The 144,179-nt window shown below is 42.2% G+C and overlaps 3 protein-coding genes across 4 annotated transcripts in view; all 3 read left to right on the top strand.

Annotated features, from left to right (window-relative positions):
* Positions 1-15,197: 15,197 nt before the first annotated feature.
* On the top strand, positions 15,198-98,344 carry iqsec1b (IQ motif and Sec7 domain ArfGEF 1b). Of its 2 annotated transcripts, none has more exons than XM_080461090.1 (14): positions 15,198-15,300; positions 70,831-71,107; positions 75,316-76,574; positions 77,629-77,790; positions 82,560-82,682; positions 86,005-86,171; positions 86,645-86,784; positions 87,427-87,456; positions 87,541-87,666; positions 87,739-87,838; positions 88,550-88,711; positions 88,795-88,971; positions 90,520-90,569; positions 93,050-98,344. In XM_080461090.1, the coding sequence occupies exons 1-14, from the start codon at positions 15,254-15,256 to the stop codon at positions 93,581-93,583; spliced, it is 3,354 nt and encodes a 1,117-aa protein (XP_080317216.1). In that variant the 5' UTR covers positions 15,198-15,253; the 3' UTR covers positions 93,584-98,344. The 2 variants fall into 2 exon arrangements, with proteins under 2 accessions (XP_080317216.1, XP_080317215.1); XM_080461089.1 differs by lacking the exon at positions 15,198-15,300 and adding an exon at positions 62,648-62,723.
* Positions 98,345-102,184: 3,840 nt separating this feature from the next.
* On the top strand, positions 102,185-116,786 carry acad9 (acyl-CoA dehydrogenase family, member 9). The gene is made up of 18 exons (XM_080461923.1): positions 102,185-102,430; positions 103,316-103,409; positions 103,497-103,598; positions 104,581-104,687; positions 104,771-104,871; positions 105,728-105,806; positions 105,891-106,062; positions 107,350-107,423; positions 107,500-107,575; positions 107,646-107,716; positions 107,802-107,921; positions 107,999-108,127; positions 110,028-110,107; positions 111,612-111,738; positions 111,820-111,897; positions 113,353-113,481; positions 114,412-114,484; positions 114,735-116,786. The coding sequence occupies exons 1-18, from the start codon at positions 102,257-102,259 to the stop codon at positions 114,833-114,835; spliced, it is 1,887 nt and encodes a 628-aa protein (XP_080318049.1). The 5' UTR covers positions 102,185-102,256; the 3' UTR covers positions 114,836-116,786.
* A 22,153-nt stretch (positions 116,787-138,939) lies between these two features.
* Positions 138,940-144,179, top strand: part of efcc1 (EF-hand and coiled-coil domain containing 1) — a 34,763-nt gene continuing 29,523 nt past the window's right edge. Inside the window, exons 1-2 of the mRNA XM_080460700.1 lie at positions 138,940-139,717; positions 142,695-143,134. Coding sequence (XP_080316826.1) covers positions 139,043-139,717; positions 142,695-143,134 — 1,115 coding nt within the window. The 5' untranslated portion in view covers positions 138,940-139,042. The remainder of the gene's footprint in view (positions 139,718-142,694; positions 143,135-144,179) is intronic.

Below are 144,179 nucleotides of genomic sequence, written 5' to 3' on the forward strand. Positions count from 1 at the left end.
TGAAACATTAAACAGTTGAAATCAACAATTCTGTGTTCTTTTCTTTTTTTTAAACCTTATTTTTATTGCAGTTTTTTCACAACAAGAATTACATGTACATATAAATACAAAACAACAAATAAAACAAAAACAAAGTAAAATAAAAAAACAAAACAAGGACAATAGAGTATGATGGTATTATTTATATTTTCTAGGAAGAGGGAGTTGAGTGTGGAGTATGTGTATTTCCTTTATTATATGTTCCGTCTTCTTGGCTGGAATCTGTAACAATATATTGTATCATTGAACTCGTCAGTAGGGCCAGTATTTATGTATCATATATATATATATGTGAGTTGATGTACCTTATATCCATGTAGTTGTATGTCATTCTTTATCATTTATTCATGTGTTTATTTATTTATTTATTTATTTATTTATTTATTTATTTATTTATTATTTTTAATATTATTATCTTTTTTTTTAATAGGCCTGTATTAAAGTTCAGTGAAAATGTTAGCTTTTCCATGTATTGTATTTCTGCTACAGTTCCGATCCACTCTTCCTTCGTGGGCGGTTCCTTATTTCACCATCTCCTTGTTGTATATTTTTTTGTGGCTGCCAACATTATTTTAATCAGATATTTATCAGTGGTTTTGATAGTAGATGGGATGTTGCCAAGATATATTGTACAGAAATCATGTTTAATGTCATTACCCATTATCTCCGCCAACACCGTTGTTACTGTCCAGAAGGGTTGGATGACAGGGCAGTCCCCAAAAAATATGCAAATGATTTGCCTGAGAATTTCCACATTCTCTCCAGCAATGTCACAATCTTCGTTATCTCACCTGAGAATGTTTTAGTTTTGTAAAGATCTTTCGTAAATGTATGCTTAAAAGTGCCTGAAATAATGTACTCACAAACATCTAAACTATACTGATAATATTTGAAGTTCACATGTTTATTATCATGTCTGACATTATATTTTTATTTATATTGTCTGTTTCAGTTTTTTAGTTTTTAGTGCTGTAAAGCACCTTGTGATGGACGTCTGTGAAAGGTGTTATATAATTCTGTTCTATTCTATTCTAGTGTTGGATGATCTATGTACTTTATGGTTATGATGGCAATTTGTGTCCAAAAGCCACTGCAAAGTTGATCTTTGTGGTGGCTTTTGGACACAAATTGGTCATGGGTCAGTGGTTATTTTAAAAATATATGAAACCAACATATTAAGCAGTTTTTACAAACCTTGTCAATCCTGGATTTGTGGATGCACATGCTTGGACATATTTAATGACAATTCTGAAGTTTGAAATTGAATGTAACAAACTAGGGAGGCACCGATTCACATTTTTTCAATCCGATCCCGATACCTGAATTTGGACATCTGCTGATACGGATATTATTCCAATACCAGAGCTCGGTTTGCTTTAATATTATTATCATTATTGTTGATTTTATATGAGGCTGTAATAAACTCCTCTCTACAGGCAAGTATGAAATGTACGAATGTTTGCATGTATTCTCCCAAAAGGCAACTTGAGGTTAGTATAAGGTCAGAAAAGGAAGTGGAGTAGGACGCAGCTTCACGGAGGTGTGAATCACCTGCTTCAGCGTGAAGGAGATGCTTTTCATTGTTTTGATGTCACTGTCAGTGCTGCTTTCATTGGTGAGCTGGCGTTTTAAAACAGTGATGTCTGGCTGTAGAGAGGCCGCCTCGCTGTACAACAGCTTTGCAAACATTGCATGTTGATGAGTTGCTTTATGGAGTTTTTTTTGGGGGGGGGGGGGCTCAGACCCCCTTAATAAGACAGGAGCCCCCCTTAAAACATGATTTGTGAAATTTGGGGGGTTTGGTAAAATGCTGTTTTTTCCTATGCATTTCATTTTTGTTTTTTGTTTGTTTTCTGTTTTGTCATGATCAAGTGTAAAATGAGGCTATTTTTTTTTTATTTGTACATGAGGGTGAATCATCATTCTTTCACTTTCATAAAGTTGCCAGCCTATATGTAATTCTTGTCCTCACCCTTAAAGTGTGGGGGCGCCAGTCTTAAACGTCACTTTAAATCATACAGCCGCTCATCCAAAAACCCAAGTTTCCTAATAAAAATAAGCTGTGGGACTCTGAGGAGCAGCAACAGGAAGCTGATCCAGGTCTGTGGTGGCTTCTGTCTGAAGGTAATGACCATAAACTGTATTATTAATATTCAGCACTGTGCTGTATATGATGATGCTGAGGACTGGATCTCTTTTAGTCTGGACCATTTTTTTCTAATTCTGATGGTCATGGGTGTTTTGTGTCAATTATTGGTTTGTTGATGCGTGTTAATGTATTTCAAAGGTTATTTTGTGCATGTTAATGTGGATTTTATTCCCAGTGGAGTCGCATTTTCTTTTTGTTTTTCGTTGACGTTCATAAGATGTCCAGACAAAACATCCATGTAACGTCCAGGAAATTCATACAAAAAACTTTAATAGTGGCTTTTTGTGTCCAGTTGTGGCCTTGAAGCCACCCCCCAGACTTTACTTTCAACAATTGATGTACAACTGCCTGAAACCAACATGATCACGACCTGAGCATTTGCAGGAACATCCTTTTACATCATGCATTTGATAGATTCATTTTGACATCTTGTCTCATTAACAATCCTTATTTGTCCTGATGTCTCTGACAGAGACAAAAAACTTCTTAACTCACATTTGGGTTCAGATCAGAGACCTTGTTGGGTCTTCATCTTTCCCGTCGTATAGTCAGAATCACATCAACAGTCTACTAGTGTCAGGGTTGTCCTGGCAACCAGCCCAGGCTTTGTGTGTGTGTGTGTGTGTGTGTGTGTGTGTGTGTGTGTGTGTGTGTGTGTGTGTGTGTGTGTGTGTGTGTGTGTGGGGTGCAGGTTCTGCTCCCCTCTGTGCACCATGTGCTGCCGCTGATTAGCCGCTCTCGGCGCGGGCCGCGCTGGCAGAGGCTGTGCAGCATCTGATAAAGCCTAATTGATACGGCCACCAAGGGAGGCTTTTGTGTGCTTTGTCGGCCCCAGCCAGCAGCGGCGGAGTCGGACCTTGTCAGTGCTCTGCTCAGACAATGGGAGCAGCTGTAACTCCACTCTGAGGAGCGGCGGCGATGGAGACGGGAGCCTCCTCTATATTGACTGATTGGTTGGGACTTGGGACCGGAGTTCAGATGGAGGATGATTGTGTTGGGACGAGCATATTGCAGCAGCACAAGTGTCTGAGGAGCTGACATTTCTATCAAGGAGGTTATAAGTGGACACAAGAGGAGCTGGGTACAGCTCAGCATTAACAACGAGGGCACCAACAGAGGGATGCATGTTCACCCCCCCTCCATGTGGCCCACATACACATCGGCAGATGCTTGGATGGGACTGTACCATGTGGGCTGTCACTGCTTCTCTACAGTCTATACTGTGCAGGATTGGCTTTGTTCTCGTACACGTGAGGCATTCTTCTAAAACAAATGCGTTGTTTTATATTTTAATGGACCCTGAACAGAATGACATTTTTCATCTGAGGCTTTTGTAAGCGGCTGACGCAATGTTGAAGTTTAAAGCTTTTTGTTTGGATTACTGGCAGTTTCTCTGTCTCCAGCCGCTGCATGGTTTCTATAAAAGGTAAGGCATCACTTCATATCTGTTGACTTTAAAACTTTAAACTATCTTTTTTTCTTAGGTAAAAAATTGTTCCCGGTAGCAATCGTGAACATTTAATCACTCTGACTTTCAGTTCTCCATGAAAACATGAAAATAAAGTGCCATGTCGGAAACTGACTGACGGCTTCTCTCCAACCCTCCTGGTTGTTTTGGATGTGGATTGGGGCTGAAATGGGGAAAAAGGCCCCCACGTGTAAGCGAGGTCAACTCGTCTGAATGGAGCTGCTATTGTTGCGGTTTGACCCCAACAAGCTCCGGCGCAGTGTTCAGTCCATTGTGTGTGTGTGGTCCCACTCTCAGTTATTGGCTCGGCAGCATGAGGAGACGTGTGCTCTGTCAACCCACACTCCTCATCAATGCCTCCTGAATCTGTGGTCCAAAGTCTGGCTACAAGCTCCGGATGAATGTAAATGTCTGTTGGAAATGTCAATTTGGATCTCATATTGACCTGTAAGTTGATTTTAACCTCCTTTCAAGACAATGCTGACTCAGCATTTTGTTGGGTCCACCGAGTTAAGTGCTTGTTCGCGCCACTGTCCACATAGCCAATCACATGACATTAACACAATGTATTCTTGCCTGCAGAAGTTTAAACTGAGCATCAGAATTAAGGAAGGAAGATATTCTAAGTTTCAATGCAATGACCTCTAGTCTGCTGGAACCTGAACTCACTCCCATCTGTAGGGTTTCCAAACAATGTTATGAGCTACCACATCTAGTAAGCAGTTGTGAAGTGAAGATACCTTACGTGTGTGTGTGTGTGTGTGTGTGTGTGTGTGTGTGTGTGTGTGTGTGTGTGTGTGTGTGTGTGTGTGTGTGTGTGTGTGTGTGTGTGTGTGTGTGTGTGTGTGTGTGTGTGTGTGTGTGTGTGTGTGTGTGTGTGTGTGTGTGTGTGTGTAATGTACATATATATGTATATACAATTATAAAATGTTGCAGCAATGTTTTTATTGACTGTCTTTATGATCTAAGAACACAATGTGTTGTTCTGTTTCTATATCTTTAGTTGCTAACACTAGTTGTGATTTATCAGCTTAATTTAATCAAAATCACACAGGTTGATTTTCAAAATTAGTAAAATGTTGTATTTTGCCTTACACAGTTTTTGTGGAACCAATGTGATATTAAACTATCACCAAATGGAACTGGACATAAAATAGCCGTTTGAGACATTCTTGTGTCTTCATTAAATAAAACGTGTGCCTCCTCAAATGCTTTTGTGCATTATTAACTTTAAGATCCAAATCAAAATAACACATCTTGGAATATTGTGATCAATCTTTGGATGTTGACTTTGTGACACTCAAGTACCAATTTTCTTTGAATTAACTCTTTTATCTATTTACTCCACCATCCCATCAAGACTCACTCACTCCCCTTTTTGCTCTTGTTATGACAACGACTAAACCAGGGTTGTCAATTCAGGGGCCACTTCGTCCCAATTTCATCTTAATATAGTTCCTTAGTAACCTTTAAATTTAAACTTTAAGTTTTTCTTTGTTGTGGTGCAGAGTATATGTGATGAAAATGTCTATATTTTCACAAAAACCAAATAATTACGACCAACTACGTACAATTTTAATGAAACCTTCTGGTGTAAAATACTGCGAAATGTCCAGAAATGTTCTCCTCAAGCTGTTGCATTCTGGGTGTTTTGACCAACTCCCCCTGAGGGCTTTTCCACTGGAAAGAACCAGGTGCTAGTTCGGAGCCAGGGCCAGACTCAGCATCGCTTCTTTGTCATTCCACCGCCAAAGCCCCGGCCTACCAACAAGCATTCTGAAAACTACAGCGAACACGGACCCTCAGAGTGGTTATAGAGAAAAAAATAAAATAACGCATGGGAACGATATAATAAGTCGTTCCCTCAAGTTAATAATACAAGGGAAGGAGATCATTTCATCTGCGTTCGCGGAGCCGTGGGTCTTGAGAGCGCTGCGGAGCTCCTCCTGTCAGTCAGCTGCATCGGAAATAATTTAGAAACAGTTTTCTATTGTCGTTTGTTTCACGCTTTTCATCATAACATCATTGTAACTAACTTCACTTTCAGGTCTTGCTTGGCATTATGACCGCAGGCTGAGGTCTGCATGAGGCTGCGTTGCTCTCCGCTCCGAGACGCCCCAATATTATTTTCTACTCACAGAAATTTATAATGAAGACATACTTTTGGTTCATCAGCAAGTTAAAAACAAACTACATACTACTGTAAAGGAAAGCTTGGGGTTTTTTTTGCCATAAAATGAGCCTTTGTGAAAGAGAACTTTAATCATGTGTTTAAGTAGGTTGCCATAGAAACGGCTGTAGAGCAGCGTTCTATCATTCTACACCTCCACTCCTCCTGATGTTGAAGCATTTGATTCAGACATCCAGAAATAAAGTGAAAGGAGCAGAAATTCACTATGAATTCTGTTAGTTAGTTTTGTCTGAGCTCATACAGGCATTATTTTTATTTTTTTCACTAAATTGTTCAGCTGTTTTTGGTAATGTAATCAAAGTTGACTTTAGTGTTGGATTGCTCCACAAAAGCATTTTAATAATGTCAGATGGTAACAATCAGTTTTACACAAATACCAGAGCAAGTAAAAACCATTGTCCTCATCACCCATTTAACACACTCACATGGAAATATTTGTGTGTATGAGCTCAGACAAAACTTCTTCTGTCAAACACTTTAAAGCCGCTGAACCTCAGCAGGGTTCCAAATGCTTCACTGCATCAACTGAAAGCTATTTAGCCCAATAATCAGAATGTATCGGCAGTGTAGAACAATACCATCAAAATTAAAGGCACACTCTGCATAAAGCAGATTTCAGTGGCTATTTGTTCTTGTTTGTCTCATTCTGCCGGCGTAATGAGAAAAGCGCCTGTGGGGTTGGCTGAAGTGAGCAGAGTCCTGCTCTGCCTCAGAAAAGGTTAATCAAAAATAGGGGGAGTATGTAAATTGGAGGAATCCCTCCGTACCTCAAGGCCATGTTGTTGAGCCCACCCATCCCCCCACCCCCTGCCCCGCTATCTCCCCCGCAGCCATGTCTCCTGGGGGGCAGGGAAATGGGGGTGCGGGTAGGGACTTAATGCTCGGGTCTTTTTCCATTTAAATACCAGACAGCCATTGGACGGACGGGGGAGACCCATTTCATTAATCTTGTAAATGAGCCAAAGTGTGTTGTTTTGGTGCGCGATGGAAAACATCCCGACTCTGATCTTTGTTTTTGGAGGAGCCAGACTAATCAGCTCTGGTTACACAAGTCAACAAACACACTGCCTGCCTGTTTTGAACAATAGACACTTCTAATGTTATACTTTATATAATAAGAAACACACATTGAAAGAATAGTTGAGTGGTTGTGTATCAAGCTGTTGTTTTGTAAAAGCCACAGGAATCCCCTGCTCTTCGCCCTCATACTATATGTCAGGCTGGGCGGCTTTTTTTTCTTCTTCCTCAAATATGTGCAATGATAATATGACCCAATGACACTCAACAGACACAATAACAGGGTTGTTATCACCACATTATATTGCTGCAAAGACCCGACTGAACATTAGCTCATCAAAAATACAATAACACTGCTACATTTTGTTTGAATCCCTCGTCTGTCTGTCCTCTCCTTTTCTCTCCTTCTATCTTCTAACCACAACCACAGCAGCAGAAAGTCTCCAGCTTTGAGTCTGCAGAAAATCTCCACCTATATTTGGTGCTATGTAAATAAAATTTAATTGAATCTGGAGGATATAGTAAAGTATCTCCACTGCTTTGACTAGTAATTGTAATCTATTACTGTTTTTAAGTAACTTGTATCACACTACTCATTAAAGAAAGAAGGCATCAGGTCAAAATAAACACTTCTTTGTTGTTTATCTCGGTTCCACCTCTTCCTCGTGCTACAAACATTTCAGCAGTCATTCTCTGTGATTATTGCTTTTTTAACAGGATTCAATGTTAAATATGTCACTGCTCAATAGATTTAAATGTCATTGAAGTATAAAAATTACAGCATTAAAATACATATTTAAGGAAGCAAAGAAAAAAATGTAACGTTTAAAAGCAGCTTAAAGCGTTTTAGTACAAAAGCAAATCATGTTCAGGTGGGAAATCACCACAGTGGTTGATTTTTCAAATAATAAACGACAAACATATGTTGTCAGAATGATATGAAACAAAGGAGATCAAGGTCTGTAGGACAAAGGAGGGATGGAGGATTAAGATTTGTCCCATGAGAAAAGGTCTGCATTCATTTTTAAGAAGGAAACATAGACCCACTGAATTGAAGTCTTTCAGTCTTTTACTGATGGCAAACGCACCATTTTTCATCCCTATATCTAAATCCAATGGCAATCATTTGTATTTGCTAAACATTTTGTTTTGTAAATATGACAAGAACAGTTTGCCCTTTAGTGCACCTATTGTTTTACACTTATTGTATTGGTATCATTTCACAAGGGTGTGCTCGCCAAAACTGTATCATATGCTCACAATTGGGCATCAAGTTCCTTGTGTGCTTGAGATTGATAATTTTCTATTTCAAGAAAATTAGGAGTGGGCCCAGAATGGCGTCTTGAAATACTGCAATAGTATAAAGAGTGAGTGTCAGTGTAGTTTCTAGCTGTTTTCCAGGTGTTTACATCATCTGTTTTCATGTTGACTCCAGCGGTGCGCTGACCCACCACAAAGCTGTCAGCCTCACTGGTCGTCCACTAATGGATTTTCCAGCATGTTAATAGCTGCGGCTGATAATATTGGCTGTAGCTTAGATGCTGTGCGAGAAGAACCTGTGATTGCACCACGAGCGGAGCTGAAGTTAAAGTAGCGAGGTGAAAAACTGCTCAGTGGAGCTCTGACCTCCCCCATTGTTGTGGGTCAGTGGCCCACATCAAACTGTCCAAACAGGGCAGTTCATCAGCGCTGAAGAAGCCCTGCACCCTGCACCATTCACACCCACTGACTCCACTCCGCCTCAATGCCGATTCCTCTCGGGCGGCCATGACCTGACCCCTCGCACAGGGCCACGAGCTCCCGAAAGCATAATTGCACTTAAAAGTGTCTCTTTTATACATCTCGACCGAAGCTTTGCTCTTTTTCCTCAAGGATTCATCTGATTACAGTGTTTTTATCTGAAGTTAACAGACAGAGCCACGGCCTTTAATATTCAGCAGTCACTGTGGACTCGAGGGAGCAGGCTGTGCTCAATTCAGGAACATCAAACGGCTATTTTATAGTGTGAAGCAGGTCCCTGGTTGTTCACACACTGATCCCTGTGTAGCCGGACCAAAGTCTTTACCAACACAGATGAGTCACCAATAAATCTCCAGAGGCCCTCAGGATTCACTGCAACTCCCCCCAAAAATGGGACTGACCTTAATTTGGTTTCTCACCCTTAGAGAAAGCCATTTAAAACAAACTGCAGAATATAGTACAGTAGAGCCTGAATGTAAAGAATAGCTCACAGCAACATCTTGAAAAGAAAGAGCCAAACAGTGTGGGCACTGAACTCCTACTCTCACAGTTTTGCTGGGGTTTTTTTCTCCAGTGACCGAATTTGACAGTAAAACGGGGTTAGGGTTAACTATTCTTTGGATTTTTTGTCCTTTATTTGTATGTGTTTTTGAAGAGAGTGCTAACATCAGTGTCCTTTAAATATTTTTAATAAAACGCGGCAATTGTGAATGGAGGCCAAGCTTGACTTCGACAGACTGGGCCAATGTCAGTGAACTAACACTATATTTTATCCTTAATGTTTTCAATCTGGTACATGATATCAGATATTTTCAACCGTGCATTATTAGGTTGAAATCTCACAGAGCTCCCAATGGCCAGTCATGGTCCAGTGTCCCGGGAACTCATGCAAAAACAAAAACAAATCTCTTAGTTTTATACAAATCCACCTCTAGGAAACAATATAATAGGATCGTGTCAAACTTTCAGATGGTTTCAAACCATGATGACAGTGGTTGTTTGTTGGATTTCTGCCATTGCTTTATTTCTGTAAATTATAAATACACACTCCTGTGTATGTCATGTTACCATAACCTGCTTAGATGGACAATCAGAACTATGTTTCCTCCGTGGTGTCATGACTCCCAGTCCATATTCTCCTGGGACTTGGTAGTTTTATAGTTGACAGTCACTGTAATGACAATCCAACTTAGTCATCTGTCCACTAGAAAATCAGATTCAGGTTCAGATTCAGACACCTTTATTCATCCCACAAGGGGCAATTCATTTGTAGTTTCCCAGTGTGTACATTTACATGCATGCATGCATTCGGTCATCAATTTGTCAGAAATTAGATAAGATAAGATAATCACAAAACAAGACAGTACATGACAGTAAAATGGTAAGAGTAATACAAAACAAAGAAACGAGCATCTCTTGTTACACTGGGGTTACTTGTACACAGATGCAGAGGCAGCTTCACTTTTAATGTTCTTTATTTTTGGCACACACCACAAGAATGTTTGCCTTTTCAGGCTCGGGCTGCTTCCTCCTGGAGCTTCTCTCTTTTTGAAGGCCATTTCATAATCCATTAGAACAAGAAGAAAGTTTAGCACAAAAAAAAAAAGGACGTAATTTTCTTTGGCCAGTTCCCTTTAGCTCGTTAATATGTCGGAGGGCGGACTTACGTGATGCCCCTGAATGTGTCAGGGTTAGGGTCAGGCTCCTGCAGTTAAAACCTGCAGTTAAAACCTCCAGACACAAACTTTCTCTTTGATTAGTGAAACAGTTCAGCGAAATATATTTCTGAAAACATTAGAAGTGAGACATAAGTTGAAACGTTAAAACGGCACTTTACAGAAGTGTGCCTGCTGTGAGGGGGCGTGGCCTGCAAGTTCTACGGCTTCTCCTTGGAGTATGAACTATACTGTCCTGCTAAAAAATCTTTTTTTTTCTGCAGCTAGCTAATGTCACAACCGAACTTTCTTCTTGTTCTTATGGCTTCTAAATGGGAGCATGCAGGGACCTTGAGCCTTCCCAGCCGCTACTGTCAGGGAGGAGAGACATAATTAGACAGTGATTTGCCTCAGGTGTGGCAGCTCCCCACTCAGCGCCACCCTCGAGTCGCCTCCCACTCTCTGCATCACCACTCGGCCACACCCACACACCCACCACCACACCAACTTATCACAAGACTACTCACTCAAATTGTATGAAATTGGAAAGTACTTGGATCAGTGTGATAACTGCAAATAATATATGTAGCACTAACAAGGGTATTGTATGTTGTCCCCCACCCATCCCCCCTCTCTCCCCCTCAGTCTTCTATCTTCTCTCTCTCTTTGTGCGTTCCCCCTCGGTCGTGTACGGCAGCCATGCCAACTTCTAATAAAGGCAGCAACAGGAGGAGACTCCAGGTCTCTTCCTGTTGCAAGAGCAAAAACTGTTCTGACACCGGAAGGCACTTAATCACATCATATTGTTTGCCCAAGCCGCCGAACAGGACAAGGGGAAAAAAATAAAAATAAAAAATGTTATGAAATCTTAATGATTTGTCATCATCCAAGGACCAATTGTTTTGGTTTTGGAACCTTAACGACTAACCATTTCTGAATAAATCCCCCAGAAATGCGAAAAAAATGTCCCATACATGTCATTTCATCTCATCACACTAAATTTCCTTTGAAATTTTTTAGTACTATTAACACTACTACATCTCCCAGAAAGCCTTGCAGCCTCTCCGTAACCTGGTAGCTGAGCCGTTTCCATAGGGACAAGTCATGTGTCAAACAGTGATGCAGCTCTGATCTACCTGGTTAGCATCGATATGAGAAACGGCTATCATGCTAGCCATGCTAACTTGGTTCCACAAATAAATGTGGCATTGGTGAAGGAATGCGCTCCACCGAGTGCCCATTCCTGGTTTTTAATGTACATTTTGACTGTTGTCCAAGCATTTTACTTTTAACTAGACAATTTTACCTTAACTTATTAAAAAATTGCATTTAGTTCACAGGGAAGTGAGTCACCAGGAAATTTCTCTACATATGGTGCATCACAGTTGTTGTGTATGGGGAGTAAATGGGGAACCGACACAGTGTGAGTCCTGGGGTCCTGATTACTGATGGGTGAAAGTCTTCACACTGACATTTGGTCAGCCGGTGATAAAACATCTCACAGCTGGTTGTTTATAGCTTATAACAAGCAGTTTGACATCAACCACTTTCTTGGTTTCTTGGTTGTGTGACATGGAAACATCAGAGTCTGAAGCACCCGTCAAATCACTCCACTGTGTGAATGTGTGTGAATGTGTGTGAATGTGCGTGAATATGTGTGAATGTGGAGCTGCACTCTACTGGAAATCCCGACTCTGAAGCCTCTGATGCTTCCCTTTGTTGATGAGTCAGTTTTACGTTTTAATTACATCTGCTGTATTGCATGTGCCTCTGCTGGCGTTTCATCAGCGTGTTGGAATTCAGCGGACCGCGTACGATTCACCCTGCAGCAAATCCACATCCCTGAGATTTCAGAGACATGTTTTGTAACTTCGCGCGAGTCGGGGTCAGACGTCGACATGCAGACAGAGAAATGCTTGGCAGCTGCTCTGAGGAAGGCCACGCGGGCCGGCAGGGAGTGAAAATACTTGGCTATTCTTAAAGGTCTAAAATAACAAAGACAGTCTTCTCACATGCTCACTGAGAGGATTTGCATTACTGCATGTCAGCGTATCCCTTTCAGAGCTAAGGTTTGCTTGGGACATTTGGAATCCTTCGGCTATTAAGACAGGAAGTGAATGCTACTCACATAGTGGTGCAGCTCCATCCTATTAAATCTGTCACCAGCTAAAAAAAAAGCATACTGGAGCCTGGACATGTTCCATAGTGAACTTAATGAGTCAGAAAAGCAATCAAATTGTAGTTAGGAAATCACTTCCTTTGTTTGGATTCTACCTCATAATACTACACCGTTTTAAAGGAAAGCTTGAGCAAGACATTCACTTGTGACATTACAATATGAAAGTTTTTACACGAGTGAAAAATCTGATTATCAACTAAGGCCCTAATCACACATCGTTTTCAAATGAAAACGCAGAGCTTCCATTGTGTTTTCAGAGTCTGTTGACACAACAGTGCTCGGAGCCAAGACGGCGAGAATGCTGATACTGCGCACCATGGCCGTAGTAAGTTCTGCGAACAATTTGCAGAACAATTTTTCCTCCGTGGTGTTATGACTCCCAGTCATTCTCGTGGACTTGGTAGTTTTATTTTGACAGTCACCATAATAACAATCCAACTTGGTCGTCTGTCCACTAGAATGTCATGTACTCTCATTGTTAATGTTTAGACTGTGTTGTTCTCTGCTGGATGTGTGTGTGTGATTTCAATCTAAAAACAAACAACCGCCCCTACTCGTGGCCCAACATGACAATTGCATAATTTTTCTGTTTCTGTCATTTCTGTGTAAACAGACATGGGTTTCAAAACGTTGCTGTGTAAAACTGAAACAAAAACACAAACACATTTTTACTGGTCTAGATAATTTGCATATTACTGGTTTTGATCACATCTTCAGTTCAGATCACCCATCAAGAACACAGCATAAATCAAATCTAGGTGAATATATTTTGGGTTCATATTCTGTGTACCAGTACGGAAATCAGATGTCTATTGATGACTGTAGGAAGTAATTGTATTTTTTCCCCTGGCAGCCCCTTTTTATGAGGACTTATATATTTTAAAACCTTTGAAATATAGAATCCCTTTTACATCTAGAACATGAGAATTGTCTTGTGACTGGTATCCATGATGGTTAAGTTAAACGTGAAGCTCCAGGTCAGACTTAACTTGTCTACGATACGCTTCGTAAAACCATAAAATTACCCATTTCCAGCCTCCGTACCGCCATGTCATCACACTGAGTCAACATCAAGCAGTTTCACTGTTAGAAAGTGCCAACAACACGATGCACACCTTTCAAATGATTTCATTCATTCAGTGTAGCTCTATGGTTTGCTTTGGGGATTGAAATACATCTAAAGGCCGATTCATACTCCATAAGAACAAGAAAAAAGTTCGGCACTGCAAGGTCCTGCCGAACAAAATGACGTCATTTTCTTTGGCCAGCTCCCTCTGACCGAAGAAATTTGTTTCAGCTGTGCCAATCGTCTTGGCCGAACTATGTTGGTGCCGCACTGCCGAAACTTCAGCACTCATATTTAGCTTGTAACGTTGCTACTGTATGAGTGATGCAGCTCGTTAAAATGTTGGATGGCAGATTTACGTGATGCACCTGAACGCATCACTCAATCGCAGCTCAAACAAAAACTCTCTCTTTTATTACAGAAACAGTTTAGATAAATATATTTCTGAAACCACTGGAGGCGAGAAATAAGCTGTGCAGTTGAAAGGTTTAAATGCCACTTGACAGACGTGTGGCTGCTGTGAGGGGGCGTGGCCTGTGAGTTTGACAGCTTCTCCTCAGAGTATGAACAGTCCTGCCGAACAAAATTTTTTTTCGGCAGCTGGCTGACGTCACTGCCGAATTTTCTTCTTGTTCTTATGGCTTCAAAAAGGGAGTAGGCAGGGGCCTTTACACAGTCAATCTATATTCAATTGTATTTTTACTTTCTCAAGGTTGGCCTGCTGGTCTCAGAAGATCTTCAGCACTGTACATGGAGAAGTCTTAAATGTGTGAATGATACCAATAATCAGCAGCTTGATGAAGCAGAAGTCTTCTATATTGCAGGTCTGAAATGAGTTTGCAGTCATACCATAGGCTTTCATCCTGCAGCCAGCATATTTTCCACACATTACATATTTTATGTCTCCCAGCCTCAGTGAGCTGTTTTACATTCCTCTCTGCTGACTCAGCGCGTTGACTTCAATCTTCTGCCTCCTGGGTTTTGTTCTCCTCCACTTTGATTTTGGCTGGTTGATAAATTACGTATACACACACACACACACACACACACACACACACACACACACACACACACACACACACACACACACACACACACACACTCCAGCTGTGTACAGAAACCTACTGCCCTCATTCAGCAGCCCTCAGCTCAGATAGAGTCTATTCAGTGTGTGAAGAATGAGACTCAACACTACAGGAGTGAGAACAATGATGGCAAACAATACCAGAACAGAGCTGCAGAGATGATTGAGGTTTCAGGAGGTGGGTTTGGGCAACAGGCTGCCGGGAAAGAGCTGCAGCCAGCCGGCGGAATGTGAACACGCGCTAGGGTTACACACTGAAGCAAAGGAGGGATTTTACTTTGTGTCTGGACGACTTAGCAGCTGGCCTTACTTGGTAACGCTGGATAAGGCTGCTCCCCTTAAACAAGAACAGCATGATGTGTCTACTTTTACACAAGGCAAAAGTCAGGGAAGAGAAAACAAAGGGGAAACACTGAAGGGAGCAGTGACTGAAGTAATCCGACCTCAAGGAGGGAGAATTAGTCATTTTTCCTCAGGATCAGTCAGAAGGCTCTGTGGTCCAGTGAGGAGAGAGAAGGAGTGGCAGGGGTGGATGCTGGTAGGAAGAGTGTCGCTGCTTTCACACAGACTTTCCAGCTCCCCTTTCTCTGAAAGAGACTGGAGTTGCTTGTGAGAGAACTTGATCAGTCCAGATCTAGAGTTTCCAGCATTATGATGTCAGGAGCATGTGGAATCTAATGTGGAAGTATTGCATCTCAGTGCGGACCATAAGGTAAGGAATCCTGACAAACCAGAACTGCAGAGCACATCACCGTGATACTTCACTACTACACTACTTTTGAGAGCACTGATTTGCTTTGAAGTCATGACTGTAGATCTGTTCGTGTTGTCACATCAAGATGCAATGTTTCTCATGAAGAGAGTTCTTTAACTGTCAAAACACACAATTTATCCCTTTGAATCGGGGAAAGACAATCCAAACTGTTTCTGTGAGTTCTAATTATGGTTGTAATTTATCTTAAAAATAACATTTAGTTTTGAGAACTGTTGAAAATGTGTTGTTTTGATGACATACCCTCACAAAAGTCTGTGAAGTTTTAAGAAAAAGATCCTGCTTTGAATCCAGCAGATCTTTGTCTTGCTTGCTCAATAAAGAACTTGACCCATTGCGGGGTTCCAGACGCATGACATGTCCATCACTCGATGAACTGTTTGCTGCTGTTGGAGTTTTGCAATTGATAACAGCTGAAGATTCCCATAGTAGTAAAGCTGGTTGGAGGTTTACAAGTGAAAAAAGAAGTAAACATTAAGAGGAGTGCGCCACCGCAGATGTAATTCATCTTTACTCATCCTGTGGTTTCCCAGCCATCAGTCGGGACAGGTACAGAGATTGTTTCTAAAGTTTTGGTTACATGTAACAAACTTCAACTACCTAGCCTCGATCCAACAGTAGGGAAACTTTAGCATGTATAAGATATGGCTCTTGTTGTTTGAGCTCTTTTGAGCTGTGGGTGCATTTTAGTTGAGAATGATCTTGTGTGAATAAACAGAAAAGTCTAGCAAATACCAATATATGTCCTGACAAGGCTTTCACCCAGATTCCACCCATTTGATCTCTTTACATGAAATTTGGTTCATCTTCAAATTTGTGACCCAAATAGATTTATATTGTGAGCTTTAGTACTCGCTTATACTACAACCTTTCAAATAAAAGCGTTTTACACTGAAATGGCAGAAACACAGAATGTAGTTTTCATGTAGAGCCACTAATGGGTGCTGTTGTCCAGCGACTGAGCATGAGCAGAAGAACTAGTTTCTATGGTCGTGGTGACCAGGTTCAGGGTCTATGCGGTCAGAAAGTTGCACTTTCCTCTGTTTCCAGTGAGATGGAGTCCGAGTGTTTTCGAAAAGTTTCAACTTAGAGTCATTCTCAAAAGGTTTGATTTTCAGTGGTGCTGAGCACCGTAGTCTTGTAAACGCATCAACAAAACGCAACAAAAATTTGGTGTTTCCACTTGAAAACGTTGTCTAAACGGAGAAACATTCAATACCCTTGTTAATGCTATATATGCTATTTACAGTTATCACACTGATCCAAATACTTTCCAACTGTTATTAGATTAAACCAGCATGAGCAGCTCTATCTCGACAGGAACATGATTTTCAAACAGGAACATGAATTAACAAAGAAGCTACAACAAAAGAAAAACATGATTTTGAAAGTTGAACGAATGATGGCAGAAAACAAGCAACATCAGCAACACATCTCATGAGGAGTGGAAATGTGTGTGTGTGTGTGTGTGTGTGTGTGTGTGTGTGTGTGTGTGTGTGTGTGTGTGTGTGTGTGTGTGTGTGTGTGTGTGTGTGTGTGTGTGTGTGTGTGTGTGTGTGTGTGTGTGTGTTGTTTGTTCACTGGGTGTGGCCAGAACTGTTGCGGGGGGCCCTGTAGCGACACCCCAAGTAACGAAAATCTGCCATCTCTGTACCCCGGCTTATTTTGTTTTTTAAAAAGTGTGTCCTCCAACCAGCCAATCAGAAATCAAACCCTATATAGTGTCATCGGGGGTTTAGTCAATCCCAATCAAGGTCGGCCCTCCCTTCACCCCTCCCACAATCAGGCAGCTTTGCTCTGGCACATGGCACCACGAGAGGAAGTACTTCCTCCTCTTCCCAAGATGGGCATGTGTGGGCGGAGCCAGTTCAGCTCCCACAGACACAGCAGATTCTGAATGCAGCTCCTATGAGCCGATATTCAATTGGAGGAAAATCAAGGAAAAGCAGCATTCAGGGCAATAAACATTGATACAATGTTTTTGGACCAATGACACCATGTGAATGTCTCTGGATAATAGGAGATCTTTAAAGTAATGTGAAGCAACAGATAGTTTTCTAAAGAGGGTGTTTCCCATAACCTCATCCAGGACTGTTCATTCTCAAACACATTCCAAACATACTTCTCTACTTAACTCGACTAAGTTTTTTGGATTGCAAAAGAAATCCCATGTCGGCTCTTGGTTATTTAGAACTACTCGGAGCATATTCCCATGAGTTTTCTATCAATGTCAAAAGTGTTTTGTGTAATTTAGATGAAAGAGTAGTGATCTTGTCCTTTCAGTCGTCAGCAGATGACAGGGAGATGATTTAGAACCCTTCTCATTTCTATGTGGTGTCTTCTCTCCGTGTTACTGAGAAGCTTCACTCGCTGTCTCCAGAGTGGACGAGTTAAAGCATTAATAGTTCCACACAGTGATTCCACCACAGCAAGGCTAAAATTAGTGGCCAGTGTGGCTGGAGGACCTGAGTCAGCAGAAGCCAATCACCATTCACAAAGTGCTCTGGCCTGTAATTCCACGCTCCATGGGATGCCCCGCCGTGGCTTCCTGCTGGAACACAGGAAGGTTCCTCATCGTGCTTCTCGTGAGAACATTTCATTGGATTTCTGGTCTGTCTGGTTGGGCACACGCACGTTGTCTTTTGTAAGTTGGCCATCAGACATTTTCCATCTGTGCTGACTCCTCACTAATGGCACAGTTGCAGGGTTTTTCCTTCTGGCTGCTGAAAGTGAGTACACAGTTACTCACACATACAGACAGATGCTCTGAAGCCCAACATGGGATATTTTTGAATCACTCAGTTACACTAAATGTGCTCATATTGGCTGATTAGTGTTCTTATTCATTGTTTATATGGATACAGAAGACGATGGCATCACTCAGAGTTTATTTACAGCAAAACTTGAAATTTTTTCTTTGAGGGACACAATCAATAAAAACACTGACAATAATATCATGTAATGAATGTATTTCATCTCGCTGACATCGTGACTTTTCACCTCATAAGTCGTCAGTAACTCCTGACATGAAACATTTGGCTGTTTATGCTTCATGAGCCAAAATAACAGCACTTCAACAATAAAGGTTAATACAGATGGTTGGACGGCTACAATTTTATGGTACATGATACGTAAAATTCCATTTTGAACTTTTTTGTGATTCTTCAAATGAAAAAAGTTGATAATACAAAACATGTTGTTGTTTTTTTTTAATTTAAAAAGATTTTAATTAATTTAATTTCAAACTATTAGAATATTTAAAACAAGAGTTGCTAGCCTAAACTTAACATAATTATCATTTAATCATTTCCTGTCTTCTTTGTTCAGCTATTTGAAAATGTAAAAAATGCTATTTCTCAAATTAGTGAAAGTTAAAACATGTTTTCGTGTTTTCGTTTCAGGAAATTTACACAGCATCAATTTGAAAACAATGTCGGAGGAAACAATGTTCTGAATGGCCATCTACTGAGCATGTGCAGAAGAGTAGCAGCATTGTGCCGGAGCATTTTCAAAAAGTTGTGTTTCCCCCTGTTTCCACGGAGACAGAGTTGGAGTGTTTTCAAAAAGTTCCACTTTGGAATAAGATGTATTTCAGTGACTCCCTGCACCATTGTTTTGTAAACGCACACCCAAAACTCACAATGTGATTGACATTCACCCTCTCACACTTACACAACAACACTTGTGTGGCAGTGTAGTTCAGTGGAAACTGACGTGTTTCATTGTTTCAGTGTGTGACCGAGAGGAAAGGTTAAGACGGTCAAATTGTTTTGGGGACGTTTCATCTGCTAATTTCAACCGAAACCTGCATTTGATTCCACCTCATATGCAGACTGACTGCAGTAGTACTTGAAGACCTACAGGAGGCGCTTCTTTGTTGCAGTTATCAGTCCAGTTTACGAAACTAATCCTTTTCCCAGAGTTATTAGTGGGACTGACAGGTTGACCCTTCAGTCGCTCTCCTCTCCCGGCATAAAGAGAGAAGACGGTCTGTGTCGTCGGCCCGCAGAACATTCCTGGAGACAGCAGTCATACCAAACAGCTCCTCTGCTCACACGCAGGTCTCGCTCCTCACTGACCTGACATCTCTGTTCTTCCTCCCATCCAACGCTCTGCTGCATACCAACCCCATCTGTATGTGAGGACGGGATCCCCCCACACACCCCTTCTGCTGTCAGTAGAGTGTTTATACCTGCTCTGCTGCGTTTGTTGTGTAATAAATTCCCTTTCAAGAGCCTGGACTTGCAGGAGAGCCTGGCACAGTCTTTGTTGTGTGTAGTTGAATGTGTGTGCAGTTGAATGTGTGTGCAGTTGAGTGTGTGTGCAGGCCCTTTAAAAAGAAAACCAGGTGCTAGTGAAACCGTAGAGGCTCAGCGAACCCGATCTGTTTCAACTGGGAGCCAAAGGAGGGCATTACTTATTAAACTGGAGGTGACTAGAGGACCGCAGAGCTGCGGGAGCTGGTTTGACTGACCCACAGAGACGTTGGTGTCCGGCTGTCTTCATCCTGTCGGGTTCTGTGAAGGACGACCTGCGTGGCCTCTTTTAAAGACTGATTGTGAAGTCGTCACTGCCGACTCGTTCAACAGGGACCGAAGTAGCACCGGAGTCTGTAGTTACATCCCAGGAGGAGTCTTGCCATAAGCCACAACCAGAAACTGCAGCAAGGGTGGGAAGGAAGAAACGTGTGGTGAGTGTGATTCAGAGGAAAGACGGATATTATTAGGTCTTTACTGGCCTCACTCTTTTTCCTGTTTCTGTGCTGTGTGCTGGCTGCGGTGGAAAATCAGTTATGAGGCCACTTCATGTCCATTTTCAGGTGAGAAGCTTCTCATCAGACCTGGTCCTGTTCTTGCTCCTGTCATCCTGCAAATAACCAAAAGTTGTTTCTGGAAAAGCGTTCTCACTCTTTAAGAATCTCAACACATGGAAAATGCCTTGTCTGCAGGAGGTTGCAACAATTCAGTGTTGTCTGGTAGTTATAAATATTTCAGTGTTAGTCGTACTTCTAACTGTAATTTGATACAAGTATTCTCTTTCAGGCTGCCAGTGAGGTGGGAGTGTTCAGGCTTTAGTGTCGCATCAGTATTTTACCCAGAATTGAGTTAAATGTGACTTCTAATACCATCCTGAATTCAGTGTATGTTTTGATATGACTCTACAAGACTATACCGTTACACTTGATCTCACACAACCTAAAATCAAATTGCAGAATGCAAGAAATACAAGCATGGCCCCCATATCTGCCACAATGTGGTTAATAATTAACAAACAAATACACTTTTATTTAAATAATAATGTATTAGTCACTCAGAAAAGAATCTTTGAGTCAACAGGCTGAGGGTTTGGGGTTCTACATTGTGCCCTATCATTTAGATCCATGGGAAGAAATGTGAGGGTTTTTAACTGAATAAACCAAACCATACAAATCAGTGTAATGAAAACATAATGAATGATGTTCCGCTAGACAACCGTAAGTATTACAGGACCAATAGTAAAGACAAATCTAACTTTTTATAGTAAAGCCAGTAGCTGGTGCCCAACAGTTCATTTCATTTGCTCTGCATTTCACTGAGTATCAATATATTTGACTGTGATAATCGGCTGAAGTTCAGCAAAAACAAAATGGAACAAAATTTTGAGCAATTGTCAAGTGTTTTGGGTGAATTTTACGTCAATGGTTTCTGGCCATAATTTCCTCTTCATCATTGTTTGGGGAAATATTGAGGTTCTGCAGCAGTTACAACTGCCACACGTTTCTCCAACAAAGCATGTTAATACGAGTTCACAGCCATCCTCACACAGAAGATTCAAGCCTTGAGTCCTGAGTCTGACAGAATGTTTGTATAGTGGTCTCCAAATGCAATTTGAATGGAACTACAATCATTTGAATCTCCATGAAAATGCAGAGCACCTTCATGTGACCGTAGCTGAGGCAGCTGCTGCCCTCTTAGTGGCTTTTAAATCCCCATCAGGTGCTATCAGCGCCGACTGTGTGTGTGATGAGCGGACAGTGGATGCGGAGGTCGGGCACGCCGCTGCCACCCGGGGTACTCATCAATCTTCCATGCATTTCAATAAGGCCACGCTTCACAGACATCATTGGCCACAGCGACCCTGAGCTGCCAATGTGAGCCGGCAATGGGCTCTGACCTGGAGCCATCAGCGGTCCACCAGGGGAAGCTCTCGTCTCGGCCCATGCCGCCCACGAATGACACTGATGGATCCTCCACAGGAATCCCACGGCCTCGTAAAGTCCGAGCTGCTCTCCACATCCACCATGACTCTTTACCTCTGAAGTGTTTCCCCCTTGTGGCTTCAGCAGGTCTATTAATTCCTCCTCGGGAGGAGCTGTACCTCCACTCCCGTTCATCCCGGGAGGATCGGCGCTCCACACACTGACGTCATACGTGTGCACGACTCACCCCACGGCACAGCACATGTGGCGTTCATCATTATCTCTGCAAAGCATAGGTTACACACCGCTGCCAACATCTGGATGGTTATGTATAAGTACTTCCTGAAACATCTCGGTTTGACTCGAATCATCACCTCAAACAAAAGAGGAATCACATGAAAGGTTTTCAGGAGGGAAATACAAGCTGGCATGTTTCTCATCATGAACACGGTAAAAGAAATACAAATAATGATGATACGAAGAGAAACCAAACAAATCTTGAATTGTTGTTTATGGAGAATTATTGCACTTATTCCCTACCATGCTTTTAAAAAAATAGAAGTAATACTGTGAAATAAATCATTCAGCCAAAACTATGAATGAAATATATGCCGGATGTTTCGTGAATAAAGTTATTCAGTCTAACTGTAGATTTATTTACTTTAATTACACTTTTGTTGTAATTAGCTTGTTCTTTTATCCAACAATTATTTAATGAGTTATTGACTCCTGAGCATGACCTTTGACCCCCCATCCCCTCCCCGGAGCATCCTAATGTGGTCATACCTCTGCATCCTATAAATAGAACGGTTCACTGCAGGAAAAAATAAAGCATAAAAGAAAACTGAGATATAATACATTGCTACAAACTACAGGAAAGTTCCAGCCTGCTCCCTTTTCAACTTTATTATCTAACAAACGTACATTAGTGACCTCAGTGTTGTGAGTGTATTGTCCTTGTTAATGAGAGATTTAAGGCCCCTATTTTTCTCTGAGTCAGCAGAAGATCAGATTTTTTAAAAGTGTTTTTTAAAACTTTTCAGTTTCTTATCAATTTGCACCGTTGTTTTATTATTTACTCCCTATTTGCTCATTTTAGGAGCTTGTCAATAGTTACGACCCTGATTCATATCCATAAAGTTCTAATGCTGATCATGACTCCAGCTAACCAAGATCTTGGCTGAATGCCAGATTTCCTCATGATGGTTTCTCATTGTAAATGGTAGTTGAACCCTTTCTTTCCATGTAGACAGATGATAGGAAATATCTGGGCTGTCTGTAAATGTCCAAACTGTTTCATTCATGGTTTTGCAGTAAAGGCTATGGAACAAGTATACCAACAAGTGTCTGGTCCCATTTACATGAAAACATTTTCATGTGAAAATGCAAAACTTTGGCTTCGTTTTGGGAATCCGTTTACATGACAACTGTGCTCCAAGCAACTGAAAATGCAACGTTTTGAAAATGGCTCCTATGGTGGACCTTTTTGAAAACACTCTGACTGTCTTCTGGTAAACCATGGAAAACCCAACTTTTTAAAAGCCTTCTGACTTCGTCTTTTGTAAAGGGGGGAAACGCTGCTACTGGTCCTGGTGACCACGGCCGTAGCAACTAGTAGTTGTGCACATGCTCAGAAGCTGGACAATCAGAACAATATTTCCTCCGTGGTGTCATGACTCCCAGTCCATATACTGCTGGGACTTGATAGTTTTATACTTGACAGTCACCGTAATAAAAATCTCCCATTGTCAATGTTTATGGCGTATTGTTCTCTGCTACGTGTGTGTGCTAAAGGGTAAATGGACTTCACTTATATACCGCATCTTCGCTGACAGCAGCCCCAAGGCCCTTTACATGGTTCATCACATTCACCCATTCACACACACATTCACACACCATTGTGAGGTCTCATTACTTAAAAGAAACAAAACAGCACCCACTAGTGGCCCTACATGCAAACTGCATCATTTTCAGTGTTCCTGCCATTCCAGTGTAAACAGACACGTTTTCAAAATGTTGCTGTGTAAACATGAATCTTTTCTGAAATGAAGTGCCCATAACAATGTGTTTCCACTTGAAGCATTCTCATGTAAACGGGTTTCAGTCTGTGTTGTTTTAATTAGTTTAACCCTTTACAGGGTACTCACTGAAATACTTGGAAATTTGGAAATTTAACCTTGTTGTTGTAGAAAAATTATACTTCTTAAAATAATATAGTTGCTTTTTTCCACATTCGATACACAATTGATCAACTAATTCCTATGGTGCCTGCATGTATGTTTGACATCATATCCAACAGGATGCTTGATGCACATGCACGTGACTAAAGCAAGTTAAAGTAGGTCAATTTTCAAAGTGTAGTGGGGCAAACAACCAAACAACTTCCAGCAGAAGGTTTAGTATCATGTTTATGTGCAAACTTTCTCATGACGGATGTTTGTTTCCCAAATGTTTACCCCAACAGCAGCTCGGTTAATATCACCACTGTGTTGTTTGAAAGCTACAACCCCGTAGCTGATCAATAGGGTGGGTAATGATTGGTGCCCGCCCACGCCCTTTGGTCTGGCATTCTGAGAAAATATCCATCACTGACAGCATAGAGCCAGGCTTTTTTCATGTCAGTGTGGAAGCACATAGCTGGGAGATGAAAAGAGAGAGAGAGAGAGAGAGAGAGAGAATGTTCTCAGTGCACAGCTGTGTTTTTGCACCCATCCAGTATTTAAATTAAAGTACTTTGCATCTGAAGTCACTATTTCGAATTATGATTTCAAAGTGCTGCAGGAATAGTCCTCACAAGTTCGTGCACCCCTTGGACCTTTGTAGCCTTCTACTCCAACTGCTCCACCCCCTTCTAGCGAACGGCCTTCAGCCTCCTCCACCCTGGTTTAATTCCTCCTCCCCCTCCTCCCTCACCTTCTCGCTCTCCCTCGGCTTTTATTATTCCTGGCTGAGGACTGCAATCAATTTGTACGAGAGAGGGCCCAATCAATTCCCTCTCATTTGCAATTCCTCCCCGTTAAACACTTTCCTTTATTACCAATGTCATAATTAATGCGGCGCAGGTCGAGAGGAGGGGGGGGGGGGGGGACTCCACAGAGGAGGGAGAGTATGAGGCTGTGGGAGATGGAAGCAAAGTGTGTGTGTTTGCAAAGTAGTTATCGCGTATTTGCTCCCTGCCTTATCGCCTGCTGTTCCTCCCAACATAACTAATCATGTGTTTAGTATGCTATGCTCACATCGTACAGTGAGCGCTACAGCGCAGTAATCATCTGGGAAATAGCCAGATAGGGTTTGCAGCTCTCCCAGAGATGTCATCCCCCCCCATGTCCAGTAAATGAATGATAATGCAGATATACAGTATATTGTGTACACATTGCACTCTTGTTCCAGAGTAAACTTAAATAACCAACTTTGCCAGCGCTTGTCCAAGAACTATTTGCCCACAAAATAGCTTGCAGACATCACACAGTGGTTCCCTGGTGATACTTCACTTATGCATGTTGTGTTTTAGAATTTGGGTTGTCCATCATGTTCAGTCCAAACCTCTGTGTCTCTAGGTTTTACCCCTCCAGGCCACTTCATGGGAACACAGTCACTTTCACATTTATTTGATTAGGTTTCCACACACTACAGCTTCATCTCTGTTTAGGAATAAAAGCAAGGATGTTTGTGGTCATGGTTACTATTCAGCACAACGTGTTGGAATCATCACAGTTTAGATAAAAACTGGGTTTGAAATGTTGCTGTCCAATGTTTTACTGGCTCTACCATTTCCCCAAACCACTTCCATATGCACTATTCATTTCTGTCTTTGCTCTCACAGTGGTCACTATGTCCAGTCAGCTATAAACAGCAGCTGCATGAATAAACAAATTATCCCCACTTTCACAAATATTTTTAAGTGAACTGAACTAAAGATAGAATACCTCATATTTCCAAACAATATATTGTAATTCACGCTAAATGAAAGGGACAAAGTCGCATTGTCGTATCTTGAAATAGGCTTTTATACCATGATTAAACTTCATAGTCTGTTAAACAATGAGTGTTGTCATTATCAACAAAAGCTCAGGCAAAAATAAATAAATAAATAAGGTTTAAAATTGACTGAGGCCTTGACTTAAAGAGGGTGTCAATATTGAGTCACCAACCTTTCAACTCATTCTTGCGTTTGCTGGCAGCTCTTGCAGTGAGGCCCGCACCAAAGGTGTGAAAGGAATCGTGTTTAATGCCCCATTTACATGACAACGGTGGTTCAAAAATGCAACTTTTTGAAAACATCTCCAACGGTGGAAATTTTGTAAAATACTCCAGCGTGCATGTAAACCAGGGGAAATGCATCTTTCTGAAAACGCTCAGGCTCTGTCGTTGGTAGACGGTGGAAACGTTGCTACTGGTCACATGCACCGCAGCCGTAGTAAACAGTAGTTTTGCACATGCTCAGTAGCTGGACAATAAGAACAATTTTTCCTCCGTGGTGTCATGACTCCCAGTCCATATTCTCCTGGGACTTGGTAGTTTTATAGTTGACAGTCTCCGTAATAACAATCCAACTTGGTCGTCTGTCGACTAGAATGCCCGTGTCCTCCCATTGATAATGTTTAGAGCAGCTCCCACTAGTGGCCCAACAAGCTAACTAAATAATTTTTAGCTTTTTTACCATTTCCATTTAAATGGACATCGTTTTGAAAAGGTTGCAGTGTAAATAGTTGTACGTCTGTGGAGGGATGGCTCCACTGCCCTGACCTTAATGACTTATCTGTCATCAACATTAGATATGCTTTTGGATTCACACAGTCTTCATTCTGTGCTCTCATTTCATTTCGTCTGCATTTATGATGCTAGCAGATGAATACTGAACGTAGCAGTGCCAAAAATAACCACTGGATGGAGTTTTGAGATTAGAAGGAAACAGTAAATGTTGGAAGCGCAGTTATGTTGACACCAGCCTGTTTAATAACCTCACCGCTGCCTCTTTCTTAATATAAACATTAGTGCCACCTCATGCCGTCACCTCCTTCTTTCTAAAAAGAACTCCTCTTGATATTTGACCACTATGTTGAATCAGAAGGACACTCTGGTGGATTGTGCAGATTCCAGCGCACTGGGCACAGGAACATAACAGGGAATTTATATAGCTTGAAGCACACATTTGTTTTTGTGCGTAGGTAGAATTTATATGAGACTCAACTTGGCTAGAGTGGGAGTCTTTTCTAGAAAAGAGCTGCAAAACAATAAGAACCATAGCCAGTCACCTCATGATGTGCACGTAGCAAGCGAATGTTAGTGGACTGGGTGCAGCTGTGTGCAGGTTGGTGTTTTACGGGCTGGACGATGGTGGGTGGTGGGTGGGGGGGTCAGTAGGTGGTGGTCTTGTGGTAATTACTGGGCAGTGCTGCTGCTCAGTCAGCAGTCCCCACACACCACTCTGTTGTCTTCAGGCCGAAATAAAAAGCCTTTTAACATCTCATTAGTTTTTAGCATCACTCTGCGGCCGTGGGTACGAGCTTGTTATGAGAGACGAGGGGAAACAAACGGCACTGGTGCAGTTACATGCTCGTTTCTGATGGATGAGCGAGATGATCTCAGTGGATTTAATGCTACCAGAGGTCAATAAAGTTTTCATAAGTGTGTGTTTCCATGTTTATAGTCCCCGTTTGATGTTTTCCTTAGTTCCTGGTTCGCGTTTCAGCCCATAGAGTTCATTTGATGGATTGTGAAGATGAAGTCGTTGATGACACAGGAAAGCAGAGCCTTATTAGGATATCACAGCAAATTATCTGCACAACTCAAACGACAATGGGCATCAGGGACATCATGGCTGTCATTGGTATTTCCCATCAACTCCTGTGATATCTATTTCTTCATTCAAGCACCACTACGGCCCTCGCTGATTTTCCCTTTTCCCTTCGAGCTTGAAAACAACAATTCCTCAAAGAGCAGCTAACAATCACATTGTTCTCCTTTTGCTTTGCGGCAGCAGCTTTTATCAAGTCTCCTTCTCTCAAATCAGGGCAACAAAAGCTTCTTTGTAGAAATTGGCTCTCTTATTTTGTGAGTGCAAGTCGACTTTGAAGAAAGACTTTCGTAATGAAAACAATCGCATCACTTCGACTTCACTGATTTCTCCGGCTTTTGTGGCTTCTCACAGTTTTTCTCCTGTTTGACAAGAGTATGATGACGAGCATCTGAAATCAGTCGCTAATGTGAAAGATGATCAACGGCGCCAAAGTCTTAACGCGTTCATCGCAGTAGTCACACGATATCTGGAGTTATGATTTCTCTGTCACGACATGTCATCGGAAATGTCTAATATTTGACTGTACAAGCTTGTCATTTTGTCTTTGCTCTGTAACGCTACACTCCATTCATACAGCACTCTTGACGTGTAAAGAAACCCTGAACCCTGGAAGCTTTTGCTCCTTTGAGTTTGCTCTTAGTTTTGCAGTTCAAAGAGTTAAAGGCAGTTTAAGTTGACATATCACCAATATGTCTGCAGTGTAACCTCACATTACATTTTTCAAATATAGACTTGATTTGCTATGACCCAACACCTTCTATCTATCCATCCATCTTCTACATCACTGGATCCACTGTAGTATCACAGGCGCTGGAGCCAAACCAAGTTGACAATGGGAAACGACAGGTTGCAACGCAGAGAGCCAACCACACATTCCTACCGCCAGAAGATTTAGACCCATTTATCTAATAATTAATCTGAGCATTGGATTATTGCACTGTGAGAGGGAATTGGAGCACCCAAAGAAAACCCAGCCATGATGAAAACTTGCAAACTCCACAAAGGAAAGGCCCATAAACCTGGAATTGAACTGGGGGGATATTTTCAGTCTGGGTGCTCACTACTACACTACTCTGAGGTGCCATCCAGCAAGATTTCTACTTCAAAACAACCCGATCCTGGTTTTACAAAACCCAGGCAGTCAGTGACGAGGCCTAAACCTAAAAGTGATCATTTGAAAATGTGTTCATCCCTACATGGAGAAGGGCTCCGCTGGAATATGTGGAAATTAGAAAAGCTGTTATTTGTGCGCTAGCAAATACTTTTCGAGCCTACGCTAGCTCTAGTTGATTGATCTTGCTTGAATCGCATCAAAGACATGAGAAACAAGAGCAACCAGGGATTTCTGACGCCTGGCAAAGGTTGACTTGGACTCAGAAAAAAAAAAGTTTCCGGATCACCTCCAAAATTCAATGGAATCTTCCATGGCCTAATATTTATTTGTGGTGAAAATTCCAACAAAATCCATGTAGTAGTGTTGGCATAATCTTGCTAACAGGCATACAGATAAATATACCCCAATTTAATTACGTCCTTGACCCACGTAACACTCCAGCCATCCTCATCTGAAGAGTCATCATTATCAAAACACTCCACCATGCTAAAGCCGTACCCCTGGTACTGCTAACATTGTGACAATATCGTGAAAATGGTACAATCTTATAGATACTGAAGTTTCCACGTATCAGAAAGCGATGGCTGTATCCCTCATGTGATGCTTGTCTGGCCGACGAGGTGAGACTCGGCAGTATGACAGCAGGATGTGGCCAACATCACTCTGCACAAGATGGTAAACACTCATTAAATCCAGCTCTGCCTGTGCACACAAACATCTGCCGTCTGCTGTCGGGGCGAGTCGGTGGCAATGAAGACGATATAGCACTAATCACCAGTACCAGCCGACTCCTGGTATAGGAACAAGATGGCATTCCTTCCTGAAGTCTGGTTAATGATGGATAACCCCTGGCTTGGCAACAAATTGTTTCTTTGCTTCCGTATGAGATGACAAGTGTTTGAAACGTTTGAAAAAGGCTTCTTGGCTTTTTCCCTGGGAACGCTTGCAGGCCCGGCAGGCTTTGGGGACAGTTGGATTTCATTTTTGAAGGAACCTTGCACTACTGTCAAGGGGGGAAGCAACATATGAGTCATGTCATGTCAACCTGGTGTGTGTCAAATGTCTGCTGAGATTTGTCTCTCCACCGTCTTCCTGCAGCTGATTTGGTCTTCGTACAGAAAACCTTGATTCAATTAGTGTTCTTCAGGCAGCGCTGCCTCTGAGCAAGCGGTTTCATGACTCGTCTAGCGAGAAGCACAGTTTTGAGAAGCGTAGTAACACTTCACATCTACACACCTCGGTGTTGTGACAGGCTGTCAGGAGATGCAGTTGAAAGCTCCGCTCTCTTCCTCACTCTGGTTCTTTCTGTTCGCACCGTCGAGGCCAGCGGTTCTGATGTGGCGTCAGAAGCAGTGCCAACACAACACCCAGCCTGTGGGCCGCGGGTGGCTCTAATGAGCTCCCGAGTGGTTAGCAGGCTGATAGAGACGGCCCGTCCTCTCTCCTCCCCCTCGCTCGGCGTGCCCAGCTCTAATTGGTGGGAGAAGAAAGACAGACTTCAGACTTTACAGGAGACAATGCTTTGGTCAAGAGAGAGAGAGAGAGAGAGAGAGAGAGAGAGAGAGAGAGAGGGACACAGAGAGAGAATAGTTGTGCTTCGTCTGAATGCAAACCCCCTTCACCCCAATTATATTCCTGGCACCATCCTGAGGATTACATCAGCCGGTGACTCCTGAGCCTCGGAGAAGGACACATGTGAAGTGAGAGGAGTCAGGTGCTCTTTTTGGAAGATGAGGCCAAATATCTGCTGCTGTTGCTGCTGCTGCTGCTTTTTCCCCTAGTTTTGATCATGCTGCTGGCTCTGAATATAAAACTACTCATTGTGCTGCTGTGGGCTGAAGCAGCATCATGACTAGACTAATGACGCCCTCTTCTGGCCACTTGGCAATACAACAAGGATAGGAGGATTAAAAAAAAAAAAAAAGCTTTGCTGTTGTGTGCTAATATGTATTTGCCATACTGTTGAATCTGTTGGTTCAATCAAGATATAATAATCCATCGATAAATGCTTCAGTGAAAACATGTTTAAGGTTACACTGAGGCAGAGGTGTATAATACATTTTAGTTCAGGGGCTACAAACAGAAAAATGTCATCTTTAGTGGGTCAAACCAGTAAAATAATTTAATTTAAAATAAAACTTTAGAGTTTTTCTTTGTTGTGGCACAGTGTTTCTGTGATAAGAATGTCTTTATTTTTACAAAACTAAACAATTACTACTGAAAATTACTCCAATCTCAACATAAAGCCAATTTTAATGAAATCTTCTGGTGCAAAATACAGTGAAATGTCCACAAAACCTCTCCTATTCTACCATGCTGTTGCATTATGGGTGTTTTAACAAACTCACTCTGACGGCATGGTTTTGAGGCCAGTTTGATGTCTTTCAGTGACATCTTACCTCCAGTTTCAGTGTTGTTGTGTGCGCTACTCTTAAGTCTTGGCGGTCTGGTCGGATTAGAACCTCTTGCAGGCTGGTTTTAGCCCACAGGACATGGTATGGGCTACCTTTATAACTAAAAGTTGTTTTCCCACTTTTCAATGCAATTTCTTCTTAAATTCAAAGATAAAAGCCATTTAGAAAATATAAAATAAAAATCTTAGGGATTTTGTCAAAGATTCAGTGAGACACATGAAGCTCCAGAGTTCATTGAGTAAGTTTTGACCATTTTTATATATTTTTCAGACATCTTTTCATGTATGAATCTGAGTTCAGGAAAAAGAAAGCGGTGGAAACACTGATCACATCGGGATGGAAATCAGGACAAAATAACTGAAACAAAAAAATCACATTCAGACATGAGTTGTTGATCTCTTGATGCTGTTCACCATGCATATTTATTAGATGTTTCGTCCAACAGTGTGGCTGTATGGCTGCATTCCCCCATTGCAGAATGGGGGACCAAAGATGAGCTGTTTACCTTCATGTTCCCTCTCTGTAATCATCACATTTTAACAGCAGAGAGCTGGATTCCAGACATCTTCTACATCTTGCTCTCTATAGCACGCTGTGTCTTCAAGGGTTTGTTACCTCCACTGTCAGTAGAACCATGAATATCTTAGTATGATAAATACCAAAAGTTGAATCACTGAACATAACCTGTCATCTCCTTGTGTATTTTCCCCGTGGAAAGGGACACAGCCCTGCTGTAATTTGCATTTTTGACCCTGACAAGCTCCCAAACTTTGATCGGTTTATATTAACATAGACTGAGCTCAGAGTCAGGATGATGTCAAATTTTTATCTCTGGCCCCATTTACATGACAACGCTTCAAGTGAAAACGCATTGTTAGTGTGTTTTCGTTTCATGTTTAATGGGTGCTGTTGTTGGTTTTTGTACTGAAAGCACACACACATGCAGCAGAGAACAATCGGCTCTAAACATTAACAATGGGAGTACAAAGACATTCTCGTGGACAAATTGGATGTTTATTACAGTGACTGTCAACTATACCAGGTCCCAGGAGAATATGAACTGGGAGTCATGACATCCCAGAGGAAACTGTTCTGATTGTCCAGCTACTGAGCACAACTACTCTTTATGTTTCTGCCATCTGCACGGCGATGGACCTCGAGAGCTTTCAAAAGGTTGTTTTTTCAGTGACTCCGAACACCATTCTGTAAACAGATGCCAAAAAACAATCTTCATGTAAAAATTTCATTGTTTAAATGGGCCAACCATTTCAAATAATCGAGATGCTTTTGTCGAACTTACGGAGGTGGCTGTTTCATGGCATACTTATATTTTATTTTGAAAGCTATGTGTTTGTCTTTTATGATGCAGTAAGTTGCACTCATGTTATTTTGTGCTTTTTCATACCACAGTATGCATGTTCATTTGAAATGCTCTTCCTATTATTCATCCTTCCACCCTGACCTCCTCCTTTCTGTATTTCCTTACTCCATGAAGCCATCATGATGTTTGCATTACTTAATAAGGTCCATGGCCCCCTGCAGGTCACAATACATACACCACTGACAATCAAGCTCTATGGTAATGTCTCAGAACGGGCAGCAAAATCTTCACTTTCTCAGTGTTTCTGGTATCTGCTCTTTCTTGAGGCTGTACTGTTGTTACATAAGTCTTGCATCTGTCTACGCCTCATTATAAATGCCTCTGAGGGCGTCACACCCAAAACATTTTTTCTTCTTTAGTATGCACACTGATGCACTTTTTTCTCCAGTATTCTGTCTGCTTTCACGTTCATAGCAGTGTGGGAACAAGATGAGATTCCTCCAAGGCATTTAGCTTCATACCTGGGCTGGGCACAATGATTTGCATTTGTTTTTCTTCAACTAGGCACTCAAAAAAGCCTCATCTTCACTCACTGTTATATATGAATGCAGAGAGTAACAACTTGCACTATTTCACTCAGCCTATTATCCTCCTGACACCACTCTGTGTTTTTAAGCTTTAGATGGAACATACACGATCAGATATGATAGAGAAGAGCAGCAAACCATGTCGTAGACAATGATACTATGTTCGTACAAATAAAAAATCGTAAAAGACTTGTGCAGCTTGTAATTAACATACCCGATCCTGTTTTCTTTTTTTTCATATATGACACAACACAAGTTATGAAAATGGACCAGAGTGCCATGTGGACACAAAATATCACCCAAACACATTTTAGTTCAGGAGCTACATTCAGCACAGTTTCCTCTTGAGTGAGCTGGACTGGTAAAACAGTGTCATAAAAACCTTTCAATTTCAACATTGAAGCTTTTCTGTGTTGCGGTGCAGAGTATATGTGATCAAAATGTTGATATGTTTACAAAAACAAACAATTACTAAAGAGAATTACTACAATCTCAATATACAGCCAATTTTAATGAAACCCTCTGATGCAAATAAATTAAATGTCCAACAATCTTTTCCTGTAGCTGTTACATTCTGGGTGTTTTTACAAACTCCCCCTGATAGCATGGCTCTGAGGCTAGTTTGATAGCAACAAGGGAGCTACTTTAATGGCAGCATCACAGACATCTCTGCTTGGGTGTCAGTGTTGTGTTGTGTCCAAAACTTAAGTTTTTTGTTTAAAAAAATCTGTTTTCTTGGAAATGTTTCCAATTTGCTTGGTGATTTGGTGGATTAGAGCCTCCTTCAGGCCGGTTTTGGCAAACTGTTTGTTTGACACCCCTGTTCTATGTAGATTGCAGAAAAAGCTTGGTGTATACTGTATATGAGGTTTGAGTTTAGTGGAGGTAATAAATAAAATAGTTAGACTGAGTACATCATAAGGCTGAAGGCAGGAACGCTCTTGTGTACTGTGATTAAAATATGATTTGCAATTGGAAAAAAAAAACCTTAAGTTTATGATCTTCAAGATTTTGTGCTTTGGGGTTTTGGTCCAAATATCAGTGCTCTGTGGTCATGAGTCCTTGATCTTTGTACGTGCGATTGTCGGTCTGTTGGCACCAGCAGTTCATTCAGTCTTGCCGTATGATATTGGGATGACGATAACTTGAATCATTTAGAGGAGGAGGATTGGGTGGACAGACAGCTCATACACTTTGTGACACAATATTGATAAGAACTCACCTGTACTAACATCAGTAACGTGACAACATAAGTGAGGTGTGTCGAGCCAAAAAAGGATGATTGGAGTAAATTAGAGGCAATAATTAGCAGCTCTACTTGCCACTATGTAAAGTCATCTGCAGCTGTGCTCTCTATTGAATTTTGTAGTTAATTCACACTAAAACTGAATCACTGAGCATCATTGGGACTCAGCCAAGTGAACAAACACACCTCTGATCATATCGCACCACTATTAAAGCTGTTTTACCACTAAAATGCCGGAAAAAAGAAGGATGTGAGCGTATTTCTCCCACACCGAGGTTTATTAACTGACACCTTGATAAAGAAGTGTGACTTCTCTCTCATATGAATTGAATCACTGAGGAATGTTTGGTCACCGATGGTTTGTAGCGATGCTGAGGCCTGTTCACAGCTACATGTTACAGCTCGTCTATCGCTGAATATTTCACCTTGAGGATTCTTTTTCTATGATCAACTGGAAATGAAAAAAAAGAATGATGTGTGTCATAGCAGTTGACATCGGAAACCCGGCGGGGGCTTTGCATTAATGGACCCGACTCTTCTCTGGCGTTCAGACCGGGTTGTTGACGGCCTCAACGCTGTCACACACTGGTTTTGTGTTGCAACGTGTGAAACGGCGCTGCTGATCCCTGCGGTGTCACATGCTGTCCCGCTTTCAGAGGCTTACGGAGAAAAGGTGGCAAGCTGCTTTATCCTCATTAGCATCATTACATTATGACGTGGCCTCCAGCTATTGTTGTCGTTCTCGTCTCCCCCTTCCTCTCCTCTTCCCCGAGACTTTAGCCGTGTGATGTGGCAGAGCCTGCACCATACAGGCAGACGAGTTGATGCGAAGTTGGCAGAGGAAATGCCGCTCCATAACCCCGTTGTGCTGGAAATAGTGCATGACAATACCCTTTTGCTTTTAGCCTTACCTTGGTGAGATGCTTGACTGCAAAGTCGTGACACCGTAGTTGGAAAGTAATTGATGTTAAAAGTGTGCTCCTAATAAATGCATGCTAAAAGAAGAAAGCACAGAGCTGTTGTTAGCACCAGGAAACTGGCCACAGAAGAAAAGGGCTCCCCTGAATTCAACTATCAACAGACCTCCTGTTGGACAGAATCATTATATACTGTACATCGAACAATGTTCTCAAGGTCTACCTTAACTTCCTGTGGCGAACTACTATTAAAAACAGAAAAGCTGGGGATTTTAAAACTGAAGGACAGATTATTTAGAAGTGATTAGAATGATGAAAAGAGGAAAAGAAGTATTGTTCACTCCTAACAGGGCAAAACTAGCAGGGCTGCAGGAAGTAACAGAGTAACATATCTGTCATTAGTATTAAATGAAACAAAACAGTATTTTAAGGTACTTTTCTATTCAAACTTCACAAAGGTGTCTGTGCAGCTCTGTCTAATATATTTGGGGATTGTTTTGGCTCTAAAGCTTGCAGACTCATAGAGAAGCATGTTGCCTTCTGTAGCCTGAACTCTTCTGTCCCCCAGTATGATGCGCTCGTCGTGGCCATGACTTGATGACATATTTGCAGAAAGCCAGATCCCAGCTGAAGGCACAGAGTTAAAGAGATCTGGCCATCCTCCAGGCAGTGATGGTTTAGAATAGAGATCCTATCATGGTGAACTCTGGGAAATGATAGGAAAAAAAATGTTTGAGAGGTACAATATCTTCGCTTTTCCAATTATCGAGTCTATCTACTTTTGGGGGGGAAAAAATGTTCTTCCTTGTTGAATGACGAAGAGAAGGCTAAAAATAGCTCATTTTATATGTTTTACACACAACAATAAATGTGTTAATTTCAGGACCAGAAAGGTAGCATATGAAGTTTCAGCTCTCAAGACAGAGTACCACTTCAGGTCTTGTCATCTGTTTGCAGTGTGTAAAACCTCCCGAGTCTGCTAGGAGTTATTTCTGTGTTTCCTGCTGAAAATAAGATTTGCAGCCTCAACATTGGTGTTAACAAGCTATTGTGGATATATATTTTGCACCCTGGGCCGGAGAAAGCTTTAAACCTCCTCCGTGTTTTAATAGCTATAGCTGAACTTGAGCTAAACGGGGACACCACCTGTCAGAAGGAGCCATTAGTGGGAAATCCCATTACCCGTAATCCTATAGGCCGCGTGGTAAGAGTACAGCAACTAGTCACCACTTTCTCCCTCCGGTCTCCATCGTACGGCTCTGCTGGCACCGCCGACAGTTGTGCTCTCACATCAGTCGTCCTGGCGCCAGGCCCGTGAGTGCCAGCGTGAGAAGGGGGCACGACCCCTGGCAGACGTCCTCCCAGGTGGATCGAGAGGCTCGCTCAGGATATTAATGCCGCTCCGTGCCAGCTGCACTTTACAGGCGCAACAGTAAGTCGCTTCCTCTCAGGTTGTGTTGTGCCTGATGTTGAATGCTGTTTTCTGACTGGTCTGGTCTGTCAGATGTGTGCGTTGGGCAAGCTTCTATATTTTAGACCTGTTTCATGAGTAAAAGCCTTTTAACTCGCTGTTCAACACATTTGGTATCACAAATGTTGGGTCTCCGATTTTACTAAAATAATAGAGAGTTTAACTTGTTTAACTCTGGTAAAATCATATCAAAGGGTTGCCGTCCACTTCAAATAATCGGGTCTTGTTCTAAAAGTTTGGACCTGGTGTAGAAAAAAAAACATGTTTATTTTAAAAACTCAAAGGTCTTGTTTTCAAACCCAAGGTTGAGTTTGAGTCCAAGGTTGTGTATGGTATTAAGACTTTAATACCCCGTTTGCACGACAACGTTTCATGTGACGACACCTAATCCATAAAAGAAAGTGTTGCGTTTACACTTCAGCAGTGGACAAACTGGCAGCGATGTAGTTAGTCTGCCGGGCCACGGGGGGGCGCTGTTGCTTGCTTTTGTAATGAAACATGCGCAGTAACGGTGCACCATAACCTCCGGCAGTCTCTTCACGAGGGAATCGCAACCGTGAAAGGATCTTTCTACTTTGAGAGCCGGTTTAAAAACATGGATACAGTGGATGAAAACAACGGTGTCGAATAATCGGAGCCCCCAAAAGTGAAGAAAGTTTTTCGGATACATTCACATTCATATTACTAACATTACTAAGAAGTAACTATTTGAGAGCATAAGTATTTTTGTTTTCACTAATGTGACCAAGATAATGAAACGTCAGTGTGGTCATGCTTTGTTCTGTTGAGTTTTTCACTTGAAAGTGTTGTCGTGTTGGGACTTGGTGCATTCAGTGATAGGTAGGATTCATCTGAACACATCCCAACAGATCGTTTCAGGGTCGTCCATCACCATCAGTATTCTTTGGCATGCTACAGTGTTTCAGTACTTTGTGTTTTCTTGGATTAAGCCTGACTACAACTTTATTTCTTGAAGAATGAAATGAAAAATAAAATCAGTACCTTGACTCTGGTGTCTCCCCACCACAAACACTGTTCGTGACCAAATCTTCACAATTAGTCCCTCACACTCTGGAGTGGAGCCCAGTGACAGACTGGTGACCTGTCCAGGGTGTGTCTTGCCCTCGTTGTATGCTGGGATCAGCTTATCGCCCCATGACCCTGAACAGGAGAAGCAGGATAGAAGATGGATGGATGGACTCTGGAGTGGAACTAAATGTTTGAGAAACAGAAGTTTAACTTCCCATAAGAAAGATGATTGCCTTCCGCTTGCCTCGTCCTTTTTCCTATTTCTCACTTCATCGCCAAACAAATCTGCATGTTTCCTCTACAATCAAACCAACTCATCTCATTAATTTCTTCACCATAACCTAGTGAGAGGGAAAAGGCAGCCTGCCAAAACTGATTGCAACTGCCAGGCATTCAGGTCCAGTGCTGAGTGTTTCTCTAAAGGACTCGGCACACAGACAGTACCTTGACCTTGCAGCGCTGCCAGGGAGCAACAAGGACTCGCCAGGCTGCGTCAGGCTGGACACACAACTCCAGCGAGAGAGAGGGAGGGGGGCGGAGAGAGGGAGAGCAGGGAGGAGGGAATGAGAGAGTGGGCGGGGTGAGGCGAGTGCGCTCAGAGTACAGGAGGCGAGGGCCTGAGCTGCCTGTCTCGCTCGCTCGCTCTCTCTCTCTCTCTCTCTCTCTCTCTCTCTCTCTCTCTCTCTGAAGCTGGAGGTGAATGAGTAAGGATGGTGCCTCGCGTTCATCCTGCCAGAGTGGACTCGTCGCCAGGCCGGTCGCTGTCTCCCTGTGCCGGTAGGGCTGCTGCCACTCTCATCCTGCTGCTGTAATGTCAGCTCGGCGTTCTGTTTTGTGTTATCTGGTACCGGTCCGGGCAGGTGTCTGGCAGAGCGAACTGCTGCAGCTGCACTGGCATTATCCACCATCCCCATCACCGTTCATCCTCCCCACCTCCCCCCAATCATCCCCCTCTTCCATCTCTTTCCTGTAGTCTGATGTCATTACAGCTGATGCTTGCGCCAGAGGACAACCACAGCTCGCTGCAAACTCGTGCTGAAAGGATATTGTAACTTCTCAGACAGTGCCTGCTCTGTTGTTGTTGTTGTCATTGTCCTTTCAGTCCATCCTCCCCCTCCCTTCCTTTTTCATCTCCCTTCATGCAGTGGCTGTTGTGTCCTCCAAACAGTAAAACAGAAGGTGGTCACTTATTTGCAAACCAGCCTTCAGGCAAAATATTGGTAATGTGCACTTCCTGCTGATTTTTTGTTGATTGTTAATCTTATTTGATTGATCCGATCAGGGCACATTTGATTAATCCAGTGTTACAAAGACCTTACTGGAGTGCTAGTTAGAGGTTTTTAGACATTTGTTTGTATCTGAGTAAAAGCATGTTAAATAACATAGTTGAACAACATGAACTACTGTAAGCAAAGCTTTCCTTGGAAACTGTGACGTTTGCCTATACCATTGTATCATATTCATCTCACCCAAACAGTTGTGATTAACCTGCCTAAACTGTAGGTGGCTTCCAAAACCTGTCCAAAAGATTTGCTCCCTCTACCTTTCCAAGAAGCAGTCGAGTCTAAAATTAACAAACTAGTTTCTCTACAAACTCAAGCAAGTGGATGTGGTGCCAAGAACCGAGTTATTCTCATGCCTAAAACAATTCTGTTGACTACTCACATAGTTACTCTGCCTAGCGTTCCCACTGTGGATTGTCTACCTCAAGCTGCCCAAAGCTAACAAAGTAGAGTTGCTACAGAAAATTACCCAAGTAGTTCTATTACCAAAAGGTACTGAGAGCGAGCCTATTGATTTTGGTAACACAACCTTCCTAAATAAGTTTGATTCACCCAACCAATTCAAATATATTATTTGTTTGAAACCAACAAAGCTGTTGTGGCACCAAAACTTTCAAAAGTTATTCTCATTAAACCTCATGTAGCTGTTGGCCTCAATGCTTAAAAAGTACTTCCTTTAAGAAGTAATTGCTTTATCCAAACAAAGCAAGCAATCATGGTAAGTAAACGAACCCGACAACATGATAACCAACATACAATATTAGCAGAAGAGCTTGAATGTCTGGTTTTGATGCATTAACTTATTTAGGTAGTTTTGCGAGTAAAACATTGATGCATAAACATTCTTTTGAGCTGTTCATAGTCTGCTGAACTGTACAATGGCTGATTGTGTTTTGTTGTTGTCTTTTCTTTCATCCTGCCGCATGCTGATTCCTCTTTTTGCTGAGCACAGGGTAGCCGTGTGATGAATCCTTTATTGATCCTTTAAACAGACCCAGGAATAGTTCATTACATCAGGCCGCTCTCTGCTGACCTCGACAGCATTCAGCTAACAAAGTGGACAGGCTCCTGCGCCACACTCCCCCACCGCTGCAAGCGAGGAGGGTCACTCACAGTCAGTCTTCCATCACACAGTGTTTTGCTTCATATCTTAATACAGTTTAATAGGTTTTAGCAGAGCTCACATTAATTCATCAATAATGAGCTGCGGGCCATGGCCCAGGGTGCAGGATTATGTGTAACTTGTGCGATCTTTGTGGATATAATTTCATCTCTGAGGCTAGATCTGTTATTTTGGTCCTCGGTGTATGTCCTCGGGGGTGGGATTTTCAGGTTGGGTAGATTATGGAGCATTAAGCTGCTTGGTATCAGATAATTCTACAACGCTGAAATCCTCAGTGGTTATGAATTAAAAGGGGCCGAGCTCAGCTGTTGTTTTCGTGCTCACGAGAGTCAACGTGCATTCAGCCTTTTTGAGAAGTTCCAGTTCAGCAGCTCACAGCAAAAGACAGAGAATTAGTCTACCTCTGAAACATTTATTTACACATTTTACCCCACCTGAGCCGAGTGTGCAACCCCGCATCTCAAAAACAAAGTGTTCAGAGTGGTTAACTCGTTCCAGTCATGACGGGAGTTGTTCTCCATTCAGTGAGGTGCAGTGAAGCGTTTCAGCCGGTTTGATGCAAAATACATCAGCATGTGCTAAATAAATGATCGAAGCTTTTCTTCAAGAGGTCCATTCAAAGCTAGGGAGGGAGGGAGGGAGGGAGGGAGGGAGAGAGGCAGGATGCTGTGACATACGTCTGATGAGTCATCCTGCAATGCCGTTCAAAGACTCCGTTAGAGACCCAAATCGCCGGACTCAGGCTCGCTCCACCAGCCTGTCAGTCACCATCACACCGGGGAGCCTCCACCATCACGTCTTCACCTTTTTCAAGCCCCGGTTAATCACCCTATAGAGTGACCAGATTAGCTTTACCATTTGATATTGTTATTGGTTTGAAATGTGTCTCTTTGAATACAAACTGAAGTCATACAAAGTTTAAGTGTGATTTTTCCCATTGGCAACACTTTGGATGCACCTGGAATAAAATAATTCCTTCATTATGGCTTATATCAACATTTCATTTGCAAGTGTAGATACAAAAAGTAGCACATGTTTGTATTTCACTGAAATCAAGCTTTTCTTCTCTGATTTAAAAGTCTCAGTGCTTCACATTGTTAGTCATACTCACACACTCACACAGCGATAGTAATGGCTGCTGTGCAAGGTGGTCAAGCTCCATTGGGAGTCTTTTTCAGGTTCATTGTCTTACTTGAGGACACTTTTGAATGTACAGTATGGACAGGGTGAGAAAGGGGAACTCATAAACTTGTGATTGACAGATGAATCGCTCCATCAATGATCCCCAGGCCGCCTTCATCTACCCATCGTTGCCTTGTGAATAGAGCAAAAAGCTTTCATGTAGCTGTTTTATTAAAGTATTGGATCAATGCAAATGAAGGAACTTGTCTCGACTGTGGTACTTTGACATTGCTGTGCCAGTGTGTTTTGTGGTCACCATGTTGGGACACAGTTGGCTGTTTTCGTTTGTCAAGGTTCAGTTCAATGTCAATTCATCACTTTGAAACCTTGACCTGTACATAATGTAATAGAAATGAGCTTTAAGTCAGTGGAGCTTCAGTCCAGGTTCATGTTCACCTGGACAGTGAATAGAAGATGAATATATTAGGTTTCAAAACTGTCAGTCAGTAGAGAATAAAATTATCAGTGATGTTGCCGTCCTGTTCAATTGGAAGAGGAATAATTAATAATCATTTGGTAACAGCACAGTATGTAAGATGTAAGACTGAAAAAGTAAACTCAGTGGTCATTACCTCTTAATGCTTTTAAAGCTGGCCCAGAAGCAACGTTCTCAGTCTTCAAAGTTCATGAGCACAGTGCACTCTTCTGTAACACTGTTCTCTGACCAGCTAACCCGATGAATGGGAAAACACTCCGTTGGAACTGCTGCTGTCCAACTCTCCGGATTATGGGAGACTGGTTGCTCGCTATGAGATGAACCTCTGCAGAGAGACAATCCTCCGCCTCTCAGAGTCTCAGTAAGAAGATGTTTGGTTCAGCCAGCATGCCATGCAGATTACAAAGTGTGTATGCATACCCAGCGAGAGCGAGCCCACTGGGCCTATGGGAGTGTTGTCAACAGGTTGCCACTAGGCCTGCTGACATGTGGCAGAGACAATCTGCAGGAGGTTATTCTGTTAGTGCAGAAAAGACACTCCGGAGAGACTGTACCACTGTGGGGGATGAAGAACGGGCTGTCAAAGTGTTTTACTCTTACTCATATGTTAAGGTGAGGGTTAGTAATAAAGTACAGTTGGTTCCAGTCAGCGATGACACACTATTTAGAGTGTTCTTGGTGCTGTTACAGGATTTCAGTGTAGTGGTGCATTCAGGTACTCACTTGAACTGGTTGCTGCTTTCCTTTGGCTTTAAAAAGGCTCTTACAGTAAGCGTGAGGCAGTTTAAAGAGAAAGTTCGATCCGCTGACTGCTGTATCTTCCTGCGGTGTAGATCATTACAAAATATAATACAACCGAGGTAAAATGTACATAAATATTAGATATTAAACTACTCTCAATGTAACACAGTCAAGAGAAGAAATTCTGTGCAAGTGGAAGGAAAATATTCGTACAGAATAAACAAGGTGAATTAATCAAAACGCTGTGAGAAGGAATGTGGACCAACGAGTGGGATTGAATATTGGTGGGATTCATCTACATTAACACGCAGTGGGACTCTGTTTTTATGTGTGTGAACTTAAAGGAACTTTCATAGTGGGAGCAGTGCTCGAGCTTGGCCGAAACACTTTGAGTCTCGAGCGTCCGGGTGTTTAATTGAAAAGCTCATCCTCTTCAAACGCCTCAAAGGCCGAGAAAATGGTCACTTCTGCTTGAACATAAATCCTGACTAATATTTTAAACTGGATTTGAAGCACTTTTTGGATGGGAGCCATGTTTGTTATCCATTCACCCATCCCAACCCTCTTCTTTGACTTCTTCAGCATTTTCCTGGCCACTTTATTGTGTTCAGTCAGTAGCTTTATTTATCACATTAAATGATTTTTCCCTCCAACAAAATTGTTTTCCATTTGTCTGCGAGATTCCAGACAGATTTGAACATAGATATTCCAATACCAGTCCGCCGGCTAGCTCAGTTGGTAGAGCATGAGACTCCCAATCTCAGGGTAGTGGGTTCGTGTCCCACGCCGGGTGCCACCTTCCCGTGGGCTCACCACCTGCAGGAAGGTTCTTAAATGGTGCATTGTGATCTGGGTGACAGTACTCAGACTGTCACTCCCGTGACCCGGAAACGGATAAGCGGAAGAAAATGAATGAATATTCCAATACCTGGTTCAAAGTTTTAGTCAGGTCTAATTGTTTTACTTTGTCAAAGGTGGTGTTAGTATTTCATTACATCTAGCTTCCTTCCTTTGGTTAACTCAGCTTTAAATGCTTCACTACAGAATAACATACCTTTTTTTGAATATGCAATAATACAATAATATGCAATAATACAACAATCACATCGTCCTTTCTTCTATCAAATCATGGCTAACACTAACCTTTGGTTGGCCCACACAAGTATGTCACCACAGTGACACTTAATGTTAATGGTTGGAGATTTTTAAATATCATAACAGGTGAACAATGTAAAGAAAACACAAGCAGTTCCAGCAATAAAAGGACCTCACATCACAATCCACATTCAGTTGTAACTCATCTAGACCGTACTGTGTTGTATATTCACTGTGATAGCTTCTGAAATATTTTCGTTGTAGGTGTAGATTTGCTCGTCATAAATGATTGTGCTTTGGTCACCTGCCCTCTCTGAGTGCCGTCCTGGTGTTTTCTGTTAGTTTGCAAGAAAATCAGGCGTTTGGCATATCAGACCTTTTAAGTACGTGGTTGAGTTTGAAGTTGGAGTCTTGTTTTTCCACTTGACTATCTGAAGTCAGATGACCTGTGATGCTTGTGGCTTTGGCTGCACGTTGTTTTACATGTTCAAGCAGAAGGAAACAAGTTCTGAGGTTCAGCTATTTCCAAGGCTGGAACTTGAAAAGGAGGATCTACTGGATGTATCCCAGGTTAAACGATGAGCTGCTCATCCCCAGTTTGTTTTTCAGCTGATGAGAGTAAATAAGTAAATACCAAGTGAAGTTTAATACTTTATACTGGTCCACAGTAGATGGTGAGCCTGAAGTGAGCAAGAAGCCGAGCTGTTTTGATTCTCTGGCTCTTGGTATTTGGAGGAATTCCCACCCTTGAACAATGATAAATATTTACAAGCTCTGATTGGAAAGACTTCTTTCTCTGATCCACAGTACATCAAATATGATGTCTTGGTTGCTTGAATAGGTAAACGCACAAAATACCAGACTGCAGAAACAACTCACGATGTTCATTAAGGCAAATAGACCTTGTATTTCAGCTAGTTGTTCATACTGACGCCAGTTACGACTCCAGCTTGAGCTCACAGAAGACTCATCATCTACAACAGACCAAGAGCGACCAAGTTGGATTGTTATTACGGTGACTGTCAAACTAAAACTATTAAGTCCCAGGAGAATATGGACTGTGAGTCATGACACCACGGAGGAAACTTTGTTCTTGTTGTCCATCTACTGAGACAAAGTAGTTACTACGACCGTGATGCATTTTCAGCGTTTTCGTCAAGTTGTGTTTTACCCCGTGTCAAATGAAGATGGAGTTAGCGTGTTTTCAGAAAGTTTCACTTTTGGAGCCTTTAAGAAAAAAGTTGTTTTCAGTGACTTCAGGCACCGTTGTCAACGAAGTCTTATTTTGTTGTTTTTTGTCTGATGCAAGGATGATCGAAAACATTCTGTCTATGTGAAATCTAAGATTTAAAAGAAACAAAACATTAACCACTTTTTTTTTACCCACTCTTGTGTAGTAATCAGTTTACCTACTTGTGATCAACAGCTTGTATAAAAGTTGTGCCCATGACGTTCTAACTCACAGTATTTACATTGGAACTCTTCAGTCAAATCCTATTGTGTAGTTTAGCAGTAAAGACTTGTTGGCTTTGTCCAGTTCTACACTTGATGTCTTGATGGGATGGTGCGGAAATTGCCTTATTCTGTTGCTGTGGTATGAAGATGTGTTGGTAATAAAGGCCCAAGTGTCTTGATTTTACATTTGCAAAACAATGACCCAATCCCCATCACTTGGAATATGTGCTCTAGACATCAGCAGCTTCACTTCAGCCCAGTCTGGTGGTAATCTGTTTTTGTCAGGTGGTTTAGAGACCTGTGGGTAACCTGAGAGAAGACAAGGAGGCACCGTGGGGAGGAGGCTGCTCTTGTCTTGCGATTATGCTCAAACTGGCAGGCCCCGTCAGGCTTGGCAGATATTCAGAGACTGTATCTATCCCCTCAGGACACAGAAAAACATTATTGTCTTGGGGGAATTCTTGCTGTTTGAGTCATCCGTTGAAGACGCTGTACTTGTCAGTACTTCCCTCTTTCACAATGTGACAGATAGTTTGCGGCGCTCACCTCGTTCAAGGGCTGCTGACAAATGCTGGAATTAAGACCGAGAATAGAAACACGACTGGGAGGATGTACACACGTTTCCTCTCATTTTTTAACTTATTGGGCTTAAAAGACATCATGTATTTATTTATTTTTTCGCTGAGGGAAATGACCTCTGCTGACAGGCTAAATTGTATTTCCGTAGAAAAGAATGTTTCTTGGACATAAACGGGAGCAATCCTTCCAGACGTGCTGAGGCTGTATGTGAGAGGTCCTTCAGGGTTACAGGTTGTATTCACGCACAACACATACAATCTGTCCTCACTTCTTTATATGCCTCTGTTAGATGAATAAAGCTGAAGTATTTAGGAAAGCTGACACACCCATTACTTGACTTCATCATCATCCTCATCATCCTTGCTTGCGTGTTCAAACACCCCCCTGGGAACCTGCTTGGGGCTGTCAAGCTTTCGGAGGCTTCTTCTTAGCTTCACTAGCTGTGTAACAACTTTGTCCTGTGTCGAAGGAAGTGCAAGTTCAGAAGGTCAGTGGAGGTCGTGTTGGAAGAGGAAGCTTTCTGGAAGAGGAGAATAGATGTTTGGGACAGGAAGTGCCAACCACAGAGCTCTCCATCACAGAACATGATTGTTGTAAATATAATAAGGCAAACACAAGCATTTCTAGTGACCCGTTCAACCTAAGTATAGATACGGCGGAGTCCTCTGAATTCTTCACATTGTTTGTGTACGCTCCTGAATCACTTGTATAACACTGCATCTGTCGCAGTTATCCCAGCATCCCTTGCATGTACACGTGTTGGTATGCACGACTCACGCTCTGGACATGTTTGTGCTGATCATAAAGACTAATATTGTCTGCTTCGCCAGATGGGACTTGCAATTAGTCTAATTACAAATGCTCCACAAACCTGCAGGACAGAAGATGCTTTGAAACGCAAACCCAAATGCCAACTTAACAACAATCTGATGTCAACGAGCGTGATTTATAGTGGCCATTTATAAGCCTGCACGGGCAAATTTATGTGAAGGAAAATTATGCAGATTGACGTTAACATATGGTGGGGGATTCTGTTTGGAGTATTAGGGATTACTTTGAGTGGAGACGATATAACTGAGAGACGCATTAGTAATGGCTTATAATGGCATGTGAGCTCTCTGCTGATAATGTCTCAGGGTGGAAGTTGGGTTTCTGGTGGACATGGATACGGGTAACGTTGCATCTTAATAAATGAAACATTGCACAATTCATATTCTTTATCATAATTTACAGTAGCTGGCACATTAGTAAATGCTCTTGAATAACCTTGCATTGCCTTCACCGTTGTAATCACTTATTTGAAGTAATTGTTACATCTGACACTTTAAATGTTTGTTTTTATTATTTTCGGTTGGCTCATTACTAAATTTACTTATTAGCTGGTTTGTTCTCTTCACTGTTTCATACAATCAGTTCATTACAACAATTTCCCCCAAACGAAAATAGTTCTTCTTGATTTGTCACAAATTATCGTATTTATTTGATATGACTTTCAATTGAAAAGCAAGAAAGTAGCTATGATCAGTGTCCAGGTTAGTCGTAGTCTGGAACGTTAAAAGGCTTGACAAATCTTTATTGAAAGTAAAGAAATGCAACTCTTCTATAAATACAGTAAAGTGTCAAGCATTGTAGCCCACAGGTTAGATACCTTTAGGACTCACTAAGGTTTATGAGGTCAACAGTCGCTAAAGTCAAATTTTAGGGATTCACCAATTCCATCTTTTTAAAGAACACGTACAAGTACTTTAGCTACTTGCTGATACTGAGTACCAATACAGGTACTGATTAAATGCCATAAAGAATAATTCATACTCCATATGCAAACAATACGTGAAGGTTATTCACTGTGCTATGCTACTGTAGACTGCAGACTGAGGGACCGAGCTCACTGTTAAAGAGTGTATTATTATTCTTTAATCACATTTAGCATGTAGCATCTCTGGTGTGTGAGCCTGAAACTCTTTGGCATGTAGCATGTAGGACGGCTCGGAATAAAATCCTCCTGATTCACTGATCAGTTAAACTACTGATCAACATCGGGCTAACTCTGCTGGTCCAAATGTCTCTGGTGATTAAGTTGTTGATGATTAAGTTGCTGGTGTTGGATGATGTCACGTGATACTCGCCAGGTCGTATCGGGGATCATTCAGGAGTATGAGTACGCTGCGAAGTTCCAGAATTGATGTGCGCGTGTGTGTGTGTGCGTGCGTGCGTGCGTGCGTGCGTGCGTGCGTGCGTGCGTGCGTGCGTGCGTGCGTGCGTGCGTGTGAATCTGATTACTGGTCTAAAGTGCTTTGGGGTGGCTCAAGCAGTTGAGAAGTGCTATATAAGTAAAAATCCATTTACCATTGTTCACCTACAAATCAAAATGTCTTGTACAGTATATATTTGACTATATATGAAAGTCATTACAGGTTTATACAGAGGGAGCTTTTCTGCTTGTAATTTTGTAACGCTTGCAACTAGGGCTGGGCGATATATTGAAGATATTCAATATATTGTGGCTTGTTCTCTGTGCGATATAGAAAATGACTACATCATGAATATTCGAGTATCACACGGTAGCTTTTGGTCACAAGCATTAAATTGCCAGCTGCAGCCGGCGGGCTGTCAGAGACCAAACGAGCGCACCAACAGACATCCTGTTCTCTTGCATGAGCTACGTCATACAGCTGAGTGCAAGCAGGTAGCGGAAGCCGCAGCGGCCAGCCCCGAGGCAACACCTCCATCTGGCTCCGGCCATGGTCAAGGACCCCCGGCCCGTGTGGGCCGAATGAACACTGCAGGCTTGCGTCATCTGCCCATCAGTCTCCCCCGTCACGGGTCTTCCCAGTGACTACTGGGGCGCCCGCCTGGGGGAGAGCAGCGTGACGTGGGTTTCATGTCCGGCTCCACGCCAGGGGCCCACCCTTGGAACTCATACTGTCAACGCGATCACGGCGGTTCAGCCCAGGCTGTCCGCTCCGGGTACTCAGTCAACCGCCCACGGTCCAACATCTCCAGCGTCGCACTGGGGATCCTCCCCACCCTCTTCACCACGTAGAAGACATGGACCCAGTTAGTGTGGTTGAAAAATCCGGATTCAGAAAACACACTTGACCCAAAATGTAATCTGCCGGGTCACAAATATTTGGCAGAGAAAGCTCTACCTGCGCTGTATCCTCAAGTGAGAGAAGGAAAAAGAAAAAACAATGACAATTTCATAATTGTACTGTTTAATAGATACTGCTTTGGTAAGAATCACATTGTTGTGATTTCCCCCTTATTGCATCCAAGCTAAATATTAGCATAGATTAACGTAGTATAAACAAGAACGTTTTAATGAAGTCATAGAATTCTCATACTACTGTGTGCAGCATCAAAAGTGTTGATTTCAGGCTAAGGCAAAATACTGAGATGTATATCGTGTACCATCATATGGCCTAAGAATATCGAGATATTGGTAAAAGGCCATTTCACCCAACCCTACTTGAAACACTCTTCTGGAGTTTTAGGAATTTCAAGATAGATGACATAAGGAAAAAAAACAGTTTTCTCATTCTGTCTGAGACTTAAACCTAATTATTTGTGTGTTTGGTTAAACTGAAGAACCTCCTTCTGCCTCCCAGACAGCTGCAGTCACTGTTCCCTGAATGCAGAGCTATATTTGTTCCCTCACTATTTAAGTATAACTCTGTGGGTGTGTCCTGCACTAAACCACTTCCCCATTTCTTTAAGCACAGCCGAGGTGTCAGCTGACAGGAGGAGAGTGGAGTGGGCGCCGCATGCGTCACATTATAAGACCTGTTATGCGATCGCGTGTTTTCCACTGAGGGAAACTGAGGCCCCGTTTAGGGTCCAGTGAATGGCAGGCGAACCGATCTGACGAGTGGAGGGGGTGATTACAGGAGAAAACACAGCATGGCGTTTAGGTTTTATTAGGGTGCCGATAGAAGCCAAAAATAAACCCCCAATCAGCCTGTGTAATCGAGTGTGTCATACCAGGCTGCCACTCCCTTCTCCTGACGGGCAGGCACACACAGCTCGCCACACAACTCGTCTTCCACTTCAGCCATCTGGGTTTGTTCCCTGGCAGAGGTGAGCGCTCCAGCAAGAGGAGAGAAAGAGTCTTTATTGCAGATGCCAACATCAACAGAGCTCCGGAGTGAGTGAACGTGTCAGGACAGAGGTGCTGCCTGTCTATCAGAGGGGGGGCGTGGCGGGAGCTGGCAGAGGCGAGCGTCAGGCAGGTCAGTTCTTACCCAGTCCCACTAAACACAGCTACGCTGACGTTCCTGCAGAAGTTCATCACTGTGGAAGAGAGGAGTCCTGCTGTCAGTGCCGGTTGGGATATCTAGAAGAATATACATCTTTCCAGACAGGCCAGGAGTCCACTGTTCACTTGACACCACGATGGTAGGTCCGTGTCCTTCCTATAATTCCTCCACACGTTTGATTTTTGGCAAACTCCATCAGTACTACTACATATGCTTCAGAAGGAAACAGTTTTCCTCTTTGAAGGGACACAGACTGACATTTAATTTTCTGAGTTGCTTAATTCCATTTTACCTCCCGTTGCTGTCTGTGACATTTCAAGAGCCGTCCTGATAGGCCTGAGCCAGATGGGTTTCATTCCTTCCCCTTCTGGTATATAATGGATCCTCCCTTTCCTCCTTCATTTGTTCGTCCTGTGCCTCGCAGCAGACGGCGTACAGCTGCTCCTCCTGCACTCCCAAACCTTTTTCTTCTCCCCTTATCTGGATAAAGTGCCCTTGAAAGCAGCAGGGGCAGCAGGCAAATTCATAGCCTGTCATGGCCACTCAGCCTGGATCACAGACGGCATCATTTTGCGCCGCTGGTCCTTGCTCGGAGCAAGTGGTGGAGGGTTCAGCCCATCACTCACTCAGACAAGCAAAGCTTCTTACTCCATGCCAGTTATGAGTAATGGACAAAGGTAAAGAGGAGGGAAATTAAGCCTACCTTTGGTTCATAATTTTGTCCTATTTTCCGATCGATCCTGCAGGCGATGGTCAACGGTGTTAGCAAGGGGGTCAGCCTCGCACCTCCGACATGGTGAGGATAAGTCTCGCACCATATTGAAAAACTTAAATGTATTGTTTTCACTAAGAATACTGCTCCTCCAGTGGACTGTGAAGCTTTCAGTGTTGACTCTTGTCATCTGCCACCCTGATGTGAATGAAGTGAGAACAGAAAATGGATGATCAGATGAATTTATGGGTGGATACAGTGTTGCAGTGCGTTGGTTCCCGTCCTGGGGTCTAAAACTCCAGAGAGAGTCCCGAGGCTTTGAAATCCAGAACAAGACACTTGTATAAAGATATATGTTTATAGAGGAGACCTGGAAACATGCTCAGTGCTTTGGTTTAGATTGTTTTCTTTTTAGCTCATTTTTTTTTTCCTTTTTTCAAAGAAATTGTTTTTTACAAACATTAACTAAACAGAATACAAATACAAAACATTAATAGATGTATAAAGGTGTTGAAAACTAGAATGACTGAGGGAATAGGCGCACAATACTGGAGACTCTAAGATAAGAATGCTGTTTTTATAAACCCAAAATTATAAAACAAAGCAGGTCAGGGACATGTCTTACAACCTCTGGTTGACATTTAGACATTTATTCTCCCAAGATCATCATATTTATTGTTTTGCAATCTTAAACTGAAAGTCCTGTGTTCCATACACCAGATTTTTGGGATTATATGACATCCATTGATTGATTGTAGGAGGTTTTCCACAGAGCCATATCCTTGTCACACTTGGCCTTTTTACTGTCATTGCTTCGTTCTTGAAGGTTGCTGTTTGTGCATGTTGGTATATATGGAATGCAATCTGTGACTATCTGTCTATCATCTTAGATAGATCAGGTATTATATGTTACTTTCTCCGTAATAATGAGAACAACAAATGTTACTTGTGAAAATACAAAAGAACAGATTTCTGTGTCCTGATTAATGAATGTTGACTTGTTGCACAGAAAATTCAAAGTGAAGGACTTTACAAACTGGTCACATAATCATGCACGGAGGCAAGTTAGTGCAGGAAAACAAACACCATTTATAACAACTAACATCTTCAGTGTCCTGCTGGTAACGATGGCGTGATTACTAACTCTCAAGGGCTCACTGCTGCATCGCAGCCGAATGTGATATGATTGCAGCAAAGTGCTATTTTGATGTCAGCTCATTACCGCCCAAAATATTATCCATAATCCAGTGATGATTAGTTCCGCCCCCCTCCTTCTCAGATGATCTTCCAAGATTCTTATTCCCATTATAATTTGTGTACTTGATTTGCACTTGTTTCAGGCTGGAAAGTGTACAGCCCTTGTGGGAATGTTATTGCTGTAAAAATCAGTAATCAACATGTCTGCCCTCTGCTCCCGTGACGCATTCTCAGCATCAACACTGGCTGATGAGATATGCCTAAACCTCTCAAAGTCTGCTTCTGCTGCTTTTCTGATGTGGTATTATGAAAGATAAATACTCAACTGTATAAATTGTAAGAGAAGGACACAGTTTCTGCAGTGATGAGTGGAATATTCCTTGCACTTTGGCAGGATTGACGGTCACTGCTCCACCTCACATAATTAACTGTCTCACACACTTGGTGCCTGAAGGACACCTGGTTAAATGGTGAGGTGATTGGAGACCAAAGTCTGCTCCGTTCTGTCACTTTAATTTTATTTGTGTAGCTGTCAACTGCAGCAACAAGGAAAAAAACTCAAATCCAATGAAAACCACATATGTAAGTGCCTGCCAATGTACAAACTTTACCACCCAACTTCTACTGGAAAAAAAACACTGCTTGGCCTCCCCACTTTGGGTAACTCCAACTCAAGAGATCCTTTCATAGTTCAAGTGTTTGCCCTTTTAATGTTAGGAAAATCAGGTGCTACCAAACCACAAAAACCCAGCTCCCTTGCCCACTTTCTCTAAGACCACTCAATCCTCCTCAGGAATGAGAACAGCTTCTTTACAACCGCACAGAAAGTGGAGTTTTATTGGTATGAGAAGGCAGATGTTGAGGTTTATTACCCAGCTGCCTCTTGTGTCTGGAAAGTTCGGCAAAATAACAACATGGAGTGTCACCAAAAGCTGAAAACAGAAGAGAAGTAATTACAAAAAGGAAAAAAGATCAATCATGTGCTGCTGCAATGACCTGGACTATACTGAATACAAAAGGTTTCATGGGATGACGTTAAACTTTCGCAAGAAATTGTGTTTTGCTGTCTTGGAGAAGTAATTGGGGTTGTGATAATTAGGGAGACGTTGTCCTGTGTTGTCTATTTTAACATACAAACAGTTGAAGGTTTGAGCTTCACTGTGGCCGCCATCATGAGACAAACGACTGTCAAGGTTTGTCTCACGTTTGTTTCAATCATGATGTGACGGATGAAGGGATGCTTGGAGGTTTAGTCAGAATTGATACATAAGTATACATATTGTAGAAACACGGTGTTTCCATACACAATGCGTTCATCCGCTGCATGTCAGCATTTTTGGCAGATCGGAAGAAGTCCTGCTGTCCTCGATAGTGTTGAGCAGGGATCGTATATTGCTGCACACGTCGTGGCAACAGGTCAGGAGCAGAAAAGCACAAAAATCGGCAAAGAAATCCCAAAGAAATGCAGCTATATCATCACATATGTGATGTTTAACTTGCATTATGCAGCTTTTGTCAGAACTCTAAACCATTAATTTACAGCAAGTAACTTTAAATGACCTCACACACATACTTCAGCCACACCAGGACTGATTTTTGGTGCCGTAACTTCACCAAAAACTCTTTGAATTACTTCCTGTTATCAAGACTGGAACAGTTCTCCATGCGGGTAATGTTATCTTCCTCTCTCAGCTGAAGCTTTGCTTTAAAGCAAACTGGCAGAACAGCTTCATGACTCAGCGGTTGGAAGAACTCAGGACTCAGTATTTAACTTGAGGTGCTGCATCATTTCTCATGCCAATAACTGAAGCTGAAACTGTAGGTTTACTGGTCCCTGGCTCAATGGGAGCACAGTCACACGAGTAACACACAGAACAACAGTGAACATCCAAATCAATGACTTTGTTGCCCCAAAAAATATTAGATTTTCTGTCTTTCCCACAAATAATTAGTATGTAAAGGAACTAAAGTCACTGGCTTGCTCCTTGGAGTTAAACACACTAAACATACATGATTTCTTATCGAACACTGTAAAACAAACACATGTCTCTTTATTGAAATCAATGAACAGATTTTTTTTTTCCCCAAGTAAAAGTGAAGAAGTGTTTTCATAAAACATAATGGTGTAATATTTACATTTAGTGGCATTTAAACGCACATACAAGCCTTAAACATGCACTTTTCTGAATTATTTGTACCCTATTTGTTGTGCAATATAAATGATTTTACAAATGAGTAACTAACTGTTTTATTCCATATTTCAGGAGTACAATCACTAGTTTGATTACTTACAGTCATTAATGTCACAATAATCTGTGTGAAGAAAACTAATTGATGTCTGCCCGGACTAGAATATTTTATCAACAGTTCCAAATATATTTGGAGGGCATTTTTAAGCAGCTTTTCCATTCCTATCTGCATTTTAGCCTCTTGTCTCAACTTATCACCAAGAATCTAAACTCACCCTGACACAATGGGGTACTAAAGAATCAGCAGCTCGGCGGAGCCTCAGCATCACCATCAGGCACTCTCCCATTCTCACTGAGTATTACTTGGATGGACTGACATCCGATTGCTTGGAGGTTTATTTTTATGGGCTAAATGTGAGGGAGTTGGTCGTCCAGCTGACGGTTGCCGATGCAGTGTCGCTCCCCGTATCTGTGGAGGACATCTGAAAAAGGCTTCCCGTCTTCAATCGGCAGATAGCATCGGGGGTTAGTGCCGATTGTCCGCCTGCCGCTCAGACCTGACAATAACAAACACTGCAGATAGGAATTGATGATAAAAGCTCAAACCCCGGCATGGAACACACGTACGGAGAGAAAAAAGCAAACACTCTGTGAGGGATTTATGTGACTGATTGATTTTGGAGTCTGAAGCAGCACTATGAATCTTTCACTCAAACTGGGATTACTGCAGGATTGCTCAGAGGATGAATGACGCTTATTAAGATTTCACTTTAATTTTGGACATAATTTCAATTGCTGATGAAAACACGACACTGAAGACTGTGATGGAGTTTGTCATAAATTGTAAGAAATTTGTTTGGTTTTTCTTTAATCAAGAAGTTGCAAGTAGAAGTTTCATAAAAGTTATTCAAAGACATTGTAAGCTTTCATTTCTCTTGTGAGCAACTATCTTGAATGTCTTTAAGTTTTCTGCAATGTTGAGCTGCTGTGATGACGAAATTTCGCCATGTGGGATTACCTATCTTATCATATCTTCTACTGTAAAAATGAATGTAATACATGACTTGTAGCACTACAAAAATCATTCAGCAAGATCATATTACAGTTATGTTCCCTGAATTTTCCATTTTAAATGCTACTTATTTGTTTTTCCTCCATCCAATGCATCAACCTTGATTCTCCACCCCTGGTGATTGGTAACCTGCTTGTAAATATTCCCCATTATATGAGAAGGTAGAACTTCTGCATCAAAAATGATTAAAGAAAACCTGAAATATTTCAAAGAATCGGGAATCAGGAGATATTCTGTGAATTGAAACATCGTTTATGGCTCTGAGTGGTGTTGTGGTTCGGAAAAATACTCTCATCTAACAACCAAAATAATCCCTGGCGACCGCAAAGCAGCGTCCTGATCTATTGTACACAGCAGAGTGGAATTACACAGCCACAGACACCCAGTAAAGTCAGCATGACATGTGTTTTTCCAAGAGATGTAGCCTCCATTCATTAATCACTTTGGATGTTTCCTTTATTTATTGGGTCTTTTGGAGCAAATCAAACCAAATTGAAGAAGATAAGTGAGCATTTGCAACAATTTCTTGTATAATGATAAATGGTAATTATCCTGGAAAGTGATTAAATGAACTTTGGCCAAAAATACCTCCTTTAAACCGTAGAAATACCACAAAACTGCTTCAAGATAATGAATGGACAGAATTTTTATTGACAGATCTTGTGTATTGGTTGAAATAATGAGACGTTGCAGGCTGTAATATTGAAAGTTTACTGCTTAAACCATTTCTTTCCAGAATAAAAAAAAAAAAAGCTGCAGAAGATAAAAGCTGAGTTGGAAGCTGAGCCTGTGTCTTTGCCCGTTGCTGCTCTGTGTCTGTTGCTTACTAACGGTGCTGCAAGATCCGGGTGTTGGTTTGGCCCTGGAGCTTAGGGCCAGCTCAGGAACAGGATGGAGGAAGAGTTACAGCAGCAGGATTAGCAGAGATAAGCTGAATAACTGCAGCGAGGTGGTCAGGGAAGCTACTCCCGAGGAGCGTAAACATGGAACAGATTCACTTGCCATATGGTCCTCAGCATAACATCAACTGTGTTTGCATCTGCTTGCATCGGACTCTGCAGCCTGCTGGCCATAAGGCCCTGTGCGTGCAGGATTGCATGCAATGTGCACATGCTAGTGCAGGAAGTGTGTTCCTGCTTGATGTGTGTTGTGCATTCTGCTGCTTTACACCATCCAGGAGCGTCATGCATGTGCCTCATGAGGGCTAGTAGTGTTGAGTTAATCCCCCTCCCCGGCCCCCAGGCCACACGTGGGTGGGTTCTGAGCTCGGGGATTACAGGGCTGAACCCAGGCCAAACGGCTTTAGAGCGGACAGCTCTAGAGCGAGCCTGGCCGCTGCGGCGGGCGGGCCGGAGCCACGCTCACTTTGACGCTGTGGAGTGACGTGTTTGAAGCACAGCCAGAGCACGAGGGCAGTCTCTGCTGGGATCTTTGTTTTCATGTCCAAATGGACCTTTTCCCCTGCATCTGTAAACAGGATGCGGTTCTCACACCGGAGATAATTATAAGTGTGCTGGCACTTGTGAAAATGTGCTTCAGTCGGAGCATAAACTTGGTGCAGGCTCATGGAGGACACAGTTTGTTAGTTAATAGCTGTGGAAATAACAGACCTGTTCGTGTACATTTAGCTGCAACTCATGATTAAAGTGAGGTGTAAAAAAGAATCAGATCAAATATAATCTCATATTTTAAGCTACAACAAACACTCTAAATCCAGCAATGGAAACATTATTCTTGCCTGGATTGCTTGCATTATTTTAGTCTGAGGACAGGAAGTGTTTTTCAAAACCTATATGGTTCAACGAATGTCAGCCAATCGTCTACCAGAACAAATAAGTGAGGCCTGCTAACTCGAATTAAAACGAATCAAGTCATGATCAGAATGTCCTTGTCAGAAGTTCTTTGTTGTGTTTCAGATACTCTGATCAGCCATCACATCATGAACGTGATACTTCTCATTGTGTCTTTATATCGACTCTCATTCCTGAACCAACAGTGCCCAAATAACTGTGATTGTTATGTCCTCCTAAACATGAACATGAACGGAGCCTCGCGGTTGTGACATTTATGTGTTTGGAAAAAAATCCCCAAAAAAGAGGAGGAGGAGAATATGGACGGTCGTGGCTCGGAAAGAGAGGCCAAGTTGGGATGCTAGTTTTGCAAAGGGAGCTTCAGGTAAAGTACTTGTGAGCATCTTTTAGCATTTACTAGCATTTCACATTAGCATCTACCATTCTGGTCATTAATTTTCCAACAGAACACACTCCATCTAAACGAAACAGTGGCTACAATCCCCCCCAATTCTCTGACACTGTCTGATATTGATCGCAGCCTTACGAGCACAGCCTCAGCCATCCATGAACCGGGGAACGGTGCGGCGTTCCGGCCACCGATTAGAGCCACGACCAAACATTTCACAACCACTCTCCCAAGATCGCAATCTTTTGTCTGCGATAGCCGAAAAGCGCAGTGCGTAGAAGCCTTTAGGCCCTGTTTACACGACAACACTTTCAGTGAAGACGCATTGTTTTTGCGTTTTTGTATCAGAAAAGTTTTGTGTTCAGACGGTAACGGTTTGAATATGATGTCCATTTGTAAGGAAGAAACAATGTAGTTGAGTTTAAGCATTTCAGAAAATTTGCAGTTTCAGTGGCTCCAAGCACAAGTATCATGTAAACGGACCACAAAACTCTACCAAAGTTTTCTGTTTTCACTTGAAAATGTTATGTGAATGAAGCCTTTACTGCCTGAGTAGGCCCATCAGCTCACTACTGATGTAAATCATGGGCAAGAGAAAGAGCCCTGTTATTTCAATGAACAAATCCCAAAACACAAAGATGTTAACATCATGTACTGAAGAGTGGAAGTTGTTCCACTGTAAGTGGCTTTAGCATCAGCATTAGTATTAGCCTGAGCCCAGAGCAGTAGCGCTGCATTAGCAGCTTTCAGAATGTGTTGGTGTCATTTTGTAAGAGCTTTCTGCTTGATAGTTTCTCTAAGTTGTTCTGTTGCTGTGTTTTGCTGAGCGAACATTATTTTGATTGCGTTATTTTTTTGTGTGCAGCACTTTGGCTCAAACCATTTTATAAATAAATAAGTTTGAGTTTGAATAAGCATTGAGAATGAGATTATAGAATATCTTCCTTCGACTAATGTGTGTTTACGTTCAGGCCACGTTTACACTACGTTTTCAAGTCAAAAGGAGATTTATAAAGTATGATTACTTTGTTTAGTAACTAGTAGTTGTGTACATGCTCAGTAGATGGACAATCAGAACTATGTTTCAAGACATGACAGAACAATGTCATGACTCCCAGTCCATATTGTCCAGGGACTTGGTAGTTTTATAGTTGACAGTCACAGAAGTGAACATAAGCTGTGTGATAATGTTGAGTATTGTAGTAACAATAAGAATACATTTAAACATTGTTTTGCCCCTGAGTTTATTTAATATCTTTGATATAGTTTTTTGTTAGTTTTTTTTGCAAAGAATTTGATGTCACCTATGCATATTTCAGTGTCCTAAGTTAAAATAGCTTTTTTATTTTTTTCACTCCATCACAAGTAATTTCTGCTCCCTGCTTGCTCCCTGCTTGCTCCCTGTTTGCTCCCTGCTTGCTCCCTGCTTGCTCCCTGCTTGCTCCGTAGCAGCGGTGCTTCCAGGCGCCGAGCGGAGCATCTCGGGAGGTGGACGCCCAGACACATTAGTCGCCAGCTCCCCCGCTCACGCAGACTGCTCAATTTACTTACCAACCGGAGCACAAAATGCAGTGTCTGTCAATGACTTTATTTTTGTCCCCACTGGATGAGAACCGGTTCCATGCAGCATGTGAAAGTATCGCCACAGTGGGAGCAGCATGTTGTCAACTCTAAAGTGGGGGGGGGGGTTGTCAGAATCCCAGCTGGTGCTTCTCGCTGGCACCAGGAGCTCTGAGGAAGTGAAACTGTTGTTGTGATGAATGTAACTCGCTGCTTTGCACCACAGTGTGACAGGTGTGTCTGTAAGACAAGTCCTTTAAAAACCCACCCGGTGTTGAGTTGTCTCTCTGGAAACTGGCTTGGAACGCACTCGTCCAGCGGCTGGCTGTTTCCTGTATTCCCCAGTAGGCTTTTTATTGCCGTCAATTGACAACTGCATGAGGAAGTGAGCGACGATCAATGCGGTGGCACAGATGCATGTAAATTGACTGAACACAAAGAGACACGGCGTTGTACTGGAACACATCTCGCTGTCGTTAAGGTGATATTTATTGAGCACTCGACTCTGGTAATCATTTCAGTTATTCCTGTCATGTACAGTCCGGTCTGGTTCCTTCTGGTGTTTGCACACGTACCTTTAAAAGGTCACAGGGAGGGGAGACTGGAGCAAAGTGCTCTGAGCTCAATGAAAGAGCTAAATAATAAGACCTGTTGTACTGATAGAGCAACCGGAGCTTTTTGATCAGCATCAGGGAGCCATTAAAGTCATGTTAGAGTCCTTGTAATTACATGACATTACATTACAACATAGCCCCCTATTTGACTATCAAGGAAAGGAAGCAGTTGTAATTGAACATGTTTAAATAATGAAACTGGTCAAGTTACTCTAATGCTGTAACTCTTCTGATGCCCCAGAAGTGAAGAAAGTCTGTCCTCTCTCTCGCTCTCGCTTGTTTCAGGTTTTAAAAAGTGTGTTGCTCCAACCAGCCAATCAGAAATCAAACCCTGTATAGTGTCATCGGGGGTTTAGTCAATCCCAATCAAGGTCGGCCCTCCCTTTGACCCTCCCACAATTAGTCAGCTCTGCTCTGGAACATGGCACCACGAGAGGAAGTACTTCCTCCTCTTCCCAAGATGGGCATGTGTGGGCGGAGCCAGTCTAGCTCACATAGACACAGCAGATTCTGAATGCAGCTCCTATGATTCAATATTCAATTGGAGGAAAATCAAGGAAAAGCTGGATTTGGGGAAATAAACTTTGAGTACAACGTTTTTTTTAGACAAACGTGACGCATGTGAAAGTGTTAAAAAGTTGTATAATATGACCCCTTTAAGTTTAAGGAATCATCACCTGGTAGGTTGGTACTACATCAGCTTAATGAGGTTTAAATTTCAAAGACACCATGTAATTAAATGGACCTAATTGGTTGACTTTTTTGTTTAAAAAAGGCTAAAAATAACTATTATCATGGATTAGTTGGTGATGATAGTTTATGTTGATAAGGAAAAACTTTTTGTTGTGCTCCAAAATTTATTTTCCACATAATTCAACTCATACTAAACTAATCCATTCTTCTAATGTCTGTTGACAAAAATAAATCAGACAATAACTCATTTGAAGAAATGTAGTATTCATTGAGGTTAACAATCAAGACAGTAGGTGGAAATAATGGGTTTGCTGAACATTTACTTTGGCTTTTGGTGGTAGCAGAATATGAGGAAGATCAGTGAATTTTACGGTTGTGTGGAAACAAACCCATTTGAGTCTATAAACTCTATTCAAGTCGTCTCTGAGTCATGGTATGTTGATGGGTCCCTCCCCTCTGTTAACATGTGGCGCAGCTTCAGACTCTTTTGCAAGGTAAAAATACATCCTATCTCTTTTAACCAGGGTACAGTCGGGCTAATCACAGTCGAGATAGAGATGAGGGGGCTAAAAATAACCACCAGTGTGATCAAAGGCAGCTGTCCCGCTCTGTGTCGCTGCATTAAATCAGAAGCGGTGGAAGTTAACCGCTGCAGATTTACCTTGAGCCTCATGCACACGGTGGAGGCTGACGGCGACTGACAGGCCTGATAGTGTGAGGCTGCATCGCGTCTTTGAATAATGGACTGAGGCTATACACTTTAGGCCAAAACACATAATTTCTTGAGCTTTAGAATTCAACTTTCTAAATTTAATGTCAAAAATGTGCACTGAACTCGTCTCTCAGTGTTTCTCTCTGCTGCACTTTATATAACCTTTAGCCAATTGGGAGACATGTGGCTTCTCTTTATTAAGCTCTTTAACAGCTCATTTGCCACTAACTCCTTCCTCAATCTTACAAATGATATGCTGTGATAAGGATTATTTTCCACATTACAAAAAATAAGGCATTGTTTTTCTGGAATTGACTTCAGTGAGTGAAAATACTAAATTATTGCCAGCAGAAAAAAGGCTCCAGATGAAAAAAGAAGAAGAAATAAAGAAGGTTGCATAATTCATCTCAAAAGTTTATAGACCAGTAATTGAGGCAACAAATCAGTGGTCATAACTTTTTGAATTGAACAGGCCATTGGATTTCTTATAGGAAAGTGTTTCCCTGGTGTGTGATCTTACATTATTACGTTTAACACTTTATAACACATCATTGAAAAATCACAACCCATAGTGTAATCTAAGAATATTTCAATCCATCAAACTCAGTGTAAAACGCACTTTTGCCATTTACACATGATGAAATATTAAGAATCATTACATTGGCCACAAATCCCAGAGAAATATTTCACCATTTCTCTGTTAAAAAGCTTCTAATTTCTTACTGTGTTTCTGTAAGCGATTAACTGCATGTTAATGAGTACCACTGTCCAATAGATTGTATTATTTGCAGAAGTACCTCTAATAGGACCCACTGAAATTATTCTGCATTTATTTGAAAACTTGCACTAGTTTTCTATGTCCATAGTTTATTTGTGATATTTTGAATTGAAATGCATCATCAGGTAAACTGTATGTTAGGAAAAGCGAGTTTGCCACAGTAAAGGGACAAAACAAGCACTAGCTCCTTTATCAACATTTACGGAACAACAGAAATGTAGAAATGAAGACTTTACGGTCACTTTCCTGATAAATAGTTAATAACGAGTAGAATAAACCTGATGTAAATTTCAGGTTAGATTTCAGTTGAAGCTATAGTTGTGAAGGCGTCACAGCACTGAACTCCAGTGAACTTTGGTCAACATGAAGCAGCAGGTGCTACAACTTTGTAGACTCAAGTAAGTGTTTTTTTTACAATCTGGGTTAGGCTAACTGTAAGCCTCCAACCAAACCAACCATACTAGTCTTCATTATCACAGTACTTTGCTGTGTGCAGTTGCATTGCAGTGAAGAAATCTTTGTTTTTTGCTGGATACACGCCCCTTGTTTGGGTAATGATGTCATTGTACGGAAATGAAAAGGCCCCTCGCCACTCTGCTGCTTTGGTTGGAGGGAGGGAATCACCCTAAACATTGGCACAAAGACGGGCGGAGACGTGAGTCAGACATTCCCTTATTACTGGGGTGTTTGTTTAAAGGATGCTTCGGTTGGTCATCTGGCCGAGCAGCTGTTACTCATTCTGGATCGGCCAAGATAGGATCACTGGTGTTCGGTTTTAGACCTTTGATCAGTGGTGGAAATTATCAGATGCTTCACATGTACCTGAAGGCTGACATCTGAGGACAGTCGTATGGAGAAGTGAAGCTCACATTACTACAATTGTACCCCTCCATGAATAAAGAGGACGTCCAGGGGTTTTCCCCTCCAGCCTCAACCTTACTGCCACCATTCTTGTGCTAATAATAAAACCACCACCACCAGAGCTTCCTCTCTCTCTCTTTCTCTCTCTCTCTGTGCTTCTTACTTGTTGCCCCTTCCCATTTAAGACCATCTCGACCACTCACGCTCCCACTGCCAGACGGCCCACTGCGCTCTGCAGGAATTCCCTCCCTCTTCCTTCCAACGCCCCTCCTTGACTCGAATGGTCTCTGAAGAAAGGCCAAAGCTGGAGAGGTGTCCTCGAAGAAGCAGGAGAGAAGGCATTGCGCCTTCAGGGAGCAAACGCCACTCTTCAGCCTGGGGACAGAGTTCCGTGAAAAAAGCTTGGGACAGCGGAGTACTGTGATCAGGGCCTGGGACGGAGGAGTACCGTGATCAGGGGTGGGGATGTTTTCTGGTGGGCAGCATGTGGTGTCTTCAGTGTGCCTCCGACAGGACTCAGTCTTTGCTGGAGCTGGAGACAGACAGCTGGTGAGTGTGTTGGTGCTGCTGTAAGATACATGTAATGTACTTACTCTTAGACTGTTGGTGGATGTTGAACTGATTGCAAGGCTCCACTGAGGAAGGAGTCATTAATATTGAACAGAATTACTGCTGTCGCTTATTAAGTCAACAGGCTTCCATGCAGTGTTTTTTCTTTTAGAATTTTTGGGTTTAACTGCTGATGGAGGAATACTTTTATTGTCAGTACTTGATTTTTCAGTTCAGTGTAAAGCCAATGAATGCAGTCGAGTCTTCATTTCTGTTCTTCACCCGGCGCCCTCTAACTCAACTTTCAATTTAATCAACTTTCAAGAGTTGCTCGTGAGTGAAAGAAGACACGATTCGGCGAGGACGCACGGTCAAACAAAAGAGAATGAGACAGGAGCTCCGTGTGACTGGCAGGTCAAACTAATTAATTCATGGCCGTGGTGCGACGGTGGGAAAATGCTTCAAGTTTGAAAGAGCCACTCTGCAGCTTGGTGGAGAAACATCTCCAGGGGACGTGTTGACAACAGAGCTGTCCTCACTGCACTCGCTCCTTTTGACAGCTCAGTCACATCATTAAGATTCAATCAGAAGGCATCTTATGCACTGTCATGGAAAGTCATGGGACAATGAGGGTTTTTGAATTGAAATGTGGGTCTGATGTCCGGGACAAGGTCAGTGTAGCAGGATGATGCTTTTCTATTGGTGGACTGGAGAGTTAGGCTGCTATCTGGTTGCCTCAAGGCTTGTTAATCAATTGATTTAAGGTCAAAGCGTCAACTCGGGGCAACTTTGGAGACCCAGAGTTTTCAAAATGAGTTGAAATTCTTTATTTCCATGACTCATACCTGCAGATCTGCCACAGTCATACAGAACAGCTTTACTTACAATGTGTTATTCCCGCAACAACCTTATTTTTCCATGTGTCATACGTGTCATAGTGACAAATGTTTTTCCTGAAAATCTAATTCTTTAAAGACATTTGGTGGTTTTGATAGCTTTAATGTCTTTAAATATATTTGGTTATTTTATGAAATTCCCCATATAACAACCATAACTTGCCAGTTTTAGTCGTACGTTTTTAAAGTTTGCTGGCACCTTTATTTCAAATAAGCTCCAAGGTTGATATTTTAAGAAAGTGAAAATGAGTGTGTGATGGCCAGAATGGCCCTGAAGCAGCTTTGCTCAGTCTGAGGATCTTTGTTTATGGGAAATGTCTTTGAATAATGGCATCTTGACACTGTATTTTTTTACTGCAAATCCTGAGGTGGAAGAAGACAACTGCTCATCAGACAGATTGGGATTGGTGGAACAGTGCTGTGGTGCTCATTTGTTGGACTCATTCTATAAAAACTGATTTTCCGGTTTTGACCGTTTATTTTTTAAACCATGTGCTTCGATCTCATGCCTCGTGTTCACATTTGCACCTCTGTAGCTACCAGTTGACTGTACAAGTGACTAGACTGTAGACAAAACAGAATGACTCCAATCCCTTTCACATGACTCTCTAGCTTTGTCAAGCTGTTAAAGATTCCGTTGCTCGAACCAGAAAGCAAAAAAATAAATAAATGCAGAAGCAAACAGTACCGGAAGCTGGGGAAACACATGAGACACTTTTAGGGCTGTTAAAACCCGATTATCACATGAAAGGGAGAGCAGCTCTGTGATCTCAGCGTTGCACCAAACTTCAGCCAATTTGCAAAAAATATGCTCAGTCGTATCATTAGTAGTTTGTTATTACAAAGTTATTGCTTCCAAAACATGTTTCTGGTGGTGGAAAGGAGAGAAAGCAGCGCATGAGTAAATAGCTGCTTCTTTAGTGAATATTTCAAGCATTCAGACAGAGGATGAAGCTTTAATTACATGTCTACATTGAATTTAAACATTGTAGAAAAAAGATCACTCTTATCAGATATCAGAAGACAGACTGTAAATGATGTTCTGTCAAAATGACAAGACGAAGATAAAGATAGTTTGTACATCACCAGCAACTTAATCACATTTGGACCAGCAGAGTGAAGGCTCTTCCATACTTTCCGTGCCCCGCGCGTCCGCAGGCAGCGTCAACTTGTACATGGACCGCACGCAGCTCCATTCATTTCAGGATTTACATCGGTACGTGTTCCATAACAGAACGGAACGATCCCCAGAATATCTCCACTCCTGGTGGCCGGCATTCTCCTCCTTTTATATTTCACTCCAGGAGTTGTGAACCGTCTGGCTCTTGATATTCTTTTAGTTTGGGATTGTACGGACGGGGATACCAGCTGATCTCCTCACACATGCACCCAGTAGGCGTCCAATGCTGCTGTTGTTTGTTACTCTGGCGCATGCTCAGTCCGCATGGTGACAAAAATTTGGCGGCGCGTGGTTGACCGCAGATGTGTCCACACGGAGTCTGAGCTGTGCTACATGCTACATGCTAAAGAGTCTCAGGGCTCACATTGAATATTAGGGATGCACCAATACTACTTTTTTCCAAAACGAGTAATGTATACGTACTTGCATTTGAGTACTCATCAATACCGATACCGAGTACTCAAAATTAGTCAAAAGCCTCAAACCGTAAATTTTACAAAAAGACGGGCACAAAATGGCGCTGTGCACTCCTCATTGCCCGCCGCGATGTGCGCTCCTCACCGTGCCTTAGGTGCCAGCGAAGTACCGTAAACCGCGCTGTTATGTCTTCAGTGTATCTTCCTACATAACAAGGATACAGACTCCAGTAGCCGATTAACCTTTTATTTATGTACACACCGAACATACACGGAGGAGCTGTTGTCCACAGCAGGATAACTCAACACACACACACTACAATACCCACAATGCCCTGTGTCCGTCTCAACTACGGCAGCACTAGTAGGTCTAAATACACAACACGCGCGCTGCCCTAAAGCAGTGTCGGGTGTCGTGGTGTCAGTGGCAGGTTTAGGAGTACGAGTACGAGTACTCATGCCTGGTTTCAAACCGATACCCGTTACTGGTATCGGTATCGGTGCATCCCTACTAAATATGATTAAAGTCTGACTGAAACACTCATTAACAGCGAGCTCTGTCCCTCAGTCCACAATCTGCAGTGACATAGCGCAGTGTGTAGATAGAAGCTACGCACTGTGCTATGTGTATTGTAGATGTAGTCTTACTGTTGCTAAAGTTGCTAAAGTTCAGTACTCATACTTTTAAAAAGTGGTATTGATCCATCCCTAGCTTCTACAAGGGAAAATCTATTAAGTGTGACTGTGGAGCAATAAAATCTCTTTAGTCAGAGGGCAGTAGAGAAAATTCATTTGTGTATATGATCCTTAAGTCGAATGGAAAAAAGTATGATGTGGAGACGATGTTAACGATTTACCTTGGAGCTCTGAAAGCTAACGGAGTAGCTGGGCAAAGATTTTCTTGATATACTTTAGAACTCCAAGTAGCCTCTATCCTGTATGTGTATGATACTTTACTGAACCTGCTGGAGCTCCTACTTTTTATCTGTAGTGCTAAAAGAACTGGCGTTGACTTATATATTGATCTGACACTATTTAATACAGATGGTGTAAAATATAGACTCTCATTCCTCATCCTGTTTTTGTGTATTCAGCAATGAAATGTGATTTTTTTGGGGGGGGTAAATTTGTGGATCAATTATACTGAATCGTCTCCCTCCGTCTCTTCCTATGGAGTGTGGGTGAATTGGATCCTTGCTGCTGTGATTTCCGGGGTGACTCAGCCCTCAGTGCCGCCGGGAGACGAGTGCACAGGTTCATCTGTATTGAAATGCAAAGCGTCTTCTCTGTTCGGCTGCAAAACACAAGGTGTCCAAGCAGCTTCCCCTGCTCAGGTGGAGCAGCTACATTTAGCCGTTTGATTTTCGTTGAGGAAATTAGCATTGGAAGTGTTGTTTATTGTGACACGAGCAGCCCTGTGAAGACTTTTAATAGGCCTGAAGCGTAAGCATTCTTTCTGTTGGGATTCCTGGAGGTTTTGTTGCATTTTAAGTATATTACGCTCCTCTCCCCTGGAAACCGATGGATTTTTCCAATTATAGACCCTCTGCTGGAGAAGCCCACCTTTCAGTGTAATTGAAGCACTCTGAGGGTGAATAAATGAGTTCCTTTTATAATTAGGAATGACTCGCGGATTCCCAAAGCAGTTTCTTTTTTTTTAATATAATTAACAGTGTGGAGAGTCTAGATTGATGAAAGATGACATTTTCTCTAATAAGCGAAGGCATCTCATGACAGGGGATCTTCTGCCTGCCTCACTGTGACCACAGACTGACCAAAACTGCCAACTCCCACACATTTCACTCTGAACTCTGATACCACAAGTCTTTTCTTATGCCAAGCAGAAGCTTTTAGCTCAGTGCTTAACTTCTTGCCACAACTTTCCCATATTTATTACCTGCAACTATTATATTGAAAACACTCATAATTAATTTTATTTCCTTGAAGCCCTGTGAATTGCCCTGTGTTTAAATGGTGCTCTATAAATAAATTTGCCTTGCCTTGCCTTGCCTATATACAGTATACTTCCATTGATCCTCATATTTCCAAAAAAGAAATTTCATCAGAGTGTAAACAATACCCTATGATTGTATTACACCCTATGGAGACTGTAGCTACGGTGTCATTCCTTACATTTTCACAACAGGATACCTGAAAATCAGGCATAGATTACAGAAAATGGCACGATAGTAAAAGTGATGTGTCTCATTAATCACCATTCACCCTCCTGTTTCTATTTTTTCGGTCACCTACCTCCAACACAATACGACGAGCATAGCTAAGCTTTGCTTCTGGTCTCTTGACTTATTTCCTGCAGAAAATGCTGAGTACAGATTATAACACTGACACCTAGTGGCCAAATGTGGAAGCACAGTTGTTATTTTAAAGATCCCCGCTGATAATGTGGGATTTGAAGGAGACTGGGGTTTTGTTGGTGGTGATGGTGTGTGAATGTGTGTGTGAATGGGTGAACGTGACTAATCATGTAAAAGCACATTGGGGCTGCTCTCAGCGAAAAGGCGCTATATAAGAGAAGTCCATTTACCATTACACAACAGGCTTTCAAGTGAAAACTTTGCATCGTTTTTGTGCTTTCCGTGGCTCAGAGCACAGTTGTCGTGTAAACAAACACCTAAACGACAACGTAAGTTTAGCGTTTTCACTTGAAAATGTCGCCATGTGAACGGGGCCTGACCGAATGCAGTTTAACTTCACCTCAGATTTATAAAAGACATTGCTTCTAGTTTTGAAATATATTGAGCTGTACAGTTTTAAGTTTTAACTCCTGAACTGTGATGTGTACGATATCAGCAGATCCTTTCCAATAATAACTGAACATAAGTTAATTGTGAAGGCATCATTCCAAGCGTCGTTAGGTTGATGCTGTCAGCTTTTTGTGGTGTGAAATGTGTCTCCATAAAGCTTTCGTTTGACCGTTTCTCACCTGACCTTCACTCCTTTGCTGTTTGATGAGGTCACACCGTTATCGATAATATGTGAATGTAAAACTTACTGCCTCGTCCATCACTTCATATTGATGACATGGAAAATGTAATCATATTGATAGTACAGGTAGAAAGAGCAGGTCAAGGTGAGACTGAGGAAGTTGTATCACCTCACTTCTGTCTTTGGCTCTGGAATCACGGACATTTTTTTGCTGACGAACAGACGGTGGTTTCCACACAAGGTCACAGAGTACAAAGGCAACAATGGGCTCCGCACCACTGGATTTTTTTTTTTTTGAGAGCTGGCACAGAGAAGCAACCGTCTGAAGCCAATTGATGAAGAAAGTACATGTCCGAAGCAGCGCTCCCTCAGCGCGGTCCTGTCAACCATCACAATTACACACACACCACCATCCACAACCAGCTGAGATGAAACACAGCATTAGTTCCAACCAGGTACAAATGACCATATAGGTATATTCAGTAAGCATTTTCACTTTAAACTATAAGTTATGTAAACTAGGCCTGAGGCAAATCTGTCAACTTTCAACGAATAAAAGTATGTAGGAGGTTACAGGTTTTGGCCTTCGATACCTTTTGAGCTATTGACTTTTCATTCTGTACAGCTTTTACTCATCTTTTAATGTCTTTTATAGTACTCTTGTTTTTATGCCCTTTTAATTTGTTTTAGCTACATTTGTGTCATTGCATTGTCCATATATTTCATATATTCAATGTAAGTGTGTCAATTGTGCACTTTTCTATCTTATTTATTTGTTGCACGGCACTTTGGTCCACTGCAGTGTCTTAGAATGTGCTTTATGAATAAAGTTGATTAATATTTTACTTGTGTTTTTAAACAGGAAAGCAGAATCCAAAAGCAGGTTTTCTCTTTTAGAGAGCAATGTAAAATCAGCCGAGCGAGTCCTTTCAGGCATCGTGCTGTGGCATTCATATCTCATTATGTTGGTATTTTCCATGACGAGCTTATCGGAACAGCTTTGTGCATAATTTACAGTCGTGGCTAATTGGTACCAGACACATGAATGTATGTGAATGTATATTCTCTTTGATTGAGGCAGATGCCAGTGTGGCTCTCACGTCAGTAGCTCCTGCGTGCTGAGCTGCTTTACCACGGATAGAACTGAATGTATTTAATTGAAATGTCTGTGTGCAGTTTAATACATGTTTAATCTGGCATCCTATTCTGCCTCGGCACAGAAGAACAGGCTTAACTACTTGAAATCAAAGCTCTCAGGAGGGAGGCAGTGGGATCAGGTTGCTGTCTTTCTCTCCTCATGAAGCCGTTTTGATTTCCATTGTTCAGGTTTCTGCTGGTGTCTGGTCGAGGCCTCTTGATGAATTGCTGTGGTAGAAAAGATATGCTTCTGTGGCTGTGTGAGTTCTGATGAATTACAGTAACTAGTTACTTATTACAAAAACAGTAGTTACTTGTGGCTGACAAAAAAATGTAAGCTGTAATTTGGAAAAATAACTATTAGTTTTCATCCTGTCTCAAAAATGTGCTCAAAGCTGTGATATTGTACTGTTGAGCACTGATGTTGACGCTTCTTGAACAAACAAATTATCAATATGCAGATCTGTGAACAGGAAGGTAATGTTTATTCAAGGCTTATACCTCACCGTCACACATCCTTCATGGTTCTGTTAACAGGTCGGAATTACTTCAGGAGAACTGAGGCCCTCCTCCTAAAGTTCGGAGACATCAGTGAAATTGTAAAAACTGAGTGAAGCACTTTGGCCAAATGTTTTTGTGAGCAGGCCGGCGAGATGCAGCTCTTCAACCGTTTCCATGGAAATCACACATGAAATATATAAAAGTTTTTTTTTTTTTTATTAATATTGCTGTATCAAACAAATTAAAGTATTTGTGGAATGACAAAGAACTGAACATGTTACATAATTCTCTGATTGTTCTTTTTTCTCCAACTGTGCTGAACGTTGGGGACTTGCCAGTAAAACTTCGAAAGATTCTAAAACACTCGCTAGATTTTAAAAAGTGATTATTTGAGATAAAGGAGCAGAGTATATGAGTTTAATGTTTTTTCTCCTCCCTTTCATTCAGGAATTTGAAAACTTTTGTTCTGTATTGTATTGAAGTGTTTTTTGTTTGTTTTTTTAACGATGAAGGAAATAAACTAAACTATGTTCTCCAAAAGTACTCAGCTCACTGAAACCTTGATAGTTACAATGGAGACACGAGGTTTATAATACTAATCATTCACGTTCTAGTATATTTCTCACACAAATTGAGTTCATGGTCAGATTCTTGTCATGTGTTTTAACAGCTCTGACTGTTTGTTTTGGCCGAGAATGTCATTGTGGCGACTTCATTGTCTGGTCAGCTTTCTGTCTTCAGTGGTCATCATTTATTCAGATGCATTTCATTTAGTCTAATCAAGCCGCACTGCCGTTAAGGATGGCCTGAGGTATTTTCTGAATTACACAGTGGAACGTGTTGAGAGGACGGGCAGCACAGGCTGAATGTGTCTATAAATGCTCTCCCTCTCATATATACCCGGCCTGCAGTATCAAAGTTCACGTTTCCCGTTTGTCACGTGCTGCGTGCTGACACAGTTCACACAGGGCAGCGCTCTCAGGAAAGTGACACAGCAGCAGACTAATGTGATGTGTGTGTGTGTGTTGCAGTGTGGAAGGTGATGCTTCAGGCAGCGAGGTGGGCGCCTCTGTGGACCCTAGCGGCGGCTACAGTTGCGTCCCAGTGACCCGCGGCGGGCTCGGCCCCGACCACCTGGACAGCCAGTTCTACGGACACATCCTCCTTCCCGGCCACCTGCGGCCCCGCCGGCCCAAACTCCAGCACTCGCAGTCCATCCTCCGCAAGCAGGCTGAGGAAGAGGCCATCAAGCGCTCACGCTCGCTGTCTGAGAGCTATGAGCTCTCGTCTGACCTGCAGGACAAGCAGGTGAGTGAGACGGTTGAGGACACGCTTCATGTTTATGAAAACAAACATGAAAATATATGAATTATCTTATGAAAACCCATCAAAGTCATTGTGTTTTTCACTGCTGGTAAAGTATTTGACTGAAATCAACAAAGCTGCACAACTCATTTGTTTAGTGACAGCAGGACAGATTACTGTGTGTCATGTGAAAATTGCAGCATGTAGTAACAAATCCACAAGGATTATCGTTCACCTCTGCAGTTACCTTCAACACTGCTGTTTTACTTCAGTCTTTTTTCTGTTTGGAGTTTAGACATGAACAAAGAAATCCTCCTCAAGCCCCTGAATAGACCACAGCTCTGTGAAAATGGAAAGTCTGTGGCTTTCAGTAGGTAAACTTTAGGGTCAATGGATTAAGTGGAAAGTTACAGTAGAAAGTGGTGAGAGGATGGAAATGTGTCTGATCTCCAACAGACAAAACAATGTCAATGTTCTTTAGTCTGCTTTAGATGTGAAAGTGGAGCTGGACAAATCTCAAATTCATTTATCAGTTCGTGGTCAATCCTTTAGTTTGATTTTGCTACAGAATAACACACCAGGGTCACATTTGGCAGTAGATTTTAGTTGCATTGCCAACGTCCCCTGCAGGTGGAGGATGTAGTTCCCATCCTAAATTAATGGTTATTTATGTGAATGCAAATGAAAAAAGTTACATTTTAGAAACAAGCTTCAGCGCGCATATAGATAGATAGATTAACAGACAATATGAAATAGTCTGACTAGCAGGTGAAAATTTGTAATTGTCGATTGCATTGTAATGTTTTGAAAACGATGTCCATTTGAAGGGCAACAGCAGAAAAGCTGAAAACAATGTAGTTCACATGTCAGGCCGTGAGTTGGTTGTTTTTGTAATGAAACCACACACATGCAGCATAGAACAATGGGGTCTAAACATTAACAATGGGAGAACACGGACATTCTAGTGGACAGACGACCAAGTTGGATTGTTATTACGTTGACTGTCAAAATAAAACTATCAAGTCCCAGAAGAATATGGACTGTGAGTCATGACACCACGGAGGAAACATTGTTCTGATTGTCTCCACTGAGCATGTGCAGAAAAACAAGTTACTGTGGCCATTGTGACCAAGACCAATAGCAGCGTTTTTACTGTCTTAATGGAGACGGAGTGTTTTGGAAAATTTCCATCTTGGAAGCCGTTTTCAAAAAGTTGAGTTTTCAGTGACTCCGTTGTCATGTGAACACCCAAAACACTTTGAAATATTTGTGTTTTTACTTAAATGTGTAATCGGACCCTGAAGATCCTGAGATCAGACTGAATGCTTCAGTAACTCAACACAGCCACTCCATGCATGTTAGAAATGTATCTCAATACTGTTTTGAAACATAAACATAAACATAATCTACAATTTTTAGATCCTTCAATTTCAAATGTTTGATGGTTATTTAACGTTTGAGGACTAGTTTCAGTGTGAGCAATGTTTTTAACAGCTCACTAACAGTGTTATTAACAAGTGTCAAGCTACTAAACAGATTACTTGTAAACCATTCCAGTGATATTGAAGTCAATGCACTCATAATATTCAGCCCTTATGTGTGATAGAATGGGAGCAGCAGCAAATATATTACTGGGATACAAATTCAGAGAGGAAGATGAGTAGTGACAATGACAGTGTTTATCAGTGACAAACTCAGCAAAACAACAAAAATCAAGCTTTTAGGTTGTTACTGAATGAATCTTTTATGTCAAAAGATGTTAGTTCAAATCTGTGAATGAGTCCACACGTGCTTAAAATAGCAATTGTTGTTGGGGTCCTTTAGTGATTCCATGTCCTGATTTTAAAGGTTGTTCTTGTTTGCTTGAATGAGCAGCCTTTTAGAATAATGTTCCCGAAAATATTAGCTGCCTTCCTTAATTGGTCTGTGGCCTGCTTACCTAGCCATAAAGAACAAGTGTGTGTGCTTACCTGAACTGAAACTACACTTTTATATGACCTTGAGCAAAATGACTTCATTTTGCTTCATATACACACATTTGGCAAATATTATATATATATATATATATATTAAATATATATAATTATTCTATTAAAGACCAATTCACATAGACTGGACAGTAGGACTGCCAGTACCTGAGAAACCATCTATCCTCTGTCTATCCATCCATTCCCTGGTTTAAAGGGATGAATTGACTGATTTTAGCTCCGTGGTCACAGACAGTCCAGTTTCATCTAGAAATGGCTGGACCAGTAAAATAGAGCCATTAAAACTATAAAATTTAACTTTTAGAATTTTTCTTTGTTGTGGTGAAAATGTCTAAACCAAAACATTAATACAAAAACTGACTACAAGTTCAACATGAAGCCAATTTTAATGAAACCTTCTGGTACAAAATACAGTGAAATGTCCAAAACACTTCTCCTATAACTGTTGCATTCTGGGAGTTTTTACAAACTAGTTTGATAGCAACAAGGTTGCTATTTTTTATGGCAGCATCACTGATATCTCAGCTCAGGGAAATTTGTTTAAAAAAAATTTTTTCAAGTTTTCTTTGAAAATCTTTTCTCTATCTTGGGGGTTTTGCCGGATTGGAAGTTTTTGTAGGCCGGTTTTGGCCCATGAGCCTTATGCTCTAACACCCTGGTGCTAAACCTTTGGTCTGACATGAGGTGTTAGACAAGCTATAGAGATGGTTACAAGAACATCCCTGTTTTCCTCAGTCTCATCCAGGTTCACCCCAGGAAGAGACATGATCACTCCACCCAGTCCTGGTTTGACCTCTGGGACTCATCCAGTTGGTCATCCCTGATACCCCCGTCCCCCCAAAGCACAGCTACCATCCTTATCAGGTTTCCCACCACCTCATTGCAGGGCTGGTAACTCTACTCTGAGCTTCTCAGTAACTCATCACCCCATCACAAGAAGGAGGCCTGCCACCCTGAGAGGAAGAAAAAACAAACTTTGGCCTCTTGTAAATCCTTTTTATTGTTGTGGTCACGACCCAGAGCTTATTAACTTGACTCAGAGTGGGTATGTAGACAGAGCTGAGTGGTAAATTTATATTTACAGCCGTAGAATCAGCTCCTCGCAGTAACATTACCTTCCTCTCATTGTTCACCAATTTGATCTAAATTTACTTAAAGTACTTCTATTATAGTAATTTATCTTCCCTCCCTGTTACAAACCAGAAGACTTGACAATGTACTATGTACTGTGATGCACAAAAGTCCCCAGAATGAGATTAGAATTACACTCTGTGTGGGATAAACGACAGTCTCTTGTGAGGCCGTCACAGTTGGAGACCATTATGGTGAAAGCCACTGCTGTGCCCCTTTTGGTTTAGTGGAGTTGACCCGGCTCTTTGGCCCTCACGCAGAGCTGGTTGGTGTCATTTTACACTGTGAGGCTAGAGGTGGAAGACTACCTCAATGTGTAGAAGGACAATATAACTGAAATGCTATGCTACTTAGAGCTACTGTAAATTGCTCTCTTCATTTCAGTTTACAGTAGCAAGCTCAATGTGAGAGACTGCTGATTGGGTTCTTTCAAAAATGAATGGATTTCTCAGAGTGTTCATCATTTACATGTTTATTAACAAAGATGGTTTCTGTTACATTCCAAAGTTACCCATCTAATGATAGACGTTTATAGTATTTTGTTAAAGCTATCGTCACTCTTGGATTTAATTTATAACCAAAGCAGATGCAGATGAAATGCTTATCATCTATAAACAAATTAAAGGAAATCTCTACTTTCCCCATTAGTTCATCCTCTCACATTTTCCACCATGCTTCTTCCAAACAAAATACTAAATGTGAATCCAGAAGTGATTGGACTGCTGCAGTGGTCAGCTACCCCCAGTTGACAATTAGGAATATTTGAATTTAATATTGATTATCATACTTTTCTCCACAAGATGCCAAACACAATGTCTTAGTTGTGTCTTGCTTTTAGAAAATGATGACATTTTTGAGAAAGATCTTCCGGATCTTTCACGTGCATGAGAAACACTGATGATGATGATATTCAGTCCAATCACACAAAGAAATAATTGGAAGATGTTTGAATGACTGTCATGTCCATCAGGTTGAGGATTTACCTTCACTAAAATATCCTGCTTCTGACCACAAAATTACATAGTGGATCAATGGACATAACTCTGCCTTTTACTGTATGTACATCATTACCTTTGCCTTTTCTGCTTCCAGGTGGAGATGCTAGAGCGTAAATATGGTGGACGTTTCATAACTCGGCATGCTGCCCGCACCATCCAGACAGCCTTCCGTCAGTACCAGATGAACAAAAACTTTGAACGTCTTAGAAGTTCTATGTCTGAAAATCGTATGTCCAGACGGATCGTCCTATCCAACATGAGAATGCAGTTTTCCTTCGAAGGGCCTGAAAAAGTCCACAGCTCCTACTTCGAGGGAAAGCAGGTTTCACTAACAGACGATGGCACCAAACTGGGTGCGCTGATGCAGTCAGAGCATGGCGGAGAAATGGGAGTGCAGGCCAAGACGCCCACCACACAGAGCGACTTTACAGATGCTATTACGGAACTAGAGGATGCCTTCTCCAGACAAGTTAAGTCTCTGGCTGAATCGATAGACGACGCTCTAAACTGCCGCAGTTTACATGGCGAGGACAGTCAGTCAGAGCCGGGACGAGGCCATGCAGACGTGGACAGGGAGGTCAGCTGCCAAGTCAAACCGTCTCACAGCGCAGAACGCCGTAAACTGGACGAGATGACGGCATCCTATAGCGACGTCACCCTTTACATTGATGAAGAGGAGCTCTCTCCCCCTCTGCCTCTGTCTCAGTCTGTCGATCGACCCTCCAGCACAGAGTCGGACCTGCACCAGCGGTCCCTCAACTCTTCCCAGGACTACTGGTCCCTCGCTCACAAGGATGACAAGGGGGACACTGACACCAGCTGCCGCAGCACACCTTCCTTAGAATGCCAAGAGCAGCGGCTGCGGGTTGACCACCTGCCCTTACTGACCATCGAGCCTCCCAGCGACAGCTCGGTGGAGCTGAGCGACCGATCCGACCGCAGCTCTCTGAAGAGGCAGAACGCCTACGAGCGGAGTCTCGGCAACCAGCAGAGCAGCCCCAAACACATCAGTCACGGCCTGCCACCACGCGGGCCTTCTCGAGAGGATGACGCCTCTCGCCATCGTCCGCGACAGCTGGAACCCCACCTGGCCATCAACGGTACGGCAAACCGACAAAGCAAGTCAGAGTCAGACTTCTCAGATGGCGATAACGATAGCATCAACAGCACGTCGAACTCGAACGACACCATTAACTGCAGCTCCGAGTCCTCGTCCAGAGACAGCCTGAGAGAGCAAACACTCAGCAAGCAGACGTACCACAAAGAAACTCGCAATAGCTGGGACTCGCCGGCGTTCAGCAATGACATCATCCGCAAAAGGCATTATCGCATCGGCCTGAACCTCTTCAACAAGTACGTACGCCTCACCACACTAGATCTGCTACTTCCTGTGTGGCTTGTTTAAAGTGGCTAAAGCATGTTTGATCTTCCCAAAGAGTTTTTTTTTTCATTCTTCATTCTTTTCTTCTTTAGAAAGTACAGTCACAATTTTAAAAAATAATAGTAATTCAATCCACAGATATTCCAGATGTACTTTTTGATATAATCAGAGTTCGATTTAATCATCATTTAAGTAACAAGTATAGAAAAACGATGTGAAAACAATACTTATTGGGATCATAGAACACAACCTTTAAACATGAAGTAAACACGGTTGGTCAAGGTTTTGCTTCTTGGTCAATCTTCAGTAGATTGGCTTCACCCTTGTTGCAAATTATGCTTCATCCACCTCACTTCCATAATAGCAGTCACTTTTTAATGTTTGCTTTTATTCTTTTTCACAACAAATGTGGCAGTGCAACAAATCATCTGTTTTTCATGCACAAAGCAAATTTTGGGGAGTTACCACAGTGGACAGTGAAGACGTTAAAATTAGGTTGTTACTTTATCCAGTCTGATTTGTGGTCCCATCAGCAGATTCTTCTTGTGAAACTTCGCTCACATTTCTATTAGTTTTAAAGTTGTGATTTATTTTACATTACACAACCTTAAAAAATAAAGACAAAAAAAGTTCTGCAAATTCAATGTAGTTCATTGCATCTACTTTTTATTTTTTGATACTATATGTATGCAGCGATGTTGATTGAAGCGCGACAGTCAGGTCGCTGTGCTAGAGGTTCAAACGACAGCAGGATTCATTCTGCCCCCACTTCAGCCTGATTATTCCATGTGAGTGCTCAGGCTGAAGTGAGGTGATTCTGTTTAATCAGAGCTAATTGCAGATTTGGTTTCTTTCCTGTTTAGCCATCATCCTTTGTCCCACTCCTCTGCCTCCCTCCATCTGAGCCCCCCCATCTGACACACATTAGGCCCTGGGCGGGAGTGCAGAGAGATAATCACACATTTGGATCGCATCCTCACTCACTTTTTTTCTCCCTCTGTCTCTCTTCTTTTCGCGTGTCACCAGGAAACCAGAAAAAGGCATCCAGTATCTGATCGAGCGAAACTTTGTCCCTGACACTCCGGTGGGCGTCGCCCACTTCCTCCTGCAGAGGAAAGGCTTGAGCAGGCAGATGATTGGCGAGTTCCTGGGGAACCGACAGAAACAGTTCAATCGGGACGTCCTTGAGTGAGTTTGCAGCAAGTTGTGTCTGTATTACACTCGCAGATAGATCAATCTGGGCTTTTGATTTAACTCGCCACCTCTGTCAGTGCATAGAATCTGAGTTTATTTGCCTCCTAGGAACATAAATACAAGTCATCATTTAACTGAAAATGGGGTTGGCAGTTTGCAATCTGCTCCCATTCAGACAGTCTTTGGAGTTTCTAAGGATGACATAATGACTCCAGTTACATCCAGGAAATAAACAGAAATAGGAGCCACTCAGGAAATTGCTGTGATGCTCGGATAAACATACAGATACTATTTATATCCCCCGGTCTGCTTAAAAAAAGAGGGGGAGTCGTGAAGATCATGTACTCCCCAGTAACGATTATTTGCTTCCTAAACATAGTGCTACTGCCTTATGGTTCAGACTGGACAAACTTATTAGAAAATCTCTTTTCAAGCACATTGAGATGCAGCAAAGATCAAACTCAAATCAAACTTTATTTATGTAGCACTTTTCATACAAAAAACAATTGCAGTGCAAAGTGCTTCACATACAATAAAATAACAATAAGAAAAGAAACATGCACGCACGAACGCACACACGCATATACGTACACACACACACACACACACACACACACCACCAACCCCAATATAAATACTGATGTAAGAGTGGCCGGGCACTGATGAACCAGGAGAGAAAACACCATCCTAGGGGGCCGACCACATGGAGAGGAGCCACAGCCTACGGCTATGGGGGCTCCGCCAGAGGGACCGCACCACGGTCAGTGAACCACAGTGCTGACCTCCACCGCCATGGCCAGAACAGTCACCAGGACAACGCCCCCCACAGGCAGACCAGACTCAACTCCCGATGTGGAGCGCCCCCGTGAGGAAACACTGGGGCAAAATAAATAGGAGCTAATAAAGTGAATCAAAAAATGTAAGTAAAATAATCAAGTAATAAAAATAAATCAGGAGGAGCTTATAAAATGAATTCATAAATTGAATAACAAGGATTAAGCTAAAACATTGACTACATTATAAAAATAGGCAGAATAAAAAGTAAGTAAAATAATTAACTAATTAAAACATTGGGTTTTGAGGTTGCTTTTAATAACAGTCTCTGCAGCCCTTAGGCCTCACGGCAGGCTGTTCCACAAACGTGGGCCATAGTGACAGAAGGAGGCCTCACCATAGGTCCTGGTCCTGACACTAGGAACCCTTAACAGGCCGGTGCCAGAGGACCTCAGGGGCTGCGAGGGCTCGTATTGTAAAAGCAGGTCGGAAAGATAAGAAGGCCCAAGACCATTAAGACTTTTAAAAACTAATAATAAAATCTTAAAATCAATCCTGAAAACGCACAGGGAGCCAATGCAGTGACTTTAAAACAGGTGTAATGTGCTCCCGTCTTCTAGTCTTCGTCACTCATGCTGCTGAACTCTGGAGCAGCTGAATGAGTTTTCTGGGGAAGAGCAGAAAGCAGGGCATTGCAATAATCTAAGCCACTGGAGATAAAAGCATGCATCAGCCCCTCCGTGCTGGCCAGAGAGAGAAATAGGTGGACTCTGCCTATGTTCTTCAGGTGATATAATCCTGTTTTTGTGATATTCTTAATATGGGGAATAAAATCCAGCTCAGAGTCAAAGCCCAGGTTTTTAACACACTGCGAGGTTTTCCAGTCCTGCAGTGACGGTAAAAGCCCCTCTCTCTGACCTTCAGGACCGATAAGTAAAACCTCAGATCCCCCGCAGTCGGGTTGACAGGCTGATCTAAAGGGCTTGTTCAGCAAACACCTATTAATCCTGCTACACAGGTACAGAGGCATCGTGGCGAGCTGGTGAGCTGAGTCACAGCCGTAATCTCAGTGGGGAAAGAATTACCTGCAATGTTGAGTGCACACAGTTGTAGACGAATAAAAGATCAAATCAATTACTGTAATGTGGAAATGCAACATGGGTGCCAAGAGGATCCAGTTCCCAACAAGGGCCAAAGCAAATATACCAGTCTCCTCACACTGTGGGGATTCCTATCAAACGAGTCTGTGTCACTTGACTTTGTCTTTTGAAGGCTATGTGCAAAGAGGTTTTCTGTACTTGACGGTTTTTGACCATATTACAGTTTCTCTTGGAAAGAGGCACCTGTCACATATCAGTTGTATCATTAGCTGGTTTTTACATTTTGAAAGCTAAATCCCTCATAGCAGCGCTATTATCAAGCGCAGATCTTATCTTTGAGTTGACGGATGCATTACACCAGTTTATTTAAAAAAGGGTCGTATTATACAGCTTTTCAACACTTTCACATGGATCTCCCTTGGTCAAAAAATGTTGTATTCAAAGTTTATTGCCTCAAATCCAGCTTTTTCTTGATGTTCAGCCATTTGAACATTGGATCATATGAGCTGCATTCAGAATCTGCTGTGTCTGTGTGAGCTGGACTGGCTCCGCCCACAGCAGAGCTGCCTAATTGTGGGACAGTCAAAGGGAGGGCCTCCCTTGATTGGGATTGGCTAAAGCCCCGATGACACTATATCGGGTTTGATTTCTGATTCGTTCGTTGGAGCAACACACTTTTTAAAAAACTGAAACAAGCCAGGGAGAGAGAGGACAGACTTTCTTCACTTCTGGGGCGTCATTCCAAATGGGGACGATTAGTACTGTTGGAAAACTGTTAGAAAGTGAATTTTGCATAATATGACCCTTTAATATATTTTTTTATCACTTTATCACTTTATTATATTTCTTTTTGTATATTCTTATATATAGTTCAATTTCCCTACATTGTCTGCAGAAGGCGCATATCACTTAATAAAGTATAGAAAACCCTAACAAATTCCTTGTGTGTGTGTGTGTGTGTGTGTGTGTGTGTGTGTGTGTGTGTGTGTGTGTGTGTGTGTGTGTGTGTGTGTGTGTGTGTGTGTGTGTGTGTGTGTGTGTGTGTGTGTGTGTGTGTGTGTGTGTGTGTGTGTGTGTGTGTGTGTGTGTGTGTAGACTGCAATAGAAAAAAGAAAAGGTTGGGTTTATTTGCAGAACCAGATTCAGGAGTGGGAAGCCATCTGCCTTGACTGTTTAGCATCACAGAATATTCAACTGAGGAACAAATAGGACAGAGAACAACAAACAGCAACAGTCAACAATAATTCAGGCTGATGGTCGCAGAAGCCACAGCTTCTGAAGGACCTTTATGAATCAGGGCACCGCATCACATCAGCTGTTGCATTAAAGTAAGCCATCCAAGGATGCAGAGCCTTTTTTGATCACAGGTTGATGATATCCTATAGACGTCACAACAAATGACTCTGAAACAGTACCGTCTACAGAGAAAATCTGCAGTGTCATCAGCTTTAGTCCACAGTCTTTACATCTTTTCAGTCTGTGTTGTATCAGCTGTGTCGTTGAGCTCATCATGTCAAAATGATTTCCATTATGTAATATGCAATTCTTTCATATTGAGTGTGAAAACTGTGATCTCTTAATACTTGTAATAACTCACCACAGTTGGCGTCAGCTTGCTGATGCATAGTACAGATAGAAGGAATAAATAAATAAATGCCATTAAGTCTAATTCATGCTCTATATGCAAACGATACGCAATGGTTGTGTGTTGCCACAAACTATCTCCACACAGCCTCTGGAGCAACACTACGTCACCTCCAACAGCCTCTAGACTGAGGTGTTAAGTTTGAGTATCAGTCATACTTAAATCATGTTTAGCATGTAGCATCGCTAGTGCGTGAGCCCTGAAACTCTTTAGCATGTAGCATGGCTCAGAGTAAAATCCACTGAGCGACATAATGATAATAATACATAGGTTTTATATAGTGCTTTTCAGGACACTTTGCATTATTCAATCACTCCATATTCAATGGTGGTAAACTATGTATGTAGCCACAGCTGCTCTGGGGCAGACTGACGGAAGCGAGGCTGCCAATCTGCATGCTCAGGCCCTCCAAGCGCCACCAACTACTCACTCTCACACTGCATTCACCCAGGCAGTTTGGGGTACAGTGTCTTGCCCGAGGACACGTCGGCATGTAGACAGGCAGAGAAGGGAACTGAACCTGCAACCTTCCGATTGGGAGACGACCACTCTACCAACCAAGTCATGCCGCCCTTACAGCTGTCTAATACTACTGGTGATTCAGTTCCTGGTGTTGTACCAACTATCTTTCTCCTCCTCTTGATATTTTGTCAGAACATCATTTACAGTCTGTCTGACCTTTGTCATTCTCATTAATACTAAAGAATCTCCAAACCACAGACATCGCTCATCCTCTCTTGCGTACCTGTGGCTGACGTTGCTGATGCATGACGTCATGTATTGCTCACCGTGTTGTATCGAAGAACTTTTACAAGTATGAGTACTCTGTGCAGTATCAGAATGGATACTGGTATCGGCACTGGTGCATCCTGAATTATAAGGTTATAATAAGAGTTGCTTCTGTTGTTTAAGATACAGTGTACACTAATTAAGCATTTCTTTCATGAAGAAATTCATAACATTCTTCCAAATGTTAAGCTACAGTTTCAGGAGACAGTATGAGAAACTAGCCAAATTAGCCAGAAACTAGAAGCATCACAGAAGTTACCTGATCTGCTTGTAGTTTCTGAGGATATGTCAGCTGTTGTTAGACGCACACATCTGAAACTGAAAATAAGCCTTCGTACCACAAATATAGGAGTAACCCCGGCTATTGGTGCAACATGAGCACCGCTGATTGTTACTGCAGTTATTACAGTGAGGCGCTGTATTGTGAATGCTCACCAGCGTGTGTCTCCCTGCAGTTGCGTTGTGGATGAAATGGACTTCTCAGCCATGGAGCTGGATGAAGCGCTCAGGAAATTCCAGGCACACATCAGAGTCCAGGGAGAAGCCCAGAAGGTGGAGCGGCTGATCGAGGCCTACAGGTGAGCAACGACGTCTGACACAAGTTCACTTCCCAAATCAGCTCAGACATTAACCATTTATGTTCCCCAGAAAGAGAACAACTGGATTTTCTTGCAAATACGGTCATTTATCAGCTTGGCCCGACTGCTGTAATGTGACAGGCTGGTCATTAAAGGGTTCATTGCAGTGTCTAGTGTTTACCGCCAACACAGCGTGTATGATTAATGGACAGCACAGGCTGGCCTTGCTCCATTTCAAAAACACCATTATCCTCCGAAACAAAGGTGACACCAAAAAGTCATCAGCTTAATTTAATATTATGAAGCGGGGATCAGTGGAGCGGCGGAAAAGTATTTCAAATCCAGGCTTTGTTCGGCCAGATCGTTGCGGAAAATAATTCAAAGAAAATGAGTTGAGAAAGTTGAGGAGAGGCCTCCCTCAGGCTGCTGATGGATGTTGTTTGTGCTTCATTTACTTTCCCCAAACCTCCATTGGAAAGGTACTCTCATGCCCACAGAGAATTTGCTTCGATCAGCACTGAGCAAGGACATTTCGGCCTCAGTAAACACAACAGTCACTGTTACACTGGGGAGATAACGATAACTGATCATCTGGCACTGGCCCGCGGCCCTGTGCGAATCTGATTACAAACTGCACTTTATGTGGACTCTAAATGGTCCGTCTGACGGCCGCAGGCGGTATTGACAGAGTCTACTGGTACTGGCTCGTCGTAACTCCAGGCTGTGAAATGTTTGACTGTATACCGCCAGCAAAACACTCAATATTCATATCTGTAACACTGATACCTCTGAACAGAAGTGGAACAAATAAACCCAGTTTATTCTGCCCGGGAGTGTCGCCCTCAGACTGATGCTTTGTCGATTTATGACTGATTTTTTTAAATTTTCTTTTATATTCAGATTATGTGGAACAGTTTGTTTGAACGGCAGTAACAACCACAGTGGTTTCAATTTAACTGAATATCAATTTTCTTTTTTAATCCTTTGTCAGCATCATTTCAGTGGGTTGCTGGATTGGAACACATGTCACATCTCAACACAACATTTGGCAAAACAATTGCAGCTATGGCACACACTCGTTCAAACATATTTTCTTATTTTACTCATGTTATAATTACTATTACTCTAAAGGCAGACATATATGGATCCATTGAATTTATGATGGTAACTTCATTTGTAACTTACAACATCAACCTATATGGACTTTTTGGACAAGAAGATGTTCTGCACAGCTGGACCAACACACACTAACCGTCGGTCGAGCAGGTTCTCTCTCAATGGGAAGGTTGCAGGTTCTATCCCCCAGCTGTCCACATGTCTAAATGTCCTTGATAAATACACTGAATCCCAGACTGCTCCCAGTGGATGGACTCAGCTCCTTGCATTGCAGCCGCCTCCACTGGTGTGTGAGTGAATGGGCGAGTGTGGTCAACACTTGAAAGTGCTTTGGGGGCTTGTTAAATCGTCGAGAAGTGCTTTATGAGTGAACTCTGTTCACCAGATGTGACAGACGTGCCTGCCACCCACAGGTTCACACACAGAGGACACTTGTGCAGGGGTTTTTCAAACACTTTTCTTCAACAATTCATATCACCAACACCCACATGCAGCCTCTTTCAGCCTCGTGTGTCTCTCTGCCTGTCATCCCTCGTGTCCGGGCGACTCTTCCTTAATGGCCAGAGGTAATTGGCTCCTGATGCCAATCAGGTGCGCTGCCTCAACCCCTCTGCCACACCATATTTCATGATTGGTCAGAAATTATAATTGTGAGTACAGAAAAAATACAGTAAGATGCAATCCACACTTACATTATGTTTCCCCCCACCCACTCACATGACTTCTGGACTTGATCTTCTCCTGGTGTATGAAATGCCTGAGATAACTATGGTCTTGTTCTTGTCACCTCCAGCAAATAAACAATTGTCTATATTCCTTATATACCTTGATTAAATGAGTCAACTCTCTATCCATCTTGTTTACTTCTGGATCAGATTCCAGCAAGGTCACCAGTCTGTCACAGGACAAACACAGACAGACGACCATATGCACTCACACTCACACTTACAGGCTGTGTTTGGAGTCACCAATAACTGTAAATGTATGTTTTAGACTGTAAAGAAAAACTCGAGTACCTGGTAGAAACCCACAACAAGAAGTGGTGTCAAACTCATTTCTCTTCAGTTGCAACACACAGCGCAAGTTGATCTTAAACCAGTAAATATTGGTAATCTTCATTTAAATAGCACCTTTCAACTGAGTGAGCAGTCCCAAAGCACTTTACTTTCATATTCACCCATTCATTCACACAACAATGGAGGATGCGGCCATGCAATGGGAGCAGGTTGGGGTTCAGTGTGAACAAGTGGAGATGGGAATTGAACCTGCACCCCTCCGATTATGAGACCACCTCTCTACCAATACCGAGCCATGCCGCCCCAAATGATATAATAATATGTGTCTCGAACTCTGAACTGAATAACATAAAGAACAATTTTAAGCCTCAGTTAACCAGGTACTTCAACAACTCACAGATCACAGTGGGTTTTTATTTAAATATTTACATCTTCAAAGGTATGAAACATTTGTCCTCATGTAGATGAGACTCAAAAACATAGCTAATTTATATTATGATCAGAATAACTTATCAAATTCTAGAAATGATCATTAATATCAACACATTTCTCCATTAGTGTAGTAATCCTGACCACCAGAACTGACCCACCACTTGATACAGTGTGCCCCTGGTTGTCAAAGAAATATATTGTCAAATAAATATATTGCAGTTAATGTCCAAATTTCTCACAGCTGGAAATTGTCATCTATCCTGCTGGATTGGACTGTGGCGGACCAGTTCTGGCTGTACATTCAACAACACTGCTCTACACAGACTCAAACCTACAACCTTCTCTCTATGAGCAATAGAACAGTGCTCAGCATAAAACCACAAGACCAATCAGCTCACTGCTACCTGTATAATTGAGATGGTTTCTGTCATTTTAGGTCATTTTTATTCTGATATTTCAAAATTTCCATTATTCCGAGGTTCAATTCTCATCTGGTGATAGCATGTGTCCAGAAGTCAGAATTAACAAATTAAAGATAAAACTGTCATCCTTTAAAGTTGGATAACTTGGAGTGAAAAGACAAAGACAACTATTTTCAGCAACTTATTGGATTGTCGGATCTAGAAAATAACCGCTTGCAGGAAATTTTCAGTCTGCAGTGGAGTATGAACGACGGGCGTGGTGTTGTAAAAAACACAAAACAGCACTTTACAAAGTTTTCAGGTTGTAACTTCAGCTTGTATTTACTGTCTTCACAGCCAACGTTACTGCATCTGCAACCCCGGTGTGGTGCGACAGTTCAGAAACCCTGACACCATCTTCATCCTGGCCTTCGCCATCATCCTCCTCAACACCGACATGTACAGTCCCAACGTCAAGCCTGAGAGGAAGATGAAGCTGGAGGACTTTGTTAAGAACCTTCGAGGTACTTTGTGCCACCTCGCCGCACCGTGTCCAGCCTTACCTTCACAAAAGCCAATATTATGACCAGGATAAATATTCTCCTTAAATTGAGTTTTGTGCATGCACTCTGCCTCGATTAATGTCCATGTCCATAATGTAGTTATAGATGTTTTTTTAGTCATGGTCAAGAAAGCTTTGCTGTTGAAGCAAAAACACTTTTTAGCTGCCCACAACACAATTTAAAGAGTATTAGCGAAGAGCCTCACGGCATGACTAACTCATTTCTCTGCCTATTGGAGTGTCAGTAATTAAAGTACAGTATTGAGTTGAAGAAAATCACTTGTCCTCTGAGAGTTGTGAAGGACAGTTCTGTCTGTACTCTGATATACGTGTGCAGCAGCCACAGTGTGTCGGTAAATTCAGGGGTTCATCAGCACTCATGAATTTGTGAAATAATCATTGATCTTTTTCTCTTTCCCCCTCTGTCTGTGACAGGGGTTGACGACGGGGAAGACATCCCCCGGGAGATGCTGGTGGGGATATACGAGCGGATTCGCAAGCGGGAGCTGAAGACTAATGAAGACCACGTGTCGCAGGTTCAGAAAGTGGAAAAACTGATTGTCGGAAAGAAGCCGGTGAGTTTGCCCTTGGGCTCCCTGTGTGTAGCGCGCCACCACTTTATGTTCCTTTCCATTCAAATGCTGAAATGAGCCAAAGCATTCACATCCAAATGATTCAATATGCCTCCGAGCTGCAGAAGAGCAAGCCGACGTGCTCCAAACCAAACGGGGATGAAAAGAGCATCCTTCACTTGAAACTACTTTCTCTGCTACGTGACACATCAGTTGTTCACTTTCAGAGACCTTCATGGTGAAATTCTGTAATATGTCTTTTGCCCCAAGTGTCAGCTGCAAAAAAAAAAACCTGTGACAGGACAAGCTCCAAAATATTAAATGAGATAAACAGCCTCGCACTCAATTATCTTCAAGGTGTTTATTTGGAAGTCGACCCTCCCCTTCTGTCATTTGATGGCCCTTTCATTACACCCCCTCCTCCGCACAGACACAAATCTGCCAACAAAGTCAAGATCACTCAGCTTGACACAAACTGAAAATGAGGAAGAAAACACTGGCAGGGATACACGGATGTTTTCTCTCTGGTCCATCTGGCCTGGATTGAACATTCTCATACTGTCTTTGTTTTCATTTGTCATCAACGTTTCCATGTGTCGTCTGAACGCTTTAAGATAGTCTTTGTTTTTGTCTGTTTCTCCTTAGATTGGCTCTTTGCACCACGGTCTCGGCTGTGTGAGTGTTGCTGTATCTTTATTTTACCCAAACTTCTCTGAATGATTGAAAATCTAACTCCGACATCATGCAATGTTTGTGCAGGTATTATCTCTACCCCACCGGAGACTGGTCTGCTACTGCAGACTTTTCGAAGTTCCCGACCCCAACAAACCACAGAAGCTGGGTCTGCACCAGAGGGAGATCTTCCTCTTCAATGATCTACTTGTGGTAGGATCAGCGAGATGTCAGTGTTCCAACACACAGAGAACAGAGACTCTAAGCGCTTTGCTTTTTTCATAGGTTACAAAGATTTTCCAAAAGAAGAAGAACTCTGTGACGTACAGCTTTCGGCAGTCCTTCTCACTTTACGGCATGCAGGTGTTGCTGTTTGAAAATCAGTGTAAGTTTCCCTGGAATCTTCCCTGTAGTCTTACACCCCATTTTCACGACAACGGTTCAAGTAAAACAGATATTTTAGTGTACAGAAGACCAAGTTGGATTGTTATTGCAGTGACTGTCAACTACAAAACCACCCATTCCCAAGAGAATAAGGACTGGGAGTCATGACACGACAGAGAAAACAGTGTTCTGATTGTCCAGCTACTGAGCATGTGCAGAATTACTTACTACAGCCTTGGGGCACATGACCAGTAGCAGCATTTCTGTCATCTACATGGAGATGCAGCATTTTCAAAAAGTTGCTTTTTCCCAGGTTCACACGCTCCGCATTTTCAGAAAAAGTTCGACCTGGGGAGCGGTTATGAGCAACATTGTCGTCTTAATGCACACCCAAGTCGTTGAGTAATACCACTCTGATGAGGGACTTTTTGCGATGTAAAAGTCGACCTCAAGTGTTTCAGTATAATCCTGAGGAAACATGTTGGAGTGGAGACAGAGCTGAGGTTGTAGTTTGTTGCCATTCAAGAGCTTCCAGCGAGGGGCACTGAAAGGTGAAATGTAAAAATGACAAAATGAGGTTTGCTTCCTGCAAATTTAAGAAAAATGGGAAAATGAATGAATATCCATGTTAGACAGAGCAGATCGATGTATTGAAACAACCACTGAAGATGACAGTATTTCAGATTAAAGTATTGTCATCATTATCTCCTAGATTACCCCAATGGAGTGCGCCTTACGTCAGCTATTCCTGGAGCTGACATCAAAGTCCTCATCAACTTCAACGCACCCAATCCTCAGGACCGCAAGAAGTTCACGGACGATCTGCGGGAATCCATCGCAGAAGTCCAAGAGATGGAAAAGTACCGGATAGAGTGTGAGTTTGAATTAACAGAAACTTTTGTGAAAAAAGAGATTGTGGATTATCATTATTAATCTGCCACCGTGTCCCTTGCACAGCTGAGCTGGAGAAACAGAAGGGAGTGGTGAGGCCCAGCATGTCGCAGAGCTCGGGCTTGAAGAAGGACGCAGGGAACGGGAATCTGAGCCGAGCCAGTTTGGACGACAGCTACGCCATTGGTGAGGGCCTGAAGAGGAGTGCGCTCAGTAGCTCCCTACGTGACCTCTCAGACGCAGGTAAAGGTCCTGACGCTGTAGCTACCCCATCAGTAGAGTTCACACCCAAGCACGGGAGCTGGACGCTGGCTTGATGCTCTTCTCTTCAGCTGATTGTAATTGATGTGGGAACTTCAAGAAGCCAAGTTCCTGTTCCTTCTCCAGGTCTGATTTGGTGATTTGGGCTTTAGCCACGGCAGCTGACCTGCCAATGTGGCGTCTGAAGCAGTTGAGCGAGGCTTTGGAGATGAGTGTGTTCAGTAATGGGCCCAGGTGTAATTTACTAGAAGCTATGAACTAATAATCCTGTGTCACCATGGCGGGGACAGGGAGGAGGAGGCAGCGCGCTGTAGGTCACTGTGATCAATGTGAGCGTCTTAGCAATAAGAGGAATTAATGCTTCCATTCAGGCGAGGTACAGAGAGTCGCCTCCACTCTGCGAAGGCATGAACACTGACTTCTCATGAGCAGAGACACTTTGAAGATGGATTTGAACTCTTCAACGATTCAGAGAAGCCAGTCAATAGATCTGGATTCAAGTGACCTCCTGTATATTTCATACTGTATCGTCTGGGTCACTGAAATCATCCTTATCTTGGATTCTAGATCCGAAGTGAAAAATATAAGACCCGTGGAACAAAACCAGTCCATAACAGCCTCCGACCAAGCAAACTGTCAAAATGTCAAAGAAAATATTGATTTTCTTACAACTTGCTTCAGAATAGTGACACAAGACAACACTGAGACCTGAGCTGAGATATCGGCATGAAAACTAGGTACCTCGGTGTCAAAGCCATGCTGTCAGTGGGAGTTTTTAAAAACACCCATAATGCAACAGTTGCAGGAGAAGGTTTGTGGCCATTTAACTGTATTTTGCACCAGAAGGTTTCATTATAATTGGCTTTATGTTGACATTCGAGTCCTTTTCAGTAGTAATTGTTTGTTTTTTATCTAAATATAGACATTTACATCCCATATACTCTGTGCCACAACAATGAAAAGTTGAAATTTAAAGGTTATTATGGTACTGTTTTACTGGTTCGATGAATGAAATTGATCTGCATGTGGCCTCTGAACTCAAATAAGTTTAACACCTCTGTTCTATTTTGTTGTTTTAGTAAATCAAGTTTCTTCTGCAATGAAAGGAGAATTTATGGCTTTAAGGATGCAAAAGTTATTAAAAATGTTAATCGTCCAGAGGACTGCAACCTTTTTTCGTTTTCTTCTTCTGTGGTCAAATTCACGCCTGGTGGAATGCTGCAGAATGGACTCTGACACTTTTGGTTTCAAAGTCCTAGATTGAAACTGGAAAGCTCCAGGAACAAGAAAAGTCTGTGGGTCAAGAGGATGCGTTTTCCCAAAAAAATGATTTCCTGTGATGGGAAAGTCTCCTGCCAGAAGTGCTCAGGTCACGGCGTAGACTCTGTTAGACTTCCCAAACCTGCTGCTGCTTACTAGCTATGTCACCTTAGTGAAGTAGCATCCGCCCATACTAGCTAGACGGGATGTGTGCACCTCCAACATGTCATCCAGGCGTGTCTAATCTGTCATGTTACATGTCCTGGGCAGGCAAGCGTGGGAGACGCAGCAGTGCAGGATCACTAGACAGCAATATGGAAGTAAGTGTGACGACGCCAAAGCTGAGCTGTCCTTTGACTTTATGTTGTTCACTCTGAACACGCAAGTCTTTTTGTTTTCCTCCGTAGTGTTCTTTTCTGTTTTTGGTGGTGTTTTTTGTTGTTGTGAGCGCCTCGGTTGCTGTGCATGCATTCGGACTGAACCTGGCATGTTAACCCTTCACATACACAGCATGACTCGACTAATAGTGCCCCCCAACTCCCGTTGGGACAGCTGTCTGCGGTGTGGTAGAGTCGTCCTCTCGTGTAGGATTTCTTCCTTTTAGCCGTTTCCTGAGTCTTGCCCTTGTTTTGTTGACCGAGTGAACCTGACGGCGCTCTGTCTGTGCTGCTGCATGCTCACACAGCTTGAAGTGGCTGACTCACTCCGCTTCCTCTCACAACCCGAGAAGAAAACCCCATGCTTTCCTTTTACAATGTCACAAATGTTGAATGAAGAATATAAGAGAGCTTTCTGTAGGATTCAGAGGTAATACTTCAGATTTTTAGTTTCTGCTACATCAGACGTGGCCATCATTCGTTCTGCTGCACCGGCCCTCAGGGTGTCACTGGGAAATCCTCAATCAAATCAAAATTACGGTCTTCATTAACTTTATTACATCTAGAATGGTCACATTTTTCACGTTATTGAGCACAATTATATTATTAGTTATCCCATAATGGTTCAGTGAGTTTAAAGTCCAGACAGGTCATCTCATCCTCTCCACTCCCAGATTCTCCCGGTGGGCTCTGATAAACCCTAACAGAGCTTTGTTAGGACGAGACAGATTGAAGAGTTTCATCTGGATACGTCTCTGCATTGAGAAGTGCAAATCTGATCACAGCTTCCGGAAACTCTCGACAAAATCCAGCAGCAACAGCAAAGAAAAGCTGATTGACATTGGCAGTAAAGATTCAGCACATTTTCATGGGGCGACCATTTTACTCGGTTCTGCTATTCATCCCAAAAATGGCTGTTGCCCACAAATGCGTAACAAATTCTAGAATTCACCATCAGGTTTTAGTAAGCACTGAACTTGATTGTTTGGAGATTTTTCCAAGGATTCTGAAACCTCATAGAAGAGCCCTGACAATGTTTCTGAATGACATCCGCTGATGTTTCACTGGAGTCCCTGAAAGAAACCACAGACTTTACAGTTAGGGTATATATTTTTCAATAACGTTACCATATATGGTTTATAGTTTCAAGAAATCAGAATAATCTCCTGAAACAAATAAATGGCCACAGTGTGTTTAATCCAGCTGCTAGATAATATTTACTGAGATCAATTGACCCACATTACAGCAGAATACATCTTTTAAACCTTTTGTGAAACACATTCAGCTTAAAGACAGAAAGTCAATATTTTTATGAGCTGTGTCCACACTGTGCGATGGTACTGTTGTTGAAATTTGAAATGCCCCAATGAGTAAGATGAGCTGAAAGTCATGTTGAATTCTCCCTATCTTCTGTGAGTGATGGATTTTGCATGTTACGCATGGCAATGAAAAATGTGCTTTGTTCTTTTGTTTTTATTTGAATTGCTCTGTATTTATCTTGTTAAGTAGATGTTGCTTTGCTCCGGGTTAAAAAACAAAACAAAACTATGAAATTTGTCTGTGTGCACATATGAAGTTACTGAACCTGAGTTTGTGTTCTGTACTTGGTTAGTAATTTGGAAAGCAGATGCACTGTAACTGTGACAGGAATTCACAAGAAAAGTCAGAGATTCTGAAAACCGTGAAGCTGTTTGCCTCCTCTTGACGGTGCAGACGCTGCAGCCTCTGACACGCTCTGCACGCAGAGCCTCAGACGCATTCAGAGACGGCTGAGATGTTAGCATCGATAGACGAACAAAGGTAGCGAACCGGAAAAGGATACGGAGTCGCTTTTCTACGAGCCAACCGGAGCAATCAGGAAACAAATCAGCAGGAGCTGCTCATGCATTCACTCTGTTGTTTATGATATGTATGACTGTACAATGGTGTGGAAAACCATTTGAACTAGGGATGCACCGATACCACTTTATTAAAGTACAAGTACAAGTATGAGTACTAACCTTTAGCTACTTGCTGATACCAAGTACTAATACGTATTAAATGCCATTAAAACTAATTGATATGACTCTATAGACCAATGATATGTGAAGGCCATGCGTTGCTGCGGACCATCTCCACACAACCTGTGCCTCGTGGCTACGTCACCTATAAGACCCTTGAAGGCTCCAGGATACGGCTGCGTCTAAAGTACACACAACGCAGTGTGCAGCGTCTATCTCCACACTGTGCTATTCATTCTGTGGACTGTAGACAAAGGGACCGAGCTCACTGTTTTGTACCGAGCTGTTTTCAAACAGATACATGTTTGCAATTAGTTTTGATTTACAATTTCATTCAGGTGCAGTAATAAAACCTGAGTCTGCTGTCCGGACTGTCTGTGACTGAGGTTTATCTCTGTGATCTGACTGCCGTCTCTCTTGCAGGGGTCCATCATTAGCAGCCCTCACATGCGTCGGAGAACGCCGTCCAGCCGAGACTGCCCGTCACGCCACAGCGGCCAGTCGCTGCCCAACTCCTCCTCGCTGCTCGGGTCTCTGTTCGGCACCAGGCGGGTCAAGTCCCCCAGCCCCACCCCTCAGCCCCTGCACCCCACCCTGATCTCCCACACCCCTCACCCAGCCAACCTGCACCACACGGCGCGCGTGGAGGCGGAGGGGGCAGGACCTGTGCACCCGCACCACGCCCAGTTCTGCCACCTGACCCAGAATCCTCCGCCGTACCACCACCACCACCACTACCACCCCCCCGCCCACCTGCAGCACCCACCTCACCAATTCCTGCCCGCCTCATCCCATGGCCAGCAGCAGCCGCCCTACCCAACTCACCCCCACGGCCATGGGAGCCACCCGCCACACGCCACACATGGCCCGCCGCACCACCACAGCCAGCCTCCGCCCCCCTCCCAAGGCGCCGGCAGCACCAAGCCCAAGCACAGCGGCATCAGTACGGTTGTGTGAGTGGGGGGGCGTCGCGGAGGCGCTCAGACTGAACTTTAGGTTTTCCCTGGAGGCTCTCAGCTGACGGGACAACTGCACTGTGCGTCGCTGGTCTCGGGATGTGAAGCCAGACCAGATCCTGTGCCTCCTTCTGCAGTTTTTGTTCTGTTTGCGCTCGTCACTGGGGCAGGTCATCCAACCTTTTGTTTTGGTTTGTTTTTTCCCTGACCAGCCTCTCATTTAATGTCAGGTCATCGTCAGTCTGTGAGGCAGCTGATGATGAAAGAGCATGCACAAAGACCACAACTACTGTTTCTCAGTACATTAAAGCAACACGATCAAATATCTCGCTTACTAGTATTTTACAGAAGAACTACATAGTTATCTCAACTTTAACGTCTACAAAGTGGTTTTATCTAGTGTGAGGGTGAAGTGACTGGACAGGCGAGCAGTCATGTGTGAACATAAGTACGCCTCAACTAATCAATGACCTGATCAGCAAGAAGCTATGTCAACTAGGAAAGAAAAATAGTTTTTTTCTGACTTGCAAATTATGAACTTGTTTGTTCATAAAAATGCTGCGATCCAACAGCAGTTTATCAAAGAACTCCAGATTGAACCTTTTAGTACAAGAAGAATTACTACTTTATCTGCAATAAACTGGTAGTTTAATCCAAAGATCTGCAGCTCTTATGAATTTCCTCATTCAGAGAAAGATTGCTCATAATTAAGCTCATAGTGTTGAGAAATAGAATGAACCAACCAGGAAATATTTGAGCAGAGTATTTAAGCCTGCAGGAACATTTCATCACACAGTCTGCAGGTTGCTCTTATAACTGCTCCACAGTCTGGAATAGATTTCACAAATTCCTCTCTCAAGCGATAAAGACTTGCCTATTGAGAATAAATGATTGGCCTTGACCTGCTGCTCAACAACGAACGGAAGCTCAAACCATTTGATACAAAAACCTCCCAACTGAACTCAGAGCTCGTTTTCAGTGCATATATCCACATTCTAAAATAGCTGGTATAAAATGAGCCTGCAAGTAAAAACAACCCGCTGTCATCTTGCACGTTACTGAAGCAGGTTAAAGGTCACTGGACTGATGTTTCTGTTACAGTTTTACAATCCTCTGATGCATCAGGTGGAAATAAAGTCTCACATTTTATCACAATGTCCTGGAATCTGAGGAAAATGTTTGATGCATCATAAGTCTACAATAACTCCAAAAATATTTTCATAGTTTGGACTTGCTTGAAAACTGTCCTGAGCTGGAGAAAATAACATCTCCAACTATAGTTATGAACTGTTAAACAGCATCAAACAGGGATTTGTTTGGGGTGTTGTTGTTTTCACACATGACTGTACAGACGGATGGTCAGCCTTGGCAGTAGCTGTAAGAGTATTTAATGTAGCAGTAGCTCACAGTGCACTGTGATATCTCTGTTAGCAGTGATAAATGTGCCAATTATTGAAGCATTTAACTGATTTAGTCACAAAAATTGCTTTATTATGTATATTGTGCATCGTATTTTGTAAAGTAATAATATCAACTGTTATTATTCTAGTTATTATTACCGAACAAACGGCATCAATTAAACTCTCAGTATTATACTCGCACATAGGTGGCGTAGTTTCACTTGTTATTAAGAAACCAATGAAAAAGTTTGTTAGTTAGTCGGTTGTCAGCTGGAATATGACTGTAACTGGTTGCCTTTGAGTGAGAACTCAGCTGGGGTGCACCCATCGGCCTCGTCTCGGCCTCGGCTAAGAGTCGCCTCCTTCCCCACTCTGGAAAAACAAAGGAAGCCACGGTGAGCGAGCAGATCCTTTAGAATGTCCGCCCTGTAGAGCCGGCTGCTTGTCTCGGCCTCATCTTATTTTTTTAAGCTATTTTTTTAGAGTCTGAGAAACAATCCGAATGTTGGGACTGCGAACTTTACTCGGACGTTCTCCAAGTCCCAGGAAGCGGAAAGGAGGTTTCTCCATGTTGGAAGCAACGACAAAACGTGACTGCCTCCACCCCACCCCCCACCCCCCACCCCGGCGTGGAAGCTCTCAGCTGGCTGAGTGTGCACTCCCCCCCCCACCCCAACCCCACCCCCCCACCCCTCCGGTGGGCCGTTCACCCCCTCTGGTTCTTCTGACGATGACACACGCGGGAGAAATCAGTGATTATCAGGCTGTGGCGGCGGAGACGGCGCCCCTCACGATCGGCTCACCACAAATAGTAGTTTTTATATCAATCATGTTTCTGACATATGATCATGGGACGGCTGGCTGTCGCTCCCGGCCGAACCCGAGCACAGTATCCCAGGCTGTTTGTGTGTGCGGAGCATCTTTTCTGTTGGTCGACACCAGACCTGTTCTACTTAGTTGATATCAGTGGCGGAGGTTAGTCTAGATCTGCTTCAAGACTATGAGATGCTTTTTTTTATTACTTGTGCAATATGTATTTACTTTTTTGTCTGACTACAATCTGTTGATGGTTTGTTTGATTTAGTTGTGTTAGTGCCCCCCCACCCGTCCTCCAGCGTTCTTTGTCATTTCATCCTTGTTATTTTGGTGTAGATCTTCACATGGATGCGGAAGGAACTGAAGCTTCATCACTGCGATTTTCTCAGTCTTGTTTGTTCTAAAGGATTATCAATGTTACAGTCAGTAGAGACCAAGTGGTAGAATAGTTTGAAATAGCCAGGTATTCGATGTCAGCTGCATCTTGTAACCAGAACTGTCTTTCCCAGTAGATTACTGGATCTTAGTGTACAGCTATACAGCGAACAGCAACCTCCAAATCCCCCATGATGCACCAGTCGGCAGCCACCCGATGCTGTCGCTGATTGGCTGGTACACACAGCGTTCACTGATTTGATTGGTCAATGTCTGTGCTTACTGTGCAGCAGGAGGACTGATGAGTCAAACAAAGGCAGAGAAGGGCCGGTCATGACCATGCAAGTATTGCTAACCGATAAATTACACCAGAATTATTTATGTGACAATGAGCAGATACTGTGGACGGTTCGTCAGTTAGTCTTCTTACATGTGACTGTTTGTAAAATAAAATAAAAGGTTTTTGGGCTGCTTTAAAAGAAGACAAAAATCGAGAGTGGAGAATAAACGACATCCCACTTTATCCAGTGGTGTCGTGTTCCCTGGAGAAGCAGCTATACTCTCCATTTTTGCCTTGGTGGTTAGTGGTTATGTTAAAACTGCCGTACATTTATCACAGGTTTAACATAATCAGCAAGTCCACCTGGCCTGTACTAAAAAATCACTCTGATTCCGTGTGTAGAATGTGACGTAATGGTGCCTCTTTCGATTGGACTGTGTTCACAAGTAGAACACAAACATTGAAGTACATTGCATCTTTTTTCCTGTATAACTCTAAACTGCTGCTGACGGAACAGAGGAAGCTCAAGGAGCTGGTGGGACCCACCAGTAGAGTGTCTCTCATTTTTGCTTTTAGAGCAAAGCAGACCATCTTATGCTCTTATAATGGAAGCATGACAGGAAAGGAAAGCAGCACGGGGACGGTCTGTACTACAGAAACAAGTCACAATATTTATCCTGGCTCTCATTTAGGATCCAAAGACATGATGTGGCTTATTTCCTCCTGGACGATGTGCACCAGACCAACAATGTGGCGTCCCAAAGGCTCCTCTCAATAGCCCGTAACTGGTTTATAGAGTCCTAGTAAATTGTTTATTATCCTTTAAATGCAGCATGATTACAGTGGGTTTAAAGTCTCATTGCATACATCTCTGCTCTGATTTACACTTGATTGGATTCTAACAGCCTTCGATCAAGATATTCAAATGTGTCTATTTCATTTTGTTTCATTTCATTACATTCACGTCTATATAGTCATTTAAGTGTGTCGCCATTAAATAGGAAATCAGTTATTGAATGAATCTAAGGGACCAAATGTAATCATCAAGAACAAATTCTGGATGTGATCATGTCGCCAAAGAAAAGCGTTGCTCCTCTAGATGTTGATGATATTCGCTCAGTGTTTCTCATCCTAACACTTCAGTTCCCGCAGGAGGCTGATTTGTGGTCAAGCCTGTCCAGAGTCCATGTGAGGTGCTATGTTGCATGCCATCGATGCCTATTGTTTTTTCTTTCTCCTTTTTTTTTTTAACCGTCGTTCCATCCAGTAGCGTGTTCAACTCGACCCTGAGCTTTCAGCGTAGCATTGATTTCTGACTGATGCTTGTTTACATTGAGATCATGTCTGACTTGTTAGCGAGCCCTTTCTTGTTAAATTTGTGTCGGTCCACTCTGGCATGTATTTCACCTCAGTTTCTGCTGTACAGTATATACAGACATGGCAGGATGCTGCTGAGTGTAAATAGAAATCCATCAGGGGGAGTCTGAAGTGTGAGGGGCTGAAATGTAAGAAGGGCGGGCGGGTGGTAAAGAACGAGAAACTCATGTAAATAGTCTGTAAATTATTATTAATTATTATTACTACTCAATGTCTGCAGTTACATTGAAGGTGCATTCCTGCTCCCCTCTGATCTTTACATAATCATCAAACTGCTTCTCTCGGCCTCCAACAGAACTGACTTATCATAGGATCTAGAGATGAAGAGCCGTTCTGGCTTATTTCCTGAGATGCTCCAGTTTTCTCACACTCACAGCCCATTTTTGAAGTCAAAGGGAAGGAAGGAGTGCTCTTATTTAATTATGCATTCTGTTTCTAAGTAGATAAAACCCTATTGATGTAAAACTAGTACTGTGACAATGTTGAGAAAGCAAAATAAAACAATATACTGTAAAATCCGAGCTGCTTCTGAGTGTCTTTGTTTAGTTTTCTAAGACTGGATAGTTCCACAAACTGGCTGAGGTCTTGGTCAGGTCTTCACTGGCGGTAATGCAACTTTATGAATGTAAACTGCTGTTTAACCCAAAAGAAGAACAAGAAGAAGACTGCTCATCACATAATGGAGGACGTTTTCTGTGATCACTGTGTAACGTACATCATTTTCAAAATGTTGCCACATGAATGTAAAACTTTTCTGAAATGAAAATGCAAAATGTGAAACTTGAAACACTCTTGTCTAATTGGGGCCTTTGTCTGCTTCTGACATTGACTTTTCTGCTTTAAAATAGTACAACTGAGCAGAACTCAGACCCATTCTTCTGTCATTTAAAGATTCCATAATTGGACTGCTGCACAGGCTTCACTGAGATATCATTTTCTAACCAAACAAGGATCTTTGAATCATATGACTCCAAAAACTACATGAGTATTTTCTTTTAGAAAAATTTAAGGCGTGATTATTTGGCATCTAAAGAAAATCCCTGAAACTCTTCCTCGGGTCAGTGGGTCAAACTGGAGCCTATTCCCTCTGTCAACCCTTCCCTGTGCACTTTAGTGATTGACACATCGATGATCTGAGATAAGTGACTCTCTAATATCCTGAAGCTGCATCCAGAGCCACAAAGGACGTCACACAATCCTTCACATAATCTTTCACACAGACAAAGAATGAGGAAAAATAAAAAAGCTCCTGCATGACGACGGCATTGACCTTCATGTGTATCTTTTCTTTAGTTCCCCTTGATAATCGCCTCATCGAGGAGCAATGCTGAGGACGTGACAGCAGTGTTCTCAGCAGTGTATGCGAACGGCACAGTCCACAAGCTGCACATGCATGAGTTTCACTCTCCGGAGCTTCCCAACAGTACAGAGGGCAACGCAGACCGTGGGGGTGTTTGTCTAAACCTGAAGGGAGGCTATGACCACTGCTGAAGGTCACAGCAGCACTACAATCATTCTTTCCTCGGTCTTGCACAAGCAGCACGCCTTGGCCGCCCGCCCGGTTGTGGCAGGTGGTCTGACTGACAGTTTGCCCTGTTTGACTGTCCGGCCCTCGAGGTTGGGAGCTAAAAATAGAACCGGGCTCAGAGGGGCAACATCCTCGGTGTCAGCAGGCCCACGTCATCGAGCAGGGAGGGGAAGAGGACAGGGCTTCAGTTCCTCTGCCAGATGAATGGTTTACATTACACTCAATGAGACTGAATACAAACCAGGAGGTTTCACCTCCAGTATATATATATATATATATATATATATATATATATATATATATATATATTTAAAAGAAATCTTCATTGGTGGCTGAACGCCGAATCATAATTTTTTTTTCCCCCTTGGAATTTAAAAAAAATTATGTTTTGTTGATTGTGCTTGTTTTTTCTTTGCATGCAGCGCCATCTAGCGGAATCCTGTGATGAGTTCAAGTGCTGTTGGAAAAAACGGGACAGAAATTTGTGATTTATTGGTGGTTAGTAAGTAGAGGTTAGAGTTAGAATAGAATAGAATAGAATAGAATAGAATAGAATAGAAGTACTTCATTAATTCCGGAAGGACATTCTTTGTGGCGTTGCTAAACACAGAAATGAAAACAGAAGTGAAAACAGAAGTTACAATTGTCAATAAAACAGTTGAATTATAACATCATGATGCTGCCAATCACAATACCACCTGCTATTTTTCAAGGTGTTTTTTTAAGTGTGATAATGTAATCAAAACATTTTTATGGAAAGGGAAAAAATTATTAATTAAGTTAATTGTGTGCTCCCGCTGACAAAGGGGGAACCAGACCCGAAACTATATTGTTTAACATTTGAGATGGCAAAACTGGCTTAATACTGGGGATTGAAAGACAACCGAATGGCTAGATATTGAGGTAAAGTTATCCTCACCATTCAGTCCAAAAAAGAACTTGTCTCAACAGGACAATATTACAAATCCAATCCTCATTCACTCTAGAGAAGTCTGGATGAAGGCGCACCAAATGTACAAAGTATCATGACATGCAGAAATATTCTTCATTATGTTATAATCTTACTATTAGTATTCAAACAAGGCTTATGCGGTGGTATTTCAATGACATACATACTGTAGGAGACTTGTATAAAGATGGTAAATGAATGCCTTTGTTTATCATTCATGTCTTATCAATTCATTCTTGAGGGTGGACACAACTTTTGGAAATATCTGCAAATCAGAATTTTTTATTTTTTTTATTTAACTGAGAACCATTTTTGAATAACATAGATATGACACAAGAATACCAAACTGCTTCACGTTTTTATAAAATACCAAATTATTTTGTATACACTCACAAGCTGATATGGCAGACAGACCTGAATACAAACTTTGAACAAATGGCTGAATATTCTGGCAGACTGTGGAAAGTATATAAAAGAAGCAAAAGGGAAGTTCACACAATATAACATCATGCACCGATATTACCAAACTCCATAAAGGCTTCGCAGAATTAAGCTGATGAAGGACAGTTTTTGTTGGAAGTGAAAGACGGAGGTTGGAACTTTCCTGCAGTATATGTAGGAATGTACACTAGTAAGACCATTCTGGGTTAAAGTGGTGAAGGTTCTGAGCATCTGGTCTGGCTCGGTGGTGCCATTGACTCCTGAACTGTGCCTGCTGGGAGACAGATCCCAATCACACCAAATACATCAAACTGTGAATATTCTGTTATTATGGTTAGACTGATTCCAGACGAGATAGTGGAAAACAGCTGGACCTATTAATGTGAAAGAAGGATCGATATAGTTGAGACTGCATCCTATGAATCTATGCTTAACAGACCCAAAGGAAACACAGGAGAGGGTACCACCTCATGGGTCCATTTTTGGATTAGTGACGATTCTGCTTGGCTCCCAACAATAACAAAAATAAGGAATTATGACATCCTGAGCTCCTTACCTCCCTTGCATGAATACTTTTTCTGACTATCTCATATTGTGCTGTTTATTCTGTTATAATAAAATTATGGAAGTGAAGTCCATTTGTTATTTTGCCATGTATCACCAAAACTAGGACCCTGAAGGGTTAGTTCGTCTGTACAGTGTACAGTGTCCTGTTATTGTTATTGTCTTTATTATTTGTATTTTTGTTTGTCTGTTTGTTTTGTTATTGTTTTGTAATTGTTAACGAGGTAGACTGTTTATGGTGTTTTTCTGTTAATTTCATTGTGCTTTGGTTAGAAGCTCTAAAATAATCACTTAATAATGACCAAACTTTGTAGTTCGTAACTTTAATAATTGTATTAATTCCTCTTACTCACATAATAGTATGATAGTACTCACCTAATGTTATGATAATACATTATAATAGTATTAAAAAAACAAAACAATAATAGTATAATAATACATAATAGATTGGCATACTAATCTTAAAATGCTCTAACAGATTTTGATGCATTTATGTAAGGATGTTGATTTAAGTCTCAAGAGTGGGGTGGAAAAAGTCCTAAAAGCTGTCTTTCAAAAGGGCCGGATAGAGGGAAAAAATATCTTTAAGAAATGAAGAAATCCATTTGTAGTTCAGCAGTTCCCTTTTAAAGGTTAAATTGCTCAACTCTAGAAACTTACGAGTGATTGAATATTGCCCGGTGTCTACCAATGGGAGTTATAAAATATACTGTTTATTTACATGGAAAGGAGACTTTACAGAGGGTCTAACAGATGCGAGCAAGTTTGAGGGAAATAAAATGTTCGAATACAGAGAAAATGTTGATATCTACGAAGTGTCACGTTTACGAGGGTCCATGAAAGCATCTCAGCGCTGTCTGTGAAACGTCATCATCACGCGCCAGAATTGGGTCAAAGGTACCCGGCTTATATATTCGGAGAAGAACATCCGAACCAGATAAGCTATGAACGTCCACAGACTGCTGGCCCTGTGCAGACCGGCCCGCTGCGGGAAGCGGCTGGCCGCCTGCAGCGTCAGACCGGCGGGGAGAGAAGCTGTGGAGCCGCGGAGGAGCTTTCAGACTCACCGCAGGAGCCTGGCGTACGCTAAAGACCTGTTCCTGGGTCAGGTCAATCAGGTGAGACAACGGGGAACCAGGTGACGTAACCAAGTGAGACAACAGGGAACCAGGTGACATAACCAGGTGAGACAACAGGGAACCAGGTGACGTAACCTGGTGACACAACAGGGAACCAGGTGACGTAACCAGGTGACACAACAGGGAACCAGGTGACGTAACCTGGTGAAACAACAGGGAACCAGGTGAGATAGCAGGGAACCAAGTGAGACATCAGGGAACCAGGTGACGTCACCAGGTGAGACATCAGGGAACACCAAGCGACGTAACCATGGGAGACAACATGTCCCGATACAACACCCAGGTAGTGTCAGAATCTTCTCAGCTTGTAGTGCGAAGATGAAACCCGTGTGGTTCTGTGGAGGCTGGTGAAGGTTTATTGTCGCCTGAATCATTATCAACCTGTCCCTCAGCTGTCCCTACTTCACCTGATTGACCCCGTCTGACTCTTCTCGATGACTCATTTTATATGAAGTGATCAATTTCTTAAAAAAAAAAAACCTTGAGTGTCTCCATCCTGGTTTTCTATTCATCCAAATGTTTTCCACACCGCTTGACCAGGCTGAGAGTGTCGAGGTGTCACTCACAGTCGATAGTATCTGACTGACTGATGCAGGATGGAAACACCTGGACTAGGTGGTCGCACCATAACCCCCCCCCACACACACAGTTGTAAGAGAACAGTAAAGTGCGACCAAACACACAGAGTCTCTCTAACAGTTTTGTGTTGAAGTGATCTGAGTGCAGTCCACCCTCAGGGACAGAGGACTGAACGGGTCGGTTCTGGCTGAATGTCAGACAAAGTTTTACATAAGATGCTATATGGCAGATTTTTCTCTTAATACCTGGTGATTCCTTTCCTGAAGCAATCTGTCTATCTTGCAGAGCGAAGTCTTCCCTTATCCAGAGATCGGAAATGAAGAGTTGGAGGAGATCCAGCAGTTCGTTGCTCCGGTGGAGAGATTTTTCAGTGAAGAAGGTCCGAGTAGAGATATGTTCACATGAAGTCAGTTACAAAATTTGCTGCCTCTCGGGATTCTGTTGAATTGTCTTTTTGAACTTTTAGTTGACTCTGCGAGAATCGATCGGGAAGCAAAAATCCCTCCGGAGACTCTGAACGGGCTGAAGGACCTGGGGTTGTTTGGAATCATGGTTCCTGAAGAGTATGGTGAGATCACTTGTTTGTTGATCAAACTGAGGGTCAAGTCCTTTCTGGTGCAGCTCCTGCTTCTTTTTGCTGCTCCATATCAGGAAATAAGCGATAATGTCGAGTGCTAATCTGCCCAGTCTACATTCATAAAGCACGTTGGCTGCAGGACACTCATGCATCATGGAAACATTGTATAATGCAGATATTATGCAGCCCAAATGCTTTACTAAATATGTGCATGTCTATTTGATATCTGGATTGAGTGTGTTCTGAATCAGACATTGATTTCTTGTGAGCAGGTTGTGTTTGATCTGCCTCTCTGGGATGATTGGTTGAGGATAGATTACAGAAGGCTTTTCTGTTGTTTTGAAAACCATTTAATGAGTTTCATATGCTGATACATAAACTCGCATCAGGGGCTATCGTAAAGCCGTGTGAAGTTCAGGTTATTCAAATATAGGTTGAATTACGGTAAAGATGTAAGCGGCTGGTCACAGATCCGTGAAGTCCTTCCAGTGTGTAACATGTTTGCCAGATTCTCACATTAATAAGCAGCGTTTTGAGTGTCGGGTCACATTTCATATCAGTCGGCGTTCATCCCGAGGACACTCTGTCAGGAGCTCATGCATTAATGATGCTCTGCACAGGAAACAGGTGAGCTGCTGCTCGCACAGCGACTGGCTGCAACAACATGTAAAAATAACAGCGATCACAATTTCAGTTGTTCCAATGTGCCAATATTTATATTATAATAATTATTATTTGTTTGGTTTGTTTGGAGAGGAGTTTTTAGCATAAAGGAGGCAGGTCGCATGCTGAAATCTCCCAAAAAGGACGAATCCTTTAATAATTACTGCTCATAGTCAACATTTTGAAATTATTTTGGTTGTCAAATTTTGCCAAGTTTGGCTTTCCTTGTTTCCTAAAATACCTTTTCTGCAGAATGCAACATTCGCAGCTGTGTTTGCTGTGAAGGTTGAATCTCTGGTGTTTATCTCAGGGGGTCTGGGACTGTCCAACACCATGTACGCCCGGCTGGCAGAGATCATCTCGCTGGACGGCTCCATCGCCGTGACGCTGGCTGCACATCAGGCCATCGGACTGAAGGTGAAACCAACAAGACCAGAAACAAATGCTGGACAGAGCCGGTGAGGTGATTTGTTGACGGCTGTGTGTGTTGGGGGGTTCAGGGGATTCTGATAGCCGGGAACGAAGCCCAGAAGCAGAAGTATCTTCCCAAACTGGCCTCGGGAGAACACGTCGCAGCTTTCTGCCTGACGGAGCCTGGAAGGTGAACTCACTCCTCATTCTCCCAATTTACTACTTAGACACACTTATATCAGTAGTGTAAATATACCTGTCTATAGTGCCAATGCATAAAGGTTTGCTTTGTATAAACATCTATGTAATATTAATATATCTATATCTAGTATTCATAGACAAAGTATGCAAGATGATAATATAAAACAAGTAAATATGCTTTTACTTGAAGTATAGCTGGACCGTTTGTAGGAAAATACTTGGGAATATATAAGTGTCATTGTAGCATCATAAACAATACATAACAAACATATTTACTAATAAAATTCTTTCACACAACTGCGAGTGCGTGCGTGTACTCAGCATAAACATACATTTACTAAACCTGTGATATGAACATACTTGTGTATGTTGCATAAATACATCAAATAAGGGTTACTTACACCTTTTAATCATACTTGTTGGTAAATAAATTCTCTTCTTTGGAACAACAATATTTTTTAATATATTCAAATTTAAAGAAATTTGATCTGTTTGCTTAAACATAGTAGTTTTGTGCCAGAAATTAATTAAATGTTGATTCCCACATTTTTTTAAATATTATAGAAAGAATGTGATACCCCTTTAAAATCAAGAGTGCCTCATGAAACTACATGAAGGGAATTTCTCTGCCTTCGATAAAAGGATTCCAATATTCTTCCAGAGAAATTCCCAGTGACAGTAACAGCAGAGTTCTTGTGGCACTGAAGTCAGTTTCCAGCTGACAGAGGAACATCAGGGTGGTTCTCCTGGGAGGATGCAGGCTGAACAGTTTCTCTGAGTTCACAGACGTGACTGTGATGTTTGAATTTTGTCGGCTTCACGTCTGCTGTGCTTGATCCCGTCAGCGGGAGTGATGCGGCCTCCATTAAAACCCGGGCCACGCTGTCCGAGGACGGGACGCACTACCTCATCAACGGCTCCAAGGTGAGCTCGCAGACGGCTGGACGTTGAGATTTCTGGTGGATCTTCCTCCATCACTGACGCTCCCGTGTGTGTGTGTTTCCTCAGATCTGGATTTCAAACGGAGGGATGGCGGACGTCATGACAGTGTTTGCCAGGACTGAGGTGGAGGTAGACGGTGTCAAGAAGGACAAGATTTCTGCCTTCATCGTGGAGAGGGCATTTGGGGGCGTGGTCAGTGGCAAGCCCGAGGACAAGCTGGGCATCCGAGGGTCCAACAGTAAGACGTCAGAGCGTTTAGTCGCCTTTTAGTCTGTCTTTATCAAACCGTCTCTCACGTTTCTGACTCAAATCTGGATGCAAGCAGGTGTTTCCATTCAACGTAGACTGAGAAGTAACACATGATAAAGTACGTCATTGCTGGAACGCCAAAACGTTTCAACAAAACTCACTTCTAACTGTCGACTGTTGTTAGAGTGAGTTAAACTTCCTACATCTATTGTTTTGTTACTTTTATTGTACAATTACAGAGCTTCTCGCTCACTCGCTCACTCGCTCACTCGCTCTCTCACTCGCTCACTCGCTCACTCGCTCACTCACTCACTCACTCACTCACTCACTCACTCACTCTCTCACTCACTCACTCACAGTGGAGTGTTGAAGTTGCTGTGTTGACAGTTATAACTCAGGTTTACTCATTAATCTTGAACTAATGAACTCCTCCTGACAGAAATCTGAGTTCTGTTCCTCTGTAGGAAACATTAACGCTCATCTCCAGTGTCTATGATGTCTGAGCAGCCTAAATAAACCTGAGTTCACCTTCTACAACAGATTTCTGTTTTGTAGGTTTGGACTAGTTAACCTGGAACATTTAGAGCCAAAACTGGCGTTTGTGTCACTTTAGACCAGATATAAAATATTTGGAACCAAATACTCCGACTAAAACCTTAAATGAGAATGACCCAGCTCTTGAAGTTTTAAATAGTTTCACTATCAAAATAAAAGAAGTGTCATACGTTTGATTACATCAGCATTTGTTAATGTTTTATATATTTTCAAGTCATTTCTAATGAATTTTGTTGGTCTTAGCAGGGTAACGTCATGGTTCATTTTTAGCTATTAAAGCATTCTTAGTTATTTTTGGTTTGTTTCTAGCTGTTTCACTTTTCCCTTCACCAAGCAAACATTAGTTAAAGCAGCACCCCTGTATTTCCAGGAGAAACTCCAACTCACGAATCTGCTTTCTGATGTGTTTTTAATGCTTTTGATGTTTTAGGTTTTATTAATATTTAGGACTATTTAGCCGTTTGTAAAGGAAATACTAATGATATGATGAAGCAGAATTTCTTTTCACGTAGAGGAATTCCAAATTAAAATGTTAGTTATTTTTGTTCATTTTCAGCCAGTCTGACGCATCAAAGCAGATTGTTTTCTAACACCACCCTTGGAGTTTGTTGTGTCTTTATTTTAATAGACAGTAGGATGATTAATCACAGCAGAACTCCTACAACAAGCTGCAACTGCTGCATCCAGAAACTCCGAACACTCCTATTTCTGATCTTTTCAGCTTGTGAAGTGGCTTTTGAAAATGTCCCAGTGCCGTTGGAGAATGTCATTGGAGAAGTGGGAAGCGGGTTCAAGGTGAGATTGCCAGCGTTGTGTTGAGGATTTTTATTCTTCATGAGCTTTTGTGAGCCGTTTGCTTTGTGTTGGACAGATCGCCATGAACATCCTGAACTCCGGGCGCTTCAGTATGGGCAGCTCCTCCGCCGGAATGATCAAGAAACTGATAGGTAGAAGCAAGTCGGCGCTTCAGATTGTAGAGTTTCTTGAAGATTTATCTGATTGTTTGACTCTCTGCAGAGTTAACCTCCGAGTACGCTGCAACCAGGAAGCAGTTTGGTAAAAGCCTGAGTGAGTTTGGGATGATCCAGGTACAACGGAGCTTCCTCCTCACTGGATTCTCGAGCAATCATCTCGTTCCCGACGTCATCCAGCTGTTTTCTCTCTGCACTGCAGGAGAAGTTCGCAATGATGGCTTTGAATGCCTACGTGATGGAGAGCATGGCGTACCTGACCGCGGGCATGATGGACCGACCCGGAGTCCCAGACTGCTCTCTGGAAGCCGCCATGGTCAAGGTCAGGAAGCGTAAAGGCCAAGAATGTCTCTTAAATAAAGACGAGTGACAACACAGTGACTCCCGTGTTGTGTTCAGGTGTTCAGCTCGGAGGGAGCCTGGATCAGTGTCAGCGAGGCTCTTCAGGTCCTCGGAGGTCTGGGATACACAAAGAACTACCCCTTTGAGCGCTACGTCAGGGACTGTCGGATCCTGCCCATCTTTGAGGTACAGTGTTCAATAAAGGTTATGTTTATCCCATTTTATACTCTCCGCATCATCACCTAGTTATTTTTTCTTTTAACTTCACACTAGAATATCCAGGCCGGTCCTGCTTTGGGTCAGTGTGTTGCTTTGAGGGCGGAGGCACGTTGTCTTCTAGTGCCCGTTGTCCTCCAGTGCCCGTTGTCCTCCAGTGCCCGTATTCACGTAGTGTCTCAGAGTCTCTCAGGGAGCTCCTATATTAGCCTAAAAATTCCTAGCAAGCAATCTTTGCTTAAAAGTGAATCAGGAAGTTTCTAAGAGTAACTCTGAGCGAGGAGTTGACAGCAACTTTTATCTTCTGAGGAGGTGTGGTCGACCCCGTTGCTCCACATGATGCAGTCTGCTGAAAGCTGTGATTGGCTGTTAGAGAAAGGAAGACAGAAATAAGTCTTTGTGTGCCTCATAATGAATGGAGAGTAAAATGAACCATCAAATATCTTGGCTGTATTAAAAGTGTGTAATCATGAAAATTATTTTATGTCATGATGATGAAAAATGTATTTATTTTTTACCTCATTCACATGCTGATTATTATATTGACTTGATTATTATCTTTTCTGTCCACGCTGGTTATTTTTACCACTTAATGTATTATAATGATATTAATGGTGGAGGCGACGCAGCGTCACCAAGTCCTGTGATTGGTGAAGCTTTTATAAAAAGAGATTTGATTTGGCAGAATGATGAAAACAACAAATGGAATGGATACCAAAAAAAGAACTAGAAAGCAAAACTGGAAGAAGAGCAGTGCTGTAAGCTCCTCCCTGATGAGGTAGATGACAAACAATATTCCTGTAGCGTGTCATTAAATCGTTGTTAAACATACAGAGAACATCTTTCTGTTCTCTTTGTCTTTCCACCATCTTGTCTGTTTAAGAAACTTCTTAAAAGTCCTCCTCAATACTTTTCGCGGTTTTCCACTGTAGAAGCTCTTAGGGCTTAAGATTAAGGAAAAATTCTATGAAAAATCTTAAATTTCGAGGAATTCTAAGATTTTTTTGAAGGTGACATCACTGAGAGCGACTTTTAGCCCTAGGATTCTTTGTGAATATGCGCACAGGATTTTTCAGGCCCTGCAGCTGCATCGACTGACGCTGCCACCACCGTGCATGACGTTGGTGTGCTGCTCGATATTAGGTGAACAGATGATGCTGTCCAGTGTCGCCATGTCAATATAATTTGCAATGACTACTAACACTGAATGTGGTGAAGTCTCTCACCCTTCTCAGGGCCCGCTTATACAACAACAATTTCAAGGAAAAACGCTAAACTTTTGTTGCATTTTAGGCATCTGTTTACGCAACAGAGCTCTGAGCCACTGAAATAAAGTTTTTGAAAACATTCGTGCAAAACAGACAAACAGCACCCACGAGTGGCCCAACATGAATACTACATTTTCAGTGTTTCTGCCATTTCCATAGAAACAGACATCGTTTTTTCCTGTTGCTTTCAGGCTTGAATCAGCTTCAAAGATTTAATATGAAGTATAAATGGAATTTATTTTTGCTCCGTTTTGTTTTTCTTACGACATTTTTAGACTCGTATCAAAAAACTGAATGAATAATGTGTTTTACCCCCAAATACTATAAAAAGCCGTTTGGGTTGTTCAGATGGGGTTTTTTTTGCAAGTGTCCACCAGGGGGCGTGTTCCACCAGAGCGCTGTTCATGTCAGTCATCAGTTGTGGGGAAAGTGAAATCTCTTATACATTAAAGTGATTTTACATGTTTTGGATATCAGATGCTTTTTCACTAGAAAAAACATCAGGATTCACACACGCGCACACACACACACACACACATCTGGTTTTATGATGTGATCTTGCTTGATTCATCTATAGGAATAAATGTGTTGTGTCTCCACAGGGAACCAATGAAATCCTGAGGATGTATGTTGCTCTCACTGGAATGCAGTACGCAGGAAAAATCCTCACAGCCAAAGTCAAGTAAGATCACGAAGCCCGGACAAACCCAGGAAACGTTCCGCGTTTTGGCTTGAAATCGTTGCCGTAAAAACAGGCCCTCAACAGCAGTAACATAACAAACTGTGACTGTGTGACGGCTTGCCGCTCTGACGGCTATGCCCTGCCCCGTCTTGTGCTGGTGACAAGATAGTTCTCTTTTGGTAAAGTACTAGATGGAATAAAAGTTAATTGGAGACACAAATAGATCCTTCAGTCGTCACGGTTCAGGTGTTTATAACATGCAGAAAAGACAAAAACCACATTGTTGTGGCTGTGCCGCTCACTCGTAGCATAACTAAAAAGAAAACACTCCAACAATGTCAAATCAGACTTTCTTCTAGTAATCGTCATTTCCTCAGATCAGTAAGAATGCTCACACCTGATTTCAGGACCAACTTGTGTACATGTGCTCAGTAACAGCTGGCGTCTGAATCTATCGTTGTCAGGATGCATGGGAACACTCAGCCCACAATTTGATTCACATCCCGATTTAAAAGAAACTAGATTGAGGTTTAAATGTAGATGGTCATTGTTTTATTTCAATTCTTCAAGAAAAGTTGAAAGAACATTTTTCTAATATGATGTTATAAACAAAGTGGTGCAGCTTAATTTTGAGGTTGTTTTTTTCAATTATTTCCTTGCAATAAATTAAACTGAAAATGTCGTTATGAATAGTAAATTGCAAATATAGTAATTATCTTTAAATGAAATTATTATTAGTGTTGTTATTATAAATAACATGAGTGTAGCTTGTGTTCCTGGCTTAGAGTTTCCATGTTTTCCTTCAGGAATATGAGGCAGCTGAGCTCTCTGAATGTTCACAATGTCCCCTGTGGTTGAAAAAACCTTTTCAGTCAGAACAGAAGTGTCTGGTATAGCCTTGGTATGTGTCTACACAATCCGTCAATCTCCCACTTCCTATTTATTGTCTATGTGAAATGCACCGCAGTGCATGCTGGGAGCAGTATCTCAAATTCTACCAACTTTATGCAAACAAGGCACAGGGAGCTGGGTTCTGACGCATTGCGAAACATTTGTAAAAGGTCCAAATTGGCTGTCGTGGAACCAAAACGATGACCAATTCAGCTAAAACTAAAGTTTGTGACCGAGCCACCATGTGCAGAATCAGGCTCAGGTGAAGACTTTCTGCTGTTCCAGTTGAGGTTAGGGAGTAGGAGAGAAAAGGAGAGCAGAGAGCAACAAGCAAACAGATTATACATCAACTCATTGCAGGCGTGATGGAGGCTCAGACCCTAATCCAGAGATTATACACTTGTATGGCCCCTGGGCCACATGTTTGAAACCCTTAGTCGACTGCAAGTTCTATTCTTATAAGTGTTTATATGAAAAGTAAACGTGTGGATCAAACAATGAGTTCAAAGGCAGTGATTTCTGTAGTTTTGGTCACGTTAAAACCGCAGACCAACCTGAAACAGCCTGCTTTCAAGCCTCCAGCGGTGCTTGTCATCCCTCTGTTTCTCTCCAGGGAGATGAAGAAGGGAAATTTGTCAATGGCTTTGGGCATGGTGGGAAATAAGCTGCGCATCTCCCTGGGAGGTAAAGTGGACTTGGGACTGACTGGAAAAGACGGAGTGGTGCATCCCAGCTTGGCAGTGAGTCCAGTTTGTGAGTGTCTGAGATGTTTGAAGAGTCACCTCCACAAAGCCTGTTCCTGTTTCTGTACTCATCTGCAGGAAAGTGCCAAGAAGTTCGAGCAGAATGTCAACTTGTTTGGCTCCACCGTGGAGAGTCTGCTGTACAGATACGGAAAGGTAAGTGGTTGAAAAAGAAAAACAAAACTGGTCTGATATTTTCCTGATCCGGTGGTGTTGAATCTCCGCTCTCCCAGAGACACTGTGAACCTTTGTGAAAGTGCTCATATCCTGTATCATCCTATACACCACACAGGACTTGATCACAACAGCTTGAACCTCTGCCAAAGCCCCGGTTGTCCCATTCAAACACTTTAATGCTTTAGCTTTAATGGTCAACAACACGTGGAAGCCATTTTTCCTTTGTGTTAGCTGGTGGCTACATGTTTAGAGTTAGCTGGTGGCTACATGTTTAGAGTTAGCTGGTGGCTACATGTTTAGAGTTAGCTGGTGGCTACATGTTTAGAGTTAGCTGGTGGCTACATGTTTAGAGTTAGCTGGTGGTTACATGTTTAGAGTTAGCTGGTGGCTACATGTTCGTTTAGAGTTAGCTGGTGGCTACATGTTCGTTTAGAGTTAGCTGGTGGCTACATGTTTAGAGTTAGCTGGTGGTTACATGTTTAGAGTTAGCTGGTGGCCACATGTTTAGAGTTAGCTGGTGGCTACATGTTCGTTTAGAGTTAGCTGGTGGCTACATGTTTAGAGTTAGCTGGTGGCTACATGTTTAGAGTTAGCTGGTGGTTACATGTTTAGAGTTAGCTGGTGGCTACATGTTCGCACAGCCATCAGACCCAGATGACCAATCCTTTATCTGTCGACACTGCAGCCGAGCCTGCCGTGCTCGCATTGGACTTATGAGCCACGAGAGGTCTTGTGGGAGAAAACGGGGTGGACCTCCTTCATGAATCTTCGTTCGCGAAGCCAAAGCCATGACATGTTCGTTTAGAGTTAGCTGGTGGTTACATGTTTAGAGTTAGCTGGTGATTACATGTTTAGAGTTAGCTGGTGGTTACATGTTTAGAGTTAGCTGGTGGCTACATGTTCGTTTAGAGTTAGCTGGTGGCTACATGTTTAGAGTTAGCTGGTGGCTACATGTTCGTTTAGAGTTAGCTGGTGGTTACATGTTTAGAGTTAGCTGGTGGCTACATGTTTAGAGTTAGCTGGTGGCTACATGTTTAGAGTTAGCTGGTGGCTACATGTTCGTTTAGAGTTAGCTGGTGGCTACATGTTTAGAGTTAGCTGGTGGCTACATGTTTAGAGTTAGCTGGTGGCTACATGTTTAGAGTTAGCTAGTGGCTAAATGTATATAAGTATTGAACACATGGAATGTGGGTGTGAGAGAGGAGTTTTGATGGAAGTCTGGTGTTTTATCTGAAGTCCCCCCAGTTTTGATTTCTGAAGCTCTTAGAGATTCAAACCAGGAATACAAACACCGTCATTTTTCGGAGACGCTGCAAGGCTCCAAACACAGGAAGTCATCCGTCACAGCGTGAGAGCTCAGTCCAAACAGTTTACCAAGACCTCCTGTCACAAGTGCCTGGTCGAGTTCCATTAAACTTCTGCTGCTTCTGTCAGACCATCGTGGACGAGCAGCTCATCCTTAAGAGAGTCGCAGACGTCCTCATCAACCTGTACGCCATGACGGCCGTCCTGTCCAGAGCCAGCCGCTCCATCAGCATCGGCCTGAGGAACCACGACCACGAGGTACACACACATACAGACATTTAACCACAAATCACATTTTAACCTAAACTGTTAATTTAACTAACATGCTTAAAGACATCACAACTAAAGGGAAGTCATGTGACTATCGTGTTAATGTAACATTAGCATTGTACTTGCAGCAACTACAGTTTATCTTCAAATGTAGTAATGTGGTGTTCATTGGTAGAAAGTGGTGGTGCTGTGGGATTACAAAAGTAACAAAATGTGAGAGTGGCCAAAACAAGCTTAAGTGCTTGTCTAAGGGCGTCTTCACATTCCCCCGTTTGATTCCGACCAGAGTCTCTTCAGGGAAAAACCTTTTCATTTGGGTGACGTGACCACTCCCACAAACTCTGAAGTGATCTCTGGTCTTTCTAGTGCGCAATGCTTTCTGGGTAGTAAACAAAGCTAACCGCGTGTCCGAAGAAGCAGACACAGAAAGGAAAAGTTGGAAAATGTCTCACGAGAAGACATGGAGTAGTGAGGAAAAAGAAGTGATATCTGGTCTAAAGACTACATATCGGTTGCTAACTAGCCTAGCCACCATGGGTTTTCGGTCCGGACTAATCAATGAGCCGTGTTTCTTCTTTCTCCTTCTGTGGTCAGTGTTTGTTTCAGGCGACCTTCGTCGTTCTTCAGATGAAAACCGTTGTTGATTTTTCAAGCTAAATTTAATTAGCATCAGTCTGAAACAAACTGAGTACAAACTACAGTGCAGCCACACGGTTCTCCTACTTTCAGTGGAACTGAAGCGTGTTTATCAGTGGGAGAAGCTCTGCCGCTCGCAGGATGTAAACAGCAGTAATCAGAAGCAGGGATGGAGAGAGGAACTAAAGGAATCCATCACAGAGAGAACTGTTAGAGCTCTGGCGTAGTGCCATGCGTTTCAGGTTTGTCCTGAACGGTCTTCCTGCCGCGGTTCTCTTCTAGGTGCTGCTCGCAAACACATTCTGCAGCGACGTCTTCTTCAAGAACAACTACTGGATGGTTCAGCTACAAAAACGTGAGTGCAACACAAAACCCTAATTGAGAACAGCCTCCTCGTGTTTCACTTTGCCTTTTTTTTTTAACAGCATCTTTGTATAAAAGACTTGCATGTGTTGCAGAATTTCTCCCCTAAACCCCCCCCCCACACACACACACACACTTTTCATTTTCACACTGCACACCCTCCTTTTTAATAGCTTCAAACTCGACCCTTCTGCTAATGAAAGTTTTTTCTTCTGTAATTCCCATTGATTTGAACCTTCCAGATTCTCCAGAGAACGACGACGCCAACATCAAGAAGATCGCTAAGGAGGTTCTGGAGAACCGAGCCTACATCTGCTCTCACCCTCTAGAGAGAACGTTCTGAACGCCGCTCTGCTTCTAATCCTTGATTTAAAATGACTGCATCGAGAGATTGACATTGATAGCTGTATGATTTATTAACTATTGTTCTTGAGCTGAGGCTCCATTTTGAGCTGTTTGCTGTGGGTGGGACAGATTTCTCCTCATCCGTGGCTCCGGCGCTGTAAGGCAACATATTTACATTTAAAAGAAAATAAAACCATGTTTCTGTTCTTTTCTACACAATGAGAGCTGTGGCTGGAGCTCACATGCAGTGAGGGGGTGGGGGGCTGCAGCATGCCTTCAGGCCCCGAGCCAGAGCCACGCTCACACAGCTGAGGGAGGGAACAGCACAATAAAGAGAGAACAAACCAGTAAACAAGCTGTAAAGTACTTTAAACGCAGGGGGAAAGCCTTTTAGGCTGCAATGACTGACATTTGTTTGCTCATTTGGATAAAACCTGGAAAGTAAAGTTCTGACAGCTTCACTCTCCTGTTACCTCGGCACATTAAAGATTCAGTGTCCCGGGCTGGTTTGGAGAAGTTAAAGAATCCGCCTGGACTGAAGAGTCGTGGTGAGGTTTAAACAGTTCATTACAAGGGATCTGGTTCGGTCTTAAGAATTCTAATCTGGTCCAGATCAGTTTGAAAGTCTTTGTGTCTGTGTCATGTCTGAAAAATCCAGGTGAAGTTTGAAGAACATGGGTCAGTTTTTGTAAAATTCTTTTTTTTTTTTTTTTTTTTTTTTTAAATCAATGTTTTCTTTGAAATGTTAACAATTTCCTTGGTAGTTTGGACGGATTAGAGTCTCTTGCAGGCCGGTTTTGGCCCCCAGGCCTTATGTTTGACACCCCTTATCCAAGTCATGTTTCTTATTAATATCGACTCTATGTCTCCTTATTTAAGAAAAAAGGTTTGGTTTGTATTTTGAAGTTACATGCCTCTAGTTTTCATTTTCAAAATCAGTGCCAGGAGCTAAAGCTGTGTCGCTTCCATCTGTTTGTGGATGGTTTTATTTTGGGACTTTTATGAGCATCTGTAAAGTGAAACAGTCGTATAACATCTACACACATGGTAGAACAGCTGTATGTTGATTATTTAAAGAAAGCTTTGATCGAGACAAAGAATGTTTTGGATGGTTTTTACTTAATTCCAAGTGATTTCAGGTTCGGTTGTGGGTACATTGGCCTTTTCTCCCTCATGACTTGTGACAATGGAGGTCTGATTCATACAGAAGTTACTTTAAAAGACTGCAATGAATTATAAAATAAGAAAAAGCACGGAATTAGGAGCTAAAAAAGCCTCGTCACCTGCCACCAGAACATCAATAAAGCAACAATTTGTTGGTTTTATTAGGAATTACATGGCTGCTAAAATATTCCTGACAAGTCAGGACATAACAGCAGATATTTTCTGAATCCTTCAATATAGATGTGAGCTGGCACGTTTCATACATTATGAACAGTTGCCTCTATAGAGAATCTTTAGCTTTCTAAGAAGGGGGGGTTGTTTTTTATTTGCAAATCTACCAGACAAAAAAGTGGCACGGTGTCCCTGGCTTTAAAACAAAATGAATGCATCGCAATGCAGTCATCGGTCTTAATCAAGTGCCAAAGGAGAGAAATAAGTGGAAATCTTTTAAAAGCACTTGCACCATGCCCGTTTTGAAACCCCATGTCTGTGTTCCTCTGAGTCCAGGGCATCTGGTACAGCTCCACTGGATCTCCAGTGGGCCAGACCAGTATAATAGTAACATAAATAACCGTTATACTGGAAATGTATCCATATTTTGTTAAAAATACATACTGGTGGAAAGTACAAAAGTACAGTGAAAAGTCAAATAACTAAATGAAGTCTTCCATTTGAAGCATTTTGAAGCATGCACAGTAAGTCTCTGATGTTAATGCTGCATTCCTGATCTGTTGGCTCTGGTGTCATCGTGTCACAATAAAATACTGAAACTCCTCAGCAGTCTGACACTTTGGAAATGCATCATGCTCACTGGACCCTCTGATTGGCAGTGTCGTAAACTTGTGGGGTTGTAAAAACGTACCTCAAGCTTCATGCCTGGGTTCCTGCTTCCTGTCCCAGTTCCGCCTCACGTGACGCTCTGGGGTGGAGTCATATAGATGAGCCATCTTGGCGTCGGGTGATGGAGCTGCGTCTGAGGCTTTCCTGAAGATTCACAACACACGGCTCTAAACACTTTGACATTTAGAGCTCACACAACATGACAACGTGACGTTCAACATGACGGGCGTCAGCAGCTGAAGAACCAGGGCAGTGTGGGAGTACTCAGGAGCAACGATATGTACTGGCTTCAAACGCACAACATCTGGAGCTTAGATCAGAAGCGATCGATTTATTTGGCCGTCTGTGCTGAGAGGAGGTACATTGCAGACAGGGGTTGTTAGCCCAGACAGGAAATGGTCGACTCCTGGATGCTCTGCCACGGTTACACAGAGCGTCCTTCAGTGTTAGTTTCAGCCTGGTCTCATGCTCGTCACAAGCAGTAACTTTAACTCAAACATATAAAATCTCTCAACAAGGCCTGGATCTTCTCACCCCTGATCAATTAGGATGAAGCGTAGAACTAGTATGTGTGGGCGGCAGCGCTCAAAACATTTTAAAGTCAAAAATACTCAACAAGTGTCCCCGGCTAGCTCAGTAGGTAGAGCATGAGACTTATGATCTCAAGGTAGAGGGTTCATGTCCCACGCCGGGCGCCACCTTCCTGTGGGCTCACCACCCACAGGAAGGTTCTTAATCAGTGCAACGTGATCTGGGTGACAGTGCTCAGACTGCCACCCCCGGAAACGGATAAGCGGGAGAAAATGGATGGATGGATGGAATGCTCAACAATATCTGGTCTTGTGTCGATAAGTGAAAATCCAAACTATGGTAAAACAGCAAAGTTTCCTGACTATGCATTAGTTTTCTGTCCTTTAACTTGACTAACTGCACACTTTAGTCTGTGTTTGTGCCTTTCTGCTCTTGCTCCTGCTCCCTCTCGTACATATTTGTTATTTTGCACTCGCTAATCACTTGATTCTGCTCTATTTATCAGCAGAAGAGTTACAAACAGAGATCACTGGCCTTGCTGCCTTCACACTGTAATCACAGTATTAACATTGTAAAGCCACATTGTTTCTTTGTAGATACACTAAAGTTTAATGAGTCGCATTTATTCTTATAGTAAAGAGCAACAGACAAAATATTCTCAGAATTGACCATTTATCTTTGAAAAACATTCTAACTGATCATCTGTGGAGTTTTTCCATGAACTGTGCACATAATGGCCTCAGCATGATAATAAATAATCTACACAAGGCTGGAAACATGTGCTCCAATCAAAGCTCTGGCTCACTTTGCATTTCCAGTCACCAATATAGAGTTTCTCTAATTGCGCTGCACAAAGTAATGCATTAGTAATGTACTTTTGTGTTTCAGTCAGCGCCACTGCAGTAAATCAATACGTCTGATCGTGAGGCTTCACACTGCAGTGTGTGTTCACTTCTGGATTCTTTCCCAGTTCAGAAAGCGCCAACGTTCTCCTGAAACTACTTCCATGATGTCGAGTCTGAAAGGGAACTTGTGTATTGAAAATTCAATAAAGATGTTGCGTCCTGAATGTTTGGGACCTTCTTTAAGTTCTGTGTTGTGGTTTTTGGTAACTGACTCCATTTGCTGCCCTTTTGTTGATTTTTTTTTTCTTACAAGCGGCAGGAATGTTGGGATCCATCATCCTCTGCTTCTATTACGTCTCCTCAGTACAGTGCATGAATGTTTGTAAATTGCTTTGTTCTGACTGAATTTATTTGAAGGGGACAATAATGCATAATAGTTCCAGTACAAACCCTCAAACTGATCAGCTGGAAAGAAAGTCCAGAGCTGTTGGTAATTCCCAGCTCTTGTCCCTAGTTGGGAGAGCTCACATCAACAAAGACTTGAAACTTTTGGCTTGTGCAAAAATATTACAAATTTATGAGTTTTTTTTATTTAATTTTTTTTGAACTTGCGTAAGTTTCCTTTTCTTTTTTTTAAGTGGCAGAAATGGGTTTCAGTAATTTTTTAATTTGCATTCATCCAACTCATCAGCCAGGAATATGGCGCCGTTGACTTTAAGTGTCACTTTGCACTGTTGTACATGAGGCCTGATGAGTCCTTGTACGTGGCTCAACGACTCTAAATTTGCATGTGGCAATGGAGCTGAAGCATTTTCAAACTCTTGTGTTTTCAGTTGCTTTGAGTGCCGTTGTTGTGTAAATGGACACACAAAACGCATGGCAAGTTTTGTATTTTCACTTGAAAACGTTGTGTAAACTATCCTGAGATGGCAAAACAGCGTTTGTTATATTTTTGAGAGCCAGAAGATGATCTCAGGCTATCTTAGGATGTACGACCATGACGATTGAAGTCTGTGAACTCCTCACAATTGGTTCATACCCAGCTTAAATCTTCTTAACAAAGTAAAAACCTGTTTCTTAAAGCAGAGCTACTTTATAGTCCAAACAAACTCTTTAAAACAGACTTTTAACCTAATTGAGTCTTTAAAGTCCAACTTTTATTTATTTCTTAACCCCACCATAGAACTCCTTAAAACAACCCAGCTCTCTTTACAGGCAGCTTCAGGTTCTTTGACCCGGACTCTTTCTACTATCTAAAGGGGCGACTGGTCATTAGGGGCATCATCAGAAAGGACTGGATGCAAAATACGTTATTAATTCTTTAAGATCTTGTCTGTGAATAAAACTTCCTCTTATAGAGCACATAATTAGTGTGTGAGGTCTGTACTCCCTGGTTATTAGTCTCCTCTTGCTGTTTCAGGTTGTTTCCTCCTGATCCACACTGGTGATGCATTAGTGGGGCTCGCCCCTCCCTCACCATGCAGTGTGTATTGCATTAGTGGGGCTCCCCCCTCCCTCACCATGCAGTGTGTATTGGATGCAGTAAAGTGAAAGTGTTCATGGCTCCATTCATTCAGATCACATGATTTTAATGCCTCGTGGGGTTTGAAGCCTGAAGCCCCACTAACAACATCATTTAGAAGCTCAGAGCTGATTGGCTGGCACTGATAGAGGCTCTGCTTCACAGAACCGGAGCGAGTCGTCACAAATACCAGCTTGTTAGCAGCTAAAGCTAACAAACAGTTAAAAATCAACAGTTAAAAATTAATTAGGCCGATTATTTGCTGGAGTACTAGTTTGAAACTCTTACTTTAGTGGAGAAACTGGACGTAACTGGTGGTAAACTGAGTGACACAATGTCAAAGACTTTCTAAGTATCTCATGGTTGTGTATCTTTGCTGGTGGTCTAGTGGTGGAATTTTCATATTCGAAAACAGCAGACCCAGGTTTGATTACCTACTTTGCTTTTTTTTTTTTCAATTGAAGTTTAAAAGAAAATTCAAAAATTTTAATCATCTGCTATTTCCAGTGCACAACTTTTTCACCGGACCAGTGTCTATATGGTTGTCAAAAAAGTACCCACCAACTTTACTTTGACATTCAGTGGTGTCACTAGACCTTGCACGAGCAAGTATTTACATATAGAAATGCCACTGACTATCTACCACTACTGGATCTTTTCAGGCCTGACAAAACCAGGTTCTTTCAAAAGCAGACGGATTCTTTCAACAACACAGAGAATTTTACTTTGTACGCAACCAAACCTTTTTAAAGAGGTCCTATTATCTGGCTATCAACACTTTCACATGGTCTCGTTGGTCAAAAAACATATATTTAGAGTTTATTGCCCCAAATCCAGCTTAATGTTCCACCATTTGAATATTGGATCATAGGAGCTGCATTCAGAATCTGCTGTGTTTGTGTGAGCTGGACTGGCTCCACCCACACATGCCCATCTTGGGAAGAGGAGGAAGTACTTCCTCTCGTGATGCCATGTGACAGAGCAGAGCTGCCTCATTGTGGGAGGGTCAAAGGGAGGACCTACCTTGATTGGGATTGACTAAACCCCCGATGACACTATACGTATAGGGTTTGATTTCTGAGAAATGAAACAAGCCAGGGGGAGAGATGACAGACTTTCTTCACTTCTGGGGTGTCATTCCAGGTATGGGGATGATTATTATTGTTGGAAAACTATTAGAAAGTGAATTTTATAATATGACCCCTTTAAACATCACCGGGACTCTTTATTCCAGACCGAGACTCAGTGTATTTGAAATGAAGCCAAGACTACTTTTTTTTAAAAAGTGAAAATTTGAGTGGGAAACTTGTAGAATCAGTGGGCTTTACTCACAGAAAAGATGATGTTAAATTCCTACCAGGCGGGTGAAAGGGAGGAGGTGTGCCAAAGAACAAGGAGGCTTGAAAGTAGAGCTGAAAGTCCTGATTGCGTAGCTCCCAGGGCCACGTGTCCCGGGACAATGTGGGCTTCAGCACATCGGCAATCGTGTTGTTCTCTCTCCACGGCTCGAAGCACAAACAGACACATATAACATCATCCGGTCACATTAAGAGATCAGGCAGACGTTTCAAGTAGTTTAAAAATGTTGTCTTTACTCCCACTGGTTCAATAAATAACGGTGTGGTCAGGACATCTGAACCTCCAGCGAAGCTAATGTCATTAGTCACGTCACGTTACATGCTATTCTACCTCAACGTGAACATACAGGGTGAAAGAGAGAGAAGACAGTGTAGTGAAAGGTCATTGTTACAGCTTTGCTGGGATTCCTGGTATGTCAATAAAAAGAGCATTTCTGTTGCTGTGACATCTCAAACCAACAGAATTACCTTCCTCGGTTCCTCCACTCCAGCGAGTTGAGGGTGCCCTGCAGTCTTGTTGATGCTGCTGACCCAGGCAGCGGAGGTGGGAGTGGAGCTGGTGTTGGGTTTAGGTCCTGGCTCCACAGTGGCGCTGTGGTACTGCTGACAGTAGGTGAACCTCCGTCCTGGCATCTGAGGGTATCACAGGACAAAGCAGTCAACCTCACTTCTACGTGATGGACGTTCATCAGATGTCTGTCTCTGGAGGGGTGTCCTCGTGTTGATTTTTTTAACATCATGAGTTTGTCTAGTTTTCTTTCTTGTCTTTTGTTTGTTCCATAAAGGACAATTTAACCTTGACAGCAGTGGTTCCCAAACCTTTTTCTTGAGGGAACCAAATCTTTCTCATTGTAAACCTCGGTGACCCCCCCACCTCCACCACACCCTGACCAGACATCACCGGATGTCCAGAAGTCATACCTGCCTCTCAAGTCTCAAGTCATTTTTGGGGGCAAGTCAAGTCATTTCACCTTATTTTCATGTACTGTTTAGACATATATTTATTACCTTGACCAAAGAAAGTTGGGGTTAAGGTTATGATTTTGTCTGCGTGTATTTATCTATTTATTTATATATTGGTTGTATGTATGTATGCGTGTATGTATGTGTGTATTTTACCAACTTTTCGCAGAAACTATCTACCCGAATTGCGTGACATTTTCATGGATGATTTGTCCTTATCCAAGGATGGTTCCATTAAATTTTTAGAGCGATTGGGTCAAAGGTCAAGGTCCAGGTCACGGAAAGGTCAAAACGTATCTTTGTAATAACGCAGTCATTTTTAATCCGATTGATGTCAAACCAATGACAAAATGTTCCGTTTCCTATTCCCTATCCTGGCCGTGCTATGACGAAAATACCCCCCTGACCTTTGACCCCCAACCACTAACCAGGTTAATGACGTCACTGCATCATGTGGCCTATCAGAGGAGGTGTGACTTGGTCCCATGTCGGCCCTGTACTGTTAAAAAAAGCTGAAAGGACCTCATGACACACTATATGTGAAATACAGTTTCTTTGTTCTATTTTATGATGATGATTGAATTTCTTTCTCTCTGAGGATAAACTCTCTGGGTTCACTCTCTGTCAATTTCTGCACAGTTACCGACTAATGTCATTTACTAACTTATTAAGTTGTACTGTACAGAGTTTTTCCAGTTACAACCTGAAGTTTCCACCTTTCATTCACCAGTTTTTCACCTCAAAAGAATAATTTAGCTCTAATTGTGTCAGTTGCTCTTATGAAGCCATGTTCTACGTAATGCTCTGGGTCCATTGTTTTTCTTTTTGACAGATTTCATCTTCACCTTTAACTTGAACATTTTTCCGCCCATTGGTTACTTTGCGAGCTGACCTTTGTGTATATTGGAGACACTTTTTTGCTCTCTTTTATCTTTGTTTTTTCAAGTATATATCTTTAAGTAAATTCAGCAGTTTTGTTACATAAATTAATTAAATGCTGACTCACCTATTTTTAAGACATATAAAAGTAATACCCCATAAAATCAAGATGGCTTCAGGACCCCCATGAATCTTTGATTCCCCCCTTTGCTTTACTGGGCACTTAAATAATAGGAACTGAAAAGACTCAGTCTTTAAAGACATAATGCCAATTTAATCTACTGAGAAGTCTAGAATTATGCTTCCAAATAGTAAATATTTCACTATTTCTGGCATCTGAAATGTTAAAATAGAATGCATGCCTTGCTGGAATAATGTCAACAACTATTAGTTTTTTTTAATTATCTTTACAACATGATATGTTGTTTGCTGTGTTTCTTTCCAAGTGAAATGTGAGTCAGGTCCCAAATCCAAAGGGCAAAAATATTCCAGTTCAGGTTATAATTCAGGAAATACGACAAAAGCCACACCTTCATATTTCTTTGCTGTGAGTGTATAAATAACTACAGAAAAACAATCGCATTTTAATAATGTTCACATTTTTCAGTGCTGCACAAACCTTGGCCATGTGTTTCTGGAGGAGCTCCTTGGCTCGTCTGCTGAAGTTGAAGGTCTGGACGCTGTAGTTGTGCACTGGTTGGTCTGCAGGTCCGTCGGCTTGCAAGAAGGATCCAGTGTCTCGCTTCGGCAGTCGTTCACTCTGCTCCCGCACATTTCTAACATTTTCCTGAAAAAATGCTGACACGAGTAAGTCAATCTGAAAACACGTCGGGTCTAAGTAGGTATTGGTCCTCCAGAACAAACCTGGATGAAGTTTCTGAGCTGACTAGGTCTCTGCCAGATGTACTCTGTGTTGGTGGTGTCGAGCGGAATGAGTCTTTTCACCCTGACAGGCTTAATGGACGTGTCTCCTGTAGTGTCTCCTGCAGTGTCTCCTGTAGTGTCTCCCGCAGTGTCTCCTGCAGTGTCTCCTGTAGTGTCTGCTACAACACTTTGTCCACATGACTGTGCACAGACACCAAACTCTTTGCTCATACTGCGAATCATGTCAGCCGAGGGGAAGAGGTCGTACTGCACCATTTGATCCAGCAACCTTACTTCACACAGCCTACCTAACCTGGAAAACATGAATGTGGGATCTTCATGTGGATGGCAATCGAAATTACATTTCTTATGTATTAAGATTGTTCCCTAACATTGATCTTGTTAGAGACAACGTGTTGTAGATGAAATATTAAATATGTGCTGTTTATGACTATCAAAAATGTATTCTTAAAATTGTGACAAAATCTGTTTTAGGGTCAAAGGCTTGATATTACATGATTTCGATGCATGTTGACTTGTTATATTTTTTGTTTTATGCATCTTTCTTACTTGTTATAGTAGCCATTAGCTACACCCTCCCGATGTATACTCGGTTTGTAGTTTCTTATAAGTCATTATGTTGTTATCATTATATTGTTTTTTGACCTGCAACTACGATCTCTGGATTTCTCTCACATAAACTGTTGTACATGTGGCTCTCTGCTCGGCGACACGTCACCACAGTCAGGTAGCATGAATAAGTCTGTCATTCACGCTTCATCCATTCACTGGATGCACTGTAAAATATAATATGTTGACTTTAATTTTAAAAAATACGCAAACTCATTGCCTTACAAAAACTAATTAATGTTAACTTAGATTAGTTAAATTTAATTAAATTACTTCTTGTGAGTTTGCAGTATTCAAACAAATTAAAGAATTTAGATTATGGTAACTTGTTGATTTTGAGTTTGCAGTACTCAAAGTAACTGAAAGCTCATCTTATTTTAGTCATTCATCATATTAAAGTCAACATAATAATACATTGGTTTTATATAGCGCTTTTGACACTCAAAGATGCTTTACATTGCATTATTCTCTCTCTCCATACTGGATGGTGGTAAACTACATATGTAGCCACAGCTGCTCTGGAGCAGCACTCCAATGACTTTTTATGCAGTTAATTATTTGTTCTTTCAGTTATAATCTATTGTGCTGCAGAGCAACATATCAAAGTGAGTTCTTTTTCAAAATGATCGAAAGAACCACTAGAGCCGACTGCAGTATTTGTTGAAATGAACCTTGACAAGGCTTGGAAGCAGGCTGAGGCTCTGACGTAGATCCCAGGCTTTCTCATGATGCTCGCCAGTGATTCACGCAGCTGAATTGGACTCAAGCACAAATCCAGAGAGTCGTAAAGGCGTTTGAAAAAGCCCAGGCCTGAATTGTAGTGGACAATGACCTGCTCCTCCATGTTCTCACTGAGCCTGAAACACATCACACCAGCTACAGATCGTTCACTGGAAATCATTTCAATAAACTGCACAACTGTCAGCACAGACTGGTAGATCAACACAGTGTTGGTGGACTTACTTCATGGGACAGACCTCCCAGAGTCTCTTCACTGCTCTGTCTCTGAGCCCTTCAATAATACAGATGTGTGTCATTTCATCTAGCACATGAAATCCAGAAACAAAATCCACATTCTTGCTGCCATCGTGCTTGAAATTCGTGAAGTGGTTTGATATGGCTGCTGCAATATTTCCCAGCGAGCAGGAGTCCAGGTGGAAAGCTGCTGCGTTGATTTGGAGGATCTGTGACCTCAACTTTGTGACCATCGAGGAATTATCAGAGCTGAAGAAGTAGACGATGCGTCCGAAAGGACCGCTGCTTGGTTCCATCTCACCATCGGGAGTCTTGATGCTGAATGGGTGAGCAATGTCCACCTTCACTTTAAGTTGAGAGTTGTTTTCAACATAATGGCCTTGTGGCAGTGGAGCTCTGCTTCCCACAGCTGCTCTCCTCTTCTGCTCAGCACTTTCTTTTCTAGCCAGTGGATGACAGCGTTTGATTGGTAAGTTTGACCTTAGACTTTTCTTCCCAAGCAGCAGCTCAGAGAGGTCTAAACGTGCAACACCGTGAGTGCAGATTTTTTCAAATGTTGTTGGGTCTTTTGGTTCTCTATCCAACTTCCTGTCTCGGTCATGAATCTGGATCTCTAGAGGCGGACCGGAGAGTAACTCTTGTACTTCCACTGAACTCATCAAGCCAGTCATGATCACGTTCACATCTCTGAAGTAGATGTTAGTGCTTTGCTTGTGGTAGTTTGTCCTGTGTGGCTTCAAGTTATGGAGCTTGTATTGACAGTAGACAGGAAGACATTCCTCCTGGGAAAGAGAGAAATAACAGAAGGATTCACTCTGTCGAAAATGCAAACTGTCTTAGTTCATGATATCAACAGAACGTTGAATAAGGTGAAATGAAACCTGCAGGACATGAAAGGGCACTGGGGATGAAGGCAGGGAGGTTGCTGACAAGATGGTGATTTTCAGAGGGTTGAGTTCTGCCTCCAGCTGCTCTGACATCAACGGTTTATCCAGGGAGATGCTGACCAACACCTCAGTTATACCAGCAGAGCTCAGTGGGAAGTGTTCATTCACTGTATCACCTGCAACGCGCGTGACAACAGCGCACACACATCTTCAACTAACTACAGGCTGTTTTACCAGCAGCATTATCTGACAAGTTAACACAATCGAAAAATGTTTACGTCAGCAAAACCAGGGAAAGACTGAGTAAAACAGCTTGCATGAGGCGTTGGGAAACCATTGTATTTTGATCAAAACTCTAGTAGTTTTACATCATGTAGTTTTACCTTTGCCAACAAATGTATGTATGTATGTATGTATGTATGTATGTATGTATGTATGTATGTATGTATGTATGTATGTATGTATGTATGTATGTATGTATGTATGTATGTATGTATGTATGTATGTATGTATGTATGTATGTATGTATGTATGTTATCAACATTTCACAAAGTCTATTGACCTGAATTGCATGCAAATCCCAGGGATAATTTGTTTTGATCCAAGGATGATTCCAATGAATATTTAGAGTGATTGGGTCAAAGGCCAAGTTCAAGGCCACGAAAAAGTTGCGGTCAGTTTTAATTTGAGTGATATCAAACCAGTGCCAAAATGTTTCGTTTTCAATTCTCTATCCTTTGGTATGCTAAATGATGCAGTGATGTCATTACCCTGGTTGGCGGTTGGGGGTCAAATGTCAGGTGGGGTGGAAATTGTAAAATGTGTGTACATCTGTGTCAAACATTAATAGCATGAAGCAATTCAAACAACTATGACAAATGATGGAAGAAGCTGTGTGGTGGATCAAATATCGTTGTAATCTATTGGTTTCCATGGTGACAAATGTGGCATTGGCGAAGGTATGCGGTCTACTGAGTGCCCGTTATAGTTTAAAAATCATTTATTCAGATTTAAATTTGTGTCAGTTCCAACCAGTTTCTTAAAAAATACAAAAAATATTAAGTCAGATGTATTAAATATTTTAAAAAGATTTTTGGCCACATTAGTGGTTCTTCAGCTGGATAATCACATGAAGGAGGAAAGACTAAAGGTGAAATATTCAGAGGGAACTCCACAGATTTATGTTAACCATATGACGGGTTGTATTGACTTTAGTGACGTTCCCTCGGGTTCTGTCACAATGTTAATGTTGATTTTAAAGTACTGGGACTTGTTCAGATGGTCTGTGTCCCCAAAGGATGACTGTGAGCTGCCCCTCAGCTGTACTTTGGTTTTAGTGCTCAGTAGGAAATGTACAGATGATAAACTGGTGAGAAACATAAAAAACATTCCACTTGCTGGCCCTGTTTCCATATAGCTCGACTTTCACGCTACAAATTCTACCATCTGCTCCCTTGGTTCCCCGTGGAAAGAGTATTCAGATTTAGATTGATACTAAGGGTTTAACTGGTTTCCATTAGGAGACATACTGGACACAACAGATGTAACTTGAAATCACAACATCTTCCCACTGCAGGTTTATAACCGACTCACCTGCCAACAAAGGGATGGGATTGATTTCCACTGATAATGGGCCAGTTTTTCTGTTATCCTCAAGGTCACGCACATCCAGTCCAAGTTCCTGACGAAATGTATTCCTCTCTTCAGAATAGAGTTTAGACAAAATATTTAAGAGTCTCCATCAATGAGATGATGGGAACAATAATGAATCAAACACCAATGTACACCATTCATTATTTGTAGTGGATGTACATAACATGATACACAGTATTTACCTGTTTCTGAGCCAGACTCTGATTTAGATTGAAACAACATGAGCTTTGTCGATGTTTTTGACTCCTTCTCAATAAGAGCTCTGATTTTATTGACCATCGTCTTCACACATCCTGGGAGTCAGAAAGGTATCATCAATGCATCAGGTTGAGAACACGAAGTGTTTTTTGGTGAAAAATTGAAGATGATGCTTACCATTTACATCGGATGCATCGTCCCCCAGCAGGCTGAAGCCTTTACGGTTTTCGTGGTGGGCCTGTGGGGATCGTTTGTCTTCACTGTTCCATATCTGAAGCCTGATCCTCTGAGAAGCCAGCTTGATCAACGAGTCCCTGCTGACTGGAATCTTGAAACTCTGCGACCAGCCGAGCCACACCTGATCTCCTTCACACCATGTTCTCAAAACCTGTCCACAAAAATCATTAGTTTATTGTATAGACGTGCTGAGATGTATTGAAAAGCAGCCCCTTAACCAGGGTTCATATTAACTCTACACTACAGCATGGTGCTTTATTTTTGTTCATCCAACATATCAATGAGCTGTTCATGAATGCTGCTGGTCATAATTACCTTCGACTCATCCTTGTGACACAGTTTAGCCATCGGCCCATAAAAAAACAGGTCTACTCTGGTTGTTTCCGTATCGCCTGGGAACAGCTTATATTCAATATGGTAGCAGCTCAGAGATTTCATCACAGAAGTAGATGAATCTTTCTTTTTTTCTTTTGTCTTTTCAAAAGTTTGAGGCAACTGCCCTCTGGGTTTGTCAATCCCTTTATCTGTAAAGACCAAAGTATAGAACCTTTTAAAACTGCAAACACAAAACAATACATGTAGCAAGCAAAGAACATGCTTTTGGTGGAGCACAGGCTGAACCGATGGATTTTATGTTTGGGTTTCATTCAAAACAAAATTGTTAGAGTCAAGTGAACAGAGTTCAACCTCCATGACAGATACTTGTACACTATTACAAGCTATCCTAGTGTTCATTGTCTTGGCCACATTCTCACATGACCAGACAGAGATGGGGATTGAATTGCTCCTGAGATTGGAGCAGGCCACAAATCCAAACTTCAACCTAATGAGAATGGAATCAACCCCAGGTGAAACAACCTCCGAGGTGAGTGGCGTGCAACCTTTCCCATCAGAAGAGTTTTTGTCTCTTTCCACCAAAATAAGATTCTTCTGGAGCCGCAAAACATGTTTAATCATAAAAAAAATCACACAGCTTATTAAGTTATCTATTTAGTTAAAAGATAAATCCATGACAATTCTTGGCCAGAATTATGACTTAATTTAGCTGTTTTAGCTTTTGTAGCCATTTCTTTAGCATGTTTTGCTGACTTTAAATGATTTAGCTGGTTTGGTTGTTTTAGCCATTTTGACATTTGACCCTTTTGTTCTATTTATTTGAGCTATTTTAACAGTTTTTTCACATTTAAGATAATTTTTATCCAATCCTCATTCTAACACTTATCATTTTTTGGCTATTTTTGCTTTTTTAGTAGCAATGTTAATGGTTTTTGCCATTTTATAGCAATTTTAACAGTTTAAGACTTTTCCTAACAGTGATTGGCAGTTTTAACATCTTTCTATCTTTCCATTTATTTTATTTGCAGCATACCTGGTGTGTGTGTGTGTGTGTGTGTGTGTGTGTGTGTGTGTGTGTGTGTGTGTGTGTGTGTGTGTGTGTGTGTGTGTGTGTGTGTGTGTGTTTATACCAGGTATGCAAGTAAAATAAATGGAAAGACAAAATAGGATGAAAATTGTTGCACATATAATTTCCATAGAGCTTCAAAGAACCAATACAGGGGAACTAAAAAGCTAGAGACACAGGTTGCTGACCCTCATCCTAGGTTGTGTAACTAGAAGTTCATATATAAGCAACACACCACTATTTCTACTGTAACAAGGCCATTCAATATGCATCACACTAATAAACTGAAAAGTTTCTAAAAATGAGAATGACATAAAAGGATCATCAACACATAGAACTGTACAGAGATACAGTGTCATATAAAATGAGTGATTGCCTCTTTTTTGAATCAAAAAGACAGGAGCAAACAGAAACACCTTCATCTTTTCCTGCGTTAAACTGAACTCACCTTGAGGAACAGCCAGAGCAATGTAAACTGTCCAGGTGACACAGCAGGAGCTGCTGTCTGGTTCTGCTCTGATCGCCTCATTTGAATCCCTCTGATTCTTCAAACCAGGGTTCAAAGATGTCTGTGTGTTCTCCAGGACACAGACATCGCTCTGTCCTTCATCTGGAGCAACTCCGTCATCACAGGCTGACTGATCAGCTTCACTGTGACTCGGCTCTGACATTTTGGCCAAAGGGTCTTGTGAAAAAATACCATAAGATTATAAAAAGTAAAAAGAAAGGAGAAAGAGTGCAACAGCCATAAACAAAGATCAACAATATGACTTTAACTAGGAAATTCCAGAGGAAATTTTATGTGCCTGCCTCTCGCCGTTGCTGATCTCATTTATCTAATTTGATCTCCTTTGATCTACTTGAAAGTGGCAGTGGCAGTGAGCTGTGGCACTTCTGGTGGCAGCGGCACGCCGGTAAATGCTTCCGCGGCAGCTTCTTCCTTTTACTTTGGCACCTCTGGCAGCATTTACTGGCGTGCCGTGGCAGCATTTACCGGCGTGCTGCAGCAGCATTTACCAGCGTGCCGGTGCAGCTTTTACTGGGCTGCTTCACCCGAGGCTGTTTGAGGTATCGACTGCCACGGTTTTGACCAACCTACTGGCACTCACCTGCCACAGAAGAATTGACTAGGGGTCTTTACCTAATAAAAATAAGAAATGGATTTAACCACCAGGCCTTAGTGCAAACCCCCGGCTAGCTCAGTTAGTAGAGCATGAGACTCACAATCTCAAGGTAGTGGGTTCGTGTCCCACTCCAGGTGCCACCTTCCCGTGAGCTCACCACCTGCAGGAAAGGTTCTTAATCGGTGCAATGTGATCTGGGTGACAGTGCTCAGACTGCCACCCCTGTGACCTGAAAATGGATGAGTGGAAGAGAAAATGGATGGATGGATGGACTTAGTACAAAATAATGTGCCTGTACCACAATCACAGCAATGAATGAATGGACGTCAATATCAGTGGCAGTCATAGTCTTCATGATGTGAATTTTGCAACTGAATCCTTGCGATTAAAAAAACAAGCCCCTGAAGGATAAGAACCTGTTGACGATCTGACAAAGCAGAGGGATCATAGAATTGTCTGTAGAACACATTTTACAAGTTACAGTTCAATGCTGTGCAGAAGCACGGCAGCATAGAATTGCAACAATAGAACATTCTTTATGACGCGACAACACACAGATGCATCAGAGGCCTGTACTACGACGCTGGATTTTCTCTAGTCGAGATGACGTCAAGAATTCATCCTGGGTTTTCCGTACTACGCTGCTCGCTCGGGAAAAATCACCCTAGCAACTTAGATCTCTTGGAAAATGACCTGTTCATTCTTAGATGATGGTGATTAGTGAGTGGGTTCAACGCTGAGCTGCAGCCGAGAGGAGAGGAGAAATTAATTTAGAGCGATCTTTTTGACATAATACGACAAATCCTGGTCAATGAGGCTTTGAAGGATGTTTTTTTTCTTATTCTTGACTTGTTCCAAGTCTCTTTAGCGCCTCGAGAGTTGATCTGGAATAATGAGGTTAATGATCACACCTGACAGAACTGCAGAAAAATGAATTTATGGGACACAGAACTACTTGTGCCGTCGTGGTGATGAATTAATATATTCCAACACAAAACACTCTCACAAGAGAAACGCAGCCTCAAAACAACTGGATGGAAAATCTAACCTAAAAGTTCAGCCTGAAACGTTTCTGCTGTAATAAAGTGAAACTGAGTGAGCACAGTGTGGCGCTGTCCCTTTATATCGCTGATAAATTAATATTGTATAATCTCACAAAGTCAGCATTAACAAGTTAGGAATGTTCTGGATTTTGATGCAGCAGCAGTGTTTCTTTTAGCCTGGTGGATGTGTTTTAATTCTTCATATTCTCAGAGAATAACTGCTCCTTCACTAATTTAGCTGTGCTGCAGGATTTCTCCGTGTGTGTGATTGGTCAGACGCTGCAAACTCCGCCCCTTTCATGTGAACACGCATATGAAGGTCTGGATTGAAATAGCAAGTTAATAACCTGCTTCATAGTAACGGTTATCAGGATCAGGTGTGTCTGGATAAGTCAACCCAGGAAACCCAGAGAGATCCTGGATATGTTAATCACGGTTCGTAGAACAGGCCTCTGATGTTGCACGTGTACCTGGCCAACCAATCATAGAAAATATGAGCGTGATTGTTTTGGTTGTGTAGCGAGGAGGCGTGGCTGAAGGTGAAACTGGGGGGCCTTCTGAAAAGTCCCTCTCCTTTCCTATCCACTTCCTAAGGAAAGGTGTTAGGAGGCTTCCTAAAGGAGTTAGGGAAAGGCGATCATGTTGTTGTGACAATCGGACCACACTTCCACTAGGTGACGTAATAATAATCTGCAGGCAGCGCAGGTTAGTGACGTCAGCCGTGGTGAAAAAACGTAGAATTTCTGAAAATGGACTAAAAGTGCATTTCTAACACTTTCCCCTGAGCCTCTAACCACTGATATAATCTCATATATCACAAGGTTTGAATTTAAATCAAAGGAAAAGAGGTTTCCGGGCTGCGAGGAACAAAAGTGAAATGTCTCACTGAGCAAAGAGTGGTCCAAATCTCCATACATCCAGAAGACATCCTCAGAGGGTCCAGAATGAAAGTTTTATAGACGTCTTTTTTAGACGTTGAATTCACGTCTTGTCAGGGCATCATATAGACGTCAATGGAAATATGTTTCAAAAGAAAGAGGACAGGTCATCAGTCTATCACAGGAGTAATTTAGCATTGCCATTTACTATCACATTGCACCTTTTCGGAATTTGGGAGGAAACCTGAGAACCTAGATGAAACCCCACACTCACACAAGCAAACTCCACAAACAGCTCCAGCTGGATTTGAACCTACAACCTTCTATCTATGAGACAAGAGCACAAACAATTGCGCCAATGAGACAACCGCTTTTGCCAATTGATAGTGCTGATAAAACATTTACTCATGTACATAGTTGTAGTCACAAGATGAAAGGTTATCAAAGTGACCAGTTTCTCCGTGGAAACTTAAAAAGTTCAACACTTTATGACTAAGTTAAATAATGGTCATAACAGACATTGTGCTTTAAACTTCACATGCTGTCTCCTCTTGCCTGTCATGATCTACTTACCTCATTATTTTAATGACAAATCAATACTCATACTTTACAGACATCTTGTGACCTACCTCTTTCAGCTGATTCTGAGTGTCTTAGATGTAAAGAATTTTCATAATGTCCATAATTTTTATGTCATTTGTCAACTAGTTCTGGCTGTTGAATAGAAGTCCAGATTACGGCTTGTTAAAACGTCTATTTTCAACTAGTTCTGGCTGTCAGATAGATGTCCAGATTACAGCCTGGACGAACAGACGTGTTTTGGACGTCTATGGACATTGCTTGCTCAGTGAGGGCTGCCACGTGAATAAATAACCAATGCAAACTTAGAATAGGCTGCACAAAAAGTTTACTTTACTGTGTTCATTTTCCAACATCTGCATAACATAGTTGGGCTATGGATTTTACATTATTTATAAAGCGTCCACAGCACCCCGATAAAAACTGCCGCAGCACATCGGTAAATGCTGCCACAGCAGCTTGGGTAAAGCTGCCCGAAGTGTGACAGCTATAGCTGCCACTGCCACTTTTTGCGCTTGCCCCTGCGGCTAAACGGTTAGCCAAAGCATCAACAAAAGTCATAGCAATCTATTCCAGAACATTTCGCACATTTTGATGTTATTTTTGTGTTCGTGCTCCCAACGATGCGGGACTAGTCACACACCAAACAAAAAAAAAGGCAGAAAAGTCAAATTAAATGGCCGCCTAGGATTTCTGCGCCTTGCCACTGAGGCAGACACATGGTAGACTGTTTTTTACCATGTAATTTCTATTTTCATATGCAGAAGTATAAGGTCAGTATCTTTTTTGGTGATAAGAACAATAATCTATTTTGTATGTCAATAACATGCTGTAGCTCACATTTGTCTGATCCCATACCAAATAAAATCAAGCCTGCTTGGATACCAATATGATACTGATACTTTGTCCAAAAACTCAATGTGTGAGCGTCTGCCTAAGCTTAAAGGAGACATATCATGCTTTTAAATCCTTCCTTTTTACATATAAATCATACAGTTGTGGTCTATACAACGCGAAACTGCAATGCTTGGGTCTGAATTCCTCATTATTAGAGCTCCACAGGCCCCTTTTCAACCACTTTTCTGATGTGCTTCTGAGAGCAACTCGTTTTGGGGCGGTCTCTTCAAATGCAAATGAGACACTTCATACCCCGCCTCCTCTCCAGGTTGCAGAGGTGATACTCGGTTCAACGTCACCCTGTTCGGCCATCTTTGTAGTTTGATAGAACAGATACAATTATCTAGCGGCGCAGAAACTTTATATTCACACATTATTTACAAAATGTCAACAACGGAAGATTTGTCCATCCAGCCATACATGTTGGAGCCAGAGTCGGACCCGGCGGAGCGAGATGAAAATGACGATGATGCACCTACAGAACAACGTCTTCATATGGATGTAACGCAATGGTGTGTTACTATATTTACACTAACTTCTCCATCCATGCCCACTACTACAATACTGCCTGTATTACAACGACTATTTAACACAGAAGTTACATTATAATCTAAAACGAGCACACAGCGCTAACATATGAAGACGGTGCAACTGCTAATGCTAACAAAACAATGACAGGGACGTCTTATCATCACACTTTTTAGCGTTATATACAGCTTACCGAAGTGCTCTGTTCGTCGTCTCCATAGATAGAAGGAACTGACCGCTCAATCAGACCAAGTCTTTCGGCAAATCCTTCTTTATACTGGCGGAGGTTGTTGAAGCAGTCGTCCTTAAAGTGATTCGCGCACACAAAAATGACCTTACCCACAGATGTGGGTACATTTCTGTGAAAAATAAAACTCAACCAGGCACTTCGAAAAGGTTCTGATGCTGGGAGACGGTGTAACGAAGCTTGTGGGTTACTACATCCAACAACCGAACATTTCGACTTATCCTCTCGTAACTTCGGTTGGACTACAAAATCGCAGCGAGAAACAAAAATGGTGGATTGCTCGAAATGTCGATGTCCTAATTTGGCAGTTCCGCTGAGAATACTGTGACGTCATTGTTCAAAAAACGTAATAGAGAATAGAAAAATCGAAACCGATCGCAAAATATGACCAAAACAGAATATAAAGATATCAACGGAGCACCTGAAGAGACTACTTTGAACTTTTCTGTACTTCTAAACACTCTAAATATACAACAAAATGCATTTAAGGGCTAAAAAAGTGGATTTTGCATGATATGTCCCCTTTAAGTAACAAGAGGAAAGAGTTGAAGGTATTCTATTGTAAACTATGGCCAATAAAAACAGATACTAGCAGACAGTATACTGTTTTAGTCTTTGTCGTCATTTCTGTGAAATTGTTTTTCAAACATTAAAGTGAAACTTGTGTTGAAAAATGCATCAGTGGCTGCATTTTAACAGTAACACAGTAAAACAAAGACAAATTTATCAGCAAACATTACTGGGTGTTCATACGCCTTCATGTAGGGCTGTTATCTATGAACTAATCATTAATAATAAACCAGTCAATATCTTTACTGCTACTACTACTACTACTACTACTACTACTACTACCACTAGTGTTTTGCTTTCAGTTTGAATAAAACTGAAATTTTAAGCAGAGAATTTTTTTTGCTACTAAGTAGTAGTTGTTAGGTTAATAACCCTTTCATTTTTCCCACAAAACTATTTTAAAGCAGTCTAATAAAACAACATGAAATTATTAATTTTTACAATTTGTTTTGTTTCTTTTGCAGACAAATGAAGACATGTTTGCAGATTTTCGAGGATTTATGTTGAAGCACAGAGAGTCAATAATACCTGTGAGGTTGTGGAACTCTGATTTCTCCCTGCGGTGATTTTGTTGCGGTGTCGAGCTCAAGTTGTCTGGTTGTCACACAAACTCCGTCACCGTGGAAACAGCGGTGAGTGTGGAACTGAAGTGTGCTGCAGATGCCCTCACCTTCATCCAATTACACCACAGCTTCCCCTTTACTGGAGGATTAATCTGCTCAAACATTGTTTATGATCCAAGGTAATGTTATATGAGGTGTAATGTGATGCCTGCCGATTTACGAGGCAACCAGTGCTTTAAGTGGGCCGGTATACACCGGTATGCAGTTCATGTACTTTTAAATTTCACCCCTCAGCATACCGGGACTTTTTACTAGCGTACGGCGTGTACCGGAACTTTTCGTAATGTCCGGACTGTCAGCCGCTATTTTTTTCACACACTTTGAACCAAGCGGTTTAAACAATGAGGCTAATTTATGGATTTTTACTGGTAAATGAGCTTCATGCCGACAATACGTGGGTGATGCGTTCAGGTGCATCACGTAACTCTGCGCTCCGGGGCTTACCAATCGTCATCAGAGGAAAATCTCCTCTCCTCACAATCACAATCAGCAAATACTTTATGACCAGAGATAAAACCTTCAGCGTGTATTTTTGCAGTAATTTACTTGCCCTCTCTTCCTCTCTCTCTCTCTCTCTTTTCCTCCAGTCCAGTCAGTGGCCCCACCACAGAAGCAGTGTTTAAAACACTTCTGTTTTTTCTTAAAGAAAAAAAGAAAGAAAGAAAGAAACCCTGCAATCCCACAGTGAAATTCCTGCCCGTTTACAACATGGACACATGTGCTTATAGACAAGTGTGGCCTATACTGTATATGTAGAAATACATTTTTTTCTTTTTCAATATGGTGGGTGCAGCTTATTAATTGTTAATTTTTTTTTAAAATAGTTTACAAGGTACAGTCTGAGGCCCATATTGACATGATCATCGACATCATCAACATTTTTCACAATTACACACTTAAATCAAATTAAATAAGTTATATTACTGTACAGGGAGAATATTTCCTAAAAATTCCATTCAAATAGTTTTCAGCAAACTGCACCAGCTTCCTGTCCTGTCCATTCCTACATGACCCCAGGTTCCTCTGTGTCACTTTTCAAGTGGATTCACTGCAGCTTTTTTTTACAATCACACTAAAATCACACCTAATTGAAATATTGCTGTCAAGGCAGATTTTTAAAAATTCCCCAAAAAATGTAATTGTTTTCAGCAAACTGCACCACATTCCTGTTCTACATGACCCCAAATGTCTCTGGGTCAATTTTCAAATGGATTCATTGCAGCTTTTTTTTCCACAATCACACTAAAATCACACCCAATCCATATAATGCTGTACAGACTGACTAAATAAAAATCCCCCAGGGACAATAAAAGTATATCTGAACTTATTCAGGATGGTGTGCAGTGACATCCACCCATCTCTCTCTCTCTCTTTCTCTCTCTCATTCTTTCCTTTACATTTGTTGGGGGGGGATTATTAAAAGTCTGCCAATATTTAAATAAATATGTAATTACTTACAACATGTACTTGTTTTTTTTTTGTTTTTTTTTAATCTCACACTATTATAATAAAGCAGTTGTGGATCTACATGCTGCACAAGGTGCCTTTAATTTACATTGACCACCTACTGTACAAAATGTCTGCACACACCACTGAATATTATGTTTTTGTCCCATATCTGTCTGAGAGACTGACAGCATTTCACCAAGAGGAGTACCGGCACTTATTTTTTTCCACTTAAAGCACTGGTGAAAACAAACAAAGAAAACAGGAAGTCGATCAGCTTTCCTTCTCAGTCACATGGCCAGATTAATATTTTACTAGGCCTCAGGGCAACGCTTTGCTGTGGGCCTCCACTGACCTCACAACCTCTTACCTCCCCCACTGAACATGAACCCCGGTGCCACCACCTTCCCATCCATCTCTGCAACCTATTGGACACAAACACTTTTCTTTGTATATATTTGATAAGGACTGTGAAATTACTCAAGAGGAAGGTCCAGCGCTTTATATAAAATGAAAACTAAGAGGACAAACTCTTTCAGATGGTATTCATCTATTCATCAGTGGGTTCACTGTGAGTTTCAACCAAGACCACCTGGTCAAAAACAAATAGATTGAATGAAATTTTCAGCTCCGAGGAAAAGAACAAATTAAGCATATTTAGAAATTGAATTTAAAGTTCAAGAAAATAAAGAAAAAAATTGTAGGGTTGTTAAAAATTGTGATGCAATGTTAATTAATGTTTAAATATTGAGGAAAACCTCTGTGAACTTTGTGCTCGCCTATGCAACATCCCCCCTCCTAGTTGTTCCTGAGTGTGTAATGCAGTCTGGAGTAACGCAGGACTTGTGTCGAGGCTCAGACTTTACAGGAGCAGAAAGCACCGGAGCGTTTTATAGACCTGCGAGTTTTACCCGACACACCAGAGAAAAAGTCCCGCTGAAGACAACATCCCTGTGCTGAGCACTCTCCTGGGTATCTTCCATCCTAACGAGGTCTGACCAGAGCCAATGACCCAAGTTTACACACCTGGTGGCAATTACGCACAGCCACACTGCGCACGGAGACCGCTGTGTCGCGCGCGCTCCTCTGTGTGAGTGTGAGTGGGTGTGTGCATGTTGCAGATTCTTGGTCGGGACCCCTGCCTTTTGGATTTTGGGGGCAGTGCTAAATTCAAATCAGCTCTGGTCTTCTTAACACACGCCTTCGCTCCGGCAGTCTGCTGCAGCTTTGTGCACGGGGAACACTCGCACGCAGGGGATGGCTCGAGGAGACCGCATCTAACCGTCTGCTTTGTGGAAATATGGTGGTGCTCGGTGGGGAGGATGGACACTGTTGATCCTTACAGCCGCCCGGCGCGCAGGACGCAATGGATCGTCAGCACCCTGGCGTACCACTACGGACTGGACCGCGGCGTGGAGAACGAGATCATCGTGCTGGCCACGGGGCTGGATCAGTACCTGCAGGAGATCTTTCATCACATGGACTATCAAGGAGGAGGCAGGGTGCCCGTGGAGGATTTTAACATCCTGTGTGAGGTTCTGGGATTGTGCAGAGACTCTGAGGACACGGAGAGCGCTGGCGTGCTGGACGGTCTGCCCAGCGAGCTCACGTTCCGACACTTCCACGCCAAACTGTGCGGATACTTCAGCACAAAGGCGGGCTGTCAGTATGAGAACGGCCGGCTGCTGGTGGGCAAAGACAGTGAGCACATAGAGACTCAGATCCGCCTGCGAAGCCCCCTGAAGCGGCGAGAGAAGCTGCTGTCCACGGGCGCGAGCGGCGGCGGTGCGTCCTCTCCGCCCTCCCCGGACGCGCGGCACGCCTCCGGCTGCAGGCTCGGCTCGTGCACCCGGGAGTGCTACGAGGAGATCGTGGCCCTAGAGGAGGCGGAGGACCGCATCTCCAAGCTGGAGGACGAAAACTCCAGTTTGCGGGAGCTGATCGAGGACATGCGGGCCGCGCTCCAGAGCAGCGACGCGCGCTGTTTGGCTTTGCAGGTGAGAGAAGATCAACCAACCAAAAAGTTATTTTTAACGCTTTGTAAGCCACCCAGGCAAATGCTTGGAAATTGACCACATCAACATTCTTTTCTCACTCTTTATTGTCAATAAAAGTCAACATTAAGTAGGCTATTGAGAGGTGGCAGTGTCTCAACACCTCCAGAAGGTTTTTGGTGGTGAAAGTAAAAGCCTCTGCACAACATTCCTCCTGGATGTGTTGTAAAAAGGTTTTCCCAAAGCTCAAACCACTATGTGCCCCCTCAGCCCACCCAACTCTCACACCAACTTGGTTTTTAAAGCACTTCATCGCTTTGTATCACCGCCACTAGAGCTACAATACATTCAGGAGTGGAAATGTGTGTTTTATCGAAATTAATCAGTTTAACTTTCAAAGTTTTAATTCACATCATGATTCTCCTAAAGCAGGAGTGTCAAACATAATGCCCATGGGCCAAAACCCGCTTGTAATCCAACCCAGTCTGCCAAACCACTAAGCAAATTGTAAAAGAAAAGACAAAATTGATTTTTGGACAATGGATTTTCCTCAAGTATACTTTGCGCCATAACAAAAAAAGTTAACATTTAAAGATTATTAAAGCTCTATTTTACTGGTCAGGCCAGCTGAAGATGAAATTGGACTGCATGTGGCACCTGAACTAAAATGTGTTTTCCAACAGAATGCTTTTCCTTTCGAACAGAGGGGATTTTTGTGCAAACAGTGGCAAAATAACACATTTCGAGAGGTTTAAACAAGAACCGTCCTGCTTTTCATGATTTTCACAAATCTTATGGATTCTATACCAACATGTATCTAAATGTTTTGTGCAACTATTTAATGATGTTTCCTGTGACTGCCATTGACTCTGCATTAGTCTGTATAAAGGAAACATACTCACTTGTCCACTCAAGGGTTAAAAGTAACACCTTCACTTGATTTTAATGTTGATTTAATCTACATATAGAAGAATTAGTAAGATATAGTGTAATCATGTGGCGCAGTTGTTGGTGCTCTCGCCTCAAAGCAAGAAGGTTCAAATACTGTCCGGGGGCCTTTCTGTGTGGAGTTTGCATGTTCTTTCTGTGGGTTTCCACAGAGTAATCTGGTTTCCTCCCGCAGTCCAAAATATGCACCGTGGTTCCCTGAACAAGACCCTTGGCTCCCCCAGTGTGCCATGTGTGGCTGTGATGCGTTAAAACTGTCAAGAAATTTCTCCTCTGGGGACTAATAAGGGGCTATTAAAGAATAATAATAAACCATCCACTGATCTGTTGGCTGTACATCCATAATGTGGCTCTCCCGCTCCACCACACCACAACAGATCGGGTGAGTGTAGGAGGTTTCAGTGCAGTGAACTCATCGACATGCTCAACAAACCAGTTTGACATGGTTTGAGCATTATGACATTCTTCTGCTTGAACTCCTCATCAGATGTGCTTTTAAAGAGATGGACATGGTCAGTAACAGTATTCAGGTAGTCTGTGGAGTACGTAAGAGCCCAAAGTGTTGCCAGGAGCAATCGCACGACCAACAGCAGCATTCACTGCTAATGCGAGGCACAATGGATCCATGTTGTTTCCAGCACACGTGAACTTATGTAGGAGAAGCAGTTGACCCTCGTCAAACCTGGAAACATTCTTCCAACCTTGTTCACATTTGGTGAGCCCATGTTAATTTTAGCCTCAGCTTCCTGACCTTTGCTGACAATGGTAACAACTGCTGTGTTCTTCAGCTGCTTCTGCTTCAAAGTTCACCATGTTGAGTCTTCAGAACATCTATTAGAATGACTCAACCAGACTAATTCTGTCATGGCCAACCAGTCAGTCCAGTCTCTTCTGATTTCAGAAAAGCACCTTGTTTTCACACTATTATGTGGAAATCCTACAAATGGTAGAAAGTGAAAACTCTCCTACGACCACACTGCGATCGGCCATCTTCCTTGTCCTGATGCTGTCTGAACATCATTAGTTTGTCTCTGTTGTGCCTGCATGTCTTCATGCATTGATTGCTGCCATGTGATTGGCTAATTAGATTTCATGATTCTTTGAGGATTTGAATGTGGAGCTAATGCTGTGGCTGCTTGTTTCAACACTTAAAAGATCTGATGTGCTTGACTGTGAAAATGCAGAGCTTCCAAAAAATTTATTAAACTTAGCTTGATACAGTCTGTCGGAGTGTTAAGCGACTTGTGTCAGAAGTTAAAGACTGTATGTAATGAAAAAACCCAAGTAGTCAAGATGAAGTTGTATACACTTTTGAATATTTCATACCTCACAATCAGGAAGGAAGATGCAAGGTTAATGTTTTGTTCTTTCATAATTTCATCCCCCTGCATTACCTGAGTATAAATTGGCCCAGTGGTTATGAAGTGTACTTATAATGCAGGTGTTTGAGTTCCCTGGTATGAGTCTGTTTTGAAGGACAGGCAACACATTTCCCAAAACGCCAAATGAATGATTGAGGGCCGAGACATAAGTTGACTTGAATCTTGCTCAATAGAAATTATGTCTTGATAAAAAGCCATTTATTTCTTTTTGACATAATTTTCATGAGCTAATGTTGCTTTATGACACTTAATCTCAGTCTTTCTGTCTTTTCCCATCATGAAACAGTGGTAACAATTATTAGCTTCGCTAGTTAAGGTGCTACACACAACCAATATGATAATAATGGCCAATAATTTGAAAAATGTGACCATTTTAGATGTAATAAAGCCAGAAATTACAGTAATTTCATTTGAGTCAGGATTTCCCGGTGACTCCCTGAGGGCCAGTCAAACACAGCTAAAGGGCCACATGTGGCTGGCCTTATGATGCCCTGGTCTGCCCTGTGGGTCACCTGCTACTGACTCACCAGCAACAAATATTTTTGACATCTTGAAGGCTCAAGTTTTTTTCTCTTTTGGTGATTCGATACATTAAATGTTGTCAAAGTTGCATCTGTCCACCTGATATCACGTGATCTTTCCCCTTTCAGGTTGGACTCTGGAAAAGTCACTCTAAACACAAATCAGAAGAAGGCTGCTTCATCGCTCGCCAGAAACAAATGGCCCAGAAAAATCTGATCAACACCAACCTGAAGAGCAGCACCTACAGTAATCTGAAGAGCCTGCAGAACATCATCCAAGAAATAGAAGTGCTGCGCAGCTCCAGAGACCGGCAGGTGGAGGAGGCCATGTTATGCAATCAGAGACTGGAGCAGGAGCTGTGGAGCACTAAGGAGACCTTGGCTGCGCTGGAGGACTGCAACCGGGCCCTGAAGAGGGAGCAGGTGACCATGAGGAGGAAGGTGGAGGAGGCCCGGCAGGCGCTGCTCAGTGGATTTGGAAAAGTGAAGGAACTAGAGGCCAAGGCCAGCCATGTACCAGTGCTACAGAGACACATCCTCCAGCTGGAATCTGAGCTGCTCTATCACAGGTAACAGCGAGGGGGGGGGGTTGCCAAAATGTGCAAGCCAGGCAAACCTATGAGCAACAGAGTTCATGCTAATATCCAAAACTACTTTGCAGCCATCTTGAAAACAAAACCTGGAAGTCCTCAAAGCTTTCCCACAAATTTTCATGTGAAGGTCTCTCATATCTCCTACTTCACAAATCCAAACATATTTGGAAATCACTTGTACTGAAGTAACTGGACTTGTGTATTTTTTACTTGAAGCATTGTGCCAAAATGCATCATAGCTAGCTTATTGCTATGTGTAGCACCATAGGTCCAGCACCACATGTTGTCAGAGACAGATAGACTTTGAGTGAAAGGCCTTTTTCTGATGACACCATGTTAATGTTCTTCTTAGTGGAAAGGTGCAAATACTATGCTCGGCCGCAGTTTGATTTCTTTATTATTTTTCTGCCATTTTCTTCTGTGAGTGACTCGTCCTGCAACGCTGGGAGCATGGACACCAAAAGCTCATCAAAAGGTGCCAAGTGTTCGGGAATAGGTTGCTCCGACTTTTGTAAAGGATTTGGCTAACCGTTTCCCAAAAAATTGCAAAAAACTGCAAAATAAATGTCCCATACAAAGTGGATGGGAGAGGTGCCTCATGGAGGCGATTAGAGGAGATCAGCGCTGAGAGACGTTAATTTTCCCTTCTGAATTGGATTGATGAACTTTGTTGGCCAGTTTCATTACACTGAATTCCTCCAGCATAAAGTTAAAGGGGTTTATCCATTAATTTCTTGCTTGTTGCAGAAAGGTAGGCTTTGTGATTGACCAAAGTTTGGTTCAGCCCAATAATCTTCATAAATGTCCAAGATGCTTGGGTTATGTAGAAAGTTAATATTTCACTAAGAACCAGCAGTAACATAATTTATATAAATAATGATGATAATAATAATGCAGAATTTATATTTTGTTAGATAACGTCAAGTTCTCACCATTTCAAAAAAGAGCTTTCTCCTCAAATATGAATCGAGTACAACATAAATGAATAAATCTACAAGTTGCATGCAAAAGCATGAAGGTG

Source organism: Lipophrys pholis, assembly GCF_963383615.2.
Source record: "Lipophrys pholis genome assembly, chromosome: 4".
Lineage (NCBI taxonomy): Eukaryota > Metazoa > Chordata > Actinopteri > Blenniiformes > Blenniidae > Lipophrys > Lipophrys pholis.

Coding starts and splice junctions, on each gene's coding strand:
- iqsec1b (XM_080461089.1), top strand. CDS start 62,659: ATGTGGTGTCTTCAGTGTGCCTCCGACAGGACTCAGTCTTTGCTGGAG. Junction 86,172..86,644: donor CTTTGTTAAGAACCTTCGAG/GTACTTTGTGCC, acceptor TGTCTGTGACAG/GGGTTGACGACGGGGAAGAC. Junction 87,839..88,549: donor GTTGCTGTTTGAAAATCAGT/GTAAGTTTCCCT, acceptor ATTATCTCCTAG/ATTACCCCAATGGAGTGCGC.
- acad9 (XM_080461923.1), top strand. CDS start 102,257: ATGAACGTCCACAGACTGCTGGCCCTGTGCAGACCGGCCCGCTGCGGG. Junction 106,063..107,349: donor GGGCATCCGAGGGTCCAACA/GTAAGACGTCAG, acceptor TGATCTTTTCAG/CTTGTGAAGTGGCTTTTGAA. Junction 113,482..114,411: donor TGAGGAACCACGACCACGAG/GTACACACACAT, acceptor GTTCTCTTCTAG/GTGCTGCTCGCAAACACATT.